Source organism: Pseudorasbora parva, chromosome 7 (assembly GCF_024679245.1).
Source record: "Pseudorasbora parva isolate DD20220531a chromosome 7, ASM2467924v1, whole genome shotgun sequence".
NCBI lineage: Eukaryota > Metazoa > Chordata > Actinopteri > Cypriniformes > Gobionidae > Pseudorasbora > Pseudorasbora parva.
Genome location: NC_090178.1, coordinates 12320845 through 12465023, shown reverse-complemented (window position 1 = coordinate 12465023; position 144179 = coordinate 12320845). Strand labels below are relative to the sequence as shown.

The window sequence follows — 144179 nt, the reverse complement described above, 5'->3', positions numbered from 1 at the left end:
TGACTCCACAGGAGCAGGTGGCGGGCGAGTTGGAACAGGCGACGGGAGCGTAGACCACCCTGACGGTTGATGTACGCAACGGCCACCGTGCTGTCCGTACGGACCAGTACATGCTTGCCACGTAGCGGCCCCTTGAGGCGGCGCAGTGCCAAGTGTACTGCTAGCAACTCGAGGCAATTGATATGCCAATGCAATTGCGGTTCCGTCCACAGACCCGCAACTGCATGCCCGTTGTACGTGGCCCCCCAACCCGTGGATGAGGCATCCGTGAATAGCACAGCATGCGTGCACACTTGTTCTAGGGGCACCCCGGCCCGGAGAAACGAAGCGTTGGACCACGGGCTGAAGGTTTGGCGGCAGTAAGGAGTCACTGGGACCCGGTACTGGCCGCTCTGCCACGCCCACCTCGGGACTCGGCCATGAAGCCAGTGTTGGAGCGGTCTCATATGAAGCAATCCGAGCGGCGTGACCGCGGCTACAGATGCCATATGCCCCAGGAGCCTCTGAAAAAGTTTCAGTGGGACCGCTGTTCTGCCTTTGAACATATTCAAGCAGTTCAACACCGACCTGACTCGCTCCTCCGTGAGGCGCGCAGTCTGGCTGACCGAATCCAGCTCCATACCGAGGTAAGAGATTCTCTGCGTAGGACAGAGCTTGCTCTTCTCTCGGTTGACCCGAAGGCCCAACTGGCTGAGGTGACTGAGCACCATGTCCCTGTGTTCGCACAACTGCTCCCGAGACTGGGCGAGAATGAGCCAGTCGTCGAGATAGTTGAGGATGCGAACGCCGCGTTCTCGGAGTGGAACAATGGCTGCCTCCGCGACCTTCGTGAAGACGCGAGGCGACAGGGACAGCCCGAAGGGCAGGACTTTGTACTGGTATGCCTTCCCCTCGAACGCAAAGCGTAGGAACGGTCTGTGTCGGGGGAGTAAAGAGACATGAAAGTACGCGTCCTTCAGGTCGATCGCTGCAAACCAATCCTGGGGACGGATGCATTGAAAAATGTGTTTCTGCGTTAACATCCGGAACGGGAGCTTGTGCAGGGCCCGATTCAGGACGCGCAGGTCCAGGATTGGCCGGAGCCCACCCCCTTTCTTTGGCACGATGAAGTAAGGGCTGTAGAACCCTGTCTTCATCTCGGCTGGAGGAACCGGCTCGATCGCGTCCTTCGCCAGTAGGACCTCGATCTCTGACCGCAAGACTTGAGCATCGCTGCTTCGCACTGAGGTGAAGAGGATGCCCTTGTACTTGGGTGGCCGGCGCGCGAACTGAATCGCGTAGCCGAGTCTGATGGTACGGATGAGCCAACGGGACGGTCGAGGGAGCTGTAGCCACGCTCCCAGGGACCGTACCAGCGGGACCAACGGCACCACAGACATGCCCGGGGTGGGGCAGCGCATCGGAGAGCTCTGGCTCGACTCGGGAGGCCCGGAGGCGGCCCGGAGTGTCGCGCGAGCTCTCCTGGTGCGGGCAGGGAGCGGGTGAGAAGGCCCGGAGGCGTCCTCGGAGCCCGCTCGACTGCTCGCTGCCCGGAGGCAGAGAGGTGGGATGCTCAGACCCGACTCGGGAGGCCCGTGGGCGGCCCGGAGTGTTGTCTGAGTTTTCCCGGGAGAGGCAGAGAGTGGGTGAGAAGGCCCGGAGGCGTCCTCGGAGCCCACTCTGCTGCCCCCTGGCGAGGGGAGGGGAGGGAGGGAGAGACAAAGCCCGGAGGCGTCGTGAACTGCCACCCTGACCCTCTTGGGGCCCAGGGGGATAGGAAACTGCTCTTTTTGTGAGTATGTGGGTACCGCCGAGCTCCGGAGAGCTGGCGGCAGATGTTTCGGACCAGTCGGGACCCCCCGGTCCTCCTCCGGGGGGTGTGGGAGGGATGCGGACATCATCTCCCGAAGAGCAGCTCCTGTCCTCCCTGGGCTGCCTGTCTCAGGGCCGCTTCCCCTTGCGCTTGCCGGCAGGCTTAGCGGTCTGGACAGGTTGGGCGCCACCCTTGCGCCCGGCACCCTGCTTGGCCTGTGGAGGCTGCTGCTTTGGCTTGGCAGGGGCGGAGGCGGACGCTGGGGGACGCCCTCGGCGACGAGCAGGCGGGGGAGCTGCGGCCGGCGACTGGGTGGAGGCAGCAGCAGGTCGCCGGGGCAGGATGTTCCTGATAGCCTCCGTCTGCTTCTGGGCCACCGAGAACTGCTGGGCAAAGTCCTCGATGGCGTCGCCGAAGAGGCCGGCCTGACAGATAGAGGCGTTCAGGAAGCGGACCTTGTCCGCTTCACGCATATCTGCCAGGTTCAGCCACAGGTGGCGTTCCTGGACCACCAGAGTGGACATCGCCCGACCCAGGGAGCGTGCAGTGACTTTCGTCGCTCGTAGAGCGAGGTCCGTCGCCGCACGCAGTTCCTGCATAACGCCCTGGTCGGAACTTCCCTCGTGCAGTTCCATGAGCGCTTTGGCCTGGTAGACCTGCAGGAGCGCCATGGCATGCAAAGCCGATGCGGCTTCTCCACAGGCTGTGTAAGCCTTGCCGGTCAGCCCGGACGAGAACTTACATGCCCGGGAGGGGAGACGCGGGGCACCACGCCAGTCCGCAGCGGTCTTGGGACACAGGTGCATCGCCACTGACCGCTCGACCGGGGGGATTCCCACGTAACCCTTCACCGCACCGCCATCGAGGGAGGTGAGGACGGAGGAGTCTGTCGATCGCGAGCGAGCGCTATACGGCTCTGCCCACGACTTCGAGATCTCCTGATGCACTTCCGGGAAGAATGGCACCGGGGCGGGGCGCTGAGAACCAGCACGGGCCGTCCCGAGAAACCAAAAGTCCAGCCGCGAAGGTTCGGGACACGGTGGAGGGTTCCACTCGAGCCCTACGCTTGCGGCGGCCCGGGAAAGCATAGCCGTAAGCTCTGGGTCAGACTCGGGCAACGCTGTCACACCCGAAGGGGGCAGCGCAGCCGAATCCTCATCCTCAGAGCCCATTAGCTCGTCCCCCGATGCAGCGACCGACATCCTGTCTTCCGCCGGAGCCCCAAAGGAAACGGCTGGCACTCCACGTGAGAGGTCAGCACGCTCCTCCGGAAACTCCACCGGCGCAGCGGAGGGGGGAGGGGCCCGAGGAGCCATATGACCCGGCGGGTTTGCCCTGACCGTCACCCTCAGGTCCCCACCCAAGTCCTCAGCCAGAGTAGCCGCCCTCTGCTTAGGCGCAGAAGGACCGCTAGACCGGGGGATGCGCGAGGGTGCTCCACCTGCCTTGAGGTATTGGAGTCTGGACCGTAACACTGCGATGGTCATGTTCCCGCAATGGGAACATGAGTCATTCACGAACGCAGCCTCTGCGTGCTGAGTGCCCAGACACGAGAGACAACGAACATGACCGTCAAGCCGGGACAGAAAGCGACCGCACCCAGAAACACACGGTTTGAATGACATCTTGAAAAAGACGCAGGGTCAAACCGTGTTGCTCTTTTAGGATGGAAAACTGCTCTTTTAGTTGTGCTAAAGCACTCAGGGAGATGACCGCGGTCAGCACGCAGTCCGAATGCAAGCCTGCGTGTGACACTCAAAACAGGGAAAAACGCCCAGCGAACCAACAATGGAAGCTCTTTTAAATGAATGCAAACAATTGCAACTGGTCGGTCTCTCGCTGAGAAGCGCTGTAACACCCGCACTGGCAGTTCTCCTTCCTCTCTCTCCAAGACTCAGTCTTTTAAACACTCTTCGTGGAAACAGAATGAACTGTTCGGCTCTGAAGTTGAAAGCATTTGATCTACCATTCCACTTCCTATTTATACCCGCGCTGCGGGGCGGAGCGTGGAATGTGTGGATCACATGCCAATCTCCGATTGGCTCGTTTTTTACACTCGAAGTGGATAGGTCTCTGAGGGCAGATCCCAATTCGTCGGTTCAGTTCTGACGTACGTCGAACGTGACCGACTGAAAGGGAACTCACTTTTCTGTGCAAACTTTGCCCGCCGGCTTTCAAAAAGAAAATCCGCACTTCAGTTACATCCACAGCAAACCTGAAATGGGTTTTACTATTTATGTAACTTGTTTGTTGAACCTGCCTGGTATATTTTTCCAGGATTCCAATATTCTGTTTAAAAACGTTTGCACCTTTAAGGAGTACTTCAGCACTGGGAAGATGAATCTGTATTTAAACTGGTTCATCAATGTAGTAGAAATGTGAAATTATTTTTGAATTTGGTTCTTTCTAGACTTAGAAAAGACAGAAAATGTATTTTTGTCTCATGGGGATGAAAGACTACAATTCCCAGAATGCTTCGCTGCCCTGTGAGGCCATTCCCAAAGCCACCTACTGGATTACTGTGACTGAGTTGGAGAAGACACTATAATTAAAAACTGAACGTGTGTGTTCAATATAATGAGTGAGTCACCGCGCGAGTATCACAGCACTGAACACTAACTGCAGGAGTCAGATAAATGAGCTGAGCTCTCGTGATTAGAGCTGAGGTACTCGCGACTACACTCGCGGCATACATTCACAACGCAAGTTCAGTCTGGCGCGTTTCAGTTCATGCCTTTGCAAGCTTAACTTTCATAGAAATTAATTTGAGAAGTTAAAAGACTTACATTGCTCAGCATAGCTCCGTTTAAATGAGTGCCTGTAGCTGCGTGCTGAGCTCTGAGTGTGATCTCCATCCCCCATGCGCGGGTTCAAAACATGCGGAAATGGCTCCCTCTGCTGGCTGTAGTCTTTAGCCTTTGGCCAAAAATTCCTCCTATGATGCAAATATCGTCAATTTCCAGAAATAAAATTGGATATGAAGATAAAATCTAACGCATAGCTTCATTGTTAAAACTGATAAAAATAATTGCTGTCTGTGATTCTATATGGGCTGTGGCAATAATTGTGAAAAATAATAGCTCACAGCAACATATGGAAAAAAAGAACTATGAACTAGTTCATTTTTGGAACTTAGTTCAAAATTTTGTAGTTTGAACTATGAACTGAACTAGTTCATGTAGAACGTGAACTTTCCCAACACTGCTCATATCCCCCTGAGACGAGAGATCCTCTGATGATGCAAATATTGTCATTTTGCGTCATCTGAGGATTTTTTTGCCCAGAGGCTAAAGACTACAGCGAGTATAAGGAGCTAGTTCCGCATGTTATCAACCCGCCCACAAGGCTGGGATCTCACTCACACAGTGTAAATGCGCATGGCTGCTCAGCTCAGTGTTTCAATTTTTCAAATTAATTCCTAGTAGGAAAGTTCCATAGACATGATCTGAAAGGCAGACTAGACACAGACTAGTGCCTTGAGTGTAAGCCGTGACCGCGCTTACCTGAGCTCTTCCCAGCTCTTCACTGTCGTGATGAATTCGTTTGTGCTGTGACTCTCGTTCGGCTCATATTTATATTGAACAGAAACGTTCAGTTTTTAATTGTAGTGTCTGTTCTCTAACTGAACTAAATAATTGTATTACTATGAAAATTAAAACAACTGTAGGAGTGGTGCCACGGTGGATAAAGTGATCCATTGATCCAGTAGCGTGGCTTTGGGGGTGGCCTCATAGGGCAGCGAAACAAGTGCATTCTGGGAGTTGTTGTCTTTCATCCACGAGCCATAAATACATTTTCTGTCTTTTCTCAGTCTAGAAGACACCAAATTCAAAAATAATTTCACATTTCTACTACATAAATGACCCAGTTTAAATACACATTTATCGCGCACGATAAACGTCCCGGTGTTGACAGGCCGCAACGGTGTCAAATTGACCCGCCAGGGAAGGATTTGTTACTTTTTTGTATACATTTCAAGCATAAAACTCTAAAGTAGTTTTTTTGTGTGTGTTCATTGTTCAAGTGCAACAAAAGTCCTAGGGTCTTGGACCACTCAAATAAAAACTCAATTAAAAAAATAAATGTAAGAGTTGAGTTAAATGAGACTGAGTTAAATGAAGGATGAGGTTTGAGGTTTGGATAGATTATATGGTAAGCAAACAATCTCATAATTAATGTCTTAGATGGAGGAATAAAGTTCTGAGCGTGACGACAAGGGACAAATTGTTATGGCAAGATGACTGGGTCAGAGTATCTCTGAAACGGCAAGGCTTGTGGGTTGCTCCCAGTCAGCAGTGGAGAGAATTTAGGGTTTTGGGTGCCCATGGATCATCGATGCACAAGTGCAAAAAAGGCCATCTCATCTGGTCCGAGTCAACAGAAGGTCTGTCACACAAAAATTTTAATGATGGTTATGGGAGGAATGTTTCAGAGTGCATCAGAGTGCATAGTGTATGGGACTATATAGCCGCAGGCCAATTAGCAAATACAATGACCACGCAAGTGAGAAATGCCGTTTTTCTGAACAAAGCACAAGTGAACGCTGCGCTTGACCTTTTGCTTTGACCAGTGTCATGTCAAAAGGTAACAGTCCTGCTGCGCATGCATATTTATTCAGTTTTGCTTGAATCTGCAGTGCCATGGATGGCAAAAGGAATTACAATTAACCTGAATTGTGACCTTACAGTTTGAAATAAATGCGTTGGGATAAACTACCGTGTACCACAAAATCTTGTCTTGTCTTGTCTTAGAAGGCAGCATGCAAATGGAAAAACAAATTCAGTGCAACTTTTGTACTGAAATTTACATGAAAATGACGGATGAGTGGAATGCAAATGTACTGCAGAGTGCACTCACTATTTTGAGCCTGATCTCTTATTAATCATTCACTGAATGAAGTGCGTCATTCAGTGCAGCGGAATGAAGAGTAGAATATGTTACATTTATGAGTGTGTAGTTTCAGTCATGATTCTTTAAATATATGTATAGCGTATATATTCGTTGGCCTATGTTAGGCTACATGAAATGCATTTTTTCACCATTTGGCTTCATATGAACTTTCTATTCAACACAATGACAACTCAATATAGATGAAGCCAGCTCATAAAACTACATCAACATTTGTCTTTAATGCTGGTTTGCATGTATTTTCCATTTCAGCAATCCCTCCTCACCCCTTTGCCGACTGCAGCGTATTGGTAAGAGTGAAAAATGTCTCCCGCACTTTCTCATCTGCACTCGTGTTTATATTTACGGGTAAGCGTGTGTTGCTCTCTCGCCCGCGTGTGTGATAAGGCGCACGTGTGGGAGACGGGCTGATTCAGAATGGAAATATATGAATATATGCGTCTTTGTATTAGCATGCGTAAGCTCGTTTGTCTACAGAAGAGGCGGTGTGGGAATTTCACAGGAGAGAAGCCAAGGGGGGAGGGAACAAGCGCTGGCGATCGTCTCCGCTGCAGTCCTTTGACAAGTTCATTTGTATATAATTACTTACACCACCCGCGCACGAGAACAGACATTTGTCACCGTCAGCATGACGCTTGGATTTCCGACTGAGACGAATGCGCCTGAAGTCTCTTTATATGGTTGTAGTTAATAATCCCTCACTTGGTCTCATTTTAGCATGGTTTAAACCTTAGTAATAAGGGCATGGGTCTTAACACGGGCCTTATTGCTGCAATTTATCAGGTGGCCACTTCCGTGGTCCCCACTTCAGGTTCTAGATCTTGCATTATCCTGCATTTGCATAGCTATGAATCTAAATCTCCAAGAGACTTGGCTGATCAGACCATACAAATGCATTGTGTTTGTGAACGAACCTTTACTCAGATGTTTGCTTGACTTTTGTGATCAGCATAAATAGATATTAAGTTAGCATATAATGACTTTTTGGTGGAACTAATATCCACCTTGAACAGAGACTGTGGTTGAGTGGCTGCTGTTTTACATTTTACGAGTTGTCATTATTCCACCTAGCAATCCATTACAGTTTCTCTGAGAAGTTTTCTTCTCAATTTGCAGAACATTTCAACCTTGCAGCGCAAAGAAAGTACATTAACATACAATTATTTGAGGGATAATTGTATTTATTCATGTGGAAATGGCAGGTTAAAAATAACTCTTCCACCTTTGATCTGTTCTTTGATGTATAACACAAGTTGACCGTAATGGAGATTTTACAGCTTTAAGATATACTCGATTCCAAATTGACAGTTTTTGAGTGCAGTCATCTTGTCTACTCCCCTCCCTGCCGAATGCATTTTTCTTTTCTGAAAAGATAATGATGGATAGTACTGACTCACTATCTCAATCCTCATATGAATAACCACTATCAGCACTTAAATTCAATGGGTGCACGATTCCTGTTGATGACTGATGTGTTTGGATCATATAAGAGAGTGCTTTCTGAGTGTTCACCAGATTTGATGGCTCGATTCTTTGTGACTTTGCTAAGCTCTCTAAAACTATACATTTAGTTGTACTATTGACTTGTCATTAAGGAAATCAATTTATAAGTGATATTATTCTTCAGCTTTGGAGCTGTGTGATTAGTACAATGATTCATGCAGTAAAGTACTTCAAAACTATTTTACTTTAAATGGTGTTATGATCTATAGTGATGTGGTTTTTGCTTTCTGTAGCTCATCACCAGTCTATTTTGTGTTTTAAATTCAGTGAATATTCAACATGTTCCTGGATCTTAATTAACAACATTCTAATCAACCAGTAAGATTTGAGGGACAGGGTTACAGTTTATGTCAATAGGATTGGGTTAGGTAGTCTGACAAGCCAGACCCACATCAAGAGGTCTGGTCTGGGAACTCACCGTTGACTGGGTTAAATCCGAGGGACGGGATAAACGATTGAATTTTTAATTTCCCTCTGCACTCAATTGGATAGCGCTACAACCAACCAGAGCAACATTAAATAAATGTGGTTTAACGAAGCTTGCAGCACCCCTCTCAGATACTGAAGCTTCCGCGCCTCGATTTTTTACGGTCTATGGGTTTAACCCATCGGAAATGTGGTAAATAACCCGACGGTTATTTAAATAAACCCGAATTTTAATAAATGTCATAATTTGTTCATATAAAAACAAAAGACAAAATGATTTTCTTGTTTACTTTGACTTCACATTGCATAATGTATCTTCACCAGTACTGTCACAACTACCAGAACACCAGCAGCCATATCACCCTGTAGCCCAAGACTGGTTTTCCATTGAAGCTAAGCAGGGCTGAGCCTGGTCAGTACCTGGATGGGAGACCAACTGGGAAAACCAGGTAGCTGCTGGTAGAGGTGTTAGTGAGGCCAGCAGGGGGCGCTCACCCTGTGGTCTGTGTGGGTCCTAACACCCCAGTATAGTGATTGGGAGCACCGTCCTTCGGATGAGATGTTAAACCGAGGTCCCGACTCTCAGTGGTCGTTAAAAATCCCAGGATGTCCTTCGATAAAGAGTAGGGGTGTAACCCCGGCATCCTGGCCAAATTTGCCCATTGGCCTCTGTCCATCATGGCCTCCTAATAATCCCCATATCCTGATTGGCTTCATCACTTGGTCTCCTCTCCACCAATCAGCTGGTGTGTGGTGAGCGTTCTGGCGCAATATGACTGCCGTCGCATCATCCAGGTGGATGCTGCAGACTGGTGGTGGTTGAGGAGATTCCCCCTTCAATATGTAAATTGCTTTGAGTGCCTAGAAAAGCGCTATATAAATGTAATGAATTATTATTATTATTATAACTATTGTGTTATATTTGAGGGTGTGTAGTAAATTCAGAAGGTTTAAACCAGGGTGTTTCAAACCTGTCCCCCCAGCACTGCACATTTTGTATGTCTCCATAATCTAACACACCTGATCCACCTCATGATCTCATTATAAGAGACTGCAAGACCTAAAGTGGGTGTGTCAAATATGGGAGACATACAACTGTGCAGGGCTGGAGGTCCTCCAGGACAGGTTTGAAAACCCCTGGTTTATACAACAGTAGTTAGCATGACAAGAATATTTACAGGAATATACCTGTAAGAAGGGTACGCAAGAGGCTTCTTCCCAAGCAAAATATGCTTGTTTGAACAAGGGAACAGTGCTGCCTGCAGCTTAGTAGGTTTTCTGCACGAGTAAACCATCTGAGACTGCCTCCCTAGTCCCAGGTAACTAATTTTACTCTTGGTGGGTGTTTATTGAGAGCAAATTGTTTACACTGAGCACTGCTTGCTGTGACACCATCTGAATGCTATTGTTACCTGTTAGAGGATCTAAAGATAGAACAACCGAACTGCGTGAAAATAGCTTAAAAACGACTCCATGCGTGTCAAATGCTCGACTGAATCGGTATGATTTGCAATTCAGTTTTGCAAGATAACTTATGTTAAGTAATTCGACAGCAGTGTAAAAGATTAACAAACAGGTAACAGCTGGCTTTTAGCAATCAGCGGCAGTCCTGTAAAGCAAAAATTAACCCCCTCCCCTTGAACACGAGCCAGAGATACAGAGGAAGACATCCAAGTCATAAAGGACTAAATGAGCTTTTCAAGTCTACAGAAAAGAGTGCAGATCTTCTCTACTTCATTAATTTGACGCACCCCTATCAGGCCCTGTTCAGAGGAGGCAGCACATGCTGGTGTGTTAATGTGACGGTAAGTGATGCTGAAGCGGCTGTAGCAATCAGTGTAGTGCAGTGATCTCTGACGAGAGAGCCATTGGCGAAGCTTCAAAGAGTACCCATTAGCCTCCCTTTAATGAAACATGCTCGTTAATGATAGCTATCTTTCTCGTTCTCTATTCCTCGGAGAAAATGCAGACGAGAGTTTGGAACTTGTGAAAATATTTAACACGCATGGCAGGGTACAGGAAGGGACTTGAAAGAACCCTCCGGCATCCTACCTGCTGACAAGTGTCTGCATCAGGCTTCAGCATTCAGCGAACAGTTTGAAATTATTGTCTTTTAAAGGGGGTCGCACACCGGACGCGGAGCTCGGCGGCGCTCGGCGGCGCGCCACGTCTTTAAAATTCGAACACATTGTTTTCAATGAGTGTACGCACACCGGTGGCGGCATTCGACGCCTGTCCGCGGCGACTCAGGAAGTTGTTCTAAATCCTGCCGCGCCACAGAGCGCCATTTCAAGGATTTATATTAAAAGTATATTATCGTTAAGGTATACTGATTTCAGCCTTTGCTACAAGACACATTTGTTTTACATTCTGAGTTCAACAGCTTGAATAAAGTCTAAACATATTTTGGGGAAATGTATAATAAATGTAGCCTTTTAAAATGTGCGCGTCTGTGCAATACCTGAGACGCTGCGCGGCGCGCCACCGAGCTCCGCGTCCGGTGTGCGCCCCCTTAAGGGTCATGGGGTAGCGCTCTTAAGGCCCCGATATACATGCGACAAAGTTGTTTTCCGGTAAAAAAAAGAATATTGTTTGGAATACTGTTAGCGAACATACTGTTTGGAATATGTAAATATAAGCTGTTATGCTTCCCCTCAATTTATCATTTTTTCCATGATACTTTTTTTTTTTTGGTGATAGCACAACATTTAAAAAAAAACATATCAACACTGAATTAGTTACATACATGAATTATTAGTGACAATGTGCGGTTGTAATTTTCTTGCGTGTTTCACGGCACACACTTTTCCAGTTCTCCCGCACAGACGCACTCAGCACTTCAGATGTGTTCATGCAGGGCCGGCGCGTGCCTATAGGCGAACTAGGCAGCCGCCTAGGGCGGCGGCTCAGCCAGGGCGGCAAGAGAGAGAGAGAGTGTAACTGTATAAGCGAGAGAGAGAATTAAAAAAAATATGTATTTGTTAGTTTTACATTAGGTAGGTTACAATTATGGCACTTATATCAACAACATTTTTTCCCACTCCATTAGTATAAATTTAAAAATAAAAATTTCCGCCCGGCCGCACCCCCACCTCACTTAGAGCGGCATCGATTAGTATATGCGTGCAAAATACCAAAATACGCTCGACTGTGCCATCCGTTCCGTGGAAGAGCGCTTTTCGCTGCTTCGAGACCATGGGCGCGTATTTGGGTTTTTATATGACATCACATCTCTCAAAGAAAAGGAGAATAGCCTACAATAGTTCTTCAGGATTGCTTAAGACTGGAAAAGGCCCTGACTCATGGAGACTCACGGGATGTTGATAGGCATAAATAGTTTGAAGAGCTGACTGCTTTGGGTAGACGCCTGGTTGCTGGATCTAAACCACTGGATGCGCTTAAATTCATCTATGAAAAAGGGATGGAATACATTTTTCTGAGCCCGATCTCACAAAAATGCATAGCCTATAAATAGTTTGCAATCTCGTGGAATGTATACGCCAAAATGAGTTTTGGCATGCATATGGTAGGCTACGTGGTTTTTCGCGTGCATATGATACGCACTTTATGGCGTATTATACATATGAACTGTATTATTAGGGTTATGGCGTATTATACATACGCATAAAGTGCGTATCATATGCACGCAAAAAAGATTTTACACTCTTAGTATTTATACGCATGACCATGAGATTGTGTTGATTTTTCCCAATGTTTTTATAACATTGAGAGTGCTTCTCACTCTCCCCGTCACTGTGAGCTCAGTTTCTCAAAGCTTAAACTGATTAAAAATTATCTCCGACGTACAATGACACAAGACAGACTCAATGGACTAGCAACAATTGCAATTGAGCACGAACTAGCTGAAAAAGTTAAACTCGAGGACGCAATCAAAGCCCTTTGCCGCTGCGAAAGCCCGACGAGCACGCTTCTAAAATGTGGGCTATTATGTGAATGTGTGTTTGTGTGTATCAGTCAAGAAAAAAATCGAAACCTCCAATGAGCTAAATATTTGTTTGCATATTGCATATGTTTAGAGATGTTCTGCTGGTGGAAACAACAGGAGACCATAATAGCTAACGCGACTGTCAAGATATGGCTCGCACAGTGTCAGAGCATAAGTTCAGAGTCCGCGCCAGCCGCAGCAGCGCGCGTTTCTTGTAAGCGTGGCGTTTCTGTTGCGTGTCATCCGTGGGGCGTCTGCTGCTATTAATGTACAGGGAAGCCCTATACTTCATGTTAAATATAAATATATTGCCGATTGATACAGCAAAGACAACGCCGGCAGTAGCCGGCCCATACCATATCCATGGTATTGACGGCAAAAGGCTACAGAATATTTCGTTCTGTATTGACTGGTTTAATATTTCAAAATCGATAATTATATTGTTTTTTATTATTACAATTCGGCCTATATCTGCATTTATGTACAGACTTTCAAACATGAAAATGTCATTTTTATTAATATGTATTCGTGTCAAAATGGCATATACACATCTTTTCCTATTATATTTCGCCTGGAAACGTAGGCCTATCTTCTATTTGAAGCATGCACGTATTTTCCGCGCGGCTCGGACCGACGTAGGCAGTATGCAAGCTCTAACCGGTTAACATGGGAGCCGAAATAAAAACGGACACGCCACGCAGCTCACGACAATCTTGCAGTGTCCCCGGCGTTATGGCCTTTTCACAACTGGTTCCTTCATTCGTTATTTATAACAGGTATTTATCTGATTGCGAAATGACTAAATTATCGTGCGCTTATGTCGCGCTCTCTCTTATGTGGTCTTTGAATTTGAAATGAGCTGTTGAATAAAATGCATCTAATCTTATGCTTTCGTTGCTGTAAACTCCGTTAAATGAGCATACCACGGGAATTGAAGATCGGATTAATATTCATTTTGCGTAGGTGTAAGGTAGGCTATAAGACAACCTGCTTGTTCTTTTTTTATTTTTATTTGTTTAGCTCCGTTTGCGAGAGCCGCGAGCTCAGCCTGCCTCAGCTCGTCAAAATGCTTTTTACTGTGGTGGAAATTAACTAACATTGTGATGCTTGAAGTGTTTTATATCTATGGATTTTATTATAGGCAAGACAAGCCAAGAGTTGATTTGAGAGACTAAATCGATTAAATATGCGGTTAACTCACTGTCGGCCGCTGGCCGCTTGGTCATCACTTAAAAAAAATAAAACTTTAATTTAACAAACAAAAAAATGCTCTAAACATTTTTCTAAATTAACTTAATAAAGAAACGAAACGAAATATATCTACTTTGACATTAAAAACAAAACAGAACTATTTTAATGGCTGCAACAATGTAAAAAAAAAAAAAAAAAAAAAAAAAAACCCGGCCTCCAGTCGGACTCGGGCCGAGAATTTTAATAAGCCTAGATTTGAGGCCCGTGCAGGGCTCTAGTTTTATTCTGTACACTGTCTATTATAAAACAGACATGATATGCAGCTATAGCACTGTGTACTTTTTTCACGTTGCAGAATGAAAAATAAAATCTGAAAACATGCCTGCACGTTTTTATTTTAGTGTCATTTTATAGATAAAGAACATATTAATTTGTATGTACATGCATCTTAAGGATACCTAATTGTGAGTGTGAGGTGGGGGGCGGCACGATCGTGCTCTGCCTAGAGCGGCATTTGAGCTAGCGCCGGCCCTGTGTTCATGCCATGCTAGAATTGCCAGAATTACAAGATTCCGACTTATAAAATAGCATTCATGTCCTTATTCATTCTTTTTCCAAGGCTTTTTCATATCTGATTGCTTTTCAAGACGGCCACTGACAACCACGTGAGCAGATGACTGCTCCTTCACAATTGTGCTGTAGTTTCTATTTAAACACTCTCCCACTATTGATTCACAAACATGGAAATTTAACTTGATTAAAAATTTGATTTTTCTAGGCCATGAAAAATCTCTAAAATAAGTCAATTAAAAACTATTCTAGTAAAATAGTTGAAGAGTTTTGCTCAGTTATGCTCAGCTCCAAAATATTTTATCAGCATATTTTACTCTCTGATTTAGAGTAGCTTATTAGTTAGTTACACACACCTTGTAGAATCTGCAAAATATCCATAATTTAAAAAAAATAAACAAATAGGAGAGATCATAAATTAGGCTACATGTTGTTTTCTTATTTAGCACTGCAACAAAAATGTTGTATTATACCAGATGTTTACATATAGTTCACAAGATAAAATAATATCTGCATTTACACAAATAAAGCAGGTCAAGTTTCACCTAATTGATTCTCAGAACTGTGTGTCATTGCCTGGATGGCTCACGACTGTTTTTATGATTTGTTTTTATGATAAGTCAAATGTTTGTCCTGAGCAGTCCTGTTCTGCCCACAGTTCTTCTTCTTCCCCTCCAGATCGAGCGCATTATTTAGGTGTCCAGCATATTTTGCATATTGTAACCCTTTCCAGCAGTGGCTCTATGATTTTTGAGATCCATATTTTCACACTAATGACAACTGAGGGAATGATACACAACTATTACAAATGTTGAAAATATTGTTGGTCTAGAAGACAACACAATGTATTAAAATTCAGGGGGTGTAAACATTTTCACAGGAAGATTGGGGGGTAAATTGTTCTTATTTTGTCATCTGGGAAATATGTAAGTATTTTATGTAGCTTCTGCAGGGCAGTACTACATAAAGTGCTTTAAATAAAATAAGAACAATTTCCAATCGCCCTGTTCAAAGGTTTACACCCACTGGCTCTTAATGTGTTGTGTTGCTTTGAGCATCAATGAATGTTTGCAGCTTTTGATCATCCAGATAACATCATACACTATTAGGAATTAAGAATCGAGCACATGTAAACCTTTGAACTGGAGGTTTGTTTGAAATCTTTACAAATGTATTAAAAATTAAAAATAAAAAAAACGGGGGGAAAAAAAAATCACATGTACATTAATATTCACAGCCTTTACTCAATACTTTGTTGAAGAACGTTTGGCTCCACTGCTATAGCTTGGCACACTCTGTTTTTGGGCAGTTTCTCCCATTCTTCTTTGCAGGACCTCTTAAGCTTCATAGGGTTGTATGGGGAGCGTCAGTGCACAGCCATTTTCAGATCTCTGCAGAGATGTTCAATCAGTTCAAGTTTGGGCTCTGGCTGGACCACTGAGTTTGTGACTCTTTGTGCTTAGGGTTGTTGTCCTGTTGGACGATGAATATTTACCCCTGTCTATGGTCCAGAGCGCACTGGAGCAGGTTTTTATTAATTATGTCTCTGTACATTGCTGCATTCATCTTTCCCTTTATCCTCACTAGTCTCTTAGTTCCTGCTGCTGAAAAACATCCCCACAACATGTTGCTGCCACCACCATGCTTCACAGCAGGGATAGTATTGGCCAGGTGATGAGCGGTACCTGGTTTCCTCCAGACATGACACTTGCCATTCAGGCCAAAAAGTTAAATCTTTGTTTCATCAGACCAGAGAATTTTGTTTCTCATGGTCTGTGATTCCTTCAGGTGGCTTTAGGCAAACTCCAGAAGGGATGTCTTGTACCTTTTACTGAGGAGTGGCTTCTGTCTGGCCTATTTATCATACATGCCTGATTGGTGGAGTGCTGCAGAGATGGTTGTTCTTCTGGAAGTTCCTCCTCTCTCTACTGAGAAATGCTGGAGCTCTGTCAGAGTGACCATCAGGTTCTTGGTCACCTCCCTAACTGAGGTTCTTCTCCCTCGATTACTCAAGGAAAAGTCCTGGTTGTTCCAAACTTCTTCCATTAACAGATGATGGAGGCCACTGTGCTCATTAGGACCTTCAATGCTGCAGAAATGTTTCTGAACCCTTCCCCAGATCTGTGCCTCGATACAATCGTGTCTCGAAGGTCTACATACAGTTCCTTGGACTTCATGGCTTTTGTGCTCTGACATGCACTGTTAATTGTTGGACCTTATAAAGACAGTTGCCTTTCCAAATCATGTGCAATCAATTGATTTTACCACAGGTGGACTCTTATCAAGTAATAGAAACATCTCAAGGATGACAGTGGAAGCAGGATGAACCCGAGCTCTATTTTGAGTGTCATGGCAAAGGCTGTGAATACGTATGAATATGTGGTTTTGTGTGGGATGAGATGGTTAAGAAATTAGTCCTACACACAAGAGTGTCTTTCAAATGTTTTGAAATACATAATATATACAAAACAATGTTTTGAGGTGTGGTAACAGTTTAAGTGGAATAATTGACTCTTGGCCATGGAATTATTGAAACTGTTTCTAAAAATTCAAAGGCCCATCGCCAATTATTTCTTACATTTACAATAGATTGCTTTAAGCAGCAACCTTACAGTATTAAATATGGAAAAAAAAACAGTGTCAGTGTCTCTTTAAATTAGATTTACAACTTGAATTTCTACTATAAATATAATGTAAATATATATTTTCTGGAAAGTTGACTTTGGTGCATTTTTACAAATGCGCATGTTTAATAATTATTGTATGTGAATGGTCCTGGTATATTACCTAAAATGCATGAACCTTAAGTGAGATGCAGACTGTACCATTCGAAGATGTGTACAGATATATAAACTACCGTTTAATTTGGGTTAAGTTTTTTTCTTTTTCTTTTGGATAAAGTACTTTTGCTCAGCAAGGATGCATTAATTGACACACACACACATATTATATATATATATATATATATATATATATATATACAGTCTTGTTCAAAATAATAGCAGTACAATGTGACTAACCAGAATAATCAAGGTTTTTCGTATATTTTTTATTGCTACGTGGCAAACAAGTTACCAGTAGGTTCAGTAGATTCTCAGAAAACAAATGAGACCCAGCATTCATGATATGCACGCTCTTAAGGCTGTGCAATTGGGCAATTAGTTGAATTAGTTGAAAGGGGTGTGTTCAAAAAAATAGCAGTGTGGCATTCAATCACTGAGGTCATCAATTTTGTGAAGAAACAGGTGTGAATCAGGTGGCCCCTATTTAAGGATGAAGCCAACACTTGTTGAACATGCATTTGAAAGCTGAGAAAAATGGGTCGTTCAAGACATTGTTCAGAAAAACAGCGTACTTTGATTAAAAAGTTGATTAGAGAGGGGAAAACCTATAAAGAGGTGCAAAAAATGATAGGCTGTTCAGCTAAAATGATCTCCAATGCCTTAAAATGGAGAGCAAAACCAGAGAGACGTGGAAGAAAACGGAAGACAACCATCAAAATGGATAGAAGAATAACCAGAATGGCAAAGGCTCAGCCAATGATCACCTCCAGGATGATCAAAGACAGTCTGGAGTTACCTGTAAGTACTGTGACAGTTAGAAGACGTCTGTGTGAAGCTAATCTATTTTCAAGAATCCCCCGCAAAGTCCCTCTGTTAAAAAAAAGGCATGTGCAGAAGAGGTTACAATTTGCCAAAGAACACATCAACTGGCCTAAAGAGAAATGGAGGAACATTTTGTGGACTGATGAGAGTAAAATTGTTCTTTTTGGGTCCAAGGGCCACAGGCAGTTTGTGAGACGACCCCCAAACTCTGAATTCAAGCCACAGTACACAGTGAAGACAGTGAAGCATGGAGGTGCAAGCATCATGATATGGGCATGTTTCTCCTACTATGGTGTTGGGCCTATTTATCGCATACCAGGGATCATGGATCAGTTTGCATATGTTAAAATACTTGAAGAGGTCATGTTGCCCTATGCTGAAGAGGACATGCCCTTGAAACGGTTGTTTCAACAAGACAATGACCCAAAACACACTAGTAAACGGGCAAAGTCTTGGTTCCAAACCAACAAAATTAATGTTATGGAGTGGCCAGCCCAATCTCCAGACCTTAATCCAATTGAGAACTTGTGGGGTGATATCAAAAATGCTGTTTCTGAAGCAAAACCAAGAAATGTGAATGAATTGTGGAATGTTGTTAAAGAATCATGGAGTGGAATAACAGCTGAGAGGTGCCACAAGTTGGTTGACTCCATGCCACACAGATGTCAAGCAGTTTTAAAAAACTGTGGTCATACAACTAAATATTAGTTTAGTGATTCACAGGATTGCTAAATCCCAGAAAGAAAAAAAATGTTTGTACAAAATAGTTTTGAGTTTGTACAGTCAAAGGTAGACACTGCTATTTTTTTGAACACACCCCTTTCAACTAATTGCCCAATTGCACAGCCTTAAGAGCGTGCATATCATGAATGCTGGGTCTTGTTTGTTTTCTGACAATCTACTGAACCTACTGGTAACTTGTTTGCCACGTAGCAATAAAAAATATACTAAAAACCTTGATTATTCTGGTTAGTCACATTGTACTGCTATTATTTTGAACAAGACTGTATATATATATATATATATAATATTTCAAACAAATTATTTTCTTTTGAACTTTCGAATTATTAAGTAATCAGGTTTTCCACAAAAATATTAAGCAGCACAACTGTTTTAAACATTGATAATAATAAGAAATGTGTCTTAAGCATCAAATCAGCAAATTAGAATGATCATGGGACACTGAAGACTGATAAATGTTGCTGAAAATTCAGCTTTGCCATCACAGGAACAAATGACATTTTAAAGCATATTAAAACAATTGTGTTTACTTTTGATCAAATAAATCATTTGTTAGCATAAGAGACTTATTTCAAAAATCTTACAGACCCTGCATTATTGAACGGTAGACCGCCCAATTGAGAGGCTCTTCTTTTTTCATTACGAAGAATCATATTTCATAGGTGCTTGCACAATAAATTACTCGATCATGGCCAGCTCTGCTTGCTATAAACTTTAATGACCTTGACTAAAAAGGATACGACAGTTCACATCAAAGCAATGGTGCAGTGTAATCAAATGAACCCTTATTGCGTGTCAGTGAGAATATTAGGCTAAGTGTGTTGTTGTCAAAACAGCTTGAATTAATTTACTCGACTGCACCTGATCATTCAGCAACATTATATCAACCAGCTCAGGGACCAATTTACCAGAGCAAGACCAGATCAAGCCACAAACTCATTCCTGTTACACAGTTTAGCTTCACTGTTCAAACAACTCTCAACAGTATCATTCAAAGCTTTGTAAACTGTAATATAATTACATATGACTTATTCTCAGCCATATCCATATGTGCTAACAGACTCCAAGATCTGATATTGAGATGAGACCAGGTGCAAATTGCATTCCTGCATTTATAATAGAGGAGCAATGAGTAATCTCAGAGCAAGGTGAGAGGCTGTCATGCATTGGATGCAAATATGATTGATATTAAAGGGAGCATTAGTAATAAAAAACATTTCTTTTGACATTTATGGTGAGGTAAAGGGATATCAGACACCAGTGAAATTTATATTTCTTCCTGGCTGTCAAGGCAGGGAAGATTCTTAATCCTTTGAATCTCATGGGCTTTTTTTTCCCTCCAAGATTCTTCCAGAGTAAGAGAAGGCATCTTTTTTGAGTATTGCACAAGGAATAAACATAGATTTGAAGGGGCACATTGACTTTTAATGACACAATATACTGATATATTCTAGCTATGGTGTAAAGTAAAAGAAACTTTCTCTTTCACTGAAAATAAACAACTGAATATAAATGAAACTGAAAACTAGCATGGCGCATGCCACTTCTAAATCAGATCACATAGCAACACATAATGTGGACCGTCCGTGCTTGTGCTCTTGCTCATACATGCTCAGACCCTGATGGTAGAAGCAATAAATACACACTCTGCAAGCAAAATGCAACTTCAAAATGAGCCTTCCATTCTGAAGAATTATTATATCTTAGTACAGTAAGTAGAGTATAGCATAATATGTGATTATAAAATAGTAGATGCTGTGCCACTGACCAACTTTTTTGTGAATGTCCACTGTCTTTGACATTTACAGTTTAGTTAGTTAGATGCTACCGTGATGTTTAAGGGGCCATTCACACACAATGCGTTTTTCCATTCCACTGTGGTACTTTTTCCATTGTTTGTCTATGTAAACACATGGTCAGTGCGTGAAGTGGAAAAAATAAAGTGCCAGTTCTCGCATATGTGGGGTTGAAGTGTAAACCGTTTAACAGGGTCCCAGGGCATGTTCCCTTCGTGAGGTTTATGTGTTTGTTTTTTGCAAAACGGTCAACTCATGCAAAGTTGGTTGATAACATAACTGCAACAAAGTAGCCTTAAGTTAAAGGAACTGTATGTAAGAAATGTATTTCAATTAATCATAAAATGGCCCTGATAAGTCAATAGACATTAAGAAACATGTTAATTTCAAATACTTATATAACTGACAACAGTAGTCCGGCCAGGATATTGTCATTTAAAAGTTGTTGCAGCCCTCAACTGATGTTGACATGTTGTGTTTTGGCCTGAAGCTCCGCCCTCCACCTATCTACCAATCACAAAGTCAGTAGTGTTTCGGCATCCGGGTTGCCAGCTCTGCTCCACAGCTGCAGTTACAAACGTTCCTGCCGGATCCTGCAGCCAATCTGGCAACCTCGAGTCAGGGGGGAGAGGGAGAGGGGATAGTGATTGCAGTACCAGTTTTGGCCACAATCTTACATACACTTCCTTGTGTATGTAATATTGTGGCCAAAACTGTGTATGTTTACAAAGTCCAATGGTAACTCAAACTATCTTTACTTAAAATGTTCTTATAGCTACTGAACATGATAACAGTTATAACAGGTTCAACTTTTAAAATGCCTCTTTAGACCTTGCGGTTTTTTTGTTTTTTTTCACTGACCTGACCCTCGTGTTTTTAATGGCTCCTAAGAATGTGGCCATTTGTCATTATCACATATTTTTTACAACCATTAGTCAAATGGCATTTTTTGAAATATTTGACTTGATTTTGATTTTGAAAAATATATATTTTTTGGCTTTTAGGAATTCCTGCACCAGGTGAACTACCACTGAGATGATGTTAACATGGTTTTAACCAGGTAAACAATGTATTATATTCAACTTTTCATCAGTGTTGCTCTTAGTGTGTCTGGTAAGGTTTTACTTATGTCACTAGTCAGTGAGGGCATTTGGGCTGCCAGCTCTGATTTGATTGAGAACACATTTTTAGGCGGTATGTTTATCATATTTGATTCGTAGTATTAATTTCTCAATATTGTATTTTTTTTATGTATATTTGTTCTACAATCATCTCCTGAATATCTTGGTACCAGCCTACTAAACAGACCCTAATGCTGTGTTGACAAATAATCTGGTTTACAAAAATAAAGGTGCTTTATTGGCATCTATAGAAGAACCTTTAACAGTTATGCAATCTTTCCACTGCACAAAAGGTTCTTTAGTGGAAAAAGGCTCTTCAGATTATAAACGTGTTCTTTACACTGTAAGAAAACATTTTTTTGAGAACAGTAAGGTTTTTTGGGGGGACCCAACGTGGTTCTACTATATTTGGTTCCACAGTACAGTAGTCTTGTGTACCGCTGTGCATGAATGCACTAGTGTTGTTCATATGTAGATTTGCTGACTCCACCTGTAAAGTTCTCAAGAAAAATATTGAGCCGGTTCTGAAAACATATTTTACTTACAGAGTGGTTGGAACAGACCTCACCCTGCTTCATTGTTTTAACTTGCTATAAGATTTATCTGTGTCACTTGACTGTGGCCTTTAAAAGGGCATTAGCTGCAAAACAGCACCAAACTGCTCTGGCGGAGTGGATAGGTCTTTCAGTAAAGCCCTAGGGAATAGCTGGCCTGAAACCTCTGCATTCGTTGTAGTGGTCAGGCAGAAAAGCAAGACTACTTCAACTTGATTTTTGGCTCTCTTGCTCCTCCTGCTGGAAGTCACATTCACTGCTGCTGACTGAAAACGGCAGATTTTCAGATAAGGCAGAGGGACCTTTTGAATTCATGAGGGAAATTGATGGAGGTCGTAAAATAAGCTATTATCATTAAACCAAGACAAAGTAGCCCATTGGATGAAGCTATGTTGCAAGTGTGCAAGAAAATGTAGACAGAGGTTTGTACAATTTAAAAAAAAAAAAAAATATTTAAAAGCTATTGTCTATCCTTACAGGGTAGGCTACAACCCAAACATTTATAAAATAACAAAATATTGCATGAAATCCCCACAAATGTTATAAAAACCTACAGAATTCATCTTAAAGTCAGCTAGGATAAAATGATTTTTGTCATATTGCCTTATTCATGCCTTTATACCGTCAACCATGAGATAAATAAGCTTATGGAGATGGAGGAAGTAGGAAAGGCGCAATAATTGAGGATTTAATGTTCTATATAATCAGTGTTGGGTGTAATTAATTACCAAGTTATCTAATTAAAGAAATTTCATTACTTTTCACTTAATAAAATGGAAGGGATTACTCTTAATTTTTCTATAATTGAATTACAGTTAAATACTGTATAGACTATAGAACAATTCAAACATCTATTAAAAATGTAAAATCTAAATTCAACATCTAATGTTCATTTCTTTTTAAAGGGGGGGTGAAATGCTGTTTCATGCATACTGAGCTTTTTACACTGTTAAAGACTTGGATTCCCAAGTTTCAAAAACTAATGTTGGACGTTTGATGGAGTATTTCTGTGTCAAAAATACTCCTTCCGGTTTCTCACAAGTTTTGGAGAGTTTTTTTTCAGAGTATGGGTCGACTTGACGTTAATAGAACGGAAGGTCCGTACGGGCTCTTCTCCCGGTAGGGTGCGCGCGCGTGTGACTAGAGCGAGAGAGGAAATGCACGCCCCTAAAAATACTCTCTCAGGTGCAGATTCAGTCGTCTGTGAACACTTATGTCGCACGCCGCGCTTCACTTTATTCCTATGGGTGACATCAAGAGACTTCAACGCTTCAGCACAGCATTCCGGGAAGGCAGCGCTGCATTTGAACCGATTTGAACGCAGAAATGACGGGAAGCTTCACAACATCACGGATTTCCATGGTCACTGCTGTCAGGACTTCACCACTTCACCCAGCGATAAAGGTTCGGTCCTGCTTTAGAAGCAGTCGGTGAGTAAAACTGCTTCAAATGTCTCTGCTGTTGGCTATCGTCGCGTGAGTAAACATCAGTAAACGACACGATCGCGTGCTTCGTCATTCAAATGCGCTAATGGTTACTCCATTGCTGTTCTCTGTAAGGTTTAGTCGCATACAATAGTCCATAAACCGAATCATGTCCTCATAAACTGCGAGTAAAGACACAAATGTTGACAGGCCACTAAATACAGTACATACCACAGAGACGGACGTCCTGCTGTTGCTGTTTCTCCTGTTCAATTTATTTCAGCCTCAGATTTGATTCTGGATCATTATCTGTATTAGCTGAGATAGCCAGCCATGGGCTTCTCCACGCTTGAGGACGTCACCACTTTGCGCGCTTGTCATTCTTTAGCTCCGCCCACTCGATACGCCTCCAGCCGCTCGTTTTTTTTTTCCGGAAAGACTCGGTACAGCCTATATTTATTTTATAAATATAATAAAACTAAAGACTTTTCGGAGATATGAAGGATGCAATACTACTCTATAGGTACTCAAGATTGACATGAGATTGACTGAAACTGAGTGTTTCACCCCCCCTTAATGTAACCCCTTTACACACTTTATTCAGTTGAAGAATAATTTATGCAATTGTAAATTGTTTATTTGAATGAATTACAAGAGCAGTGTGCAGTTTCATGTCTTGTATTGTTCAACTGGTTGAAGTTTATGTATGATTAAGAAAGTATTTAGTAATCCAATAATTTGTACAGAAATCTAATTACACTGTTGAAGATGTAATTATGAGCTAGATATTAATTACTTACCCAACACTATTTAAGTAAATATAAAATAGTAACAATAGATGTTTTTGAAAAGAATTTAAAAGCAACCTAATTGTCTTAAATTATATATACAGTTCATATTAGATTCATGACCTCTTTTCCAAATTCAATCTTATTTATCAGTGGAAGATTGTTAATATCTGGTTATGTTCTGCAAACCTTGAAAAGAGAGGCAGCATGCATGAGAAAGAAGGAGAGCTAGAGGAAAGAAAGCCTGTCTGATCATAAGATGTGGTCATTTCCCATTTTCCTGTCAAATGATCCATGTTACGACTTACTGTCCTCGCTCCAGCTTTGCTTTGGCTTGGGTCTTATAACTGTAAAAAGAAACCGCATTTGCAAAGCAAGCTTTGCTAGGCTCTTATTACATTATGGCATCTTTAGAGGCCAAAAGCCCCAAAACTAAGACCTTTTCCTCCACCTGTTGCAGTGTTTTGTTGCATCGTCCTTTATACAATAAAAGACTGTTGCCTCTTTTCTCATCCTACAGAAATTAAACAATATGATTGGCATAAGTACCGCCTACTTACCGATGGCACCGCTTTGTATCTGCCCACTACACAATCGATGTTCGTGAAATTCTTAACATTACAGGGCTCATGCTGGGGGAAGTGAGCATTGAGGCCATTGTTCAGTGTGTGGGTGCATGGCTTGGCAGCGCTGACTACTTTGTGTCTTTGTTTGGTGGGCCGTGACATTCGCTTCAATGAGCTTATGCCGAAGCTGAGCTGTTCTGCTCAGAAAGTGATAGCATAAGAAGAGAAGCAAAAGAAAAAGAGAGAATATTGAAGAAAGTGAGGGTCTAAAACAGCCGGGGCTCATCTGTATGGGCACCGAAATATGTGCCCAAACACACTATATACACTGAATTAATAATAAATTATAAATGTGCTCAGCATCCTGCAAAAAATCATTAAAGGTGCCCTAGAATGAAAAATGTAATTAACCTTGCCATAGTTAAATAACAAGAGTTCAGTACATGACATCACATACAGTGAGTCTTAAATACCATTGCCGCCTCCTTCATATGTAAACCTTGTTTGTGAAAAACACCACGGAAAAACAGGCTATTTTCAACATAACGGCACGTGACGCAGTCGCTGGGATCCTTAATATGTACACTCCTAACATTTGCATGTCAGCCAATGTTCATTGTCAGGCGGAACTGCGCAGTGCGCAGCCGTCGGGAGTTAAGCAGATAAACAAGCATCACATGAGGATAGCGAAAACAGCAGATCATGGACACAAATGTCATGTTCCAGGCTGTGCAGGGGACGTGAGGACTTTTCATACCCTTCCCAGAGATAAAAAATGTCAACAGTCATGGTTGCCACAACAATTTTATTCAAAGTTGTGCGTTTGCTCGGCCCATTTCAACACGTACAGTTGCTCTAACCTGGGACAATATCAAGCAGGATTGCTCCGCGTCTAAAACTGAAGAAAGGGCCGATTCCAACCATATTCCTGCAAACAGTAAGTAGTGATTTTAACCACTTTTTGACTGTCGCTTCATCATTTCTGATTAAATTGAAAGTTAAGACATCATTACGATAATATCCTGTGTGTTGTCTAGACTAGATCCAACGCAAGAGGCTAGTATTAGAAACTCCAAGTAGCACACACAACAGTTTGTCAAATGACAAAGGTTAATATTATTTCCTGCCAGTGTTGTCATAAATTCAACAGTAGATACGCATGTCAATCCCTTTTGACGGATTGAAATCTAAATTAGCCTATATTTCATCATCAACACAACTCAGTAGCTAACTACATTTACTACTACTGTTTAGTTGCTTACAGATCACTCACTCGATCCTTGTAGCTAACGTCACCTTCTCCACCATCTAAGTTGAAACGATAGTCATTTGACAAGGCTTAGTAAATTTGTTAAATAAATATACATTTTACTGAAGTATGATTATTTTCACGTTAGGTAACCTCGCTCCAGACAAAGACGATCACTCCGCTCCAGATAAGTGTCAGCAATGCATCATGTTACTAACTAGTTGTCAAGTCTTTTCTTGGAGTAGCACATTAAAATAATCAAAGTATAAATCCTTAGTTTAAATGTTCTAATGAATATCTTTCATAAACAGTAGTTCTGTTGTGTTTGATTTATGTTTGTTCTGAGAATAGACATTACTTTTTTTTCTCACTGGAATTCCTAACTTTTAACATTCTAAAATAACATTCGGACGCAATAAATACATTAAAGCAATTCTAAGATGGCATTCTATGCATTTGTCGTTTATGCTAAAGTCTGTCAATCGTCGTTAGAGTGCCACCCTCAGGCTGAATAATGCAAGTGTGCCAAAAGTGTGTCTGAAGTTATAAACTCGATAAGACCCAGAATCTGCCCTACCTAAATTTATGGCCAGGAGCCACTGCTGGTCTAAAAGGAAATGGTCACTGCTGCAAAAAAAGCTTGTGAGGAGCTCAATTCAAGGTCAGGGAACATTGCTTTGATCAGAATGCATGTGGGGGTCCCTTTGCCATAATCTCATGATCCATGCTATTTATCATACTTAATAATATAACAAATAACAGTGTACCACTACTCACATATCACTCACTGATAGAAAAACAGCTGTACTGTGTATCATGTAGACCAGGGGAGGGCACACCCAGTCCTGGAGGGCCACTGTCCTGCAGGGTTTAGCTCTAACCCTAATAAAACTCACTTAGCCTTCTAATCCAGAAGACAGTTAGCTGGTTTAGGTGTGTGTGTAAGTGCCCACCCCTGTGGCCTGTTGCACAAAGCTGGTTTCAGTTGTTACCCAAGTAAGTTCGAGATTAGTTTGAGCAAACTCTGTTTTTTCGGGCTCAAGAGGGTGGATTGGTTTTTATCAGTGTTTATCACCATGTAACTGACACTACACAGCTTTATTCTGGGTTTGAGATCGCAAACCCAAACTGGACCAATCAGCAGCAAGTAAAGATGCAATAAAGCCACACCCCCTGTATGTCTCGTTCCAAATTAAAGCCGTATATAATGAAAAAACCTTTGAAATAAAATTGTGCACCTTTTGGTGCTAATTATTTATTATATTTATATTATAATCACTTTGAATTCATATAATATGTTCATATGAATATTATTTTAATTGACAAGTAGCCAAATAGTAATATAAATATAATACATGCATTCATAATTCTTTTAAACAACGTGTATTCATTTGAGCTCTATGTGAACCTATAATTATTAAGCATATTTCTTTGATTCACATCATGCATTGATTTGGTTAGATATTCTTTCAGCTGCCTTCTCAAACTGTCTCTGCAGCAGCAGTGTTTATTCCTGGCTTGTAAACATATTTAATTCGAAATGATCTCTCAATCTTCGGAAGAGAAGTGAATCAAACGGGCACTGTGATTGGTTGTTTGCCACACGTGTACGTTCAGGTGCACGCGCTTCAGAGTTGATCGCTAACTGGATTAAACCTGAGTGGACAGAGAACGTTTATACCGAGCTTTGAGAAACGGTTGAACTTGATCTAAACCAGGTTGGATTTATCTGGATTTGTTAACTCTAAACCTACTCTGAAACTCAGAGTTTGTTCAGCTAGCTTCATGAAACAGGCCTCTGATGTAGACTATACAACACTTATATTTGTATATTGAGCTATACTTAAAACTTAAAGGGATAGTTCACCTAAAAACCTTCAAGTTATACCAAACCTGTATGCGTTTCTTTGTTCTGCTAAACGCAAAAGGAGATATTTGGAAGAATGTTGGTAACCAAGCAGATAGAGCAACCATTCACTACCATAGTAGGAAAAAAATACTATGGTATTCAATGGTTGCCCTATCTTCTTGGTTACAAACATTCTTCCAAATATTTTCTTTTGTGTTTAGCAGATGACAGAATTTTCATTTTTGTGTGAACTATCCCTATATAGCTGCTGTCCGTAACTTTTTGTGTTCAAGATTTACAAACATTATATAATGAGAATGTACAACATGAATCCATTTTCCAAGCCCTGTTTTTGTCTTACCCTGAATCATTATGGTACACTTATAATACGTGTTTTTATTGGGACTATTTCAGACCAGACTGGTAGGAGCCGCTGCGGAGGAGCACGGTCCTTGCGTGACTCGCCATTGACATAAACAGAGAGAAGTAGCTCCGGCTGCAATGTTCTTCCGCAAGACGCATATAGTTCTGTTTATTAACCGCTAAAGCGCAAAATGTTACACACTGCAGCTTTAAATAGAGCACATCAGTATCCCCTTAGGCATAAAAATGACAGTTTAACTGTTTTTAATTGGAATTGTGTTTTATTCACAGAGTGAGATTCATATTGTATTCCAAAAAATTAGAATCTTTACAACCTATTTGAAAGTATACCTCTACAAGCATGATGGCATATATCGCCTCACTCGAACAATATAGTTTCTCACTTGGTCTCTTTGGAAATAAATTTGTAGTTTCAACGCTACACTTTCCTCTCCTCTTTTTGCCTGATGTTTGTTTCAGAATTGTACGTTTCCAAATTATAAAACAATGGAGCCCCATCGCTTGTGTCTCCGCAATAGATTATTAAAAAATATATATTTTGTATCAGAGCACATATCATTCAGATGTTTCGGCAATCAGCCTTCATCAGTAAAACATACAATACTTTCCATAGAAACCTTTAAAACATTTCCAATGACCCCCAGGTAGAGACTTTTATCACAGCTGATTCTCTTTACAAGCTTTTCCAAACTCAATCACCAAAAAATTACAATCAAACAACTAAGTAAAAAAAAATATTTCTCGTAATTACAGTAATTCGGACATGGCATGAACAAACCTTTGGCTTGAATACATATTCATGGTTGTCGCTAACGGACACTTCTCAGACAAGATTCTGTATATTGTTGTATTTTCTCATCACAGGTAACACAGGTACTCTAGAAGGTAAAGATCTGGTCTGCTAATCATAAGGCTGTGTGTTAAAACTCTCTGATTCATGAGCATCACAGCGAGCAAGGTGCTTAAACTCCAAAGAGATTGTCCCTGTAATAAGTGCACAGTCGCTTTGGATAAATGTATCAACTTAATGTGATTAGTTTTTTCTCCAATTATCTAGATTACAGTTGGTTATAAGCATGCACATTACTAGGATATTGGCTGTTCTATAAAGCACATATTAATACCTTTTTCATTATGACCAGATTCCACATCCCTTAGACCTATACCATTGCTAAAATTAACGACTATCTTACCAACTATTAATGACAAGTCATTAAGAGTTTGAGGCAAAATTTGTAGTTAATAGTGAGAATTAGACCCTAAGTGTAACCTAATCTGGCAATAGTGACAGACAGTTTTTACTAATAAAGTCTGAATGAATGGCTTCCAACCTGTGAAAATGATCGGAAGTGCTACAAAATACTGTTCTTAATTATTTTTGTAAAATATCTAAACATCTCTAAATATCTTTAAATGAGATTATGTAAAATTGTGAAAGATAATATTTAAAAACTTTTTTTGTTGTCAAATAATACATCTTAAATTATATTAGTTTTTCTTACCCCATTGGCATTTTTCCTTCCTTTTTTATCCTAATAAACCTCATTCAATTTGATAGATTTATGCTTAAGACACATGAAAGCAATTTACCAATGGGGTAAGAATATCTCCTGCAATGTTGCTTCTTGAGTAAATATTTCTTGTAAAGGATGGTTTAAATATTATACTGCAGAGCAAGACAAACAAAAGTTTTTTTTGTTTTTTTTTTTGTTTAGTTAAGTTTTTTTTGCAATAAAAAAAAAATCTGTGCTGTCAAGCAGAAATCGTTTGCTCCATTAAACCAGTGATAATATCTTGCTCTGTGTAAACTTTCTCCAAGACCTCAAGACTTCTGTTTGACAGCATATTTTAATATGCTGTATGACTTCCAGATAATGACTGAGCTGGTCCATTGGGAGATATTTGTGTTTAGTTGTGTAGTACATATGGCTTAAAGATGCAGTATTTATGAGTATCTATTGACAGAAATGCAATATAATATACATAACTATGTTTTCAGTGGTGTATAAAGATCTCACATAATGAACCGTTATGCATTTTATGACATTTGTATGTATAGTGTTACAATTCTTCTTTACAGTTAAATGGTTATTAATGCTATATCAAGACATTGTGGCTTGATTGGTTGAAAATTTTTTTGTTGTATTTTGTTTTTGTTTTTGACTCTGTTAAAGCAGTTCATATAGTTATTTTCCAAAGGCTCATCTCAGTCTTGGCTCTAATAATGGACCAGAACTGCAGCTGGGGTTGGTCAGCAGCATTTGGCTTTCATTACTACAAGTTTAGTTTTACCCTTCACAGGAAATGAGAAACTCTCATTGCATGTGATGATCTCAGCTCATAAAATATAGAGGACAGTGATAAAGGGTTTCCTGAGGTATGGCTCTTTCAGGGAGATAAGAACAACGGCTCATCATCTTGTGTCAGCTTTATACAGCAAACTCGCTCTCTCAGACATTGAACACCCACTGGCATGATCTCAGGTATGTATATGAGAATTAGAAGTGTATACCAACACAGATCTACTGTAGATCATGCTCATATCCAGGGGAGTTGGGTGCTTAATTACTCATATGGGTATTATTTTGTTAGTGGAGATGGTAGGGGCGGATGTGCTGGTTGTTGGCGTCACAATATGCCAATGGAGGCCTTTCTGAAGCCTTTCTCAGCCATCAGCTTTCAACAAAAATATCTTCATTTGTGTTCTGAAGATGAACGAAGGTCTTACGGGTGTCCAACAACATGAGGGTGAGTAATTAATGAAATAATTTTCATTTTTGGGTGAACTAACCCTTTAAATTCTCCTTACACGATGATTTAGCTTGATGGGAGCAACGATACTTGCAGACCAATTCAAGTACTAAAATGAACTTTAATTTGAAAGCTTCCTTCCTACATCTGCCGTTGGGCTGGGATTTCATTGGCCAGTGGATAAACGTTGATAGGTCTGGTGGTTGTTTTCACTTTGATTGTAATCCACGACTCTAATTGTCACTTTATGCACATCACATTTAAATCACATTTGCTAGCATTTTGCATTGTGATTTCACTAGCAAGCAATGAACCACAGTAAATAAATAAAATATGCTGCTGATATTAACTGGCTGACATCGTAACTGCGACAAGACAATTGTTTCAGCTTCGCTTTTGTTCCTGTTCCCTGTTTTCTCTGCTTATGGAAGACAAAAGTGTTTTGTTGCCATGTTGACTACACGTATCTCCTTCTCCACAGCCACACAACAGATATGGCTGCTTGCCCAGAGAGCAACAAATCCAGGAGAATAGAGAGGGTTCTCCTGAGGGCTGTAATGTAATTGCCATTTCGAAGTTTACTTTCACATCCGTTTATAACCACCTGAGTCAGCAGCTGTCAGCGTTAATTCCACATTCATCTCGGCCCTTTTGTTTTCATGTTGAAACCAAGGTTGAAGGGGTTGGGAAATGGAGGTCTCCTGACTAATTGTGCTTGCTTAAGTCAGGACGCTTAAGAATAAACTATTGGAAAGCGACACTTGAGAAATGCAGTTGCATTATGTAGCATTTTGTTTCCTATAATGAGTTTCCTGTGAGTATGCTGAAAACCAGTGTTGCCAGATTGGGTGGGTTTTCTCCCAATTGTAGGTTTTGAATTTGACTGTGCGGGTAAAAAGTGGTTTGTTCGGGTGGACAAAATTTAGACTGGTTTGGGGTTAGTTTGGCTGTTTTCACATCTACATTTTATAGTCTAATTGGTTAGTAAACAAAACTCAAGTGGGCACATACTCCGTTATAATCAGTCATCATGACGTTCTAAACATGTTACACGCATTGGTGTGCACACATCGTCAACAAGAAGGGCTGGGGGAAAATATTGATTCCTCGATTTTAATTGATTCTCATTTTCATGAACTGATATCGATTCTTAAATCCCAAGAATCGATTAGTCTATTCAGTTGATGAATGAACGGAACATTGTAGCGCCTCCCATCCAATAAATCACAATAATCTTTGTGCTTTGTTACTTTTGATATGGCGCTGTTTAATGTGGCTTGATAGATCGCAGTGGAGCCAGTTCCAGAGAAGCGGCAGCGGATGATTATAACTGATTATATCTTCCAGTTTAATACCAGTTACAGTGTGAAATAAACATAACTGTAAGACTTAAGGTGTGTAAAGGAAAGAGTTCAATTGAACGAAATCCACACGTCAGGTCAATAAAACAGCTTGTAACAATGTCACGTAACCCAAAAACTTGTTCAGCTAGAAATAATAACTCTAGAGAGGAGCATTTTGATAAATATATGCACCAAATGACATGTTCATTATAATTGATGTTCTTCAATATTTAATACATCTTTAAATAAATCAGTAAAGAGTTTTTATGACAGCCACCATTTAAATGTTTACATTTCAAAAAACGAGTTGGAGTAGATATATGATTATGTCATTGTAAAGTTAATATTATAATTTTATTATTATTAAAAAAACATCTTTGAGGGTAATTTAAGTGTTTGTATATAAATACATTATGTTTAACCTTCAATATTACAGTGATATGACACTTATGAATAGTTTACAGAATTAGTAGAGAACATTTGCCATGTACTGTATCTGATATCAAAAATAATCTATATTGAATCGTAATCCAATCGAAAGCTTGTGAATAGAAATCAAATTGAATCGTGAAATTTGAGTCAATACCCAGCCCTACCAACTAGCACACACTTTTAGCCAATCAGTGATCAGCAGACAGACGGGATCATTCATGAGTGACGTTTTAAGCACGATATTGGAATAATTTTTAGCATGATAACTTGTAGCTGTATATTCAAGGATGATCGCTATGCCAAATTGACATAAATATACAGTAAGTTGTAAAGAGTGGCAGAGTGACCTAGCTCTCAAAATGTGGATTACATATGTGGTGGGAGAAGACTCGAAAGCTCTTTTTGAATAGAATGAACTCTGAGAGTGCAGTTGAATGACTTCATTGAAATTGAATATAGTACAAATCCTGTCCATCGTCATGTATACTCTGGAATGACCAGGATCTGTAACTTTTATGATCCCGGACAGCTGCTGATTAATTAATTTTTTCTGTGACAATTTTTACTGTGCTAAGTTTTGCGTTATGTTCTACAATGTGTACTTTAAGAAAGACATGGTAGTTCTGTTTGAAATTACAGCACAACACTAAGGAAAGCATTATTGTCATACCATTTATTCAGGACTTCAAGTACAGATCAGTGTTATCTGTAATTGTGAAATAGGCTATTACAGTAAGTAATTAATGACAGACTTTTCATTTTTTAGGTGAACTAACCCTTTAAACTAGCAGTAGCACTACTATCATCACTTAAAATGCTGTATGCTAAAGGCCATCATATCTACAGTTGCAAGAAAAAGTATGTGAACTGCTAGCAGAATCTGTGAAAATGTGGATAATTTAAACTCAATAAGAGGGATCATACAAAATGCATCCTATCCTGAATAAGATATTTTAAAACATAAATAAAACATTTTTACATATAGACCACAAGACAAAAAAAATGCTGAATTTATTAACTTGACCATTGATTCTTAATACTGTGTGACGTTCCCTAGAGGATCCAGGGCTGTTTTTTTTTTTTTTTTTTTTTTTTTTTTGTGATGGATGTTTTTCCAGCAGTTAAACTGACCAATGATCTTTAAAAAAAAAAATCCTCCAGCTCTGGCAAATTCTTCAGTTTTCCAGCATGTTTTTCAAATTTGAACCCTTTCCAGCAGTGACTGTAGGATATTAAAAATCCATCTTTTCACACTGAGGACAACTGAGGGACTCAAACACAATTATTAAAAAAAGCTTCAAACATTCACTGATGCTCCAGAAGGAAACACGGTGCATTAAGAACCGAGGAGTGAAAACTTTTTGAATTCAAAGGTCAATTGTACTTAAGTCTTCTGTAGAAATTGCTACTGTAGAAATTCTTCTGCTAAATGCATAAATGTAAATTGTAAGAAACTTCCTTTCTCTTACTTCCTCTCTCCGCTCTCTCGGGTTTTAGCCATTTGTTTATTAAGTGCCAGCCCCATGTAGACAAGCAGTCACCGGAAACAGAAAAGATTAGGTAACCTCTTGAGTCTTCAGTCCGAGTCCTGTTCTTTTGTGACATGATGTGACAGCTGTGTTGGATACAGAAAGCTAGTTTTTAATTAGCTAGTTTTAGTTGTAGCTACTTGTTAGCTAGTTTATTAACTGATTTTCCTATGAATCCCAGACACATTGGGTTGGTCAGAATGGATAGGCATAAGAACTGTTAATTGCCCATATCTTCTGATGATTTTATAATATTGAACATATTATTACAACATGCAGTCAATGTATATGTTGCGAGACACTGAACCGGGAAGCAGTCATGTGACAAAAGAACGAGACTCAGAGTCAGAACCGAAGACTCGAGAGATGAACTAATCTTTTCTGTTTCCGGACGCATGTATTATGGCCATATTATTACAACATGAACATATTATTACAACATGCAGTCAATGTATATGTTGCGAGACACTGAACCGGGAAGCAGTCATGTGACAAAAGAACGAGACTCAGAGTCAGAACCGAAGACTCGAGAGATGAACTAATCTTTTCTGTTTCCGGACGCATGTATTATGGCCCAGTCACGGCCCAGATCAGACATGACGGAACTAACGGCTCGAACCAGAAGTCACGAGAGGTGTACTAATCTTTCTAGCAAACAGACGTAATTAAATGTGAAGTGACTAAAGAAAGAACGATTTGGATCAGGAGGTGAGGTGAACTAACTGACTGCATACATAGCCTGAAGCAACGATTAATAAATCATTTCTTTCTTAAAGTTTGGCCATGACTGCTAGTGTTTTTTCTTTTTCTATTTCAAAAGTACTAAATGTGTTGAAAAATGTAACATGTAACATTTTAATTAGATTGTGCTTAAATGAATGAAATGACTTGAAAAAAGATTTGTTCATTTTGCTTAACGAAATTCAAAGATCCGAGTCAGTACAATGATCTGAACTTCCCACTACTAGTTTCATTGCAAAAGGGAAGAGGAGGAGTCAGAACAGGAAATAATATTGTCTCATCACATCAATTAAAGGGGAAAGCACTCAAATTTCAATCAGGCAGCTATATCAGGTATAAGTAAATGAACAATTTTGTGTTAATTCTACTGTACATGTATAAGAGTATAATTTGTTACATTTGCTATAGTTAAACAATAGTGACCACAAATTAACAAGTGCTTCCCTGTGAAGTCAGAGAGCAGCGAAACGGTGCCTCAAAAAAAGAAGAACAGCGTCTAATTCTGTAGCCCCACACACTGATTCACGCATGGCATTTAATAGGTAGATAACATTGGCCTATGTGGTGCGATCTACCAATCAATAAACATGACATTAAAGATGTGTAGTGCCTGGTTGTGGAAGAACACAGTGGCTGCATAAGCTTCCTTCGGATTCCAATATTAGGAATGTGGTTGAACCTTATTTTCAATGAAGTTCCAGCTCGTGGGTAAGACATTGCGCATTTGTTCTCTTCGTTTCACCATGGATTCTTTTGTAAATTATACTGGATTCGCTGACAGAATGAGATTAAAAAAAAAAAAAAAAAAGCTATATTGGGTCTGACAGAAATGGTGCTACACTTTTGTAAGTAATGTGTGTATATATTTGTGTGTGTGTGTGTGTGTGTGTGTGTGTGTGTGTGTGTGTGTGTGTGTGTGTGTGCGTGTGTGTGTGTGTGTGTGTGTGTGTGTGTGTGTGTGTGTGTGTGTGTGTGTGTGTGTGTGTGTGTGTGTGTGACAGTATTGTATTGTTACAGATCGTTTGATATCTACTGGTTATGTGTACATGTCTAACTAAACATATTTAATGATAACTTATCCCAAATCGCAGGACAATGAACCATCAAGTCTGCGACAATGTGGTAAGACTCAAACATGTATGAGCTAGGGCTCATAAAATCGCTAGCCCGACGTCCCAGGGGTAATGTTTTTCCACTCGGCTATCGAAATGTATCACTGGCCTGTTGACGGGATATCTTAAATAGTGAAATAAAATTCCTTTCTTGATGTGCGTTGTTCACTCATACAAATCGTAGTTTTGAACGTGCTGATTTGTCTGCAGTGAAGTTTTGCTGATGCGCGTACTTAGTTAGTTAGTTAGTGATGCATGGTTTGCAGTTATATCCACCAATCAGACAGGCCAAGTAATAAAAAATAACGTTCCAATGAATTGTTGGTGGATGAGAGATAAATCATTGTTTGTTTGATAAAGACATTTTGCAAGCTTTGTAGGCAAATCATTCCGGTTGCCGTTTTTCAACATTGGAAGTTTTCAAAACAATTCTCCAGGTGTACTGACGGAGGGAGTCGAAACTCATTATTCTGCAAAACTGTTATCCAATCATAGTAGTGGGCATTTACTTCTAAGTCTTCAATGCAGCACGCCCATAAAAGCCCAGCATTCCAGGAGCTAGGTTCAAAACTAGGATAGAAAATAACTTATTACGTATTCATTGTGATGTTATTAATCCCTCTCTGAATTGTCCTTGTTCTCTCTTTCCCATTCAATTACAACGTAGAAATGGCCAAAAATGTACATGAACCATAATGAACATGAAGGCGTTGTTTAATTGAGAACCTCTAATTATTTGGCACAGCCCCATCCTAAGGATTTAAACCTTTTTTTAGGTGATGGTGATGGCCAAACATAAAATAGACTTGTCCATGGTTTCAAAAAATGTTGTGGTTTATGGGATGACCTGGATGAGTGTGAGATTTCCCAGTCTTTGTCCCAGTCCGGCCCTGATACACACTTTGGTGGTCATGACAATAGAATTATATGACATTGTTTTGGCAGTGAATGATTTGGGCAGGTTTTTGAGAGCTTTTGGTCTCTGGAAATCTTCGACCCGATTAGGCAACACTGCTTAAAAATTAGGTGAGCTTGTTAGTTGGAAGTTCAAATACAAGACTTGATTAAACAAGGTCTTTACAACCAATTTGCTCAAAGAGGTAACCAAAGTAATTCCAAAGCCTTTTTATTACACAAAAAGGCAAAAAAGCAGGGAACGCAACCACAAATTCATTCTCACATCAAGCAAGGCTCATTTTGTCTGTTTATGATAAGCTTTTATCCTTTAACAAGTGCCAAAATGGCTAACAACATGCAATCTCGAGTGATATGTGTTTACTCTCCTTCTCTGCCCCTTTCTACCATTCGCAATTCCCGTAACGTTTCCCAGACCACACAAAAGCTCCAGCCAACAGCACAATAAAAGAGATATCATCTCCATCTCACACTCCATCTCTATATTATACTGTGCAGCTCTGTGGAGGGAGGCCAAAGCAGGAGGATGCATTACCTGTTTGGCTCATGTTGTGTTGGCCCATGGAGAGCCACGGATCAAGATTAAGACACATTTGCATTTTAATACGCTATCCAGCACAGCGACTTTCCTGTTCTTTTCTATTTTGTGCTTGTTTAATGGTCTTCTGTGAACCGAATGCACAAGTTTATAATGAACAGAGGACTTCATTATGTAAATGCAGGGTTTGCATTACACCCCAGAGGGGTTAACATGTCTCTGGGGATGGATTGTGAAATATGTCCCATGAAATTCCACATCTAACGGGGGTGTGAAAAAGCCAGGTTTTTGCTATTATTGGATTATATGGAATACCGTGCTTGCTGACATGAATTAGACGCTGCGTGGGATTTCAGGATGGGGGAATGCTATGAAATCAGAGATATTTCTGTTTGTACTATTGGTCATGATGAGCTGGCAGAGGATGAAATATTACTATGGGAAAACAAATTGTGTATTCCTAGAGTGTCATTGAGTCACTTTGAGAAATGTTGCCTTTTTATGTAACTACATATCAGTCATCCGGTGGCACGCAGAACTTTTTATACTCCCAGGATTTATTGTGCAGAAGGGAATGATAATTAGAATTAAACGACCTGTAATTGGCATTTACATCCAGGCACATTACCCAGTCTCCTTTGGGAAATTTCTTACAAGTTCAAAACAGAGAAAAATTCAATTTTCCCTTTGCGATGACCTTGTATGTCATCAATTATGTTACATTTTTAGCTATAAAATATAAAATATTGCCAGGGCCTTGAAGAAACAAATGTTACTTGCACATGAATGTGCGACTTAGTTGATTAAAATCATTCATATTTAATTAACCGCAGCGCTGAGGAATCCGACATTCGTCAGTGCTGTATGTTCTACTGTCTGCTTTGCCGCATAAATATCTCATATTTTGTTTATGAAACATCTGCTCTGTTTATGCACTCCATGGCTCTTTTCAGATTCGGGTTTGTGTTGCAACAGAGAGTAATTGGAGGTGGAGAAGGGTTTGTATGACTCCCACGTCTTGATGCTGAATTGAAAATGAAACCTTTAAAAATAAAATGTGACCTCAAAACCATCTAAGTGTTTACTTGAAACTATCTCAGTGGAGTCATGGTTTTGATGTTTACTCTGTGCATTTACACCGTTTCAAATATAACATAACTTTATTTTTCGCTTCTACCTTTTTTTGTTTAAGTCTCTCAAAGTGTCTCACTTTTCTTTGTTGATTACAAACTTGGCTATACTATTGAAATGCATATTTATCATGTTCCATATGCATGTTCCATAATAGAGATCTTTTTTTTAGTTTTCATTACCTTCATCAAGTTTCTAATTTCTGGGAAATCACACCAACTATTATTCAGTTTTAAATTTAATGATGACGAAATTTGAGTTGCACGCACTCTATGCTGACCCTCACGTACTCGTAACATGTGAAGTATACTTTGGCTTTAAAAGTAGTCACCAGAAGTAAAAAGCTCAAGGTAGGCTATAAATGAATTACACCACGGTCCCACGACTTAAACGTCACCATCACTAAGCTTCTGACAACTTAGTTTTTTATCTAAAAAACATTTTCCCAGAAAGTATGAGTTAGAATAGTTACAAGAACACAATTATGAGTATAGTGAGGCTGTAAAAGTGGACTGAGGTTACCTGATCGGCGTGATAAATCTCACCGACCACCTCTGTTGTCTCATTTAGTCACTTGTTAGCAACCGCATTTTTCAAGACATAGACAAGTCGTAGAATAAATCATAATAGTGTCCTGAGCTTGTGTTCACCACAGACCTTATTCCAGCCATTCAAAAAACCCATTGACTTTGGGGCGATGGAACCGGAAGTGTTAAAATGCTAACTCGCTTCTGTGTTTTGGCCTGCAAAGTGATGTCATACCTGCACCACTCTATTGACTGAAGTTTCCGGCTTCATTTTTCACTGTTATACAGCTCTGGAAAAAAATAAGACACCGCTGCAAAATTATCAGTTTCTCTGGTTTTACTATTTATAGGTATGTGTTTGGGTAAAATTACCATTTTAGATTTATTTTTGTTAACTACTGACAACATTTTCGCCAAATTCCAAATAAAAATATTGTAATTTAGAGCATTTATTTGCCGAAAGCAACAACTGGTCAATAACAACAAAAAATGCAGTGTTGTCAGACCTCTTTGTAGCTTTGTTGTCCTCAATGTCTGCTGCTTGACCTTGTTCTTATGAACCGCCGTCTTTGAATTTTTAAGGATGGAAGCAACCTGACGCTCACTGTATCCCTCTGCCAGTAAAGCCAGAATTTAATCCTTCTTTTACTCACTCAAAACTTTTCTTTTAAACTTTTTTGGCATGGTCAATAGTTTTGTTTTGTTTTTTATTCCAATTACTTTTGAGGTACTACTAGCACTGTTTTTGCCATCCAGCTGGTCCTACTACAAGAGGATAGTGATGACCACAAAAGTGTTTTTATAATACGTTTCCTTATTAAATTCGGTTCAGGTGCCTTTGTTTCAGGTGCCTGTGTTGGAATTCAACAGACATTGGAATGGAACGGCTTCCATAATTGTAGAGATGCTAATTTAAGGAAAAATTGCAGTTTTTTTTTTTAATATTTTTTTCCAGAGCTGTATGTTGGGGAATCTATGACACATCTTCTGAAAGATTACTGAATCTCCTAATCAAAAGACATGCGAAGAAAATGAGGAAACAAGCGTTATCATATGTATTCGTATGCATATATGTAAAATCAAAACTGCCTAATGTGACTGAATGAAATGTGGACCCAAGACAAGTTACCAGGTGAACAATGCAATAGCCAATCATATCTTGATGTTGGCATTGCCTCCTTTCACATATCTTTTTCCTATTTATTCTCAATTACCGTATTCTCCATTCTGTCTTACCCTATACCTTTAGTATCATACTGAATTGGCCTGATAATGTGTTATATGAGACACATTTGCAAATGTTTTTTTTGTAATTTAGGTAAGGAGTGTGTATATATATATATATATATATATATATATATATATATATATATATATATATATATATATATATATATATATATATATATATATATATATATATATATCGTTCCCTCTTTTGGTTTTTTGTTGAGTATATTTTTACTGAGGTGAGGCAATGATTAGAACACACCACAGTTACACTTCACAATAGGGTATAATTTGTTAACTTTAATGTATTCACTAACATGAACTGATCATACATTTGTTACAGTATTTATTCATCTCAGTCAATTAAATGTCCTGTACAAGTCCCCTGTACATCTTCACTGTTCACTGTACATTTACTAATGTTAATGAATACAACTTTTGATTTGAGTAATGTATTAGTATTTGTAAATGTCAGAATTAACATTAACTAAGATGAATAAATGCGGTAGACATATTTTTAATTATGTTAACTAATGAAACCTTATTGTAAAGTGTTACCTCCACCACTACAGCAGAAACAAATACAGATACATTAGCATAGAAAAAAAATGCAGAAACCCATGACATATTGCTTTTTCCACTCAGTCATTACGAGAACTAATGTCTGTATGAGACTTGTGATACAGTGGACTGATGTAGTGTGAATATGCTAATGAACCATTGTTTACAGTTCCTCTTGATTAAAGTTGTAAATGAAAGGGAAAGCACAGGGTTGGTGCACAGCCTGATCAGTTTTTCATTTATGAAAAGAAATAAGGCTTTAATGCAGAGCTTAGAGCTTGACTGGATGGAATATTTTCTGGTGTTCAGTTCAGTTGACATCAAATGAGCCAATCATATGTATTTTTCTTTCCCCAAAATTAATGTTTGAGTGTAATTCTTTCAGTCATTGCACAAATCATCATGAAAACACAGCACGGAAAAAAAAAACTATATAGATGATAAATGTGTTTTGTATGGATGATCAGAATGATATATCAGAATTATTTCAGAAAGTGGAAACATATTGCATATGTTGAGTGTGGAACAAAGAAAGATGGATGGAAGTAAAAAAAAAAAAAAAACAAGGGCAGCCAAATGATCTGAAAACTTGTTTGATCTGGTGAACGCTGAGGAAGGGCCATTTCGTAACCAGATATGTCAAGCAAAAGAGAGGTGCCCTTGTGTCATTTGACTTTGCTGTTCTTGGAAGCGTTAAAAGATAAATCCATATATAATCATAAAAGCAAAAATAAATTGTCAACAGAAGATGTCTACAAAGTAACCTTTAAAGATAAAGCTGACCTCTGTAAGGGCACAGTATAGACAGACAAATGTGTATGTGTGCACATCCACCAAGCATAATAATATAACCGCCTTCCTTATATTGTGTTGTCCCCAAAACAGCCCTGACCCATCGAGGCATGGGCTCCCCGACCTCTGAAGGTGTGTTGTGGTATCTGTCATAAAGATGTTAGCAGCAGATCCTTTAAGTCTTGTAAGTTGCGATGTGGGACCGCCATGGGTCGGACTTTTTTGTTCAGCACATCCCAAATATGCATGATTGGATTGAGATCTAAGGAATTTGGAGGGCAAGTCAAAACTTCAAACTCGTTCTGCTCATCAAACCATTCCTTAACCAAGATGTCACGGCCACTCCGCTTCATCCCATGACCGCATTACCACCTCAGGTGTGCATTATAGTTCAAATAATTCAATGGCCTGCCATAAATTATTCCTTACTAATAGCAGTAATATGAAATAATAATCTAGTGTATTTAGAAGATATATTGAGTTGAAAAGGAGAAACTTTGAGGGTAATCATTATTTAATTGCCGTTGATTCACTTCATTATCAGAATATTATTCATTACCTTACAAAATATAGTGTGTATAAGTGTGCTATTATTATACTTTTTTTAAACTAAAAATAGGAAAGAATACCTTTTCAGAAATATACACAAGCATACTTGACTTATACTGTTAGAAAAGTCTAAATATATTTGGATTATACTTGTACTATTTTTTTTTTTTTTAATTAGTATTATTATTATTGAGATACACTACTATATTGCCAAAAGTATTTGGACAGTAGCGACTCGGCCACAAAAATAAATAAAAAGTAGAACAAAAGGTAATTATATATTATATATTTATAATTACATATTATATACTGGGACGCCATGTCATCTGGACTAAAGAGGACAAGGACAACCCAAGTTGTTATCATGGCTTAGTTCAGAAGCCTGCATCTCTGATGGCATTGGGTTATATGAGTGCGTGTGGCATGGGCAGCTTAAACATCTGGAAATGCACCACCAATGCTGAAAGGCATATCCAAGTTCTAAAATAACATATGCTCCCATCCAGACGTTGTCTCTTTCAGAGAAGACCTTGCATTTTCCAACATGACAATGCCAGACCACATACTTCATCAATTAAAACATCATAGCTGTGTAGAAGCAGGATCCGGCTACTGAAATGGCCAGCCTGCAGTCCAGATCTTTCACCCATAGAAAACATTTGGCACATCATAAACAGGAAGGTGCGACAAAGAAGACCTAAGTCAGTTGAGCAACTAGAAACTTGTATTAGACTAGAATGGGACAACATTCCTATTCCTAAGCTTGAGCTATTTGTCCTCTCAGTAAACGTTTTTGAGATGCACTGTAAAAGATTTTAGGCCTCTCCAATTGAATTTTCAATTGTCTGCTCACATCAGAATTTTTCATGTGGCCAAATTTAATTGCTGATACAATTTAATTCACAGAAATTCAATTTGGCCAATTAAAAAAAATTGATGTTTCCAGTCACTAGAAACTTTTTTAATTGGAATTTTTTTTAAAGTGTTGATGCCATTTTGAAATTTAAAATCAACTAATTTTTCCCTTAAAATTATACATTTTCTTAGTTTAAACATTTGATGTCATCTATGTTGTATTCTGAGTTGTTCTGTATGTTGTTGGGGTGCTGAGAGAAAATTCTCGTGGTGCCCCCCTAAGCACTTGGTGCCCTACGCGCAGCGCGTGGTGGGAGCGGCGGCGCTGATCATTGCATTCTGTTTGTACACTGTCCCAACTATTTTTGGAATCGGTTTTGTATACTTAATCTTTACCTAAGTAAACTTAATAAAACAAACTTGAAGTATACTTGTTTTTTTTTTTTTTTTGTAAGGGTAGTGTTATAGTAGTATTAAATGGGAAATGCTAATGACATCTGGAAAGCTCTTTTGCAATCCCATATTGCATTCAGGGTCCCACTGCACCCCGCCAAAAATTACATTCACAATTCTGTTTCTCTTGTGTTTTGTTCAATTTGACATCCACAATGCGCAGCTCATAAAGGGAAAAAAGATATGAAAATTAATTGCGAAACTATCAGTTTTGAGCTATAGCATGGAGCAGAGGCTGATCATGTTGTGATCTGGGATTTAAACTTTAGAAAAACATAAAAACTATTGTGCAGCTACTGTCGTGAGATGGACGTTGTATCGATGTGTTTAGTGCCTTTATAGGTCTTGTGAGTTGGAATGTACTGAATGCCAATGGAGGCCTTTTGTGTCACATGATAATATTTTGCATTTAGTTGAATTTAAGATACACACACACACACACACACACACGCGTTTTTATGTGATTCCTATCAAACAGCGTTCTGCAGATGGTGATGACAGAACAACAACCACTAAATTAAACACCATTATATTTAGTTTTTAGCCTTTCAGTGCCATTTACAGTACTTCTAAAGCAATCATGAACAAGTTGTGCGTCACAAGCATTGTGTTTCTTTGGTTGTTGTGTTCTTGGGTCTATCTTCTAGGATGCAATTTGCTTCACCTGTGATCGATTCCTGCGGTGCCTCAGAGACCTGTAAGGAGGGCTGTTTAATTTTTTTTTAAACTGCTGCTGAAGCAGCACAAGGACTGATTTAAGTGTTTAAAAGACAGATGGTAATCTCTTCAGCTCTCTTTCTCTCACTCCTTCTCATTCTCTGTTCAAGATCAGGCCAGTCTCTTCTCTCTGCTACTTAAGATAAGTTGTACGCTAGTGATTTGTCTCTGTCCGCGGCTCCTGCCTCATTATTCCTGGTGAATGTTAAGGGACAGCTTAACCTATGCTGCTTGTCGACGAGAGCATTTGTCAACATTTAATAGCATCGGCGGCTGATACACTAGCAATCTGTATAGCCAAAAGCAGGGAACGGCAATAGAAAGATGAGCCTAAACAAATGTCACGTACATCTTAATATCTGTAAGATAGCTTCATCAGTCATAGTCAGTGGTTTATATATGAACAAAGTACTAAGATAAACTCAATGAAAAAAACGATAACTGGTAGAAAGCTAAACTATTTTGGAAAAAGTCTTATAACTATGGAAGCTTTTTTTTGTATCCCAGGGAAATAAAAATAATTGGTCTTTCTTTGTACTTGATTACCACATTCACATCGTCATTTTCTCAATTTATATCAATCACAACTATTTATGGTTGCTTTTATTATTCTAGTAAATAAATAAAAGGGGAAAAAAATATTGTGACCAACACACACAGAAAGACACATATATACAGTGATCAGGTGAAGGTGAGCACTGACTCTCTTCATCAGGCACCTGTTAGTGGGTGGGATATATTAGGTAGCAAGTGAACATTTTGTGTTAGAAACAGGAAAAATGGGCTGGGGGTGTAGGGTAGGGATTTGAGTGAGTTTGAAAAGTTTTGACAAGCAAAATTGTGATGCTAGATGACTGGGACAGAACATCTCCAAAATTGCAGCTCATGTGGGGTGTTCTCGGTCAGGTGGTCCAAGGAAGGAACAGTGGTGAATCGGCGACAGGGTCATGGGCGGCCAAGGCTTAATGATGCACGTGGGAAGCAACAGACGGGCTACAGTAGCTCAAATTGCTCAAGAAGTTAATGCTGGTTCTGATAGAAAGGTCTCAGAATACACAGTGCATCACAGTTTGAAAGAAGGCTTTTGGGTAGAGTTCTGCTAGAAAACCTTGGGTCCTGCCATCCATGTGAATGTTACTTTGACATGTACTACCTAACTAAGCATTGTTGCAGACCATGTACACCCTTTCATGGAAGCGGTATTCTCTGGTGGCTGTGGCCTCTTTCACCAGGATAATACGCCCTGCCACAATGCAGAAATGATTCAGGAATGGTTTGAGGAGCACAACAACGAATTCAAGGTGTTGACTTGGCCTCCAAATTCCCCAGATCTCAGTCCAATCGGGCACAATGTTACACTCATTCTTGTTTTTTCAAAATTGCTAATTTATATGTCATAATTGTGACCTCATATCTCAAAATGTGACTTTATACGTTATTATATCTTATATTGTGACCCCCATCATCTCACTATTGAAACTTCATATTTCATTATTGAGACATTATTTCTTGTAACTCTGATCTCCAAATTGCAACTTCAGAAATCACTTTATTATTGCAACTGCAACTTGATACTCATAATAGCGACTTTGTCTCACAAATGCAGCTGTTTCTCACACTCTAAAAGGTAATTCAGGGGACCTGTTACCACAACTTCAATTGCAAAAATGTGAATTTGTTGTTTTAACCCCTTGCCTGTCACCCCCGATTTGGCAAATGGAGCATTTACGTTATTCTGAATATCACATAACCAATATATATTTAAAGCCAACACTTGAGAGTTTACAGCTGAATACTTAGAATTACTCAGACAGTTATTAATATAGATATCTATAGGCTAAAACATAAATAATTTTCTTCATGTTTAAAAATATTATGTGAATGTAGTATAACAACTTATAACTACAACTAAATTGAAGGCATAAGTGTGAAAAATGCTTCTTTCAAACCGAGTTCTGTTGACATAATGTTATCATTACATCAACTTAACATTGTCTGTAATTTAAACTCAAATTTCTGTGTTAATTGGATTTATTTATTTTTTAAATTAGGTTGTACTAACTTAACGAAATTATTTTGAAAACTCCGTAAAATTAGGCAGTGAATTTCTCGTAACCAGCATGCTTTGCATAGGACTGAATAAAGAGAATAAATGTTGAAATTAAGTTTTCATTTATTTGTTTTTAGTGAAGGGAAAGACCTGTTAGTGTTTGTTATGTCTGACATTTAAAAAGAGTTTCTGTAATGTTGACGTTTTTATGGTTACCATTGTGCTGAAGAGTAGATACATGAAGGTAAACACTACATTGACCCTATAAGCAACGACTATGCTAATCCCAGTGACAAATGATATCTTGTTCATTAAATATGTTAAATAAGTTATGTTAGAATATTTTATGATAGCTGTTGATTTGAAGTAGAGTTTGCACCGAGTCGACTGATCAACTAGTTGACTTTAATTCTCACAGTTGTGACTTTATACTCAGTTATGAATTTACCTTACAATGACCCCTCATTATTAGTTTAATATGAGGCAGAAACAACTTTTATTCTTTACCACTGTCTGGTATCGTGCACTTTGAATAAATGAGCTTGCTTTATAGTTCTGACCCAAGCAACTTAGTAAATGTTTGCCCCAGTTGTTTTAGCCCGCATTTTTCACTGTCCTATATCTTGTGGGCAATTAGGCAGATAAAATCTTATGGTCTTACTTGGACAGTAACTTGATAAGTGAATGAATATCCTTGCAGGCTAGGATTGAAAAGGGGTCAGCCAGACAAACCTTGCCTATAGCATTCACAACAGAGTGAACTGGGCTAATCTTACTGTTCAAGCTTGAGACGAGTGTATAAATGGTCATATTTATCACATATTTAGCTACTGACAAATTGTCCACAGATTGAAGTTACAGTGCAGTCTGAAGATAGTTCACATCCCCTAAAACCCCTATAAAGCAGATTCGGTTTAAAGGCTATTATCTAACACTGTCATTAAGACTAATTACCTTCCTCAAGGGCAAGTAAACAGAGGATAAGTGAGATTAGACCTTGTTTGCACAGCTGATGAGTCCTGACCAACCCCTTATTTCAAGCAGCTGTAGATGGCCGGACACAAAGTCAATGATGATGTGATGGAATCGTGCATGTGGTCAGAACTTCATGATTGCTTCATCACACCTTTGATCACAGAGGTTTGTCCTGTGCATATGTCCTCAGTGAAGAAGAAAATCTGTAAAATGACAATCAATAAAAGCCATTACACGGAGCACTATGTGACAAATCCATGCTGCGAAGCGGTATTAAATTGATTTCTCCAGAACCAAGATGAATGCCAGGGATACGGGATTGAAATGTTTTACAATCCATGTCAACAAGTCTCTTTTTAAACATTTGTATGTATGATATCACACACACGCTATATAAGAAAGCTAAACAAAGACTATATTCATCAGACTTTTAAAAAGGTTGTTGAGGTGTGACTGCACTTTTCTTGCTTTTTATAAAATTGGTTGGTCTAATTTGGACAGTTTACAGAGGAAATGCAAACTTAATTGGAATAAATCGAGAAAATAAGTGTGTGTTTGAACACAACTGCATTTTCATTTGCTGAAAACTTTCTCTCTTCCTCTCTTCATTCAGAATTAGCAAGAAAGCATTGATTCATTCTCAAAGGTATGTTAATGTAAGAGAGTGTTGATAAGACACAACCCAGCACTAGTCCCATTTTTGTAATCCATCAAAGGGAAATTACATTTTTAGTTCACCCAGAAATGAAAATGATTTAATTAATTACTCACCCTCATGTCGTTGGACGCCCGTAAGACCTTCATTCATCCTCAGAACACAAATGAAGATATTTTTGCTGAAAGCTGATGGCTGAGAAAGGCTTCAGAAAGGCCTCCATTGGCATTCAGTACATTCCCACTGACCCACTCACAAGACCCATAAAGGCAGTAAAGACGTCGCTACAAAGTCCATCTCATTACAGTGGCTGTACAATAATTTTACAATGCAACGAAAATAGTTATTGTGCACACAAAAATCTAAATAACGACTTTATCCACCAAGTTATTGACTTTGCGCATGCGCGAGAATATGATGCAGATCCGCCGTTCAGATAGATGACCCGGAAGAGGAGGAGTTTACGTCAAAGATCTACATGGAAGACAATAACTTGGCGGATAAAGTCATTATTTAGATTTTTTTTTTTTTGCACTCAAAAACTATTTCCGTTGCATTGTAACATTATTGTACAGCCACTGTAGTGAGATGGACTTTGTAACGACGTCTTTAGTGCCTTTATGGGTCTTGTGAGTGGGTCAGTGGGAATGTACTGAATGCCAATGGAGGCCTTTCTAAAGCCTTTCTCAGCCATCAGTTTCAACAAAAATATCTTCATTTGTGTTTCGAAGATGAACAAAGGTCTTACGGGTGTCCAACGACATGAGGGTGAGTAATTATTGAAATCTTTTTTTTTGGGGGGGGGGTGAACTAACCCTTTAAAGATGCAAAGCAAGACATATTTGAATTGTACTGAAACCTAGTTACTTGTATGATGCATTACAACAAATTGTAGAAATACTTTATTTGCTGTCAGCCAAAATTATTCCTCAAGCGAAAGTGGTCATGTGATCTCAACATGACCATCTCCATGAGGCCACCATCTCTGGCTCTGTCCCAAATGGCACACTCCATGTGCACTACAACGGCTGCCGAATGCAACCTGTCCTATGTGTCTTTTTTGGTCTTAGAAGGGTACCTATGAGCGCACCCTTTTGGAACGGGCCTCTTTGTAAACTAAAACAGCATTTATTAGGCTGTGAGTCATATCATATGACTGTAAATGTTTTAAAAGATATGTAAAACACACTGAGGGCTCATGTTATTTGATCTTAGGCATAGACGTTTGTTTAATCTTTACTTGTGACACATTAGATCAAGAGTTTGTAAGGAGGTTCGTTTCAAACACCTGGCTTTGGTTGGATAAGTCTTTTCAAGCTTTTCCTCTAGCTCTCTTTGCACTCTGTTCTACTTTCTCCAGCCATCTGCCAGTGAAGGCCCCATTTCCCTGGCAATGTCTGTCAAGAGCCTCAAGGCCCACCAGTCTCTGTTAGTGCATCTTTTTTGGCAAGCCTTCCCTCATTCCATATGTCTGATTTGCAGGGCTGAGAAACTGCCACGGGAGGACAAGGTAAGAAAGAGCACGTCAGGGGGTGAAGAGAGACAAGCTGTTCCTCCGTTTTTACTCAGAACATGGACAGATAGTGAGAAGTTAGGTCACAGAGCAAAAGTCTTTACTGCTGGGAATGTTCCTCTGATGTTCTCAGCAGCACCATGGCAAGGACACTGTTGGGAGCATCACTTAATTACTGAGATAAAATATGGATAATTAAACAACAATTAGTGTTTATAGACAAGGTTGTAAGAAGTAGCACTCCTTGCAGTAGTTTATTTAACATGTGACTGGAACCAAGAGGTCGAGGTTTGGCTGGCTATCGTGGCACCATTAGCCCCTGCTGATCAATGTTGGAACCATATGGCTGCAAAGAACATCGTTCTACATTGATGGCAGTGTAGCTGTGCACTCTGGCGGGTTTTTGTAACCAACATACTGTCTATGCATTGTTAATATGTTTGTTTTTTTTTTGTTTTTTTTTAAAGTATAAAAATATATTCATTTCAAATAGCCATTTGGATTCCCATATTGACTGTCAACACCTTTGGCCGCCTCATTCATGAAACAGGAACAGAACAAAGTTTTGTGTAAAGTGTTTGTAAAGCCGAACTGACATAAATTTTTGGATTCATGAAAATGTTCATATTTTTTTTAAATGATAGTTGATATAAAGTAAATTTACACCTGCTCCCTGCCACGTGTAAAGGGTGTGTAAGTTCTGTCTTCTTTTAGGCAAACTGATGATAACGCATTTTGATGCACTATTTCACAAATACAAGTTGAAAACTGGGTAAAACCAAGCGGCAACCTTTCGATCTCTCTCTTAAATCCAACACAAAAGTGACCTTTCATCAAATGGCCACAAGTGACAGGCTCCAAAAGGGAGAACCCCCCCCCCCCCCCCCCCCATGTTAAAATGCCCAACTTTACAGCAGAAAAAAAAAATGTTTACAGTCTGGTACAAAAAGTAATTTTGGTCTATATAGCTGATTTTGCCTTTCATGACAACTGTAAGGGGGTGATTTTTTTTTTTAAATGACTCATCCGTTTAAATTATATTAAAGAGTTAGTTCACCCAAAAATGAAATGGATGTCATTAATGACTCACCCTAATGTCGTTCCACACCCGTAAGACACACAGTTTAAGATATTTTATATTTTATCCCAGAGCATATGCAGTCAATGCCCACTTCACTGTCCATGTCCAGAAAGCTAATAAAAAGATCGTCAAAGTAGTCCATATGTGACATTAGTTGGTTGATTAGAATCTCTAATCTCTAATGTAAAAATACATTTTGGTCCAAAAATAACAAAAACTTAGATTTTATTCAGCATCAGTCTTCTCTTCCGGGTTTGTTTTCAAACCTCAAATAAAGATTCAAACGGTTATGAATCAGTGAATCGACAATGATGTCACGTGATTTCAGCAGTTTGGATCACGTGTCAAACTGCCAAACTGCTGAAAACTGTAGTTTCTGTTATTTTTGGACCAAAATGTATTTCCGATGCTTCAAGAGATTCTAATCAACCAACTGATGTCACATATGGACTACTTTGATGATGTTTTTATTCCCTTTCTGGACATGGACAGTAAAGTGGGCAGATTGCATATGCTCTGGGACTAAAATATAAAATATCTTAAACTGTGTTCTGAAGATGAATGGAGGTCTTATGGGTGTGGGACGACATTAGGGTGAGTCAATAATGACATCGATTTCATTTTTTGGTGAACTAACCCTTTAAGCCTTAAATTCCTGCATTGGGCATGTCCACTTGAGTGACAGGTGGATTGCCACTATGGTTGAGCTAGGCGGGCGTGGTTTCAGCGACCAGATACCTCAGCTCAACCCATGTCCCACCTCTTTGACCATTTATCCTGGAGTTATTTAGTTATTACTCCTAATTTAATAAAGTCTCATGAATGAGGCCCCTTGTGTGTAAGAAATGTTAGTCTGAGAAAATAGACGTATTAATTTAAATAATATTAAGAGGGCGGTATAGCTGCAAAGAGAATCTTTGATTTTATGAGATGTAACTGTAATGTTATATTGACGTATGTAATGCAGTGTCATTGCCAACTAAAACTGTTAAAAATCATTTTTGGTAATTGAAATAAAGCTGAAATCAAAAAAAATGTAAACACTGAAAAACTTTAATGAAAATTAGAACTCAAATAAGTTTGTTGAAGTGACTAAAGTTACTGAAACTAAAACCAAAAAAATATATATATATATAAATGGCAAAAGCACATAAAATTACTAAAACTTATAGTTATAAAATGTGTGAAAAGCTAAATCAAAATATTAATAACTACTATAAATCATATATAAAGTCACCCTGAAGTAAAAAAAAAAACTCAGTGAAGTTACCTTAATATATCAGTGATGTTTCTGACAGGTTAGCATGCTGGTACAAATTGGTTGGCATGTCGCCACCGAGTGTAAAGGCATAACAAATGATCCCTTTACATTCTGTAACTTTCATGGTGCCAAATACACATGGCATTCCATTAAATACTCTCTCAAATTCCTCAGTGTTATCATCAATAGCCCCAGACTCCTTATCGCCCTCTGCCAGTCTTCTCAGTAAATATTTACAGCCGGACCTGAGGAATACTAACACAAAGCCAAGGCCCGTTAAACAGCATGGGAGGAGTGTGTAGCAAGCCATCAAGTCTACTTCAACGTGACACTGATTAATACTACAAATATTTCCTCTAGCACATTCTGCAACCCCGTTTAATGAGTTTATTTAGGCCTGAGTGAACTGAAAGCGAATCACTGCAGCAGGCGGAGCTTTGGAGTGTCTGTGTTCAACACTTTCATCTAAAAAGAATGAATAGTAATTGGCTTTTAGTGTGGAAAAGCATATAGGGGGAAATAGCAGTCTAATTGCAATTTAGAGGGCCCTTGAGAGACAGAAATCATGGAAAGTTGAAGGAAGAGTGTCTTTTTTGGCTTGAAGCCCTCATAAAAAGTTGAGATGTCTTTTTGGCATTAAGGTATTTATTCCGGTATCGTGCAGGAAAATGTAAAATGTCAAAGGCACTTTAAAGAAGAGACCCATAATGTCAACATGACATCAAATTTGGCCATTTTTTTCTTTTTGTTAATGCATGCTCTCTTTGTGAAAAATTCGTCAGTGCACACAATTTCTGTATGATTATGCTATTTCAATTGAAAATTGCAGCAATTCCCTTTGCCTTTACAGATATCGAGAGTAGAATGAAAGATATAAGAAATAAGAAAGTAGATATAAGAAAGTAGCATGTCATGATGGCATTGAATCTGAAAAAAAAAAATTCTTTCTAATCTACAATTTCTATAACTTCTATAATCATTTTCAGTCATTTCAATTCGTGCTTTAATTATATGTTGATATTCAGGGCATGTCATTCCCTAGAAGAGCAAAGCTCGTTCACTGGTGACCCTTAAAGGGTCATATAATGTGTAATATACTTTCATTAAAAAAGCTCACCAAGTTTTCATAAAGCAACTGTATCAATTTGAACCGGAGTCGGACCCAGAACAAGATGACACCCTAAACGAAATTCGACAATTAGGGTTCGAACAGGACGTTTCTGAATGGTTGGTTAACGTAATGTCACTTTGATCTATCTTTATGTACTGGCAGGGTAATGTTAGCATAGTGAGATATGAATGCTGTGTGTTTACTAATGTATACGTTAGTTCATTGACAGATGTTACACCTAATGCCAATAAAACCTTGTTTTCTGTAAATGTCGGTTTGTCAGTGATGTGTAGCGTTATCTATGTAGTGTAATAACTGTTACAACACAATTTTTTTGACAGTAACAGACACTGTTATAAACCATCTACAAAAGTAAGCTTACACTGTAAAAAAAAAAATTTTTGAAATTGAAAATTTTCTAGTGACTGATCACATTGATGCAATTTAATTTACAGAAAATAAATTCGGCCAACTGAAAAATTTAGATGTGATCAGTCAATTGAACATCTTCAATTGGAGACCTGAATTTTTTTTACAGTGTAGTTTAGTGTTACAATGTCCACGTTAAGTTTATCACCAGCGTACACAGTTTGTAACAACACAATAACTATAATGTGTTGTTCATTATAAATGTGGGATTATGAATTATATTGAGAACGCCATACATAGAAAGCATGCCCTAAGTTAACTTACCCTGTAAACTTTAGCCGCATTCATTGTGAAGCGTGCAAGCATTTCAAACTACACTCACTTCTTCTGGAGGTGCAGCAGGAACACGAATAGTTGTACTGATCTTTATTCAGGAGCAGCTTCTTAGCAAAACCTGCTTTTATACTGACCCTCGGTTATAAAGCAGTCTGGTGAGAAATGCAAACATGAAAGCATTGACGTTGATCAGGGTAATATTCCCTTCGAAAAACAAAAATCAGCCACTGCGTCTTGAGCAGTTCGGATTTAGGAACATCAGAATGACTGCTGTGTTCGTTATTACAGACAAGTCACTTAGACGCCATTCTGCTCCACCGTATCAACAATGGCGGACTATAATCGTTTCAACACAGAGCTGTCTCTGTGTTAAAACGCTGCTTGTCAATCAACAATGGTGGGAGGAGCGTCCGAACGTGTGACAGTTGGTCGAATGGCTTGATGTGAGACAAGGGAAACATATAAGGAGATTTTAAAAAATACACTAGTTGGATTTTTAGCATTGTAGGATGGTTGTGTTCAGGCACTGCCAACACACATTTCCATATAATCAGCTGGTAAAAGTGCATGTACCATTATATGACTCCTTTAAAAAAATAAAAGTTTGGTTGCTGTTTTGGATTTGTTCATTATTTAGCTGATTGACATTTATAGGATTGAACAGACAGAAATACAACTGGCGAAAAACTCCATTGTTATATCTTTGAGTCCTGCTCCTCTTGATTTGTACTCCGTTGTGAAGGTGTCAGCTCTAGCTCAGTCCATCTCTCCCTCTGTCAATCCACAGAGCTGATTTCAAACTTCAGCAGCTAGACCCCTCAGCTTCCTTGTTTTCTTACAGACACTTTCATTTAGATTTTGTCAAGATATTCAGCTCATTGTGTGCTTTGTTTTCCAGCGATTCTTGCCCCCCTCCGTCACCCTTTTGTGATGATATCAGGTAATGGGAGAATGAAGTGCTCTGGAGAGGGTTGTTGACGAGAGCACATTTTACTCTGTATGAAACCACTATTGTTACTGCTTTTCAGAGTCATTAACCTGATTTACAGTACTTTCTGACTATCAAAACAGTCCACTTCACAAGCTACAAAACGAAATCACTTGAAAGGCTGTAAGGCTTTGAATTCACAGGGAACAAGCTCACCTCCAGTAAATTAAAATACCTTCATTTAGTTTCAGACCCCACTGAGTGAGGGCTGCAGGAAATCACATTTGTGATTTTCCTCATTGATGTTTGTTATCATTTAAAATGTCTTTGTGTGAAAACGGTGAATTGCAATGAAGATAATAAAGATTACAGAGTTAAGAGGAACTCTGTCCTGCTGTTGAGGTAGCTTTCCTGGGGACTGAGCGCAGAAAAGGTGTGTGAATTTAAATGTAAATTCCAGCTGTTCATTTATGTCTGAATTTGGTCTGTACGTGATTTTAGGCTGCATTTACACTGCAGTAGAGGATGGATCCCCGACCCGTGCCCGACTGGTCGGCCTGGGTTCGGAGAGATATTTAGAAAGGACGTTCGGGTTCAGGTCGGGCTCGGTCACGTCAGCGCGATAAGGCATTGAACTTTTTAAATTTAAAACTGCTTATTATGCAAGTAGCCAATGGGCCTGTTTAACTTGATGTAATGGTTTGTTTTTGTGATTAAAATAAATGTAAAATATTACCCTAACATCTGTCTTCCTGCATGCGGAAATTTGTTTATGTTGCCGTGACAACAACGTACATATTGCCCGCGGCATCCTTATCATTCCAGTAAGCGGTCCAGGAGGACAGCCTTTTAGCCATCCACAGTTGATGCAATCCTTTTTCTGCATAAAACCTCGATTAGCCTAAACTTTGATGGATAGATTATTGAAATAGATCCCATGTTGCAGTTTAGGAACCATACAGTTTGAGAAAATTAGTAAGATGACTTTCATTTAAGCATTTCAGTTGTGTTACATTAATGTTTTGTTCTGTTAGCTTGGGCCATTTTTAGCAGACCTTTGTTCTTTTAATTTCAGTTGGCTATTTGATTGGGCTCTGTGTAACGTTTAATGCACAATTCCGATTTGGTGACTATATCTGATTTCTTTGACGACCTGCATACATCATCTTTAAAAAAAGCAACTCGTATCTGATATTTGCATTTACACTGTACACTGGCCATACAGCAGCAGACGTTCTTAAGCGGAAAAGGAAGTAAAATGGTGTGATATGCAATGGACGCACACAAAATGATTATACAATGTTTTGCTTTCCACACTTTTCCACACATCTTTAAAGGTCAGCAAAACATTTCTCTTGTAATGCGGAGAAAAAGAGGATAGCCCTTGACAGGGTTGCCAGGTTTTCACAACAAAACCCGCCCAATTGACACTCAAAAGTGTGTTAAAGTAGCCCAATTCCGCAGGAAAACCTTGGCAACACTGGCCCTTGATCGCAGTTCGTGTCCACCTGAGTTGGCGTCATTCGTCTCTGTCCCTTTTTCAATGACGTACGACTCGCATTTACTGGGGAATATCCGATTTGACCGCTTACATGGCAGACGCAAATGCACGTATCCGATTCAAATCAGATTTATTACCACAAATGAGTGAGGCCTGAATCCGATCTGAGGATATCGGAATTCATGCATTTTTTCCTTCTTACGCGTTAACATGTCATATCCGATCTGTGCCACATGAGAGGAAAAAATCAGAATTGAGTCACTTGAACCATGCAGTGTAAATGGGGCCTTATTTTTAAGGGTGTAGTAGCAGGACAGTTTTGAATGTCAGTGTTAGTCTGCCGCTGTTGTGCTGCTGGAGACTAACAGCCAACTCTTGCTTGTATATTCTCTTGTGTACTATGTTCTTTTGTTTTTCTTTCTTGTCATTTGTTCATCATCTTTGCTGTATTGTTTCACAAAGCACTGTTTTGCTTCACTTCTGCAATGATTTAGAGACATGGGCAACACTTTACAATACGGGTGTGCTGATATGCATTAATACATGCTTAACTAATGCACAGATAATCATGAGTTAATGTTTGACTCATGAAGAACTAACCCATTTATTAATGATTACTGCATCAGCAACTAATGAAGGTTCTACATGATTAATCATTCTAGGCTGGTCCCTGGAGCGTACGATCACATGTGATTAGAATGTTCAGTGATCAACTGCCAAATTCAAAAAATCAAATCTGCTTTAGGGTGTTGACTGGCACTGAGCCAGAGCCAGACTGACTTGAGCTTGTTTATTTTAGGTTTCATACACTTCAAATTACATTACACGATCAAAAAATGTCACATATATCAGGAGAAGTGGATGATCTTAGGTTGTAAATCTAGCAGGCCCCATCTCGGCCGCCGGACGCCCACAGCCTGTGATAACTTTACCGATCAACTAAAGCCTAGTTCAGACTGCACGGTTTTGAAACTCGTCGGGTCACTGCTCTTTTCACACTGCATGACTATATCATTCAGTCACTGCTGTGTTCACACTGCACGCTGGTTTGACGCAGGGCCGGCCCGTGGCATAGGCGGAATAGGTAATTGCTAGGGGCGCCACTCGTCCGTAGGGGCGCCAAAATGAGTGATTTTTCCGGTTTTATTACTGCTACTTTTTATTAATATTAATTCGAAATATTACCTTAAAAAAATACTTAAACAAATCCCCAGACTCTTCCCAGACCACCGCATCAATCTCCTCCTGCCCAGCGATTGCTTTAGTGTGTCCGATAATGAAAGGGCGATCAGTTTAACGTTGGGAATTTGTTGTTGCGTCGCCTCTCGCACATCTAACAGACAGGAATGTGCTTGTTCGCTCGCAGTGAAAGTTGGAAAGTTGCCTAATTATTTATGACGGATGACCAATGTGTCAAAAAGACCGAGCCCTCTGATACAGGAATATAAAGGAATAAGGGGATAAAGACAGAGGTAAAGTGATTAAATGAATGAACAGTTCATCTAAATATGAATGTTTGCTAATTAATTCGTTATTTTTATCTTAAACTTTATGTAAGCAACTGTTCTGGGTGATCAGAATCTGTAAAAAAATCATGTCAATTGTTTATAAACATTTCATTTTTTTAATAGCCTAATGTTTTTACTCAGTTGTGCAATTGTAAGGGGATATATGGCATTTTTAAAAATATTTTTAAACTAATAAAATATATAACCGGTTTATTTAAAATAGCCAAAAAATTACATTAAATGCCCACCAAATATAAAAATTTCTTAACGTTTATTTTATGGTGAAAACATGAGCATGCATAGTTTAGTGGAGGATATACGTGTACACACATTTTTGTATATATGTGTGTGTGTGTGTGTGTGTGTGTGTGTGTGTGTGTGTGTGTGTGTGTGTGTGTGTGTGTGTGTGTGTGTGTGTGTGTGTGTGTGTGTGTGTGTGTGTGTGTGTGTGTGTGTGTGTGTGTGTGTGTGTGTGTGTGTGTGTGTGTGTGTGTGTGTGTGTGTGTGTGTGTGTCCTTGTTTATTTGTGGGGACCAAATATCCGCATAATGATAGTAATAGCTGATAGTAGTCACTTTTCAACCGGCTCATTGAAAAGTGAGCCGGTCCCCACTTTTCAAAATGCTTATAAATCATACAGGATACGTTTAAAAAAAAAAAAAAAAATAAAGTAAAAATGCAGAATGTTTCCTGTGATGGGTAGGTTTAGGGGCAATATAGGGGGTTAGAAAATACGGGTTGTAGAGTATAAAAACCATTACGTCTATGGAGAGTCCCCATAAAGATAGTGAACCAGACGTGTGTGTGTGTGTGTGTGTGTGTGTGTGTGTGTGTGTGTGTGTGTGTGTGTGTGTGTGTGTGTGTTTGTTTATTTTTATTTTAAAAATGATAAAAACACAACATATAAAAACCTTGATAAAAGGGGCACCAAGTAAAATCTTGCCTAGGGCAGCAAATTGGTCAGGGCCGGCCCTGGTTTGACGACAGAGGAGTTTATACTGAATGACTGAACAAAAGGAATCGCCGACAACTCTCTCTCGCAAACTACGTGTCCCAACTACATGTGCGATGTGACAAGTAAACAACGCGAGATCACGTGCATCAGACCGGAGTTCTCGCGTGAGACTTTGAATTGTTAATAAAATGATAAACTGCACAAAGTTTGCTTCAAACTGTATGTGCGCTGATTTGTGGAGTAAAAGAAAAAAGATTATGGCGGAAGAAATTGTTGGAGAGACAGAGGGAGCCAGGATTGTGTTCTGCAAAGACAGTTTGAGGAAAATAAACAATTTTGTAATGCGCTGCTGCTCATTATGCTGGATGTGCAAATGTTTGGCCTTTGTTTCTGTTTGATAGAATTGTAAATATATCTAATAAAATACTGATATTCTGCTCTATAACTCCTCCCTGAACCTCCTGCTGCCCTGTATCTCACTCTCTCATTGGCTGTCGGTGTAATTTTCAGTCAAAACGCTGTTCACACAGCAGGAGTTTCAATCGCCGACAGGTCCAGATATTTAGCATGCCAAAAATCTCACCGGCGTCGGCGATTCTCTCTGAGCGCGTCTTTGATTATTCACACTGCGTGATTGTCACTCGCATGCACTAAGACCGATTTGCCTATGATCTCGGGCATTTGTCGGCGATCTCACAAAACCTGTCGGCGACTCAAAATCAGGGCAAAAATCGGGCAATGTGAACTAGGCTTGACACAATCATTTTCTGCCGGTGTTTAAATATTTAAAATATCAATAGTGTTTCTTAGAAACTGCTTATTGTACATTTAAGCAAATTTAGAAGAAGTGTTGGAGGCTTGTGGAGGTTTGTCTAACCATCAGAGAATGTCTCACTTGGAGCATTTTTTGTTGTTGTTGTCGTCACACTACAGAATGTCTACATAAAGTTGGTTGAGAAGAAGTTCATTGAGTGCAATGGTTGAAAGTCACCCAAGCTAAGTTTTCCTTCTAACCTTACAATTAGAACTTATATGTGATAAGCATAAATCAAATTCAAATAGTTAACTCACAAGCAACTTTTTCATTAATCTTTTTGTTTGTTGTGTGGAGGAAACACTGGTATTTGAAGAAATTGTATGTCTTTTTGCACACACTGCTTTCCCGAATAGATTTTAAAATGCCCCATTATGCTATTGTAAATGTTCCTAATTTTGTTTTCGAGTCTCCTACAACAGGTTAACATGCATATGCATCAAAAGTAAAAAAAATTCTCAAACACCTGGTCAGATGAATCACTTTCTCTAAAGCCCTCCTATCATTAAGCCTTCTCTGATCTGATTGGCCAGACAGTCCAGTTTGTGATTGGTCTACCTCTTACAGAACTTGTCCGAAGCTAAACATCCATTACCATAACTGAATTTATCTCCGGAGGCTTCCTCAGTCCTTTACACACTTTAAAAACAGTTACAATGACATTTTACCATATCAATTCGACCGCAAGTCCGATGTTGAAACATTAATAGAACTATTTATTCAACCCAAACCTCCATCACAAGGAAGGACGACATAAGCAGGACATTTTTCAATAGGCTACTCATTTTGAGGTACATTATGAGATGCAACTGTAATTTCTCACCATCAGCAATTCAGCATTAACAAGTGTATGAAAATCAGCAAGACGGTGTGTATATTTCGAAGTTATTGCAGTGAATATACTTCAGGAACTGTATCAATAACATTGCATCTGTTACCCGAGCACTAACAAGAATGACTGATGTAACATTAAAGGGGTACTTCAGCACTGGGAAGATGAATCTGTATTTAAACTGGGTCATTAATGTAGTAGTATTATTTAATTTAGAAAATACTAGAATGAGAAAAGCTTTCTAGACTGAGAAAAGACAGAAAATGTATTTTTGTCTCATGGGGATGAAAGACAACAATTCCCAGAATGCTTCGCTGCCCTACGAGGCCGCTCCCAAAGCCACCACTACTAGATTACTGTCCATCATTTGCCCATTGCATTCATTTTCATAAAATCTGTTCAGATGGAGAACAGATACTACAATTAAAAACTGAACGTGTCTGTTCAATATAATGTGATTTAGGCGCTGAGGGAGTGTCAGCACAAACGCTGCAGGAGTCAGATAACAATCGTCGTGATGAATGAGCTGAATGAGCTCTAGTGATGAGAGCTGACGTAAACGCATCCGCATTTACAGCAGTCATTCACAGCACGTGTTCAGTCTGGCGTGTTTTCAATGAATGTCTTTGCAAGCTTAACTTTCATAGGAATTATTTTGAGAAGTTGAAACACTTACTTTGCTCCGCCGGTCCGCTCCGTTTACATGAATGCCTGCAGCTGCGAGCTGAGCTGTGAGTGAGACCCCACCCACCATGCATGGGCTGAAAACATGCGGAAATGGCTCCCTCTGCTGGCTGTAGTCTTTAGCCTTTGGCCAAAAATTCCTCCGATGATGCAAATATTGTAAATTTGCGTCATCGAAGGAATTTTTCCTGAAAAAAAAAAATGCATAAATCTCTTGTCTCAGGGGGATATTGGGGGGTAATTTGAATATACTCCAGGGTTTCTACTGATACAAAGCCATATGCTAATCGCTGAAGTAACCCTTTAAAGTTTGTAAAGCAGACAAAGATAGAAAATCTGCATTAATAATTTAGATTTAGATAATAGTGGCCCACAGCTGATAAGCAGAAGTATTTCAGTAAAACTGTAATAACGAGTTAGTCGGTTAGCCAAAAAACATACACAATATAAAACCCAAAACTCTGTATTTTAACACCCAATAGAAAATATATAATCAATAATTATTCATACTTACAGGTTGTGATTCTGAGGAGCAAGCTGGTCCAAATAAACTGGGTACTGAAGCATCTTCAGCCGTCTTAAAACCAGCAGCCATATCACCCTGTAGCCCAAGACTGGTTTCCCACTGAAGCTAAGCAGGGCTGAGCCTGGTCAGTACCTGGATGGGAGACCAACTGAGAAAACCATGTAGCTGCTGGTAGAGGTGTTAGTGAGGCCAGCAGGGGGTGCTCACCCTGTGGTCTGTGTGGGTCCTAACACCCCAGTATAGCGATGGGGACACTATACTGACAAAGAGCTCCGTCATTCGGATGAGACGTTAAACCGAGGTCCCGACTCTCTGTGGTCATTAAAAAAATCCCAGGATGTCTTTCGGAAAAAGAGTAGGGGTGTAACCCCGGCATCCTGGCCAAATTTGCCCATTGGCCTCTGTCCATCATGGCCTCCTAATAATCCCCATATCCTGATTGGCTTCATCACTCGGTCTCCTCTCCACCAATCAGCTGGTGTGTGGTGAGCGTTCTGGCGCAATATGGCTGCCGTTGCATCATCCAGGTGGATGCTGCACATTGGTGGTGGTTGAGGAGATTCCCCCTTCAATATGTAAAGCGCTTTGAGTACCTTGAAAAGCGCTATATAAATCGAACGCATTATTATTATTATTATCTTTCCAGAGCAAACGTTTTGCCACTCCCTCGTTGAACTTCAAGATTTGAGAAGCAGTCGTCAGTAAAATGTTGAAGGGTGGGACAAGTTGTTCACGATCAGACAATATAGACGGGCATTATGCAAATGTATTATCTATATATGTAGATTCAGTGGGATTCGAGACAACTCATTCAGGCGGGTTAGTCTCAATCATTTATTTCACAAGGCAATAACTTTATTTATTGTGCACTTTCGACTTTACAACTTTGCAGAACGTTTACATTTACAAACAGCTATAATACACACTGCAGGAAAGGGAATATTTGAAAAACCATAATACCACTTGAAATTATTGTTGTCACCGTTTTAGCTGCTGTCTGTATCCCTGATTATTAGGTTTGAGCAACAATAAGAGGAGAGTGCACTATAAATGCAATTAGTTAACACCAGAGCAGTCATCAGAGAAAATATAGAGTTGCCTCTTGGTAACCCACAGCACAGTAGACACATCAGACAACATGAAAAGGTTCTTTCCATTACTATTGTAATTATTTCTACAGAAAATGATGCCTTTTGTTTTATTTTGTGGTTCATGTACTTCAAGATGGATGTCGAGTGTTTTGTGCCATTTGTAGCCAAGCCGGTGCTGTTTCTACATTATTTATGTTTAAACAAAACAAAATATGCATGATGTATTTTGTGCATGTGTAATGTAATGAGATGAGATACAAGAAGAATTAGTTATTTCAGTTTATTCATAATTGTTTCACTTCTCAATTCAGCCATTACGTTTTATGGGGGTGTTGTGCTTATTTCATTTTGTCAGAGTGAGTTAGATATGACTGGCTGTTTTATGAATGTTTTATGCTGTTTTATTAATTTTGTCTGCTGAGAGTCTGATACTCAGTTGCCATTGATTGTAATGACACAGTCTGCATCTGAATGCATTATTTCTGAGGTGTGTTTGCTTACAAGCAGGGTTTTTTTCTGTCACTGTCGGTATAATAGATATGTTTGTACATGAATAATAAATATATGTTTTGACAGAGAGTGAGATACATTATAGGCCATGTCATTATTCATGTTACAAAATCTATTTCACAGTTTTCCAACAAAATCGGCCAACAGTTTTTTCCTCAGTCAAGGCACATTATAGGGGAATTCATTAAAAATAATTAGTGCGTGTTTGATAGTTCTGTTTGTCTGCATATGCTGCCTTCATTGTCTAGATGCCCGGATTTAACACGCCTTTGCATCGTTTGATGAATATCGTAATCCCTGGCATATTTTATTGAAAACACAGCAAGCAGTTAATTGAGTTTTGTTTATAAAGTTTACACAGAAAGAATGCATGTTTAAATATTTTTCACTTTAATTCACATTGCAAGTGTTATGAATAAGATACAGTTTTTTGTACTGATATATTGTGTGCAAAAAGTGTTTCCTGAATTTACTGTTACAGTATGTGTTCTGTTTCCTGACAGCTGGTCAAGCCTCTTGGATGAGTTTAAAATGTCTTTGAACCACAATAAAATCCAAACAAATCATCTCTGCCTAATTATTTGGTTTGAGCTCTTCAGCACCTTTGCTTGTTTGGATATCCCACCAGCCCTCTGCCTCTTGATCAGGCCACATTATATTGAACATCAAAAACACATTTTAATGTGTTTTTGATGACTAGCTAAACTCCATTAAAACATCTCATAAAAATGGGACATTTAAGAATTGTAAGAAAGGACAACCTGTTGAGGTCAATTAAGCATTATTATATGAGCGTGTGCTGTTTGAAAGCCACATTTCTAGCATCTGTAAAATTGCATTTTCCATCTAAAATATAGCCTAAATTATTTTCTCTCAATGATTTGTTCACCTTAATGATAGATTATTGTAATGCTCTACTGGGTGGCTGCCCTGCACACCTAATAAACAAACTGCAGCTGGTCCAAAATACAGTAGCAAGAATTCTTACTAGAATCAAGAAATATGACTATTAGCCCGGTTCTGTCAACACTGCACAGGCTCCCTATAAACATTGCACACATTTTAAAATCATACTAATTACTTACAAATGGTATAGGTTCTCAGTACTCAAGCGAGCTCTTAACACGTTATAGCCTTTTGCGTCTATTGTGGTCTCAAATTCTGGCCAGTTGATAATACCTAGAATATCAAAATCAACTGCACGGGGTAGATACTTTTCCTATTTGACAACCAAACTCTGGAACAGATTTATCTCCCTAGCATTGTTTGGGAAGCAGAAGCACTGTTTAAATGTTTAGATCTAGACTAAAAACAGATTTTAACCTGGTATAAACAAAACACATTATCACATTTCTAGAATTCAAATCAATTAAAGGAAATCAATTAGGCTGCATAAATTAGGTCAACTGGAGCTGGGATAACTTCCCAGAAAACCTGATGTACTTGTTACATTGTAAGAAAAATGAGAAAAAGATTTTTCTATGATATGCTTCCTATGCTAATATTAGTCTGTCTTATTCTGAGATTACCGTAGTCAGCCGGATTAGATCTGTAGATCTTAGATCAAATGGTGGACCTGCACCTAAACACGAGCCCATCGCAGTCTACTAGAACAATCCCCTGTGAAGACCTTGTTGACAACCTAAAGACCTTAAGAGTCAGACAAGTCCTCTGCACACACTCCTTTTGCCAGATTTGATGCCATGATGAATCCGGTCTTTAAGCAGAAGGAACTGGGTTAAATGTTTTGAATGCTACCCTTCCACAATTTGACTTCTGACTTGTGATGCAGCCTGAATCATAATCACAAAATGTTCTTGCGTTAATCAGAGGAGAACTTACCACCCGACTGAGCCTGGTTTCTCCCAAGGTTTTTATTTTATTTTATATTTCAGTCACCTTTTGGGTTTGATTTCCAAGCTACTGTCGCCTCTGGCTTGACTAGTTGGGGTCACTTTATATTCAGCAATATTACTGATTGGATTGACTGACACTGTTGGATAAGAATTCAACTTAAGGCAGGTGCACACTGTGCAATTTTGCCCATGATTTGGCCGTCTGAGACAAATGACATGTTCAGCCAATTAATGACTGCGATCAAATTTTACCTCAGACGAAATTCAGGCAGTGTTAGAAGATTTGGCGCACAATCCTGCAGTGTGACTTCTCCTAAGACGATCGTCAAATATCTCCGTTTTTCAAGACAAACTATGACCAAAACGAGGGCTAGAGGTTTTTTTTTAGCCTCCATTTCAGTCCCGCGTGTAATGCATCCCACAGTCACCGAACGCGTCATTCATTGATGATTTAAAACTCTGGATGAGTTTTCTTGCATGCGTCCATCTTTAGCGCGCATTGACTAGCATACAGTCTGACATTAATGACAACTGAGATCTTACAGTTTGACATGGCTTACATCACGGATCATGTTCGTATAGTCTGACAAGCAACATTCGCAAACATTCCCTTTTCCAGTGTTGCACTTTGAGATTCTTCGGAATAAAAAGTGCATTATAAATAAAATCTATTATTATTATTTTGATCAATCGCATAGTGTGCAGTACCCTTTAGCTGGATAATGACATCATTGTTTTCTGCACAGCGGCTTTATAGCTAACTCATTTCATGATTTATGTACTTTATTAAACCGAAATGAATGTACACTGCTAATTTCAACTGAATAATAACTCTTTGCTAAAATTGAATTCTGTTTGCATCGAGTTGTTATTTTCCTGTGTATCACTGTGAAGTTGCTTTGAAAATCTGTATTGTATAAAGTGCTAAAATTAATTTGAAAATAATATCAGTTGTTATTTCAGATATTCAATATCTGCACTCTACACTGTAAAAAAATTTGGTTGGTTTTTGTTGTTTTAACTTTAAAAAGTAAGTAACCTGGTTGCCTTAAAATTTTGAGTTTATTTAAATTAAAAATTTGAGTTGAGACAATGAAGAAAATTTGGTTAATAAATAGAAACTCAAAATATTTTGTATCTGAACCACATAAAAATTTTGATAAATCATGAAAATAGCACTATTTGGCATGTTTCACTGCATCATCAGAAATAAAACACACACAATTACCCAATATGCGTACAAAATCTTTTAATAATATTTTAATAAAGGTTGTCGAATCTCAAAAAATTGTCATTGTATTAACTCAAAATTTTAATTTCAATGAACTCAAAATTTTAAGGCAACCAGGTAACTTTTTTTCTAAATAATTTTTTACAGTGTAGGAATGCCACTCAATCAAGCCAATCAAATTAGAGGAGCTAAATGAATTAAAGCCAAAACTATATTCACTTGGTTCTGTTGTTTTTAACAACAACACACACAAAAAAACATGTTTTTGTGGGAGTAAGACATAATTCATTTTCCTCCTCCTGTTTAGCTATGTTTGGCAGGTCGGTGACCTTCAGATAGAATTGTGCATTTCTCATCTCCTTGGCAATCTTCTCTAATCCAGCTTTCATCTTTCCCATGATAAATTGGCCTGATCAAGAGGCAGAGGTCTGGTGGGATATCCAAACAAGCAAAGGTGCTGAAGAGCTCAAACCAAACATGATATAAGTGCATGTGTCTGAGCTGTGAACAGGTCCTTTCATGGGTCTGTTTACTTCAATTTGTCCCAGTGCTTATTTGCGGTTTTATGTAAGCATAATTTTGAGCCGTTTCAAGTGGCTTTTAGCAATCTGTGCCATCTCGTCAAAAGGAATGGGATCTAGTCGATATGTGTCCCATGTAAACACAGATGAAACAGCCTGCGACGTGCCATAGGCCTTAAAGACAGATATCAGTTCCTGTCAGCTTACCTCAGAGCTCTTCTTCTTCGAACTTACCTCAGAAATGGCTGATTACACAAGGCCATGCATAAATAAAAGTGACCTAAGAGCAAAACCTGCCTGAGGTTCTGTTTAGTATGGTAATTCTCTAAATCCTACTGCAATCCTCCTTCCCAATCTATTGGTTTAATTTAAGTTTACCCTAAAATGTATTCCAATGTATTTTAATGTTGCTCTCAAAATTGGCAAATATATCTTCAGTGGGCCAGTGTCCTACTTTCTAAGTGCTTTAATTAATCTTGAGTTAAGGCAAGACAACATCTACTCACGTTGCTTTGGGGTGGGCAGAAACGGGGTTTGAATTTGTATATTCTCTGAAGCTGATGGTAATGTACCCCTCCACAGGGATCTCTTGCGGTCTAGAATATTTGTAAATGGATATGTGCCTCCGATCATCCAATTAATCTCATTGTCTCAAACTTTTGGGCTGAGAGATATTGGACTTGCTTTTTTATTTCTCCTCAGTTATTTATAGGTACAGTGATCTCCACTAATATTGTTAAATATGAGCAAAGAAGGCTGTGAGAATAAACCTGCATTGTTTATGAAAGTTTTTGATCTTTCATTTGACAAAATTTGAACAATTCATTTAAGCAAAACAATTGAAAGTATGAGGAAACTCACATGAAATATTTTTTTCTCCAATGCATGTTGGCCACAAGTATTGCTATCCTGAGAAATTCTTACGAGTAAAATATCTCTGAAGTATATTCCCATACATATTTATGTTTTTTTTTTAGCACATCAGGGTGACTAGGAGCATGGAATTGCCAGACATGTTCTCCTATTCCACATGACCATAAATATGAGGAAACACAAAGGCCAAATAATTAACCAGTAAAACCATAGAATATAGTTATGATGTGCTGCAAAAGATTGTTGAGCTTCACAAAATAGAAAGTGTCTGTAAGAAAATAGCTAAAGCATTGAAAATCCCTATTTCCACCATAAGGGCATTATTATAAAATATCTTCATAATGCATGGTAAGGAGGAGAGTTTAAAGGTCCCATTCTTCACATGTTTTCGAAGCTTTGATTATGTTTACAGTGTGCAATATAACATGAGTTCATGTTTCGCGTGTAAAAAAACAGTATTTTTAACACAATTGACATCTGTACAGCGCTGTTTCCTCTGTCCTAAAAACGGCCTGATGATTTCCTTGTTCTATGAAGTCCCTCCTTCAGAAATACGTAACGAGTTCTGATTGGGCCAGCGCTTCCCATGTTGTGATTGGACAGCAGCTTAGGGCACTTTGCCCGGAAAGGTCCCGCCTCTTACCATAACGGGGAGATGCAAGCGCTGAATCCGCGCTCTTCTCCACGTGGGAGAGCAACAAGACCACGACCCCTTATTTGCGTGTTCTTGTGGGCGGAGGGTTAGTCAACAAACGGTTCTAGTGTCATCATTACATCCCTGCACTTCCTGCTGTACTCCAAACCGGCCGTTCGCTGTAGGCTTTGAAAGGGAACTTCTGTTAAATAAAATATCTCGCTTGGCATTGAACTTTGAAGATGGAATCGCGAAGAACGGGACCTTTAAATAGCAGAAATTAGTTGAATCTTGAAGTCAAAGTCTAAAAAATTTTAAAACAAAAAGCACATCCTCCTTGCTCGTCCAAAAGACAAACTCCAGCATGTTCACTTGTCAGACATGACTGGAACTTCAAAAGGGACCTGGTTCTATGGTCAGATAACACTAAAATCAGAGTTTTTTTCGTAGTAAACCCACAAGATGGGGTTAAAAATACTGCTGGATCTTTAATGTTGTGGGCCTGTTTTTTTGCTGGAGGTCCTGGACATCTTATTTAGATACATGGTATCATGGATTCTAGAAAATACCAACAGATAAAAAAAATCAAAACCTGACTGAGAGATCTGATAATGTGCCGTGGTTGGATCTTCCATCGGGATAATGATCTAAAACATATACATAAATATCAACACATAGTGTATATGTGTCACTGAGCACAAAATAAAGCTTCTGCCATGACTGTCCCAGTCCCCTCACCTGAACCCTGTAGAATATGAGTGGGGTGAACTGAAGAGAAGCAGCACAAACATGAATCTGATGGAGAGATTGTGTATGAAGGAATGGTTTCTGATCTCGTCAGGTGTTCTCCAAACTCATCAGCATTACAGAAGAAGGCTCAGAGCTGTTATCTTGGGGAAATGATATCGCAATAATTAGGTGCCAATAATTGTGGCCAACTAGAGAAAAATAATTTATTTCATTATGAGATTCAGTTGTTTTACTTCAATGAAAGGTTAGAATTTTTAAATGAAAGATCTAAAAGATTAACAATGCAGATTTATTTTTACAGCTGCCTTTGCTTATATTTACCAAGGGGGCCAATATTAATGGAGGGCACTGTAACTCCAAATGCCAATGACTCAATGCTGAGTAATGGCTTGATGCAGAATTTTGGCTTAGATAATGACCATGATGATAATGATGGGTTTAAATGTCAACAATTTCACAAAAAAAAATAATAATAATTAAAGGGATAGTTCACCCAAAAATGAAAATTCTCCCATGATTTCCTCACCCTCAAGTCATCCTAGGTGTAGATATGTCGTCTTCTTTCAGACAAATAAAATCTGAGTTATGTTAAAAAAGTCCTGGCTAATCCAAGTTTAATAATGGCAGTTGTTTTGTTCCATAAAAGTGTCCATAAAAGTGCATCTATATCCTTCATATAACAGCTCCACATGGCTCCAAAAATGGCAGAAAAATATCCATATTAATAGACTAATATAGCTAACTTCCGGCAAATACCCCAGATGGGGATTAAAAGGTACACATCAGTACTTTAAGATTAGTATTAGCCTAGTAAACATATTACCAGTAGTATACCTTTTCGGTTTTGTACCGCCCCAGTAACAGCAATGTACTTTTTTTTCTGACAGTGTACATGCATATCTACTTCCATCACTTTTTATTTATAGCTCATAAATTCAAAGAATACATTTTTACTTGCATTATAATCCACAGATAGAGTTGATGTAGCCTACCTACTTTTGTGAAGCATGGTACATAGTTATATATTGTGTTGTAGTTTATTAAAATAGTATGTGAAATGTGAAACATGGGCATTGTGATGTAAAGTGTTTCCCAGAACACTGCAGCAGAGGATGGAGTAGGTGCTGAATGCATCATTAGTCCACTGGAAAGTCACCTCATATTCTGGTATTGATCATATCCGCTCGCCGCTACACAAAGCCATGTCTGCCTTTTGATTACCTCCAGAAACGAAACAGTGAGGAAAATGCTGGTTTTAACCTGGTCTTGTTTTCAGACAGGAATGTTCATTTTAAAATCTTCTATCACTGAATGCGATAATTGGAAAGAATAACATCTTAGCACATGCCCTCTGCCATAAAGCCATTACTCTGTCTTAATGAGGCCATCCATGTCATTTAAGTCAAGCAAGACGAAGCAGCAAACTAAAATACACCCCCTCGCACAATCATTAGACACCTAAATGGCCGTAATGTTTACACTGATCTTCAGGCTGTGTGGACAACGAAAGCACTTCATCCTCCCTGCATTGATTCTGCCATGGATCCTAAATCTCCTCCAACTGTTAAATGGGTGAAAACTGCATTACACGATTCCCCCAAGTCTTTAGCGTTAACACATCTTCTTCGCCTTTTTTAGTGATTCATTTTATATGACTGGAAGATTCTAGCACTTCCTTGTGGTCTACAGTCGTTAGGTTTCATTGACAAATAATTGCTTACAAATTACATGGCCACAAAATAGGTTACCGCACACAAGTGCCCACTGTTAGTATTTCCATGATCAAACATCTTCATATGACCTCATAACTAGTTTAAAAGTTTATTTGCACAAATATCATAACCACTTGTTATTGACACCATTTTTTTGTAGAACCTATCCTAGAGCATTAATGCATGTCATTAATATATATAATATATTTATAACATATAATTAATAACTTCAGTATTGTGTATTAATATAATACATATTTATACATTTATTTTATTAAATGTATACATTTATATCAATACATATTTATACATTTATTTTATTAAATAAAATATAATATAAATTAAAATGTTAAAGGGTTCATATTCAAAAGTTTGGGGTTGTCCAATTTTTTCAAATACATTCATGGCAATTCGTCATATTTTACATTTTGCAATTCGTAAGTTTTTTGTATATGATCTCCTTAAACCTCACTGACGGTTCGGTTTAGGGGTTGGTTTGGAAATCTTTGGGGTTTTTTTGTTGTTTTTTTCTAAAAATTGTACAAAATTGTACAAACTCATACAAAAACAGTACCCTGTGAACTAATTTTGGTTTCTCATGAAATTTGGTTGAATTTTTTTATGTATTTGAAAAATGTCTCTAATGTCCACCAAGCCTGAATTTATTTATTCAAAAATAGTTAAAACAGTAATATTGTCAATATTATTCATATTTATTCCTCTGATGAACAAGCTGAAATTTCAGTGTCACATGATCCTTCAGAAATCTTTTTCAGAAAAATGTTCTGCTTCAGAAAATTTCCTATTATTAGCAATGCTGAAAACAGCTGAGCTGCTTAATATTTTCATGGAAACTATGATACATTGAGTTCAGGATTCTTTTAATTTTTGTTTGTTTGTTTGTTTTTTGACACTTTTTTACAGTAGGGGAGAGTGGGGTAAAGTGAGAGGTTTTTTTACATTTGCACCCCTCTACGCAAGCTAAAATGATATATCAGTAAAATTGACACATTTCCCATTAATTCAGGATGTTTCTTAGCAATGGAAATTATCAGAATGTATTCAGGACGAAGGTCACTGAAAATATGATTGCTTTAAAAAAAAAAAAAAGTAATCTTGTCACACTTTACCCTAGCTTAGGGGTAAACTGAGACAGATCAGAGAAATCAAGGGAGTAAAGTGAACCACTTTTTCCACTCTGAAACTACCATAACAACACTTTGTAACAGTAAGAATCCTGACAGCTAGCTAGACACATTAATGAACATTCCAGAACTAATGTTGGACTAGTAACAAAATCATGGGGATTGGTCAATTAAGCAACACTTGAAAGTAACTCTGAACAAAATCAAATATAACATGATATAATTCAAAATGCTAGAACCAGTAAGATTAGAACAGTCTGGGGGTCCGAACACAGGACCCTTAGACCCAGCTAGTATCTGGTGGTCAGAGCAAAGGACAATTAGAACCAGCTAGAACATCCTGGGACTCAGAACACAGGACTAGACCCACCTGGATTAGAATATCAACCTACTATCATACTCTAAAACTAGGCCTACTCTACATTCCAGCCTTGAAGGTCACAGAGAAAGACAAGGAGTTTCTCTCTCCGTGTGGTTCCTTCAGGCCATTAAGGTTGAGGCAGCTTCTTCTCTACATCACTTATAGGAACATTTGCCCCAGGTTGTCTTCCTAGTGTATTGCCTTGGCATGATGGCTTTTCTGAAATGTTTATGATATATGTAATTTAATATTACATTAAAATATGTTTAAGACTAAACTTAACTTGTGCCTCATGTCTCACTTTACCCCATATAATTTGAAAACAAGCTCTCTTAGCAATTCAGGCATTTTTTTGGTAAAGAAAACATCCTTACCACAGCACCTCTCATGAGGTCCTCTCCTTCATGGCCAATGGGAAATTGGAGGGGCTTGAAAACATAATGGTCATATGACCACAAATGTGTTCTGTGGACTAGATACTGATAGCGTCTTCAAGAAAGAGACAGAAAGGTTTCGACCACAGGGACCAGCTTCTAAGTTCAGGTTAAAGACTCCCCCCTCCAAAAGTCCCTTTCTTACGAGGAAGTGCTTATTTTAAAGTTCACAAACTTTCGGGGGTGAGACTTAGGACATGCTGATTGAGTTCACGCTGCATTTTGATTGGTTGACCTTTATTTCAAGTACCAGACTAATTTGCTTAATATCACAGTACTTTAGGCCATGATGGAAACGCGGACAGCAACAGGTCTGATAGAAAAAAGTTCCTGGGATAAATTGGCGTAATTTCAGTGGTAGCGTGGCTTTTGACATATCATCATTATAGCCTTATGCCCTGTGGATTAAGCACCAGCCCCAGGCCCATTCAACTGTTAAGAAAGCACAAGTTTTGTATCATGTTGAGCCACAGGGCCCCTAAAGACATGTGTGAGCTGCATTCCTCAACATATGTCGAGTCTCTTCAGGTTTCTTATTTCTTCTATGCTTGAGGGGATTAGCTCTGAAGAATATATTGATTTCTGCTTTTGTGCTTTTCTCAGAGAGATAATGAAAAGGTGGGACACAATGGAAATTCAGCAACAACAAAGGGAAGAAGAGGCCTAATCTAAGGCGAGAGGCAGCCCGCCTGGCAGGAAAGCCTGAAGAGAGGTGGCTGTCTCGGTGAAGGGCCATGCAATTTAATATCTTTGAACAAAGCGCTAGCGTGATCTTTAATTATGCCACATGATAGGAGATGCAAGCCTCTTGATATTACCTCGCCAACCTTGATCCAAATCATTGTCTGATGGACCAAACAGAACATTTAGAAAAGGAGCTTTGAGTGTGGAGATAGCCAAGTTTCCTTGGAAAGAGGTAGGAAGTAGTAAGCTGGACATTTTGAGATGAAAATTGATGGAGACAAGAGAGGGAATTGATAGTTGGAAGACAGGAAGCAGGCGGCAAGGTGATTATGCCCATCTCGCCTGTATGATTTAGAGCCCTCTAACCATATAATACAACAGAGAGAATTCATCAGCGCACAGATATATACGGCAGGAGTCCATTTATACTTTAAGTTTCAATGATTTCCTCGAAACGGAACTGCAGGAAAATGTGGTTCTATTCTGTGAACACACACTAACTTCTATATGGCTCTCATATAGCATTACGTACATCTTTGTAAGTGGAAGGGATGACACATAGGCTAATACACGGTACCATGGATACCAGTCTAAAGTTTGCCAGCAGCTATGGTCCAGTTGGCTAATCTATGTAGGAGAACATGAAAAAGGTGTAATTGTGCTTACCTTTTACACTTTCATTACCTCTCCAGGGAGTCTATTTATGTAGCCATTTATACTCTCTTTCTGTGCTTGAAAAGTCTGACTATAATGTGTGCACTTGTGTATGTGTTTTTGAATGCAGTGCTGACAACACATCAATGTATAAATTATTATTCATCAGCTTGTTATATATTCCTCCCTATAGCATAAGAACTTTAACTGTTTTTATTATTTTGTAAAGGTGGATGCTTCAGTGATAATTTTTCAGTGTGACATTTTAGAAATTTGATATTTGCATTGACATATACCTTAAAGATGCCCTAGAATTATTGTACAGATACGGATTTACAGGTCCATTTACAACCCTAGATATTGTCCCTAGGATGTAATGCTCTGTTTTTGCCTTATTTGGAAGGGTCGAGAATATTAATGTTGAGTTCTGCTCTGATTGGCTGTTTCCCTGCACAGCTCAATGACAGCTAACACACATCTACCATCCGTCATGACAATGATTTTACAATGATATCTTCTTAACTTTGAATCACAAAGGAACTAGGTAGCGCATAAATATGTTGTTTGTAAGTAGTGATTTTATCACTAGTGAGAATATCGGTTATCAATAAAATGTCATCAAAATATATTTTAAAGAATTATTGCCACTTCATAGACATCAGTGTATATTTTACTGTATTTTAAACTGTAAATGTTTTTTTGCTAGTAATTATCTTTATTTAAATGTCAGAAACATTATGGTTGAAAACTGATCAGTAGTGATATACAGTATATAAGTCTCTGGCTCATGCCAAAGCGTGAACACAGATTTGAATGTAGCAGTTTATCACGTGATGCACTGAATGCTCTAATCACACTGGTGTGATCGTATGCTTCAAAGGGTTAATTATCGAAATGAAAAAATAAAATGTTTCGTCTTTTGGAAGCTTCATTCAAATCTATTTCGCTCTAAAAATCTGAGGGGGCATGTGTGCCCTTGGTTTGTATGGGCAAGATGCCTTAGGTAGTCGATACAAATAATAAAATAAACAGTAAAGAAAGGACTTTCGATTCACTACAAACTGCGCTTCAAATATGCTGAACAGGGAATACAAGGAAAACAATGAATGTGGCTGCGTCAAAATCACATACTGTCTTTATTTTGAATAAGTGATTATTATGACCACTAAAACGTTTGATTTAATATAAATGCGTGTAGTATGGACGTACTACATTCGCCATGTCGTCATCAACACATGACCTACCAGCGTCAGTTGTGTCACTTCACAAATCCTCTTCCACACCTCATTGGATAATTAAGTGTCCATCACATGCACACTTCTGAGTCTCGCTGGAATTACTAGGTCATCCGGGTACTTTTTGCCCACTCTTTTATGAGTACTGTGAATTCAGACGTACTTCTACGTTCACACACTAGCTGCGTCCAAAATCGAATACTTCCCTACTATATAGTATGCGAAAAAACAGTACACCAATGGAGAAGTATGTCCGAATTAATAGTATTCGGAAAATAGTAGGCAAAATGTACCCGGATGACCTACTACTTTTAGCTTTCTAGATTCTGAAATGTGCATATGAGAGACACTTTAATACAGTGTGTGTGTTACAAGCTAAAATAGACCTCATTGGTTGTCACCCACGCACATTTAAGCTTCTTTTCCTTTTAACGGCATGTTGGCAAACCCAATTTGAGGGTGCATACCACCTCCTTCTGCATGACACCCGCATGACAGCTGATGTAAAGTAAAGGACTGGGCCTTGAGATCTAGCCTGACGTGGTCATACTCAATTCTAGTCAGAATATGAGTCTGAAACTGCTCCATTGGGCTGTGATTATGGGGCGTGTTTCAACCGAACCAGGAAAGACATCAATTGGATAGAACTACAACCAATCAGAGCAATGAAGCGACGCATTGTCAAATGTCTACAGACAGAGCTCAACTGCACTGTGTTGCCATGTCCGCGTTTTTTTCCACGGTTGTTTTCTATGTCCGCGGGCTGAAGCGACTATTATGTGGTATAGACCATTTTTTTTCTCGGAGAACCCCCCGAGAAGCTATTGTTTGGGTTTTGTTGTAAAACTTGGCAACCCTGTCTGCACGTGCGCTGGAATAAACGATCTTTGCTGGTGTTGTAAAAAAATTAAATAATTTATTGATACACAGAGTGCTTACCCAACATGATCATCATTTCGGAGAGAAATTGTGAAGGTGAATGCAGATACAAACAAGCTCTCCGTTTAGGATTCGAGCAAATGTAATCCAAGCCCCTTTGATGACGTGCATAATTACGTTACTGTTGATCATCTGTCCGTCATCTTCTAAAACCCGCCCTGATGATTTCATTGGTCCGAACAGTTTCTGTTCGGGGATAATTACTCCTCTATGGAGCAAGGCCAGACCGAACTGCCGACCTAAAAATTGTGTGGGTGGGGCTAAGTTCAGCTGGCATCCAGGCTACTTGAGATCTGCTTGGGACATCAATATTGTGTTATGACTATTTGGTTAGTTAAAATGATTTGTAATTCTTTGAATTTATGGGTTAGGGTTAGGGATAGGTTAGGATTTATTTTGGAAGTCAAAGGAAAAGTTTAATCAACCTGTATGAATTTCATTGTTCTGCTGAACACAAAATAAAATATTTTGAAGAATGTGACTAACCTAACAGTTGATCCCTTTTTATGACATTGCCATTCATGGTAGTATAGAGGGAAAAAAACTATGGAAGTCAATGGTTTGGTTTCTGACATTCTTCAAAATATCTTCTTTAGTGTTCAGCAGAAAAAAAGAAAGAACAACTTGAGGGTGAGTAAATGTTGAGAGAATTTTCAAGTGGTCTAAAAAGTGTACTAAAGTGCAGGTGAAGCTTAGCCTAGAAATCTAGACGCACCCTAGCGGCAGCAAATTTAATTTGCCCGCAAGTGTGGTCTAGCAACTCTCAATTCCTATCTGAGCTGTATTCCTCAGAATCTGGACGGCCCAATCACATCGTGTATAGAGTCGGCGGGCGGGGCCATAATGACGACGGCCGAGTTGCGTTTGTGTGCTTCTAGTAACACAGAAACTGGCGAACGCCGGCGGTCTTTCGAATCAGCTTTGACTCTGGAAGACTTGGAGTTAAGCTTTCCTCTGAGAAAAGAACAAAGAGCGGCACTGAAGTCATTCTTAAAAAGGGAAGATGTGTTCGGAGTTTAGCCGACCGGATACGGTGAATGTTTAATCAGTCAGCGAGCTCCCCTTCACCGTCGTTGCTCCGGTTGGTGTAGCGCTATCCTATCGCGTGCAGAGGGAGTTTGAAAGACAACCGTTTATCCCGCCCCTCGGATTGAGCCCTGTCTATGGTGAGTTTCCAGACCAAACATCTAGATGTGGGTCTGGCTTGTCAGGCTAGGTGAAGCTTTCACACCACTTAAAAATTAAACATAAGTTTTCATTATTCGGGTGCACTTATTTAGCGGGTGTATTTATTTATTTTTTATTACAAGGGAGAAAAGCCAACTCCTTGTCCTCTGAGCATCACTCCCACACGTCCTCTGTCATCAGAGCTTTCCTTCCTCGCATTGCTTGTGTAACCCATTGGGAAGTTAATCAGGGATGTAAAAGATGATTAAGGAGCCCAGAATCGTTCCTATTCTGAACTGGTCATGGTTAAAGAAGATTTTTTTTTTTTTTTTGCCTTGAAGATGAAAGCTTTTCCTGTCCACCACAATTCTGATGCAAGAATAGCATGCTAAAATGAAATGACACAATTCTGTTTCAGATAGATATCCAGATTATAGCTTTGTAGAGAGATTTTTGATCAGTTATTATAATTATTATTATTTCATTATGTTTTGCAGCACTAAAAGTGACAGTTAAGAATCAGCATTTCAGACTATTAAACACTGAGCTTGACAAGCAGGCCTTTGTCTTCAGGAAGGGGTGAAAGAAAGAGGGGGCGAGAAAACAACAGAAACCGAGTGGAGAAGAACAAACCACTCCTTATAGAGCATATTAAATCTAAGAAAGATATGAAGCGTGAGATACAGCCCTCGAATCATGCGACATGCTTTAGACTGTCAACATCCCACTTGGACTTGGAATGGAACTTGGAGCCTAGATGAATGTGATCAGACCTTGAATGTTGTGTGTCAAGCCTTGAACTCTTCTAACTTTTCTACAGAGGTCTGATGGGAAGATGTGACTCATAGCCAACATTTCCATAAGAAAGAGAATAGCAAACCACTACAAGGAATATATGTGCATGTTAAAAATAAGATAAGCGGGGGAAATCATTGGCTTGTTGGTGACACAATGAATGTTTTGAAGTATATTATAGATGCTGTCTCACATGCTGTTTTACAAGTGCTGTGATGTAAAATAGCTGAAAATTATTGTGACATCATTCAGTTTGCAAAAACATTGTTGTTCAATGTTGTCTTGGACAACGCTGCCATCTTGTGGTGTGTGCATGTGCTTTTACAGAGATCCTTTTTTCCATGGTATTTGGATTTCTTGAATCATCCCTAAGATTTGCAAACCAGTAAGTGGATTCCTTAAAACAATTATTAAGAACAGCACCACACAATTTATTGCTGCAAAAGTTACTCATAACTTCCCCAAAATCCTTTGTTTATTTACCCAGCAAGCTAGTCTCGTTTAACTAGACCCGTAGTCTGGCTACGAGTAACCCGCTTTTAGCCTAAATAACCTCGAATTTGGTTTCACATCGTTTTTGCCTAAATAACTTGATTTATAATATTCCATCATGTAAGCAAAGTCAACAGTGATTACAAGGTTATTCATTTCTTTGACATATTAACGTTCTAGATGACTAGTCTATTCCTGGGCTATGGTTAGGCATCTTAAATTTTCACTGACATGATTTTGTCTTGTTTTAGCCTAGATGTCAGGGTTGTATCTGGACGGCTCTTGGATGTCTTTAAAATGCAAAATTACTTGCTGGTACTAGTAAGTATGAATATATCATTGCCATCAAAATGACAAGTCATTGTTCACAAGCTAGTCAAAATGCTTTGTCATATTGTCAATGTAACAATGTTACAGTATTTTTTTGTTTTCAGATTGTAATTAATTGTAAGAGACTGGAAAGGATTCAGTTATGCTTTTAGTGTTCGCCTGTCAACAAATTACAGTACAATGTCATTGTGATATAAAATAAGAAGTTATGACTATTTATACATACTATATTCGTATGTTATATAATGTCTGTATTATTTAGCCTTATATATACTGTAAAATGCAAGTGTAATATGTTACTGTAATATGAAACAACACAGAAGTACAGAGCTCATTGTTGAAAATACATGTTCTGCCTATTAAATGCTTGAATGACTGAAGAATGATCGGCTGCACCTTATTTAATCAGAAACTTCAACATCAACACACATCCTTACTCCTTTTCTACTCCTCTTTCCTTGTTGTTCTTCCGTTATTAGGGACCGAGCACCGATGGTGTGAGGACCCTGTTGTAAGTGCTCAGTCTATTCTTCTTCCTTTCTGAAATGAATCGCATTCTGAGGTGTGGCAAAATGACTTGATAGTGCCACCTACAACATTTCAATTAAGTGTCATTTGTACTACATTTCAAGTATGAAATTCAGTAGAAACATGTAACAGCCCAATACCTACAAAAAATTCAAATAAACCCAACAGGAAGTAAATTTTGCAGTTTTGCCATTTCCAGCCATTGTACTCCTCACAAAGATTTGATCAGATCATCATCATATTTGGTCGGCCTAATCTAAAGGCCTTTGCAATGTTAAATTGTGAAGGTCTTGAGTTTTTCGCTGAAGGGCGTGTCCGTGGCAGCCTGACAAATTTTGATGTTTCGCTATGAAACATGAAGCTGTTGTAAAAAAACATGTTAAGTCCAACAATGTTTTATTAGAGTCCTGACCTGAAGACATTGACATGCCAATATTCAGTTAGTCATAGCGTCACCTGCTGGCAAAAGGAAATGGCATGATTTACACTGTAATTCACTCAATGACAGATTTAAATATGCAATATAAACACATTTAAACATGTCATGAAGTACCAAACATGCTAGAAACACAGTAAATCATGCAACACTTGGCTAAGTCCTAGTGTATGAGATTAATGCCACAAAACAGGAAGTTGTTGTAACTCAGGAATACAATGTTCAATCTGCCCCAAACTTCATGTTTGTTACTAGTCCTGACCTGAATACATCTCTATGCATTCACTTTGAATAATTCAGTTATTCAAAGTGCCACCTGCTGGCAGCAGGAAGTGTGACATAAAAATGACTTGCTAAAAATGCTATTTTTCTCCAATATTTATCCGCTTATTATTCACTGTTCTCTTGAGGCCACTGGGTGGCAGTGGGGGTGGCCCCGGGTGCGAGGGCCCTTTCATCACTGCTTGCAGATTTAACAAGAAATTGTAACTGTTGTGCCCTGTCTTATACACTCACCCAAAGGATTATAAGGCACACCATACTAATACTGTGTTTGACCCCCTTTAGCCTTCAGAACTGCCTTAATTGTACGTGGCATTGATTCAACAAGCTGCTGACAGCATTCTTTAGAAATGTTGGCCCATATTGATAGGATAGCATCTTGCAGTTGATGAAGATTTGTGGGATGCACATCCAGGGCACGAAGCTCCCTTCCACCACATCCCAAAGATGTACAGTGCATTTTAGTACAGTGAACTCATTGTCATATTCAAGAAACCAATTTGAAATGATTCAAGCTTTGTGACATTGTGCATTATCCTTCTGGAAGTAGCCATCAGAGGATGGGTACATGGTGGTCATAAAAGGATGGACATGGGCCGTGGCATTTAAATGATGCCCGATTGGCACTAAGGGGCCTAAAGTGTGCCAAGAAAACTTCCCCTACACCATTACACCACCACCACCAGCCTGCACAATGGTAACAAGGCATGATGCATCCATGTTCTTATTCTGTGTATGCCAAATTCTGACTCTACCATCTGAATGTCTCAACAGAAAATGAGACTCATCAGACCAGGCAACATTCAACAGTCCAATTTTGGTGAGCTTGTGCAAATTGTAACCTCGTTTTCCTATTTGTAGTCGAGATGAGTGGTACCTGGGGAGGTCTTCTGCTGTTGTAGCCCATCCGCCTCAAGGTTGTGTGTGTTGTGGCTTCACAAATGCTTTGCTGCATACCTCGGTTGTAACGAGTGGTTATTTCAGTCAAAGTTGCTCTTCTATCAGCTTGAATCAGTCGGCCCATTCTCCTCTGACCTCTAGCATCAACAAGGCATTTTCGCCCACAGGACTGCCGCATATTGGATGTTTTTCCCTTTTCACACCATTCTTTGTAAAACCTAGAAATTGTTGTGCGTGAAAATCCCAGGAAACTGAGCAGATTGTGAAATACTTAGACCAGCAAATATGCCACACTCAAAATCGCTTAAATCACATTTCTTTCCCATTCTGACATTCAGTTTGGAGTTCAGGAGATTGTCTTGACCAGGACTACACTCCTAAATGCATTGAAGCAACTGCCATGTGATTGGTTGATTAGATAATTGCATTATTGAGAAATTAAACAGGTGTTCCTAATAATCCTTTAGGTGAGTGTATGCTTTCCAGTCAAAGATTAATGGCATGCATCTCTGAGCTATTTTAGAGGCTCAATTGACTAAATGTGGAAGTTGAACAAGTAGAATTTTAGTTGTGATCTGAGAAATGTATCAAAGTGACTGAGAAAAACACAATAACATGTAGTGGAAGGTAGGTTGTTTATTCACTTAAATACCATAGTACATCAACACATAATCATTTCCACACACAATGGTATAGTTTAGGTTAACACCAGTCTTTATTTTCCTGTTCTGCACTGCAGCAGAACACACGAGTGTTAGTTCAGCTCCGTGCAAGGACTCGTGGTTGAGTACAGTTTAAAACTGAGTTCAAGTGCTGAACAAAATCAAGAGGTTCTAAAGTAACTTTATGAGTAGTCCTTCCTCTTCACTTAAGTGCAATACAAAAGAAACACAATCAATCACTAAAAACAAACTCTAAACATGGTCATTTTTAAAATAGAAAAGTCTATTCAGATTCTTTAAGTGTCTTTGAGGTGAGTAGATTAGTACAGAAATTAATAAAGAGACATTTCACAGTTTAGCAGAAAACATTTATAGAGTTCCTTAAAATTCCATGTGAGCATTACAGGAATTGAGGCTTCAGGTCAAACCCCGGTCGTGCCAGGATATGACCTCATCTGTTGTCTTTCTCAGTGATATCAGCTTCTTGGCAGCCTCCCTGTTCGGCTCAACTATGTGATTTCAGTGGGTTCATTTATTTCCTAAACACAAGCTGGTACAACAGTAAAAACAAAATATTCTGTTTCTGTTGAATATCTTTTGTAATAGTTAATATTCTGAAATAATTTCTTATTTATATCATTATGGTTTTTCATTAAGCACCCACCATGTGATAATTCTTTCTGAGATATTTTCCCTGTAAATCATCATGAGCCAACCAACATGTTAGTCACTTCACCAGTTCCAGTCTTCGACAACATCATCAATCTGTGACATCATTGTTGTCTGCTGGTGCTGTTAAAACTGGCTGGGGGGGCCGTTCACACAGAATGCATTTTTCCAATCCACTGCGCTACTTTTTCATTGTTTTTCAATGTAACCACGAGCCGGATGGGTTTGACCGTTGCGCTCGTGTCTTTTGCAGTGTCTAACGATGACACGGCACGTTATTCTAAAAACGCAGGGCTCAAAATAAAGTCTTTTCTCTCGGCGGCCATCTTTAAAATGCCTCTCGGGCATGCAAGTGCCGCTCCTATCTCTTTGAATGGGAAAACATCAAATTCTTCAAAACTGTTCATCAGGCTTACGATTAAATTTCATGCTTAAAATCCCCAATGAAATCTGACAGCTCTCATAAATTTTGTTTTTAAATGCTCGAATCATGATTTAAAAAAACAGTATTTTTCAGACTGGACAAAGCTAATGCACAATCCTAAACACGTGTGTATAAACACTGTCTGTTTCTATAGCGACCGGAGATTCTAACGTGACTTTACCAATCGACGATTGGCGGAAAAAAAGTCCATATGCCTTGCAATTTTTTTCTGTTCCACTGATCTGCGTCTTGCATTTTTAAAAGCAAAAATACATTCTGTGAACCAGTCCTTAGGGACTGTTCACACAGAACACATTTTTTGCATTCCACTGCACTTTTCCAATACTTTTCTAGGTAAACACGTACTAGATGTTGCATTCACATCTATTACAGCATCTCGCACATAAATGTTGTTTTTAGAATGATGTGTGAAGTTAAAAATCAATTTCCCTTTTCTTTCATTCCACTGCCCTGCGTCTCGCAGTTTAAATGTAAAAAAAAAAAAAAGCGTTTCTTAGAATAGTAAGGAATGGTTCCAGTTTTGTTTCCACTTGAGCCTGGTACGGCATGGCACGATTACAAACCACTCTCTGCCCGGAATTCTCAGCATGGTTAGCCAACCGTGCTGGTAAAATGCATGAAGTGATGTCAACACTCAGAATTTGTCACTTGTCTGTTGCCGGGCTACCAGTGTCTCTGTAGCCGGCTAAGAGTGCTCTTTGAGCGACATAAATGCAGATCAATAATAGCCTTAACATAAATACTTGATCGCACTATATATATACGGGCTTTAAACAAACTTGCATTGCCCAGACAACTACTGACGCGTTTGAATTATCGGCCCCACATTGGAAAATTAAACTGTAACCGAATTGGCACTGTATATGCACGTAGTATCTGTGACGTCACCCATAGGATCCTAAAGAGCAGTTCTGAAGCGTAAAGACGAGCTAGCCGTTGCCATCTTAGCAGCAGGTCGTCGCGCGTCACGCCCAGATAACAGAAAATGGGCAAAGAGGTGGGATGTGGGCGGAGCTTAGGTAATGGAATGACTATAGACAGTGGATAAATGGCTATCCACCTGTCACTCAAAGTAACCACACCCTTAATTATGCAGTACTGTAAGGCTTTATATAATGTAAAAGAATGAGTTATAAAAAAAAAATAATTGACCCCCTCAGTTTTGATTAAGGGCAAAATTAGCCATATAGACCAAAACCACAATTTGTACCAGGCTGTAAACAGGTTTTTTTCTGCTGCTAAGTTGGGCATATTAACATGGGGCTCGATGAGATTCTGCTCCCTTCTGGAGCCTGTCCCTAGTGGCCAGCCGATGAATTGCAGTTTAAGTTACTTTTGTATTGGCTTCAGCATAAACCGGTGGAGGTTGTCGCTTGGTCCCGACTGCTTGCGTCTTGCGTATTTTGCGTCATCACTCTCAGCACAGCATTCTAAAAACGCAGTGCTTAAGTTAAAAAGATTACTTAAAAAACATGTCTCTAGACCCTCCAACTTGCGTTTGCTTTCTAAGTAAATGTGCACTAGATGGACACATTTGTCTTTTGCAGTGCCTCATGCATGACACAGCATTTTTAAAATAAGTGCTACAATAAGTTTGACTCTTTAAAAAAGCATCTCTAGACCTTGTATTTGTACTTGCAAAAACGTGTTCTGTGTGAATGGCCCCTTATCTGCCATATGTGTTGCAAAAATGAATGCTGGTCACCGTTTATCATGACTGCTTTGTTTCTCAAACGGCTCATACCACAGCAACACTTTCTTTTTATGGAACCGGAAATGCAGCAACAGTCTAGTGACACACTATTCATCTTGAATGAATATGGATCACTTCCATGGGAAAATAGATCATCCTTCCACTTTCTTTCTAAAGGATCTGTGTTGATTTATGGACAAGGTCTAAAACAAGGGGAGACACACAAGATGTATTTCACGGTCATTAAAAGGCCAGACAGGTTCAGACTAAGACGGAGCCTTCATATCCTTTCTCATCAGTAGCCATCTCACATAGGTATACATACGCATTCAAAAACGCACACACACTCACGACAAGCACCTGTATGCATACTCACACAAGGACGCATGCATGTAGTCAGGCACATTAGAATATACATTTAACACATATTAGTTTTGATGCTCAGACTGTTCTTGTAAATAAAGTGCTGAACTTCTAATAGAAAATTCCACATTATGCACAGAACACACAAAGGCATTCGTATCAGGGTATGAGTAAAGGTAAAGGCCATAGTTATAGCCCTTGTGTACAAAAGGAGCATTTTCATGACAAAAGGACATCATAGCTTTGAAGGACACAGTTGTTTCAAACGCCTCTTTGGCTGGGATAGTTCACCCAAAAATGAACATTTCACAAAAATATGTCCATACAGTGAAAGTCAATGTAATCCAATGCTATTTTGGGCCCCATTGATATTAATTGTATGGAGAGAGAAAAAACAAGAGCATTCTTCAAAAATAGTTTGGAATAACATGGGTGAGTAAATGATGGATTTTCACTTTTGGGTGAACTGTCTATTGTAACATTATGCAAAAAAAAAGTGTCGTCAAGTAACTTCCTAATAAGTTTGAGAATCATGAAGATGAGCAGTTTTTCATTTTTGTGTCAAATTATTAATGAGCAGGGTTGCATCTGAAATCTTTGAATCTGACTATACAATTAAGTGACATGACATAAAGGCCAAGTATGGTAACCCATACTCGGAATTTGTCTTCTGCATCCAAGTTAGTGCACACACATTAGAAGCAGCGAGTAGTGAAACACACACACACACACACACACACACACACACTGCAAACCATATACACACACATATCGCAGTCATTCCCTGCCGGTATTGAGAATCGAACCCACAACCTTCGGGCTACCAATCTGACTCTCTAACCATTAGGTCACGACAAGTCCTACATTGCTTGGAGATGCTGGAGATTAAACCCAGGACCTCATACATGCAAAGCATGGACTCTATTGCTACATCTCCTATACTTTAACCCAATGACATCACATTCTGCCTACTGTCTTTTTCGTAGAAACCGTTATTTTAGCCCTCTTCACAGGCTAGACATCAAAAAGGCAGAGAAGTGTGCACTGGCAGTGCAAAGCCAATCGATTGCAATTCGCAGGTAATTATAGACGCACTGTAAGGCAAGTCAGAAGTCATTTTGACACTGATTTGCATTGGTCTGTGAAGCCAAAACCAAGAATAGTTGTTTAAAATCTAAAAAGCAGTGCAGAGGGAGCAATTTGATCTGCTTAATTAAAGAGAAACTGGTTAAAATTCAGCCATCTTCTAGTAAGTTATTCCTTGTTGCATTTCTGTCTTGATTTAAGAGCTGTGCATTAAACTGACATTCAAATGTGTTCATCTGAGCTCCACATTTTGCTAACTGGACTGGTCTGATGGCATGGGAACTTAATTTACTCACATGTACATTCTTGTAACAGTAGCATGTGGCACTAGCTAAACCAAGGTCATGGGTTTGATTCACAGGGAACGCAGTAAGCGTACTTTGCAATAAAATAAGTCAGGCAAATGTGTAAATGACATGTAAGAAATCATTAAGAGTAGCACACTACAACACCAAAATGAGCTGGATTTAGAGGCACAACGAAAGTATGAACATATCTAATGATAACATAAACTATCCTGTATGCAAACTAACCTATCAGCAAAATGCTAACATTCCCTCACAGATCTCACGTAATCTGGGTTTATTAGGTTGTAATGGCACTCGTCATACAGATCAGCTTAGGAACTGAGCACCTTCCAGCAGGCAATCCGATGTTTTAGAGCCATTCTCCATAAGTAATGCGGTTTTAAAGCATGTCACGAGTTTGGTAAACAGAAAGCAGTTGGTTCAAAATGCACCGGCAGGCCCACGTAATAAAATCGTTAACAACAAATATAAGATCAACTGAAAATTAAGAAGGTCTTTCATTGTTATTTGCTTCAGTTGTTGTAGACCAGTGCAATCCCTCCCCCATGTGCAAGCAAGGCCCCCCCCCCCCCCCCGTCATGACATCTACTCCTGCTTCTCTTCTAGATACGCCTTCACCCGTTTGCGCACATAGAACGCGGTGAGTGCACTGCAACACGCTGTGAAGATGAAAAGAGCCACTGCATCGTGAGCTAAGTCACCATGAAGACGTTCGAAGAAAGGTCTCCTCTCGATGTAATCCAGTCGCACAGCTTCGATCTGCACTAGAGTGCAGAGCACAAGGAACACGTGGAAGATCTGATGGCCCTGCCCGAAGAAGTCGCAACGTCCCGGGAGCCAACGCTCAGGATGAGGGTACGAGAAGAAGTAGGCGCTGATCAAAAAGAAGAGGACCTGATAGCAGTGGTAGACAACCGCCTGGTCAGCACAGCCTTGTTCGGAGCTGTAGCATTTGTAGATGCGGTGGAACACCGGACTGATGTCCAAACAGTAGGCCAGGCCCGAGGGCACCACCTGGAATAGCTTGTGGACGAATTTGGGCAAACTTGGGCTGGCATACTTGCCATAGCAGCAGCCTGTACAGGACAGCCAGGCCAGGAAGGCTGCAGCTGGCAAGAAAAAGCTTCGCACTTGAGCGTGCCAGTCTTCTTCGACAACGTAATAGAAGTGGGCGAGGGCGCTGCCATACTGGTAAACGGCCACGCCCACATAGTCCAAAAAATAAAAGGTGTAATGTGAGAGCTCAGACTTGGCTGAGAGTAGGTGGGCCAGCGCACTGCATCCCAGGTAGGTGAACGCGGCCAGGAGCAAGATGAAAAGCGGCTGGGCGTGCGGGTCTCGCAGGAAATCCACCGTTTCAGACAGCTCCTGAAACTTGACTAAGATAATTAGGGAGGCCAGCAGGTGTGTCCACACATTTACAGACTCGTTATGCCTCTGAAACAGAGTGAGGAAGTAGTAGCGCCAGCTCTGGTCAGGCGGCCGGTAGCCTGTGAATATGTGTGACTCACGGAAAACCCACGGCACGTCGCTCACCATCACAGTACAAGGCAATTTAGGGAAGGCCGACTCCAGGAAACGTGGGATCTGGCGAAGTTGCTGCGCATTGATGAACAGCCGCCCGATCTGCTCCATCACAACCGTCGCCATGGTGAGGAATATTTAAGCAGCAGTTTATTGTAAAATCTGTTTGGAGAAAGTATTCAACAGTTAAAAATTACCCTTGCATTCTTCAATTACCCAAACATTCTAACCACTTTATGTTTGAATACATGCATCGTTTCTTTCATTAAAGTCATAAACATTTACACTGCAGCTCAGATAATGTATTGTATAGAATTATGTGGAGAAAAGGATGGTGAGTTAAATTATATTCAGAATAAAATATATATCAGGGAATAAAATATAACTACTTTTTCCTGATAAGAACAAATACATGGCAAACATCTGATATATATCCTAAATACACGTTTTTATTTTAATTTAATAAAATTACAAATTGTTTGCAAAGTTTAAATGACTCCAGAAATATTTTTCTTATTTTTTATTTTCTTTTGGTTATTCAAAACTAAGGCGCAACTTGATGACACCTTGATTTCTTGTTTTATCCTATTACCGGTATACATTTTGAGTGTTGAAAGTTATGTTATAATGCTATTCTGTGCGTTCGCTCGGTGGCTACTATGAGACACTTGCTGCACACTTCATTAACAATATTAGGCACGGTGAAACATTTGCGATATTAGGCACGGTAAAACATTTGGGATAATTTAAGTCAACAAAATATATAACACTGTGCTTGGGATATTTTAATCCAAAAATCTTACATATTGTGCCTTTAATACTGAATTACTTTGTTTATTTCACATCCTGTATATAGTAGGTATCATATTTTTAGACATTTTCATAGTTTAACATTGAACGTTTTATCTGGGTAAATCAGACAAACGGGCAAAGTAAACCGTTCCTAACAAATTTTAATGTGAATTTTAACAAAAAGAAAAAGACAAACACTAGTTTTAATATAAAATCAACCCATAGACATAGGACATAGGCCTGAAGTGTCGGGTGTTTTTCTTTTCTTTAAACGTTTTAATTTGTGTTTTTAAGATAATGGCTATTTTTATTGCTTCCATTCTATTTGAATGCAAACCACAATCTAAGCGATCCATGCAAATTGATCCGTGTTCAAATGGAATATCAGGTTAATGAAAATAACATATAACTTAATAACATATAACATATAAGATGTAAAACATATAACTTATTGTAAAAGGGTTACAAAAATGCTTTCTGGTTTGTCCTGAATATTAAGGTAACGTGATGTAGCCTACAACGGGGCGTTTCTTTTCACCGCTTACGTAACATCAGCTCTCTGCGTAAAGCTCCTCGTGAACATGAATTAATAAGGACGAAATTGATCAAACGAAATCATCGATTATAATATCTGGAAAATCATAAGGCCTGGACAAAAAAAAATATTTTTAATTTTCGAATCTAATTTTAAAAAACGAAAAAAGGAGGAGGCAAAAGATGTGGGAAATTTTAGTGATGGCATCCCAAAAGGCAGACAACCCTTCCCACACCCTCAAGCTGTTTCTCGTAAAATCTCGAAAGAGAAACGTGAGACGCCGGAAGCGCAACAATGAAATTGTCTTGATAAAATTCAAAGTCTACAGGTGTAAGCAACAGCCCAAAACGTGGTCTTCATTACCCAATGTAACGTTACTGTACATGTTTTAAACCAATGTCGATCATCAATCTTTAGCTATGATAATTCATCATCCCCTCTTCAACACAAACAACCTCTTCAACACTTTTTTTTTTGTCTAAAATAATATATCGTGCAGAATGTACACAAATACATTTTATTCGTCACCTTTCATTTTACCTTAAACAAATGATCGGTTAACTGGTTTACCTTTTATGAGGAAAATCCCCTCAGTCAGAGAGCTGCATTGCCTTCATATGCGTCTTGAGGAGCCGAAATGAAACAAGGAAAATCTCATAATGAAAAATTACGTGAAAATGTGTTGAGCGGGAGAGGCTCCTGTCAGCTCCCTGCAGTATCGCTGTCAGATGGCCGAAATCTAAGATGTCTGATGGGCACGTACACTGTCCAATCAGAAAGACACAAGAGCATTGTCCCCGCCTCCGTCTAGAAAAACTGGCCAATAGGAAACACCCTTTAAGGTGGCAACACCCTGTAAAATGTATGGGCTGTGAAACATGAAACTACCATCTTCTTATTAATACCGCCTGCATGCCCTCTTTAATAAAAGGTGCGAGAGCCACTGATACAAGATGTGTATATATTTTGGGATATATTAGATGATGCTACTGTGTGTAAATTTGCAAATTTACCATACATTCAGAATTAACAGCAGATTTGGCAGAAGTCACATGTAGACATATGTAATTAATTCAATTTAAAGGTAGTTTTAATGTACACATTGTCTAATATGTACACATTGTGAATTTTCTGTTTTCACTTCTTGTTCTAAACTAGGCTTATGTCATCGCCCACACAGGCACTCACGCTGACAATGTGTCCTTGTCAAATTCTGTTAACAGTGGAAACAAAGATCCACATTGTGAATTTAGACACAGGAAGGCAAAATATTTCTGTCAGTCAAGTAATATTAGCATATTCCCATGCACTTTGCAGTATTGTTCCAGCATAAAGTTGTCAAAGAGGCAGAGTAAAAATTATTCAAAACCTCTTGTTGTAAACTGAATTGTATGTCATATTGGTAGGTTTTTCTGTCTACAGTACTCTGAGTGACTGAAAAATAACAGCGTGTGGATGACTGGAGGTCATTTGAGTTGCATACCCTTTCTGACACAGACAAGCACATGATTTCAATTTTATTTTATTCAATTAAAAAACACTTATTCACACAACGTTACTGGACATGATCTAATTTTTGGATGCATGTAATTGCTTCTACTAAGGGAGTTCAGAATTTGGAAATAAGGTATAATTCATTTTTAGAAAAGATTGATGCACTATTTCTGAACACAATAATGCGACAGCATGTGGACAACAAGCCATTCATCATTGCAAAGCTGTTTACAACTTCCATCAATTTTCATGCATGTAACTATTTTGGCAACAAATGGTAAAATAATAATAGTTGTCAATGTCAACAACATTTTTTATTTTATTTTTAAACCATGTTAAGATGATTTAAAAAAAAAAAAAAAAAAAAAAAACCTTTTCTAATACCTGTTTGGCAAGCTCAAAACCACTAGATGCCAGTATAGTTCAAATAGTCTCAAGCCATGTATTTTATTAGATTTTTTTTTAATCACACCTTATCTGAATACATTGAAACGCAGTTTGTTTTTCCATTAGCACATATTAGGTATGAATTACTACAGGTTTGATCTAGAAAAGGAAATGCTTGTGGATAATGTTTAGCATTAACACTAAGAATCCCATGCATATTATAAAAGTACATCAAAAGTGTCCCAAAAGATTGATTATTTTGGCAAAATCTTTTTCTTTTTTTTTTCTATATAGAGTTCCAGAAACTGCCATTCATCTCGATAATGTACAAATTTTAAGAAGGAATTTTACTCCACATTACACTCTGGCTGACTGCAGATCAACAAAGAGGCCGTGGCAAAACTGGTACCATAACAAACAACTGTGCAACTTTATTAAGCTCAAAGGATGGCAGTACTGACATACAAGGGAACAGGTGGACTTGCACAATGCAATATACCAAGTATATATTAGACCTATGCATAACACAGGCATGCTTCCCTATCAGTAAAACACTGCTCGTTTTAAATGCTATCGAGCTGCAACTGGACAAATCTACAAGTTAGAGGGGATGATGAAAGACAACTGAATACACATAAACTGATGAAATGTTGTGCACCAGCTTTTCCCCAAAACTCCTTAATAAAAAAGTGGCAAGTACATGGATCCAAACATGGAAAACAGGCCATTTAATGGAACAAAAAATAAATCTTTGGATACATTAAAAAACCCAATACTATACCCTAAATGAAAAGGAAAATGAGAGGGGAAACTTAGTTGTCCCCCTCGCCCCCCTCTTTTGTTTCTTTGTTCTTTCGTACCTCTTCAAGCTTCTTGTCCTAAAATAAAGAAACAAACATCCATTAAAACACGTACATAAACATGTATTATTCAATAGAACTAAAGCTTTATGGATTAATATACAATACATACTGTATGTATTCATCTCACCTTCTCTTTGAATTTCTCATTCATAGCTGCCATGCGTGCTGTGCGGTTTTCTTTGTTGGCTTCCATTTTCTGGTTTAGCTTCTCCTCTGCCATCTTGCTGAAGTTGTTGTTCTCCTCCATTGCTTTCTGAAGGACCTCCTTCTCATGCTCTCGTTTCTCAGCCAAATGCTTCAGGACCTCTGCCTCATGGTTCTAATATGAAGTGAAGAACACATGAGGACCAGAATGCAGGATAGTTCGCGATTCATTGCTAAACCATCCCTTACCTTGCGTCTCTCCTCTGCTGCATCCAGTTTTTTCTGGATCTCATCCAGAGATACCTCCTTCTTCTTTGGGGTTGAAAGTGGGAATTCTCCCTTGGCATCTGGAGCCGTGGGACTCAGGATTACTTCAAAAGCCTGTCCTGAGGCACGCTTGTCCAGTTCCTTAACCTGAAAGTCTATAAGCCGTACAGCATTGCATTTGATAACCCATGCATTTTATTTGCAGAATGACTTAATTTAGATTATGGTTATAGAGAAGCATATTGATTTCAAAATTGGAGCTTAGCTGCTCCTATTTTCACATCTTACCTCCAGAGGACGCCATTGCACTTCCAACCTTGATGGTTTCGCACACCTGCCAAATCAAAGCATATTATGATATCAGAAACATTGATGCAGCACACTTATTCTTACACACGCTTCTGTATTCTGTCACATATTGTAAACAGCTAATAACATTCATATACTGTAAACAAGCCTGAGCTATACAACAAAATTTCTATCTTCAAGGGTTATTCATTAAAAATCACTGAATGGAATCGGTCTCTGCTGTGTAAAATAAATGACTAGAAATAACACTAGTGCACTACTTTAGGGAGTGGCGTGCCACAATAGTCATGCATAATTCACTAAATGAATGCTATTATGGGAAGGAAACAAGCAAGACAAAACTCTTGTTAAAAAAATCAAAATGTACTGCCTATTTAAAGGCAATATATCCTTTTTGCTGGAAGCCAAGAGATGGACGAGTTGCTGCCAGCATAACAACTACCGGATCCATCTATTGAGATGTGCTGCCATCATCATCTAATTAAACAATAATAGTCAAATTAAAGTCTACAATATACAGAGCGTCCACTCCGGTGAAATGTATAAAATACAAATCATCATGTCTTTTTGTAATGTAATGTGATCCAACTGGCTATTGAGAGATTAAAACAAAGGGGATATTGTGTAAGAAACGAACAAAGACAAAAGGGCAGTGATCCTCGAGCTTTAGTGATTCGTCGCATATTAAGTATTAGACAAACTTGACATCTTAAATATGACCTGACAACAAATCATCGCTCGATGGCTGAAAATAAACATCCAGCATTGGTGTCTATCCGTAGGGATCCAGGATCTCATCTGGAGACAATAGATGGCCGAGATACACCCTAAACCCTCATTATAAACCCCCTGCAAAAAGCGATATTAATGCATATATTCCATAATAAATAACAATGAGAGCATAATAATGCTCAAGGTACATGCTAATATTAAATTAAACCTTTACAAATAATTGTATGGATGTAACGTGGTAGTTATTCCAGCGAACCAGATCACACCCAAATCTCTCCCCTTTCACACCAGACATTACTGCACTGCCCATTCAACAGAATAATCTCAGTGCTGACATGAAAATGCATATTGCTATGTCTAATAATCGATGTTATTGATGTATTTGAAGGTAAATTGGAAAAAATATGCAGGATTAGATCAGTTGGTGAATGCACAAACAACGAAGACAAAAGACGTAGAGACCCTTACATCACCTGTCACGCTGTATTTTGGACTAACGTTAACGTTATATGGCGGGCTTGTTGTTAAAAATTGAGGTAAAGCAGAAATCTGTTCAAGTCTGTGTCACCACCAAAATAAGCATTCAAACTAAACGAGAGCCAGCTGGCTAACGTTAACACCTCGACCATTTGCACTGATACTGCACAATTCCCTCCCGATTAAACGACGTAAACACAAAATCTTAATGATCGCGCGACGACGAGCAGTTATGTTAGGCTGCGATAGCTATTTTTAAATTCGTGGACTTTCTTATTTGCGATAACTATCCAACCACACAGAATATTCTCGATGCCCTTGTCTATTATCCAACGTTACGTCCCCTCCACAAATAGTGGGGTAAATAGTCGTGTTACTTGAAAAAAAAAAAAGAAACCTTACGAGTGTTTACGGTTTTGATACGTTATTTGCCTGTCACGTGAGGAACGGTTGGGATACATTGCAAAAATATTAAAATTTGAAAACAAAAAGCACACACCTTTCGATGAAGTGGAAATCAGAGCAGGAGTTGACCGCGCGCAGATTCCTCTATGCCTCAGCATCAACCGTTCGCGCAAAAGAGGACCAAAATGTGTTACGTCACATTTGGATATAACCAATGACTGTCGTGTGGGGAACTCTGGGATATGTAGTACGCTATCATTTCAATGGCATACAATCATAGTCATAATTTACTTTTAAATTATTGGCGTATATAAAACCGCCTACACCCTATAGGCTAATGCTTATTTATTGATTGAAACGTGTCATAAATTATAAATGGACAATAAGCACTAGTATAGAACAATTGAAATTTAAATTTAGAGGAATAAAATAGCCTAAGTTGAGACTTTTTAAGCAAATTTTGTTTACTTAAAAAGTAACTCCAAGACGATGTGGGATGAGGCTTTATTACACCTGACCTCACCCCTAGTAGTCATACAGAGATGACTACAGCCAATTTAAAGTATTAGAACAAAGGAGCAACACGTGACCTAATTGTTTTTAGACCAAAGCAATCGGGTAATTAACAGTTCATTTTGCATTAGTGATTGTATTGCTTCTGTGCTTTCCAATGCCTCAATGAATCCTCTGTCATTGCATGAACTTTAGCTAAATGGCAGAGCTGATATTCTCAGCATGCGTTTCAAGCTGACTGGTTTTTACTGTCTTGTGGCTGGTGTTTGTTTCTTTGTCGCTGGATGGACTTGGTCTCTGCTTGAGAAAGGCAAATGTTTGGAGTCAGTTATGTTGTTCTGATTATTTTAAAAGCAATAATATTACTTAGCAGATGCTCTTATCCAAAGGGAAAATGCAACATTTAATGTCATGCATTTGCATTTTATTAGATAAAAATATCTAATATAAGTTAAATATCTCTATTATTTTCCTAGGCCTCATCTTGGTCCAAAAGTGCTTGTATCATGCTCTGCCAGTCTCCTCTCTGCCCCACCCTGGATCTCATTCATCCTGTATAAGGGGGGAGACATTTAGTAAGCTGCCCAGGGAAAAGGGGGGAGCAGATGGTGTTTAGACGCCTCGCCCTGTCTAGGGTCTCTGGAGTCTTACACAAAGACACAAAGAAAAAAGAAAAAACCTGCCAAGGAAATTATTGGGATGGTCACTGGGGGCAAAGGCTACAATAAAAGCTTTTTTAGCATTTTAAATGAGTATAGATTTTAATTTAACCAGCAGGCCTTTCATACGTGCTACACGTGTTGCTTACCACACATGTTGCTGATTGGAATTAAGCAAGTAATGCTAGTGTTATGCATGTATCTATGCATGCATTTATGTGTGTGTGTGTGTGTGTGTGTGTGTGTGTGTGTGTGTGTGTGTGTGTGTGTGTGTGTGTGTGTGTGGGTGTGTGGGTGTGTGGGTGTGTGTGTGTGTGTGGGTGGGTGGGTGGGTGGGTGGGCTGGTAATCCCTACGTTAAGGGGAAAAAATGTCCCAACAAAGATGGCAATATCCAAAATCCTTGTCCTTGTGGGGACATTTTTTGGTCCCCATGAGGAAAATATCTTATAAATCATACAGAAGGAGTTTTTTTTTTTTTTTTGAGAAAGTAAACATGCAGAATATTTTCTGTGATGGGTAGGTTTAGGGGCAGGGGCAGTGAAGGGGGATAGAAAATATGGTTTGTACCGTATGAAATCCATTACGCCTATGGAAAGTCCCTATAAAACATGGAAACACTTTGTGTGTGTGTGTGTGTGTGTGTGTGTGTGTGTGTGTGTGTGTGTGTGTGTGTGTGTGTGTGTGTGTGTGTGTGTGTGTGTGTGTGTGTGTGTGTGTGTGTGTGTGTGTGTGTGTGTGTGTGTGTGTGTATACATACATACATAGATGTTCAGACACCAAAACATTCCAACGAACGATGGATTAAATATAGTCTTTTAGTACAGTCTAAAATTGTCAATATAAATTGATCATGATGAAAAACATGTCCTATTGATTTCTTTGTTATGTCAGCCTTATTATAATTCGGCTAAGCCTAATAACTGACACTTGATCTGTTAAAATGTTTTTAAAGCTAATTTGCCAGATGTGCACTTTGACTGACCCATGTGCATCAGATGTGCATAGACTTAATGCCAAAATACATTCTGATAAATGCATTTGAATGTCTATTGGCTAGATTGAGAATCAAACTGCCTGCAGGCAGACAGACTGACAGAGAGATACTGTGCGTTTAATTTCCCATCGCTGACAGTGACCCAGTTTACAGAACCACTGAGCTGTGAGCTCTCTCTCTCTCTAATGGACCACTGAATCCACACTAGCCTGAACATGTAGCAAAAAAAACACCTCTACTTAAATGCTGGTATGCAATATGCAATGTTTGCCTTTTTTTGAGAGAGAGAGTTTTTTTTAGTGCCTAGACTGAAGTCATCAAATTTTTAGTTGGATCCTTGGATGATGTCATGAAACGTAATGTCATAGTGTTATGTAATGATCCTCCTCTTTGGACAGAGTGGGGGATGTTAGCTCCCATATGAGCGATGCTCCTCCCCTACTCTAACCACAATAACATACTGGTTGCACATGCTTTTACACACAAACACATCCCCTCCTAATGTCTTTCTCCTGAGAGAAAGGAAACCTACATTTAAAATGTAATTAAAATAAAACAACAAATAGAAAAGACACCTGTCCTTGCCCACATTACATGCTAACAATAAAAAAAAAACATGCTAATATATATATATATACACACATACACAAAAAAAATGTATCCAGTCAAATTTCTTCATTTAAAAAAAAAAAAACAGTATGTGAGAGCCTGTCATTGACTGGCTTTATCATGCTCATTCATCACTCTAATGTTTTAAGCAGTTAATGCAGTGTAAAGCATTAGTTTGCCATTACATCACTTGGGTCCATGTTTAACATGCGCTCTGTGCTGCCTCCATTAGGGGCTGAATAAGCTAGTGGTGATTTACAGATTAGCCCTCATCTCTGTGTTAGGATGTCCAGCACTCCAGACTTTCTATTTTATTTATTTATTTTCATTTTATTTTTGGCCCCTGTGACCTGAGTGAACCTGAGTTCAAATGCCCCAAGATAAAGTAGACTTTGGTGTTAAATGTTTATCTAGGCACATACAGGTCCTTCTCAAAACATTTGCATATTGTGATAAAGTTCATTATTTTCCATAATGTAATAATAAAAATTAAACTTTCATATATTTTAGATTCATTGCACACCAACTGAAATATTGCAGGTCTTTTATTGTTTTAATACTGATGACTTAGCCAGAAAAAATTAATAGACATGCAATTAAGACCACTTAATATGGAAGCCCATTTCCGCCACAGAATAAAAAACATTGTAAAAAGGTAATTACAGTTTTTTTTATCTGACAATTCTTATTTCTATGAATTATACATTTGCAACTTTTGATATTTTGCAAATTTTGATATTAAGTGTTCCTTAAAGTTCCATGAAATCAAAATTGATAATTTATTGACCTTCAAAAATTGAACGAAAAAAAATGAACGAGGCATTGCGATGCAACATGCTACAATGCAACATCATCATGCACCTTTTCTGAAAGACAAATGTTATGGTTTATAATGTTTACTTTGATATGTTCAGTGTTGACAGCCTCAAACAGTTGAGGCATGTCATGTCAAAAAAATGCACCTGGTGCAAATATGTTGGATGGGTTTATTATAAGCAATGAGTTTGTCTAATTTGAGTTAGCCTATACAGTTGCTTACTGATGATACATAACAACACAGCTAAAAGTATACTAATACTTTGGACCTTTTACTGAAAGTATGCTTTCACAAGCACCTGTAACAGCTGTGTTTATGATGTTTATGATATAGGCGCATGCCTCATACTATACTTGCAGCAATATCCTCCCAGTCTCTCTCTTGATCCAACACAAGTGATTTTAACTGCCGTTCATTGACTGGCCACTAGAGACAGGCTCCAAAAGGGAGTCAATCTCATAGACTAAACAGGCTCCAAAAGGCAGTCAACCCCCCCCCCCCCCCCTCCATTTTATAACTCATCCATTTAAATAATATAAAGCCTTAAAATGTTGCATAATTAAGGGTGTAGTGGTTGAGTGACAGGTGAATTGACGGTGAATCCTCTAGCATCACGTAACCTCAGCTCCACTCACTCTTTGCCCATTTTCGGTTATCCGGGAGTGAACGCTCTGCTAAGATGGTGACGGCCAGCACCGACCACTTTGACACTTCAGACACTACATCTATAGTTTTATACAGTCCATGGTTTAACTCCACTTTTAGACATTTGGACTGGATTTGAAATCCTAAAAATGCTGCCTTCGACTGCAAGACATCAAGGCACATCCGAATCCAATGTTAGCTTTACTTCCTTTCTCCTGCGATACCTTCCTCTGATCGATTTATGAAGGCATGCATAGATGTATCCTTAGCTGCATTATGGTATCCCACAATCCGGTGCTTTTCATTCTGCGACAGTTGACCTAAAAATGACCATTTTAGTTTATTTTTTATTCCTTGGCTGAAACTGCTTACTGCATGCAGTTCACTGCAAGGTTTCAACTAAATGTATCAACTAATGTTTGACTTACTATTGTGGACAATATTCATAATTTGCTTGGCATAATCATTACAGTGACTTTTACCACAAAGCATGCTTCTCCAGGAGCAGATGACATTAAACCCACTGTCTCTCCACAATCTAAACTGCTCTCTTTGGCACATTTCCTATTGTGTCTCTCCCAGTGGTGCCCAAGTGGAAAAATACCAGCGTCTCCTAGGCGGGTGCTGACGGTTGCTCCAGTATAAAGTTGTAATGCTGCTGGTAGCTGCCTCGATCAAAATGCACAATGGAGAGGCAGATATCAGCTGCCTAGTTTTCTCTGGCCCAGAACGTCATGCCAACATTTTAACAAAAGGTCTGATTATAACGGTCAGAAAGCGGGTGAGATGAATACCCGCCTAGTCGGTCACAAGGGAGGAGGTAAATTTGGTTAAATCTGTCTCCTAGTCTTTTATCCCTATGCAATGAATGACACCAAATGCATTGTAAACCGACCAGGGAACAAGTGCTGTATAACAGCAATTGAACTCGTTACTGCCTTTTTAATTATAGGCACAGACCAAACAGTGTTCGATTCCTAAACAAATGACCCCAGTGAGACGGTTCGTTTTAGAGAATCAAAATTATCGGGGCAGTCCGAACACATAGGCCTACAGTTCACAACTGAATGTGAGATTTGAATTATTGTAGTTTCATTGTAATGGTTTCAGTAAGTTATTAAACTTCATTGTGCTACTTGATTTTCACATTTCTTTATTTAGATTGGGAGATGCTTTTATACAGTAGGCTACACTGAAAGTATGCAGAAACTATGTGGGTTCCTTGAAAATAAAAGCCCATGACCTTGCCGTTGATCACGCCATGTTAATGCCAGAAACTTATTTATGCTAAGCTGAGACATTCAGGCTTTTATGTTAGCTTGAAGCTGACCCTTTGAGTCAGAACATCAAGAGGACACTTGTGTTCAGTAATGATTTTCAAATGATCCACTCATCCACTCGTTTTGATGTTATTTAAATTACTGGTTCTCAACAGGTTGGTCTAAAGAGAATAAATGGCGCTAAATGCAACAATCATGCAAACAATTTTTATTTTTATTTTTGTAAATGAATAATAGTAAAAATTATGTATTATTATTATTATTATTAAGCCAAGTGGTATTAGTATCATTATTATTGGAGCATTTTTACTCTTCCCTAATTTATTATTAAACAAATTTGGTATGGTGTTTGGATGCCACTTCATGTCCAATGTAAATTCTAATGCAAAACCAGCTGCAAACCACTTATTTCACCCATATACGCATATCTCGGGTCTTTAGTCACCCGGGACATCATTCACTACCCTCCTCCTCATTCATTCATTCTTTTTTTTTTTAAGTTAGACATCAAACTTCCTAGTATTGCTCAATCAATCAATTATAAACAGTAATATCAACAACAAAATATCAATGGTCGCTAGGTGTGTAATGGTGTAAATATATATTTTTCTGCACAGCTATAATTGAATCTTTGAATAAGTGCTATTCACCTTTATTCTACAAGGTGGCAATGTCTGATCAACAAAGACTAAGTGGCGTTTCACTCATAGTTACCCAAGGCAGAAAACAAAAGAATAAGAAGAATCATCAGCAAAACTTGAAATGGCTCAGGAATTTACTGCTGAGCCAGTACGGAACGCAATCAAATATTAGTGTTACTATTAGCGAATATGAGCCAGATTCTGAATGTACTGGGAAATAAGCTCTCACAAGGGTAACAGACGCCTGTGCGTGTAAACCTCACTCCTCTGATCTCACGAGACGCTCCAGAGGTTGCAGCCTTTAGCGTCCCTGTAAGAGCGCCCCACTCTCGCTTGGAGCGGGCGGCTTGAACATGAGGGATTACACGAGGATAGTGATGATGGTATAAAACATCTGCTCAAACTAAACCCTTCCAACATCCAAAAGATAACAAAATATGCTTTATTTTATTCTTCTGTAATTGTTACTCTATCAGGAGCATTTTCTATTTTCACGACTGGTAGGGGCCGCCGGGCCGGGGCCATCCGTGTTAGATCTGTGTCGCTAAAGACCCAAATTTGTAATGATTGGTGAAACATTCATGCATTTAAGGGTTAAGCCATTGCAAATTTTAAACCAATGAAAGCCATTTTTCCTATCTTGGATTACTGTGGCTCAAACAATAAATCACATTTAGGAATTCATTGTAGTTTTCGCCAAGAGGTCTGACTTAATGTTTGTCTGCATGTCTTTTTCCATCATTGCATCTCTGTCTCTCTATCCATTGCGCTCACTTTGGCTTACCCCTCCTTCTCTTGCTCCATCTCTTACTTTTTCTCTCTGTCTCTCTACCTCAGGCAGTCTGACTGGCACGTTAAACGGCATGTGCCGTGCGTCTGAGTTGGCACTGCCACCCCACACCCCTGTGCTGCAAAAGCTGCCGATTATTTTTCATTGGCTCACATCAACACATGATCACTTGCAACAGCACAACAAATTCCTCTGCCCTAGTAGAGCCAAGAAGCCACAAAATACTATTAGGCTCAGGACCAAAGAAAAGGTCGCTCCTCGGTTAAGGTCTTATCACCGGTGTCTGTATTACAGAAGATCTGAGGTCAACTGCCTGGGGTGGTGACTAATAGCTGTGCTTTTACGCAACGTGTAGTTATTAACTGATGAAGCATGCTTCTTGTCTGCACCGCATGTGGGCATGTGATAGCATCTCACTGCTGTGAGGATGTAGGCTTTGTTTTCAGCTTTGCTTCAGGCTTCACCCAATCCACCTCCACGGTGTCCCTCCATGTTGTGCTTCAAATACGAACAGAGTCACATGATGCGATCAGGCAGTTGTTGTCGTCTGACCCCTGTCCTTGCATGATTTCTGAAAACATCAAATGAAAGAGTCTTGAGCATGTACCTTGCGCAAAACATATACAGACATATCTGTAAGTGAGTTTTTTTTAGCAACATAGTGCATTTTTTAATCATGGTGGTTTCCTGGGCAACGTGTTACCATAGCAACGACAAAGGCGGGGGGAGGGACTACGCTCCCTCACAGCATATTTGGGTGCCTCATGCAAGCTAACACCATACTCAGACAGCCAGACACAAAGTCAATGCATGTGCTTGATATATCAAAGGAGGGGGGTCACAATATTGCTGTATTTGATGTCTCACTGAATCTGCCTTATACTATCCCTTATAGAAATAATGAGTGCATTCAGTAAATGTTGGATTTTGTGGGATTTCTGGGACGTGTGTGTGTGTGTGTGTGTGTGTGTGTGTGTGTGTGTGTGTGTGTGTGTGTGTGTGTGTGTGTGTGTGTGTGTGTGTGTGTGTGTGTGTGTGTGTGTGTGTGTGTGTGTGTGTGTGTGTGTGTGTGTGTGTGTGTGTTTTATTACAAAATGCATGCAATATAAAATAAAATATGCTATAAATACATTCTAATATACATGTGAAACAGGTTTCATTACATTTCCAAATATTTGATTGTACAATAATTAATGATCTAACCCATGCTATATTATATATTTAAAAAGCTATTTGTTGCTTGTTTTCGTCTTTAAATATGACATGAATGATATTCGAAATACGATATTCAGCTTATAAAGAAACAGAGCAGTTTAAACAATACAAACTCTATTTCCTATCCCATAGGGAAGTTCAAATTTCAGCGTATTGTTATGTGAAAGCAAATGCTTATTAAGAAAGTTTCTGTATCATTTATACTATGCTTTTTGTTTGGTACTAATCTGCATTTTAAATGTAATACTATTTAATGCTTATTTAGACAAACTTAAGAATATATCAAATTATCAGGGTCTATATAAACCCTCTGGTGTCATTTTCATTGCGGATTCGTCACAGATGTTGTCCTAGAATGGCACAGATGGGCAGATGTTTAAAAAGCAGTCTCTCATGATTAGAAGTCTCCTTTAATCTTTATAGGATGGAGTTTGGCTGTTGCCCTCATCAAGCCTGCACTACAGAGCCAAGAGTAGGAGGGACTCCATAATGTCAGCAGCCGTCACCGTTATTTCTGCTTAGTAATCAGTGAGACTGAGGCCATGATCAGCAGGATGTTTTGGATGATTGAGAGTGTGAAAGATAAAATGGGTGATTCACAGTAAACCCGAATAAGTTGGCAAAACTCAAGCAAACAAAACAAAAACAAACAAAAAAACCTGAGGCAAATAGGTAGGCCTACATCATTTTTTTTAAGTTAAGAAATTTAAGTAAGCAGAAGCGGCCTTTTTTTCATTTTGTACTCATACATTTTAATTGCTCCAAACTTCAAATATTTGAGTAAGCTAATTCATAAAAGTATAACCTTAAAGGGTTAGTTCACCCAAAAATGAAAATTAATTAATTTAATAATTAATTAATTTTTAACCCTTAATTTTTCATCCTCATTCAGCCACTGAGATGGACTTTGTATCGACGTCTTTAGTGCCTTTATGGGTCTTGTGAGTGGGAATGTACTGAATGCCAATGGAGGCCTTTCTGAAGCCTTTCTCAGCCATCAGCTTTCAACAAAAATATCTTCATTTGTGTTTCGAAGATGAACGAAGGTCTTACGGGTGTCCAACAACATGAGGGTGAGTAATTAATGAAATAATTTTCATTTTTGGGTGAACTAACCCTTTAAATACTTTTGGTAGTGGAAACTTGGCTAGCTTTAACAGCTTGCTTATTGATAACACAATGCTTTTATATCATTAGCATGAGTACAGCAAATAGAATCAGTACACCAATAGACCATTAAATATACTGTATATCTCAAAACCAAGCTCATGCTCCATGAGCTTGATGGTAAATCCCAGCCCAGTTTCAGTTAAATTTAATTTTGTCCAAATTAAAAGAAAAAAGTCCATAGTTTTGGAAGTCTATCACGAGGAAACCATTATTAAAAGCACACAATAATGATAAAATAGACCCATAGGCCTATACCCTATATCTTCAATATATGGATAATTCACTAAAAATACAAATTCTATAATTTACTCACCTTCATTACAAACCATAAATTTCTTCCATAGACAACAATATGCCTTTCAGACGTTGAATCACACAGGAGTGTGTTCATAAATAGTTATATTTCTGAAGAAATTTAAGTCACTGTAAAAATACATTTTCTGTAAATCATGTCTGTCATTTCATGCTGTTTTCTGTGATGTGTCTTGTCCTTTGAGGAGCTTGGAAAAGAGTAGCGTACATTTAACATGACGATACATCTTGCACGTGAGTTTTGATTTGTATTCCTCTGACGAAGCAAGTCGGTTTGGAATGACATTAATGACCTTTTCAGCTAAATACTTTTCTCAAACGCTACACTGTCGTGAATTTGTTTCCTACTAACAAACCCACAATAACGCTCACTGCCAGCGTTCAACAAGCATCGAATAGTTTTTTTCACCCTGGCTTGTTTATGTCTACTCCAATATAGCTGCCCTACCTACAAATAAGATCAGTCCATTTGTATTGATTGTGTACTTAAGAACAGCTTCACGCGCCTCCTTACTTCCCGTAAAAAGCCATGCTAAGTATATTATGGCATTGTACTTTTATTGCAGAGAAACACATGGTCACCCTCTTATTGTTTCATATTGAAAACAAATGGCGTGTAGCTTGCAATAACCACGCGGGTACAGTGGCTCCATCTGGTGGTGAACAGACAGCTCATTGTGATTAAAAGGGTTCTGAGGTACAGCAAGTTTCAATTGATTTTCACATACTGGCCCCTTTCGGTATCATACGTTTTCGATATTTGCGTATATACATAAAGAGCTTAATAGATTGACTGTCTTTGTAATGTTAGATACAATACACACATTGTGTGACTTCATGATGTGTTTTTAACAGCACAGTTACTGCAGTGTAAAAACATACAAAGGCAATTTTATCCCAGTTTGGCAATTACAACATTTTACACTGATAAATAGCAGTCATCAGCATAGAGTATAAATGGAACGATAATGTAAAATACAAGTATTAAACTAGACAAAAATTGACATCCCAAAACGTCCCGCGTTCAAAAGCTAAATAATACACTTTTCTCACTTGTCATGACACAGACAATTAAAAAAAAGATCCCTCTGGACTTGTCAAACATCACAGTCATATATCCCTCCATTCAGTTTGCATGATTACAGACCTTTAAAAGGCTATGGCTCTTGGACACCTTCGCACCACATTTACAAAAAAGAAACAATACTCACTGTTTTATCATATTGTTTAGATTAGCTCAATTATTAACTCGAGGTCATATGTATTTTCGAGAACATGTATTTTCCACTGACATCGACGATCTAAACATAAACATATATTTTAAGTACACTCCCTTCGGTAAGGGCACTCTTTACATCACATACAGTATGAGAGTTTATAGAGAAAGTGGACTTTTTTTAAGTTATAAAACCCTTCTTACTAAGATTACATGAGTTTATTATTTTTAATATGCTGAACCATTCAAGTTTTAACTTGAAATCAGTGTGCATTTTGAATATTTATTAAAACATTGCAGTAGTATTTTTTTCTTTCGTATCCTACTCTGAACTGTTCTTTTCCCTTGCTGTCTTTTCATACGCCATATTTTTTCTCCAGGTTTGGCAGTTATAATTTATTTACTCACATTTTTTTTTCTTTTTTTTTGCAAAATCATTTTTTATATCCTTTTTTTGAAGGCTGAAGATAATGCTACATGACGCTTGAATATTCGCACACATCTGCTTGTATCTCTTCACAGTTACCCTTTCCAAAGACTGAGGCGATTTTCAAAGATACGTTACTAAGATCACATATCATACAATATCAAACCACAACTGAATGTATACAGTACATAACTCACAATAGTCATTATTGATAGAAAGCTCATAAAAAGAACAGCATTTTGTCAAACAAATGCGTAAAATGTATTAAAGCGTTCTTAAGCAGGTCCCCCCACGTTTTGGCTTCTCTGTGTTAAAAAAAAAAGTGAGGATTTTTCTTCGACTTCCTCTTGCAATAGTCTGCTTCCTTTCCTGTTTTTTGGACATTCTATTCTTTCATTGCACAGACCCTTTGAAGACCTTGTCCTTCATTACAGATTTTAGCTGCCCTCTGTTGCTTCCCATAATGCAGTCTGACAGGCATCAGGAACAGTCGGTAGAGGATGAGCTCCAGGGGAAAGGCGGGGGCGGCCGAGGCCCCGTCTCTGTGGTCTAGGCATAGACTCAGCCACCTAGGAGCCCTCCTTCACCTCTGGACTCTCTGTGGGAGTGGGGGGTTCCTCCGAAGACGGGGACTGAGCATTACCTGGACCGTCTGACACAGAGAGACAAAAACACACTGAGGAATAATAGGTGGTTTCATTATTATTATTCAGTACTGAAATTATCTTTGAATCCAATACCAGAGGTCCACCCCTTTTTGAATGTCCGTTATTTTTCTGATCATTTGTGATAACTAGATAAACAGTGATTCATTAATGAATCCTTGGTGAACCAATTCGGCCAATTCATTATTGACAACCGACTCAAATGACAGATTTAAATGTACAAATTTTACTCTACAAAAGAGGGAAATTTTGACAGAGCTGAGCAAAATTAGACAAAAAAGTATATTCACTTTTCAGATTTTAGTTATTTTCTTCCATTTTTATTTAAATTTGTATTAATTCCAGACAGAAAAACAGTATTTCTGTGTATAACTATTTGCATACTTTAGTGGCATCGACAACTCAATATTGCGATGTTTACTTCATTTTAGCGCTGTCGAATCAATTAATGTACAGGTCTATCGGATGTACAATCAATCAATCGCGAGTTGGCCCACCCTTTGCAGGCTTAATCAGCTTCAACTCTTCTGGGAAGGCTTTTCACAAGTTTAGGAGTGTGTTTATGAGAATTTTTGACCATTCTTCTAGAAGCACATTTGTCAGGCGCTGATGTTGGACAAGAAGGCCTGACTTTGAGTCTCCACTCTAATTCCTCCTAAAGGTGTTCTATGGGGTTGAGGTCAGGACTCTGTGCAGGCCGGTCAAGTTCCTCTACACCAAACTCACTCTTCCATGTCTTTATGACTTTGCTTTGTGCACTGGTGCGCAGTCATGTTGGAACAGGAATGGAACATCCCCAAAATGTTCCCACAAAGTTGGGAGCATGAAATTGTTGAAAATGTCTTGATTTGCTGAAGCATTAAGAGTTCCTTTGACTGGAACTAAGGGGCCAACCCCAATCACTGAAAAACAACACCACACCATAACCCCTCCACCAAACTTTACACTTGGCACAATGCAGTCAGGCAAGTACTGTTCTCCTGGCAACCGCCAAACCCAGACTCGTCTATCGGATTGCCAGAGAGATAAGCGTGATTCATCCCTCCGGTGAACATGTCTCCACTACTGTTCTTGAGTTAATCTGAAGGCCACACAAAGTTCGGAGGTCTGTAGCTATCGAATCTGCAGAAAGTTGGCGACTTCTGCACACTGTGTGTCTCAGCATGTGCCCCAGAATGCGCAGCACGACCCCTTCCTGTTCCAACATGACTGCTCGCCAGTTCATAAAGCAAGTTTCATAAAGACATGGATCAGTGAGTTTGGTGTGGAGAAACTTCACTGACCTGCACAAAGTCCTGACCTCAACCCGATAGAACACCTTTGGGATGAACTAGAGTGGAAACTGTGAGAAAGGCCTTCTTGTCCAACATAATTTTCTGACCTCACAAAAGTGCTTCTAGAAGGTCAACACTTAAGGTCAACAGAAAGTCCCAAAACTTGTATAGTATATAAAATGTGTAATATTATGTTAGAATTATATTTATTTATTCTTATATATTAAACAAAATCAAAAGTATAAAAGAGTTACCTGTGAGAGATAGTTCTGCCAGTTTAAGAGGCAGATCAGGAGGGACTCCAACAGGGGAGCCCAGGATGTCGGGCAGTGCATTACGGCGACCAGAGCGGCCCGATGAGGCAAAATCCAACACCGGCTCCACTTCTGTCATCGCTAAAGAAAAGACAGTGCTGACATGAGGCTTGCAAACAGTACAGTTTGAACAACAGATGATTATCTGAATAAAGCACATGCACAAATCCTGTCTGACCACTAGATGGAGGTGGCACCCCAGAAATAGTTTCTCGCCCACAGGACGAAAAACAGAATTATATAAGCAAACATTTTTATGCTTGACCCATCTCGACGGTTCCATCGTGGCCCGGGGCTCGTCTTTCACAAGCACAAATAGGCCACTCTACAGAACGCAAAGCCTTCCCAAATCACTCTCTATTCTCTCAGTCAGGAAGCAGTTGCCTTGGCAACAAGATGGATCACCTATATTGCATAGCAACAGGTAATCTCTTCTGACAGTGCTGAGATGCACTTTTGCTGTTTTCTTTTGGCACAGCTGTGGCAAGATACAAATTAGCCATTTGTCCATGTGATTTCTTTCACTGTGAGTATATCTACTTACATATGGGTAGACATGACCACATGCATGTACTCACATGTCTTAAATACACTCTCATAAAAAAATGTCCAGTGGAGGTACAATTTTGTTCCTTGGGGAACAAAACGTATAACTGCACCTTTAAAGGTACATAATCGGTCCTTAGGGTACAATTATTAGCCTGACAAGCCAGACCCACATCAAGATTTTTGGTCTGGAAACTCACCATAGACAGGGCTCAATCCGAGGGGCGGATAAACGGTTGTCTTTCAAACTCCCTCTGCACGCAATTGGATAGCGCTAGAACCAACCAGAGCAACGAAGGTAAAGCAGAGCTAGTAGACAGATTAAACTTTCGCATTATCTGGTCGGCAAAACTCAGAACACATCTTCCCTTCTTAAGAATGACTTCAGTGCTGTTCTTTGTTCTTTTCTCAGAGAAAAGCTTAACTCCAAGTCCTCCAGAGTCACGGTCAAAGGTGAAAGACCGCCGTTCGACAGTTGCTGTGTTTACTAAGAGCACACAAGCGCAACTCGGCCGTCATTATGTTAAGCCCCACCCACCGACTCTATACACAATATGATTGGCCCAACCAGAGTTTGGTTTATACAGCTCAGAACTGTTTTGAGAGTTGCTAGACGACACTCGCTGGCAGATTAGATTTTCTGCCGCTAGGGTGCTTCTAGATTTCTAGGCCATACAATTATACCATTGTTTTCCTCAGTTCGGTCCTAATAAGTCACTGTCCTGCAGAGTTTGGTTCCAACCCTGAAAGACGTCTATAGAAGCTCTTATTGAGAACAGGTTTAGATTTTGATGTTTTATTGAAAAAGTTTGGTCACCATTATGGTGATCAGTATTTCTTTTAGTTGGGCAGTTTGACTTGAATTTTTATGTGAGTTTGTGGTTTAGTTACAGTGTAAACAAAACATAATTGTTCAAAACAAAAGAAGCCATAAACAAAAAGTATCATGAAGAATAATGTTTAACTAAACTCACCACTGAATAAAATTATATTAAATAATATTCACCAACAATACTTTCTTACCACAGATCAAATGTTCTGAATTTAGATTTTTTTTAAAAACATTTTAAGGGGGAAAAGTTTAGAGACACACAGATATCAAGAATCAACAATGGTGACATACCTAATGCTGCAATGCATGCTGGGAGCCATTAGTTGTATACTGAGGTCTCAAGGACTGAACTTGCCTACCCCTGATTTAGAGGTACAAAAATGTACCCCTAAGGGTACAGCCCCGGTGACGGCCACTTTATTTTTTTATTTTTATTTTTTTGAGTGTATAGTGAATTATTCCATGTGACGAGTCCATCTTTGGACCATCCATCAAACTGATTAAATGATTAAATCAAGGACAATTCAATAAGCTCATAATATCTGGTCCATATTCTCACACTCAGTTTTACAGATGGTCAAAGCAACTTCCAAAAAACAGACTAATAAATCAGTTTGTAATGTGTATATATAAATTCTGTAAATCATTAACCCAAGGGCACAGTGAACAGGAACTAAAATGTAGATCTTTAATGCAGATATTTGCAATGAAACATATCAGCAAAGATAACATATCTTTATGATAGCTGACATAAAACGTCACACTTTGCTTTAATGGCATGATTCAAGAATTTATTGCAGTGTAAAAACTGTATAATTAAAAATGTAATTTTGTTTATATTTAACCTTTATCCTCTGAGCATTACGGTTACTAAAAATTAACCTTCAACAAAAACTAAAAACTTTTTACAGTTCATTTACACAACAACCGTGTTTTGGTGGCCTGAAAACACAAGCTTTTAAAATGGGTTTCAAAGTGCACGTTTTTGAAAACGATACCGTTACCCTCTCTGTGCAAAATAGCGAAAATGGAAAATCGTGACACCATGCGCCCTATCATGGGCCCGACTCAATGCAATTCCAAACGCAACACAAGTGTTTTTTGCTAGATTCAGCCCAACGCATAGCCTGACAAGCCAGACCCACATCAAGATGTTTGGTCTGGAAACTCACTATTGACAGGGCTCAATCCGAGGGGCGGGATAAACGGTTGTCTTTCAAACTCCCTCTGCACGCAATTGGATAGCGCTACAACCAACCAGAGCAACGAAGGTGAAACAGAGCCAGTTAAAAGTTTAAACTCTCGCTGTATCCGGTCGGCAAAACTCCGAACACATCTTCCCTTCTTAAGAATGACTTCAGTGCCGTTCTTTGTTATTTTCTCAGAGAAAAGCTTAACTCCTAATCTTCCAGAGTCGCAGTCAAAGCTGATTCGAAAGACCCCCGTTCGCCAGTTTCTGTGTTTACTAGAGCAAGCGCAACTCGACCGTCATTGTGTTAAGCCCCGCCCACCGACTCCACACACGATGTGATTGGCCCAACCAGAGTTTGGCGTTTACACCTCAGAACTGTATTGAAAGTTGCTAGACGACACTCGCGGGCAGATTAGATTTGTTGCCTCTAGGGTGCGTCTAGATTTCTAAGGCTACCCAACGCAGTTATCAATTTTTTAAATAGCAAATTATCATGTTTTAAATAGCAAATGCACTCATTGCTATTTAGAAGCAACTCAAAACAGCTGTGGCAATGACCAACAAAAACCTGGTCTTAGGTCAATAGTACAGTATTTTTGTGTTATTAAAGGGCATGTTAGTAATATGCGCATATAGGCGGGTGACCAATATGCTTATTATACACACATGGACGTGCAGCAGTAAACAAACATTTTTAAATATTAAAAATAAAAGGATTCCTCTCTGGAGAAGCATTCAGTCTTTCGGCTCGCAAACTGCGGCATGTAAACAGTGAATCCGCCAGTGCAAGCACAACTGGCTTTTTAAGGAAATGGGAGATGTGATTCTGATTGGTTTGTTGCATGTTAATGATTTATTAAGAGACTAGGTACAACCCTTTTGGACCATGCACCTGGTGTGCCGGTTTTTCCGTCATTAAAATGGCAAAAGTGTATTTGGACACACCCTAATGGCACCCGTGCCATTTGCTCAGATTGTTAAAATAGGGCCCTATAAGTGCGTAGTGTTTCTTTACTAAGTAACATCGCCAACTACTGGTAGGCATGAAAGATTCAGCGCTTTTAATCGTTTTCATAGATCTGTGTGAATGGGTGTCATTTTGACAATGTTATCCCCTGTACACGAAAACTTTATTAGAAATAAAAAAAATTAAAATTTTTAGTACATACAATACGATTAATTTTTTTATATATTACGCATTACTTGCAGTTTCTTTGTAATTCTTTGTGTAAAAATTGTTCCTTTTTTGTGTGTGCTTGTAGTTTGGAGTTTTTTTTAAAACTTTGGCAATAATGTAACTCATCCCTCCAAATCATGTGGTTTTTCTATCATCAGCAAATTAATTATGACAAGATATGACAGCATATAACTACATGTAGTGTTGTGTTCATACCGTTTTGCTGTCAGAGTTTTGAATGCTCATCTGAAGTGTCAGTGCTCTCAGTGCAGCGTGAAGCCTCACATCAAAACCATAGACTGTAAAAAATATGAAGTGTCCATGACGTCACCCATTCTGATTTTGAAGAGTAGTTTTGGGCAAAAAAATGGGCAAAAAGGTGGGACATGAGCTGAGGTGCCGTGATGACTAACAGACAGCGGATAAATGGCCACTCAAAAGTGAATGAATTTCAATGAATTGCAGATGCAGTTACTTCTGTATTGACTTCAACAGAAACTGGGGGAGGTTGCCGCTTGGTCAAAACAAACAGCACGAGGCATCAGTGATTCCGCCTCTAAGGCCGCTCTCATACTGAATGATGACAGGACTTCTCAGCCACTTCAGCAACGGAAGCAAACCCGGAAAAACTATTGTCATGGATTTTTGCCGATAACATTTGTTCCACCAATCGGCTATCAGTGGCAATGATTCGGTTGACCTTTAAAAGAAATCAGTATGTACTACATACGCCATGTGGTTTCTGTCAAGTGAACTACCAGCATCAGTTGTGTGCTTCAGTACATTCATAAATCCTCTCCCGTGGCCTCATGGGATAGTAAAGTGTCCATCGAATGCACACTTCAGAATCTTGGCAGTAGTAGTAGGTCATCCAGGGCTTTTCACCTACTTTAGTGTATTTTGACATGTTACTCTGTTGGCATACTGTTTTTGGCATACTATGTATTAGGGAAATATTCGGTTTCGGACGCAGCCACATAGCAAGACCATGGCAACGGCCCATAATAACCCAGAAATGTCTAATGCTATACAATATAAAAAGGATTATTCAAGGCTCTCTCAGCCAGGGACTGAGTTCTCAAGAACTCTTCTCAGGCTATTAAACACTATTCACTGGTAAAAGCACAGCTAGACTAACTAAATACAGCATCACTTCCTCTCTCATTCTGTTTGTCTCTCTCATGGCAGGCTGCCTGACTAGCTGTGGTTCTTGTAGCTTTTTAATCCATATTGTATGAAGCTGGAGGATTACGGATGAGAGACAGCACTGGAATGGATCCACTGCACTCCCAGCTTATTTCATCCTTATTTATTATCATTTATTTAAACACCCCATTTATTTAAACTTCTTCTTTGTCCACACTTGCTTAACCACAGATCTTAAACTAAATCAGATGTCATTGCCTTAAAGATGAAGATTCAAAGAGCACTGTCTCTTAGTTACCAAAACCTCACATATGAATTACAAACACCTATTTGTATGATCACTGCCAAGTAGATGGCAAACGTAATCTTACGGTTGCAATTGTGCAAGTGTGTAGATAAAGCTGAAACAAGCAATGTTCAAAGTTCAGATGTGTAGTCCATTCTTAAAAATGCAATGCAAAAATAATTACCAAAAAAAGAAGAAGCAAAAAACCAATGCAAAATAAAAAAAAATAAAAAAAATGTGTGTATATAAGAATCAACAATAAGTGGGACACAATCATGAAGTGGCATGACATTTATTGGATATTTCAAACTTTTTTAACAATTCAAAAACTGAAAAATTGGGCGTGCAAAATTATTCGGCCCCTTAACTTTCAGTGCAGCAAACTCTCTCCAGAAGTTCAGTGAGGATCTCTGAATGATCCAATGTTGACCTAAATGACTAATGATGATAAATAGAATCCACCTTTGTGTAATCAAGTTTTCGTATAAATGCACCTGCACTGTGATAGTCTCAGAGGTCCGTTTAAAGCCCAGAGAGCATCATGAAGAACAAGGAACACACCAGGCAGGTCCGAGATACTGTTGTGGAGAAGTTTAAAGCCGGATTTGGATAAAAAAGGATTTCGCAAGCTTTAAACATCCCAAGAAGCACTGTGCAAGCGATAATATTCAAATGGAAGGAGTATCAGACCACTGCAAATCTACCAAGACCTGGCCGTCCCTCTAAACTTTCAGCTCATACAAGGAGAAGACTGATCAGAGATGCAGCCAAGAGGCCCATGATCACTCTGGATGAACTGCAGAGATCTACAGCTGAGGTGGGAGACTCTGTCCATAGGACAACAATCAGTCGTATACTGTACAAATCTGTTTATGGAAGAGTGGCAAGAAGAAAGCCATTTCTTCATTGTTCGGCGTAAAAGCAACACAGCTCATCACCCTGAACATACCATCCCCACTGTCAAACATGGTGGTGGCAGCATCATGGTTTGGGCCTGCTTTTCTTCAGCAGGAACAGGGAAGATGGTTAAAATTGATGGGAAGATGGATGGAGTCAAATACAGGACCATTCTGGAAGAAAACCTGATGGAGTCTGCAAAAGACCTGAGACTGGGACGGAGATTTGTCTTCCAACAAGACAATGATCCAAAACATAAAGCAAAATCTACAATGGAATGGTTCAAAAATAAACATATCCAGGTGTTAGAATGGCCAAGTCAAAGTCCAGACCTGAATCCAATCGAGAATCTGTGGAAAGAACTGAAAATTGCTGATCACAAACGGTCTCCATCCAACTTCACTGAGCTCGAGCTGTTCTGCAAGGAGGAATGGGAAAAAAAATTCAGTCTCTCGATGTGCAAAACTGATAGAGACATACCCCAAACGACTTAATCACAGCAAAAGGTGGCGCTACAAAGTATTAACTTAAAGGGGTACTTCAGCACTGAGAAGATGAATCTGTATTTAAACTGGGTCATCAATGTAGTAGAAATGTGAAATTATTTTTGAATTTGGTGCCTTCTAGACTGCGAAAAGACAGAAAATGTATTTTTGTCTCATGGGGATGAAAGACTACAATTCCCAGAATGCTTTGCTGCCCTGTGAGGCCATTCCCAAAGCCACCTAATGGGTTACTTTGACTGAGTAAGAGAAGTCATCGCGCGTGTATCACAGCACTGAGCACTAACTGCAGGAGTCAGATAAATGAGATGATGAGCTCTCGTGATGAGAGCTGAGGTAATCGCGACTACACTCGCGGCATACATTCACAACGCGAGTTCAGTCTGGCGCGTTTCAGTTCATGCCTTTGCAAGCGTAACTTTCATAGAAATTAATTTGAGAAGTTAAAAGACTTGCTCACCATAGCTCCGTTTAAATAAGTGCCTGTAACTGCGAGCTGAGCTCTCCCTGCGAGCTGAGTGTGACCTCCATCCCCCATGCGCGGGTTCAAAACATGCGGAAATGGCTCCCTCTGCTGGCTGTAGTCTTTAGCCTTTGGCCCTAACATTCCTCCTATGATGCAAATATTGTCAATTTGCATCATAGGAGGAATTATTCCAGAAATAAAATGCATAAATCTCTTGTCTCAGGGAGATATGAGGGGGGCAAGCGCAATCATTTGAATATACTCCAGGGTTTCTGCTGATACAAAGCCATATGCTAATCGCTGAAGTAACCCTTTAAGGGGGCCGAATAATTTTGCACGGCCAATTTTTCAGTTTTTGATTTGTTAAAAAAGTTTGAAATATCCAATTAATTTCGTTCCATTTCATGATTGTGTCCCACGTGTTGTTGATTCTTCACAAAAAATTACAGTTTTATATCTTTATGTTTGAAGCCTGAAATGTGGCAAAAGGTCGCAAAAGTTCAAGGGGGCCGAATAATTTCGCAAGGCACTGTATAAACTTTTATTTTGGATGTGATTAGTCGCTATAAATATTAACTCCTGTGACTACTTTTTACCAAAGTTTAACCTGTTTGTCTCTGACAGACATGATTTTTGCTTAAAGATGAATCTGTGAAGAACTCTAGTAAGAAAAAAATGGGTTAGTTTGAGCAGCTTGTGCAAAATTATACCATCTGCACCTGTTTGCTTTCTCACACAAATAGCCAAATAAAAGCAAGATACAATCTGTGTTTGGGAAAAATAATCTAACCTGCTGTTATATGCACTTTTTGATTGATGTGTTTGTTTTTCTATTAGACTCACATGATCGGTCACACAACAGCTGGAAGCCCAAAGGAATGACCTTCACATCGAAAGCCTAATTCTGTTAAAAGAGACACGGCGCACCGAGATTACTGATATTATATTCTGCTGACAGATCTCATTTCGTGATTGTTCTATATCCACCGAAAAGCAAAATATCAACAAGAGTCCAAGAGAGAGTGTTACATAAGACCCAGGGGAAGTGACAGACTTTATATGACAGGCTATGTAAACAAATAGAGGTGGACCGCAGGGTCACTTTCACAGAGCATTCAGACTGGACAACTCCAGAACACTTCAGGGATGACCTCATGCCGTCTATCAAACTGGGCGGCACACATTTGGACATTGCATTAGGGCAATCCTCGGACAACAACACGGGACAAGACAAGAGTGATCAGTGACCGGTCGATGATCATCCTCAAGAAGATTTTTCTGTTGGTTCATTTCCAAATCATCACGTGTATAGATGAAAATAATTGGTAATAACATTTTAACCCTGAGTTTTATATTTTATTTAAAATATAATACAATTGAGAAAATGTATATTATCCCTAATGGAGTGAGGACCTGAATCAGAGCTAAACTGGAGATGTCATGTTAATCCTGTATGCATGTACAGTCAAACTAAAATGTATTCAGATTTCTCATATCATCACAGTTTAGTCGCTATAGTTTAGAAAATGGTAAGCTGTATCTAAACAGAATAAATTAATCTTGATAATATCCGACAACTTTGTTAGGTATGTAATGGATTACAATCAACCAATCAGCTGTCAGCTTTTACATTTTATGCACAATTAGATAATACTGATTTTGTTCAACCAATTACAAAGCAATGTTTAATTTTGTTCCGTCTGTGGTGTAAAAGGTCGCATTAGCAATTAAAGAAAAAACATGGTCAGAAAGTGTCTGAATAAGTTTGGTTCCAATTGTATCAATTTGACTGGTAGTCCACTGTATGAAGAATTTATATCCTAAAGCCTTGTTGCCTCACTGCCATGTAAAGACTTCTCAGTCAGTGTTTGTGTATGAAGATACTGTATTATAATACTGGTTTCACTTCAAGGCAACGTCTGTCTAATGATCTGAAAAAAAATCATATAAGCTTTAGAAATAATCCGCCAAATTTCTTGCTAGAAATAGAAATCATAAATTTAAAAAATAAAATAAACAATGGACAGTAATAAATCAGTTTACTTCCTTCAGCTTCTCCATTCCTCTGAACTGCAAGCACAGGATTGTAGATATCATGCATATATAGTACGCTACCTTCAAAATCTGGCCAGACGAAAGCATCAGAGTAAAATGCATGATACGCAAATATTGGATTCAGACATTACTTGATCCTCATTTTGCCATATGTCAGCAATTTTCAGTACACTGACTATATATTTTACAGTTTATGGCTTTATTTGATGTAAATCGAACATTAAATATACTAACCTATTCAAACTACGACAATATGGTTGTTATTGTAAAAATGTGTAATAAGCAAGGGAGACAAAACCACATGATGATTTAAAGTTCAAAATTTGGCCCCTCTATAGCCAACAATATAATAAAAACACAGTGTTACCCAGAAACACAAAAAACACTATAACACATGATAATAAAATAATATGGTGGTACATCGTACTAAAATATTAAACAATGGAAACAATATAAAACAAATGTTTAAGCAGGCGATTATGGAATTTTACAAAAGAGTGCTGTATTGCTTTGTTCAATTTTCTCCTAAATTATAATGTAATTCATACTTCTTACTTCTAAACATTTGTACAAAATTTTGCTGCAGTAATTATATATCATATATATATATATATCATAATGTAGGCGTATTATAGGGTAACTAATAGCTATTTAACAGGCTTTTACTCTTGCATTTTTACAGTGAATATATTAAAGTTGCACTGGGTTACAGCTGAAATGGATCTGACAGCAGTAGCCATGGGTGTACAACATGTAGGCTATAAACGTTTATGTTGCACACACATCCTCTGATGCCACACATCTGCTCTGTCACCTTCAAATATCGCAATTTAACAGTTTTACAGAGAATCATCTAATCATAGCGTTCATTTACATTTTTATATAAATTATCATAGTCAAAAGGGGTGTCCATTCTCTCTCTCGATATGTCATTAGTATCCATGTAGCCTATGGATGTATTCCATTACAAGTGTTCATTAATGCAAAGCCTTAGATAGCATGTCCGAGTTTCACATTAACAATGACAATGAATTAATTGTATACACTGTGACTGAAGATTAATTCATGCCGAGCTCAAGGTAGCATAAAGGAAGAGGCGAGAACTTACCAGCGGTCCAGACAGATATCCACAGTCCCTGACTGATGCTAATGTTCACGGTAATGATGAACTAATACACCTTTTTCTACGGGAGACGGTGTGTTTTGAAAGCACCTGCCCCAGTCCTAAGGTTTGACACCATCTCGGCTCCCGTTTGCGATCGTGATTTCAATGGATTGACAGGGGCAAAGAGGACGATACCATTCATTATTCGTGGGGGAGACGGCACACTAACGCGAAGGAATACTGAATTAAATCGTTGTAATGTCAGATAAACATAGCATTAAATTTACAAAATAAAGATTTTCTGGTTGCTGTTTATTATTTAATATATTTATGTTTTATCTTCAATTGGATTTGGTCGATTCAACAAGTCAGAGAAGTGGGCCCCCAGTGTTTAAGTAGCCTACACTCCACTGCAATAAAAGATTTTTTTCTTCTTCTCCAAATAAGCTTAAAATGTCAGAACCATTCCCTATGGGATACTCAAATGTCTTGTTGAATTTTCAGTCAGATTTTAAAATGTGTTTAGGCTACTTAATAAAAATGTGTAAGTCTGTTGTTGAGTGAAATCTATCTAGCATATAAACGTATTGTGAATCTAATACAAATATATTATGATGGAGGAGGGGATAATCACAGGAGTTATTTCTAGAATGAGCTTATAAACTAAAAGCCACCATTGTCAAAAACTTTTGCAATACAATATATATTTTTCTAGTGCTGAATAATAGGTATGCCTACCACCCTGGCACAACAAAAATGGCCTAATGGCCCACCATGACCATATATCTAATTGTCACAAAAAAAAAAGAGAGTAGTTGTTACTCATAATTATGTTAATGATTAATGCAAAGCTATTATAAGTACTATGTTTCAAAATTGCTGATATTCCCATATTATCTGTATACCAAGATATGAAATTCTTATCTGCATTCATCCAGGGTGGTCCGTGTATCATCTGATCATTTCATTTCCTGTTAGGAATGGAATAATGAGAACTGATAAATCCGGTTGTTTATTCGTTTTTTTGTTTAGTTTAAAAAACGAAAAATGAGATTTTGGCTCGATTTTTCATATTTCGTTAGTGGTTTATAAAACGGTTTATGGGTTCGATATTTCTTTTCCACACGTGGGCGGCGCCGAAACGCCTCTTTCATCTGATTGGTCAAACAGCTCCGCCTTCAGCGCGAGCTCTTCGTTCTGTCAGGCAGAATACGAGTGCGGGGATGACAAATGCAATTTAATTTAAAAAAATGTCCGAAAACACCACACACTGCTAACTACACACAATATTTAAAGCAGAAATATGTTGCTATATGAAAGATGTTGTCACGTAATTCGTGCTGTTGCGATTTGCAAGCGACCCCCATTAATGTATGATAGCCTGTTTCTCATTGATAAATACGGTGCAAATAGTCCCGTGTCTTTGGATAAAAGGGAAATGGAAATAACAATAAATAACAGGCTGAACTGTACATGATAATATGTCCGTGATATTTGCCACTCTCGTCTTTTATTTACATCAAAAGGCAGGTAGGCATGTGTGACATGTCAATAATCAAGAAAATTGAATAGAAATACAGTTTATATTTGTGAATGTGTGTCTATTCTGTTCACGTGATAAGAAAGAGACAGAAAAGTGGGAAGTATCAGTAAACATACATTAAATGATACTGACAAAATTAGCAGTTTGGGTTTAATTAAAATCATGTCGGTTGAAGAGCATGACATACCTTTAAAATCGTATTATTTTTATTATAAAACAAATAATAAATAATGAATTGGGTGATGTTTCTCTGCGTTGTCTTTATTAAGTTTGCTTGAGAGCTCCAGCATATAGTCCTATTTAAATATTATTTATTATTAATATTATGAGAACTATAATGCTTCACCAAACTCAGCTCAGACCTTCAGACTGGTCTGACTCACTTATATATTTTCTAACGGGTCAGACTTACTTTCCCAAAAAATCCCATTGACTTGCGTTATCTGAGCAATGAAGGCCGCAATGATTAAAGCTGTCCACTAGAGGGGGCGACAGGATAAGTCTTTTCTACTCACTTTCCCTGTTTGCATCAGTTTAAATGACAAATTAAATTCATTCATAAATAGGCCATATCTGTCTATGAGAAAAAGCTTTACACTTCAAGCTGTACAACTTATTAAAACTTGAACACTGCTTCAGAGTTTGCCACTCTTTAGTTTCTTTTAAGATATTCACACTGTTTTTTGCATTTAGGGCCTAATGTTTGTCCATCTGGAACTTGTATTTGTAATGAGCGTTATATTTTAAGCCCTACTCGCTGTTGATAAATCACATTCAATTAATGTAAAGAGCTAATGTCAGGCAAATGTCCTGCAAAGTTTAGCTCGACTATTTAATTACCTGAACCAGCTAAGCAATGTCTACAGACTATCTAAAAATGTTTAGGAAAATGTGTTGGAACTGGTTGGATCTGAACTCTGCAGAACATGTTCCTTTTGGGTCAGGACTGGGTTTTAAATCTATAAATGAATGTGCAAAGTTGGGTGTCTGCATGCAGATTGTAGGTCAGTCAGTACAATGGAAAATGGAATCTACAACAAAACTTTATTCTGTTCTGCACATGCAAACAAAACTGCAATGTTTTTGAACTTGTGAAGATGTCTTTATTACATTTTTGTCTTTATACCCTGCTTGAACTGAACAAATGTTACTGCAGGAAGTGGAGAAAAAATAATACTGTTTTATGAAAACTCTTAGTAGCTTCAAGCACATTGGTAGGCCTGCAGCTTCTGTGGTGATATGCATTAGGGCACAGCCTTAAGTTCTCTATCCATTGGTCAATACAGACCTTACACCTCACCACACTTCTGCAGCATGAGGTGAACGCAGATTCTTCAACCATAGCTTCATAAAGAAAATATAGTCAACATTATGGTGCCAAATAAACATGATTATGTCATTTCACATCAATTACAGCTGATATCATGGCTAAAAATGATAAAACCTTTTGTTACTGTAAAAACCCAGTCTAGGTGCTACACACCTGCAAGTTATTTCACTAAATAGATGTAACATGATTTCAGCTGAGCAATATCCATGCTACTAGCACCAAATTAGTTTCTTATAATGGCTAAATCCACTGAAATGGACATAGTTCACCCAGAATGAAAAAAAAATCCATAATTTACTCGCCCTCCAAACACGCATGACTTCCTTTCTTTTGCTGAACACACACACACACACACACACACACACACACACAATATATATATATATATATATTTGGAGTGTGTTTCCTTAGAGCTGCAATATATATTTGGAAGAATGTTCGTAACCAAACAGCTACTGGTTGTCATTGACTTCAGTATTTATTTTTCCTACTGTAAAAGTCAATGACATCGACTGTCTGATTACCAACATTCTTCAAAGTATTTTCTTTAGTGTTCAGCAGAACAAAAAAATAAATAAAAAAACATACAGGTTTGGAACAACTTGAGGGTGATGATATAATTTAATTTTTAGGGTGAACTATACCTTTAACATGTAATTAATCTAAGGGAGGCCAATGTACACTAAATGTCAGTAATGTACACTTGTAATTAAAAAATACTGTAAAGTATTACATTTAGCAAATCACTACATCACAAGTAATATAACAATATTTTTTTAAATAAAAATGTGATTGAGTAAACAAGATATTTGTATTTGTAAATATGTTTTTATATTTTGAATTTGTCACTATAGGCTTAACTCAACATTGGAAGCCATTGATCAATTAGAGAATACGATTTCAAGGCCGTATTCATTCATTATAAAATAGTATCTAAGTATTTTTGGTGATGATGATGATCTTGTTTTATATTATATATATATTTAATGAGGTATAAGTCAAAATCATTTATGTGGTAACCTTTTTCTTTTTTTAAATTGTCACAGAGATGCTGAAAAAGCTGCCCTTCACTACCTTAAATCGCAAATCGAGTAGCGGTTGGAGGCCTCTCAGGGTTTGGAGAATGTATCCAGACAGATTCAAGAGATGGTTTCCAGTACATAGGGAGCAGCACAAAGGGCAAACCTAGCAAGTTCCAGATGGACAAACATTAAATGCAAAAAACAGTGTGAATATCTTAAAAGAAACTAAAGAGTGGCAAACTCTGAAGCAGTGTTCAAGTTTTAATAAGTTGTACAGCTTGAAGTGTAAAGCTTTTTCTCATAGACAGATATGGCCTATTTATGAATGAATTTAATTTGTCATTTAAACTGATGCAAACAGGGAAAGTGAGTAGAAAAGACTTATCCTGTCGCCCCCTCTAGTGGACAGCTTTAATCATTGCGGCCTTCATTGCTCAGATAACGCAAGTCAATGGGATTTTTTGGGAAAGTAAGTCTGACCCGTTAGAAAATATATAAGTGAGTCAGACCAGTCTGAAGGTCTGAGCTGAGTTTGGTGAAGCATTATAGTTCTCATAATATTAATAATAAATAATATTTAAATAGGACTATATGCTGGAGCTCTCAAGCAAACTTAATAAAGACAACGCAGAGAAACATCACCCAATTCATTATTTATTATTTGTTTTATAATAAAAATAATACGATTTTAAAGGTATGTCATGCTCTTCAACCGACATGATTTTAATTAAACCCAAACTGCTAATTTTGTCAGTATCATTTAATGTATGTTTACTGATACTTCCCACTTTTCTGTCTCTTTCTTATCACGTGAACAGAATAGACACACATTCACAAATATAAACTGTACTTCTATTCAATTTTCTTGATTATTGACATGTCACACATGCCTACCTGCCTTTTGATGTAAATAAAAGACGAGAGTGGCAAATATCACGGACATATTATCATGTACAGTTCAGCCTGTTATTTATTGTTATTTCCATTTCCCTTTTATCCAAAGACACGGGACTATTTGCACCGTATTTATCAATGAGAAACAGGCTATCATACATTAATGGGGGTCGCTTGCAAATCGCAACAGCACGAATTACGTGACAACATCTTTCATATAGCAACATATTTCTGCTTTAAATATTGTGTGTAGTTAGCAGTGTGTGGTGTTTTCGGACATTTTTTTAAATTAAATTGCATTTGTCATCCCCGCACTCGTATTCTGCCTGACAGAACGAAGAGCTCGCGCTGAAGGCGGAGCTGTTTGACCAATCAGATGAAAGAGGCGTTTCGGCGCCGCCCACGTGTGGAAACGAAATATCGAACCCATAAACCGTTTTATAAACCACTAACGAAATATGAAAAATCGAGCCAAAATCTAATTTTTCGCTTTTTAAACTAAACAAAAAAACGAATAAACAACCGGATTTATCAGTTCTCATTAGATTATTCCATACCTAACAGGAAATGAAATGATCAGATGATACACGGACCATCCAGTTAATCTTAAATCCAATACGATTTTCACTTCAATGTCCACTGTAAACAAACATAGGTGTAGGTTAATTATTTCTGTTTGTGAAATATCTGACCTAATTAATCAAATACGCTATCACTTTGGTGCAGATATGAAATTTAAGGAATGTATTTATAAGTATCCTATTGTATATGATCAAATTCATTTAAATATCAACATCACAAATTAAATTACTCATCAAATACAGACTTTGAAATAATCAATGCCTTTGCTGAGGTCACGTTTCAAAATAAAAGTTGTTGAAGTCAGTTGGTAGAGTAGCTACATCAGGGGTTTTCAAACTTTATGATGCCAAGGACCCGCAAATATGATGAACCTTTATGAGGGACCCCCTTAAATCCATCTATTTTTTTATGCATAAAAAACATTTAAACTGTTAGATAAATAGTAAGTTTGACGTTTTAAATAGAACATTGTTTCCAAATTTAAATCGGCTATACTTAATGTTGGATGAAACCTGAAGAAGAATATGTTCAATAAAAAAGTACTTGTTTAAGCAACTTTCACAATAAATGTAGGTGCATCTTATGTAGCAGCTTATGTACAGCTCTACAAACCCAGTGAGCAAGATAAAGGGGACAGTGAGAAAACTCACTAGAAAAATACAAAGCAAACATATACAATTCTGAAAAGTATGTATGGCAAACAAGGAGAGAAAAGTTTAGAAATATACGACCCCCCGGGCCCCAGTTTGAAAGCCCCTGGGCTACATGACGTATTTACAGTCTATTCACGTCATAGACATCCATTTATTTTATAATGCTTTAAAAGCTGTGTATTTATGGTTATTTAGCCTACAACAACATAGGATTTGAAAAATACATTATAATATACAATGTAATTGAATTAAATACATTTATATGTAGCAGGACTAAATTGTATAATATAAATTAAATATAAAGATACGTATGCATATCCTAGCCTTTACGCATATGTAAAAACAATAATAATAACATAAAATATAAGTAATACCAAGTTTAAAATACAATAAACATATAACTACATAATAATAACACTACACTGAAGCTTATAAAAAGTAAAATCAAGTACTTTACGAGAAAGTATTATTTATACTTTTTATTATTATTTAAAAGCCTGGAATGGTGTGTCATTTAACTACTTTAAATTGTATAAAAAGAGTAACTTTTATTATGAAATATCATGAGTTGCCCGTTACAATCGTTAGCTTCCTCCAAATACTGGAATCATCTGACGGAAATAAGAGAAACACATTCTGTAATTGACTGTCAATTCATCCTCTGGCGATTTGGAGTCGTTTATTTTTTAATACAAAATGGGAGCCTGTATGGCGCTGTGCTCTCTTGCGAGCTGTGTAAGTATTCAGTTTCTCATGCTTTAGCTAACTGAGCTGCCACTTGACAGCGTCGCTAAATCGTTATCGGATTCTGAATAGAAAATACAAAACAAATATTTCTAATATAAGAAAACGTTACGTTACTGATACATTTTTTGTACGTAATGGACGCCCTATCTTAAATATAAAATGTGTCGTTTCCACTGGTCTATATAGAGAACAATAATTTGTCATTATATATCAGTGGTCGTTTCGGAGAGCTTTCAGTTTTCAGAAAACAATTGCATACACACGGAAGTGGGGTTGTTTACATTATATCAGACCCCCCCCCATGGCTTTATAACAAATAAAGTGTGTGAATGAACCATTCGGGGATATTTTGTCGTCTTGTAGTTTCGATGTGTTTTATATTGTTTGCTCATAGTTCAGGTTATACAGGTTTTAGTGCAACGCCTACTTGCATATTAAGAATTACATTTGAATTCAATTCAATTTAATAATCAAACGTATAAAAGTGAAGCTCTGATCTCTGTACCTCTAAGATACAGCTAAAAGAAAAAAATAACTGAAATGTGGTCATAAATAAAAAAAAACATCTTATAGGTTAGAAAAGATAGTATCTGTACTGTACATAAAATATATTGAATTTCCATAATCATTGGAACATTATTAATTGTAATTAGGGAAAAAGTAGATGAACTATGATCCGTAGATACTAGTGAGATTACTTATAGCTGGCTGACATACTTTCACCTGCTGGTTTTTAGGATCAGGGTTTTGATCCTGACCGTTCCGAAATTTTATAGATTGAACTTTGTATTTCCATGCCATGCTACTTTCTGTAAATGGCCCACTTTCTGTAAATGACACACTTTCTGTAAATTATTATTTAACTACCACTTGTTGGTACAGTACACACTGCATGACAGCCATATCTGCTCTACGTATGGCCAAACAATATTCCCAAAACTTAACATTATGGTTAGGAATGAGTTGTAATGTTTGGTTTTCATTTGACACTAATTATTCGTGCCAGTAAGACACACCTTTTCTAATCTGTCCTAAAAACAATGTTCCAGTTCAGTCTACAGGTGGTTTTTAAGAAATAGAATTGTGTAGCCATGATGTTTTTTATTTTATTTTTTATAATTGTGCTTGGGGAGTTGGTGTTCCACCGATCAACCACTCCTAGCATGAGCAACAGTCATGTGGAATTTCCTTAATTTAATTTAAATTACAATGCATGACTGGATTTATGAAGTTCAAAGTCTTATGCAATGATATCCTGACTGTTTTCTGCCTCAACATAGTCAAAATTGATTGTAAAATGCTTCAGGCTTTCACAGGGGGAATTCATTTAGAATAAAGTGCACATTTGCACATGCTGTGTGAAATGTTTTTGCTGCTGATTCACTAAAGTAATTATTTAAACAGATTCTAAAATAATTTAAAATCATTCAAACAAACAAACATTGAAATTTAATTACGGGTCAATGACCAAAAAAATCTTAATTTGGATATGGAAATTAAGATGGAAATTTGGATTTGGATATGGAAATTAAGATTAAGATTAAAATGGATATAATGCATGTTTTTGAGTCAGGGACAATGTGTTTAAACAACTTTCAATTGTTAAAATATTTCATTTATACATATGTACTGCTCATTTAAAAAAAAGAAAGAAAAGTCAAATGTTTTAAAAAAAGCAAACGCTTAAGAGTCTTTGATTGGATCATTTTTGTTGTGATTGTTTCTAGCATGTTATGTTTGGCAACAGTTCTTCTAACCCTAATTGATTGAGTGTGTAGCTTTTTCAACACATCATGGCCATATTCCAGGATGACAATGTCAAGATTCATCAGGATCAAATTATGAAACAATGGTTGGGAGGGAGCATGAATAATCATGAATTGGTTTCCATCTGAGTCCACACCTTAAATTCATTGAAAGTCTTTGGGATGTGCTGGAGGAGACTTTACAGAGTGCTTGACTCTTGCATTGCAAGATGACCAAAAACTGATGCACCACTTGATGGAAATAACATCACAACATTCATGCTCCCTCCCAACCATTCTTTCAAAATGTATTATTTATTTAGCTTTAGCTTTTGTTTTCATATAGCAGCAATATCACACTGTAGCCCAAGACTGGTTTCCCACTGAAGCTAAGCAGGGCTGAGCCTGGGTCAGTACCTGGATGGGAGACCAACTGGGAAAACCAGGTAGCTGCTGGTAGAGGTGTTAGTGAGGCCAGCAGGGGGCGCTCACCCTGTGGTCTGTGTGGGTCCTAACGCCCCAGTATAGTGATTGAGACACTATACTGTAAGAAGCACCGTTCTTCAGGTGAAACGTTATACTGAGGTCCTGACTCACTGTGTTGGTTAAAAATCCCAGGATGTCCTTCAGAAAAAGAGTAGGGGTAGAACCCTGTCATTCTGGCTGAGTTTGCCCATTGGCCCCTGTCCATCATAGCCTCCTAATCATCCCCCTTTCCTGATTGGCTTCATCACTCGGTCTCCTCTCCACCAGTCAGCTGGTGTGTGGTGAGCGTTCTGGCGCAATATGACTGCCGTCGCATCATCCAGGTGGATGCTGCACATTGGTGGTGGTTGAGGAGATTCCCCCTTCAATATGTAAAGCACTTTCAGTGCCTAAAAAGCACTGTAAATATTATTATTATTATTAGTAGTAGTAGTAGTAAGTAACCTAAAAACACCTCCTAATCATCCCTTTATACTGATTGGCTTCATCAATCTGTCTCCTCTCCACCATAAGCTGGTGTGTGGGGGGTGTTCTGGCGCAATATGGCTGCCGCCGTATTTAGGTGAATGCTGCACTGGAAAAAAAAGTGCGTTGTATTTACACCTTTACATTTTTGTGTACATCGGTCCCACATGAATCAATTGCATTAAACAAACATCATTTGTTCATGGAACTTCAACATCATGGAGTGAATACATTTTAAGTGACTCAATTTAAGTGACTTTGAAAGTAGTTTCAAAGTGAATTTTATATGACTCTCTGTCATGATTCAGACATTCAATTTCATATATTCATTCAACCACTTCAATTTCATATACTTTAATGTTACACAACTGAATTATAATACTGCACTAGCTAGTTGACAGACTTTTGGCTAGCAATAGCACACATTAGCATATTAAATGTTAAGCATTAAAAGCTCCTTCAGCAAAGCCATTATGACATTTGTTGTATTAGTCCACAGCCTAAGCAAATGCTCCACTCTTCTCTACAATGGTAACCCACAATCATTTATATTGTTGTAATAATTCCAACATAATTGAATATTAAACTCTATTAAACACAATCAAGTCTCCCCCTTTCTCATTTTGCTCAAAATACATAAAAAACACTTTTACATATAAAATAACATTTACTCTCTCTTGATTTGGCCATGCCAATCATACTGGGAACTAACAAGCCCTGGCAAGTTTCAGTTAATGCAACACAAATCATTCATGTAATACAACATAAGCGGATTAAGTTTGACTTCAGTTTGACTTCTATTTAAGTGGATTGAAAAGAATCAAATTAAGTTTGCACAAAATGTATAGCAATTGTGTTGCTTTTGCTTTATTAAATCATAATAAAATACTCATGTTTGCAGTTATGCCACCCTGATTCTCGAGATTTATCCAGATTGTTGAACAACAGTTTTTAGTTTTTCAACAGCTTTAAAACTACTGATATATATAAAATGTGTTTATATGAATGGTTTCAAACATAAAATTAGTAAAACTAAAAGTATTTTATTTTGGATTTAGTTTTCTGTTAATATGTGAGGACAGTTGTGCCACTTTTTGGCTTTTTTAAAATACCAAGACACAAAATTATATTTATTGTACTGAAAATCAATTAAAACTAAATCGTTTTGTAGATAAAATTATACTTGTCATGAATTTATTAAATTATTTTAAAAGAAAATAATGCACTTGGACACAAAAATTATACGTTTAAGATTTGCACACCGATACGTTTTCATAGAAATGTTTTTAGACAAAATCGAAGTTTTATTAATCCACTCGGCTCATGTTTAGTCATTTACATCATACTATAGATGCTTTGTATAGTAATATACCTCTGTTTTTAAGTTTGGGGTCAGTAGTTTTATTCAGAATGTATTAAATTGACAGTGAAGAGATTTATAGTGTCAAAAATTACTATTTCTAATCAATTCTGTTTTTTTGAACTTTCTATTCATCAAAGAATCCTTAAAAATACGTATCACAGTTTACCCATTAAATCTTAAGCAACACAACTGTTTTTAACATTGATCATAAGAAATTCAAACATAATTAATTAAGTAATTCTTAATTCATAGTTTAATGATTTCTAAAGGATCATGTGACACTGAAGACTGCTGAAAATCCAGCTTTGCACCACAGACATTTACATTTATGCATTTAGCAGACGCTTTTATCCAAAGCGACTTACAACTCAGGAGCACACGAAGCGATCCGTCAAGAAGTGGCAAAGAAACGCAAAAAGTGCCCCAAATACCAAGATTTGAACACTACTCAGAGTATAGCAAAAACCAGAAAAGGGAAGAAGAAAAGAGAAATAGAGGGGAGAATTTTCTTTTCTTTTCTTTTTTTTCTTTTCTTTTTTTTAATGTATGATTAAGTGCTCATGGAAGAGATGAGTTTTTACCTGTCTTTTGAATGAAGCGAGTGATTCTGTCGTGCATATGGAGGACGGAAGATCTTTACAAGCCTTCACTCGTTAGCTGAGCGAAGGCTTCTGGTGGGGGTGTAGACTCATAGGAGAGAGTCGAAGTATGCGGGTGCTGAGCTTGTGGAAGATCCATAAGCAAGAGTCAGAGCTTTGAATTTGATCCGGGCAGCGACTGGTAGCCAATGCAGAGAGATGAATAGAGGTGTGACATGAACCATTTTGGGCTCATTGAATACAAGGCGTGCCTTATATTAAGAATTACTTGTTGTCTCAACCAACTGTCTAAGTCTCATCATCTCATCATCATCCAGCTTCTAAAAAAAAAAAAAAAACAGGTTGTTGGCCTTGTTTGTTTCGTTGCTTCTATTGCTCTCCCCTTTTTTGTAAGTCGCTTTGGATAAAGGCGTCTGCTAAATGATTAAATGTAAATGTTTTCACTATATTTTTGATCAAATACATGCAGCCTTGGTGAGCATAACTTCTCACAGGAAAGAAAATCTCACAGACCCCAAACTTTTTGTCTACGTGTCGTGTACTTTGAAGATACTTTGTACAGTTCATACATTTTCTAGTTTTCTGTATATTGAGGTTTCTAATGTATTGCAGATTCTTTGAGAATTCTGGCAATTAATCAACAAATGCTACCCCATGTTAACTGCTCTTTCTTTAACTCCTTCCGTGTTACAGGCTTCATGTTTGTGTGGCTCTGCTCCATGTCTGCTCTGTGGCTGCTGTCCTTCTTCCAACAACTCCACCGTCACCCGGCTGATCTTCTCTTTCTTCCTCCTGCTGGGGACACTGGTGTCTGTAATCATGATCTTGCCGGGCATGGAGACGCAGCTCCGCAAGGTGGGCTCACCATCAGTGCACATTCACTTCACGTGTTCTTTAAGTGCATTGTGTTGATTTTAATGTCCTTTTCAGATTCCTGGCTTTTGTCAAGGGGGGACCACAATACCAGGGATCGAGAACCATGTTAACTGTGACGTGATTGTCGGCTACAAATCAGTCTACCGCATGTGTTTTGCTATGGCGTGCTTCTTTTTCCTTTTTTTTGCGATCATGATTCGTGTAAAAAGCAGCAAAGACCCTCGTGCAGCTGTGCAGAACGGGTGAGCCTGACTTACGCTTTATGACCATTACTTTATCATGCTATTGTTTTTTGTAACCATTTTCTACCATTTACTACATTAATTTAAATTTCAAATTAGTTTGATTTGAATTAGTGCTGGGCAATCCCAAAAAAAGATATAAATACATATGCATGTATATCTTAATACATATTTGCGTGTGTGTGTGTGTGTGTGTGTTTGTGTGTATATATATATATATATATATATATATATATATATATATATATTAGGGGTGACCCCTAATAGTCGAAGATTCGATGCATCGATATGCAGATACCACTGATCTCATGGTCAACTCTTCGCGGGTGTTATGAAACAAGGATCATACCATTTTGGCGATATGGGGGTGCTCAATATTAGTATTATAAAGACGTGACGCGGCGCTGAGCGATCGCCCCTTTAAGGGCACTGAGCTTCGCACCGGACGCACCGCACCTTTAATATTCGAACACATACACCGATGGCGGCATTTGGCGCCTGTCCGCGGCGATTAAATGTATATTTCCCTCAAATCGTGAATGTACATACTGATTTCACCCTGTGCTACAAGATACACTCATCGTGCAGCTCTTCTGTCAGAAGTCGATTCAAAATTGAGCTCGCGCGTATATAATGTTCACGTCTGCCTGGTGCGAGATCCCGGCGCTGAGCTTCAGTCCGGTATGCGACCCCCTTTAGGCACAATCGGCTTAAGAACGTGCATACAAACACACTCAAAGTGTTTTTTTAGGTTTATTTATCAAAATAATTTATATATTTGTGTGATGTTCTGTGTTTCGATCGCGGCTTTTAAATGTTATGAGAGAACAATTAATTTACGAGTGTGTAGTGTAGCCTAGTTTTGATCACTATTAAAAGTGGTGGCTGTGTGCCATGTGTAAAGTAAAATAAAAATAATGATTATACACAGTACACCTGCATACATTATGTAAATACAACCTTTTATTTTGGAGCGATTAATCGATGGCCCAGTGCTAATTTTTATCATTGAATGCTTTGTCGACAGGTTCTGGTTCTTCAAGTTTCTGATCCTAGTTGGCATCACTGTCGGAGCGTTTTTCATCCCGGATGGCACATTTCATGATGGTATTTTTTTGGTTGAATTCTTCCTTTAACAGCACATTATGAAACATTTTCCATTTTCATATAGTCGCAAAGGGAAATTCAATGACAACATGACAATGATGTCAAGCTCTAAATGCAGCAATAGTCATAATAATGCTATTCTGAGAAGACACTGTCAAAACGCAAGACTCGATTTCAAGGGATGTGGAAAAATGTCTGGTTTTCTGCAGGGAAGAATTCAATTACTTTTTAATGACCATTTTGAATGTTATGAGATGCATGGGAAAAGATGGGTATTAAAGTGGAATAGGATGTTATTATTTTTTCATAGCATATTACATTAGCAGTGAGAACGCATTGTTACAGTCTTGCCAGAATTCTCATGGTGGGGAATTAAAGATGCAGAACATTGTGTTCAGAGATCATGGGTAACTTCCAAAACACGATCTTGACATTCACATGCTTCATTGTGAATCTAAGTATGAAAATACAGGCCCTTCAGAGAAGCAACCTAGTTATAAATATAGTTTAAAAGGATAGCTCAACCAAAAATGAAAATTCTGTCATCATTTGCTCACCGTCATGTGAGTAACCTGTATGACTCCTGTACGACGTCCTACATCTGCAGAACACAAAAGAATATTATTAGAACTATCTAGGGCTGGTCCAAATACCATTTTTCTGAGCTTCTGAGGGAGAGCGCCAAACAAATTCTTCTCTCCAATAAAGAGCCGCAAGCAGCGCATCATGCGGGTAGGGCTTATATGCTCTGAGAATGGACTCTGAGTCTACACTAGTGAAACAAAACACACAGGTCTGTTACGACCCAGTAAAACGTTTATCAAACTCCTGTATTTTGCAGTCGATTCATTCATATTGATAATTACAGGCGTTCACATCACTCGCCCACTTCCGCCCACTGTCATTTCAAATTATTTTTATTTTTTTTGTATAGTAATAAAATATTTTAGTTTAGTTAGAGAACAGACTCTACAAATAACTGAACATGTCTGATCAATACAACATGAGCCGAACGAGAGTCGCAGCACAGACCAGCAGCAGGAGTCGGATTTCATTCATCACGAGAGTGGGGAGCCAAATGACAGGCTGATTGTGGAAGATTTGGTTTCAAAGCGAAATGTAAAAGCACCTATTTAAGAATCATTGTACTGTTTTGTTGTTGCGTTTTTCATTAAGAATAATAGGCTAATAAACCCACCATTCAAGCAACCAAATTGGCATTCACGGTGCGTGTCCTCTGGCTCGTTTTCAGTTCATTCCTATGGAAGCTCAACTTCATTCGTGTACATTTTACTTTCTGTTTAGAATTAGCAATATAATTCCTAATACATTTTGTTTCTATTATTTTATTTTCCACAATGTCAAACCAATGCAGCTGAAACCAAAATAAAAGCTCAGTTATGTGTAGAGATGGGTACTGAAACCCGGTATTAAATCAGCCCCGGTGCTAAATTATAAAAGACTGTATTATCGGTAAGCTCTGATGCTATGGGTTCTGCTGTCGGTACTGGAGCAATGAAGAAAATACACTTACTATTTATAATTGCTTTATAGACATAATATTGCATTGGTGATAAATGTTTTATATTCATTTTGTTTAAACATTGCTGTTTATTTTGCTATAGATATTTTACATGTTCAGATTATAAAGCAATGTTAATTCTTTTCTTAATTTTTTTTTTTATTATAATAAAGTCTAACAAAAAGAACCGATAAGGATACTGTTAAAGTACCGGGTTAAAACCTTAACAATACCCATGCCTAGGTATGCGTTTCTGTTTACAGAGAATAGTCCAGTTGCAGGGAACACTTTAGTTGGCTAAGAAGTAGCAAATATATTTATTAAGTATAACATGGTTTAACTGTCAATCCTATCAAAAACGTCTAGGCTATATATGAGAATTTAAAAAAGAGTATTGTATTTCGCCACATTTTATAGTGTAAACAAACAGTATATTTCAAGTGCGAGAACCGTTTTGAGTGCGATGAAAAAAACTTAACAAAAAAACAATGAATATTTGAATCCTAAATTTGAAAATCAAATACCAACCCACAAACAAATATTTAAATATTTGGGTCCAGCTCTAGAAATATCCCAGTGTGGTTGATATTTATTATTATTATTATTGTTTTTATTTTGTATTATTATTATTTTGTCTGCATGCATGGGTGAGTGATGTACGCAATTTCCACAAGCACAACTGTTTCCAGCTGTTGTCTTTTCTTCTTACAGTTTGGTTCTACTTTGGTATTGTGGGCTCCTTCATGTTCATCCTGATCCAGCTCATCCTCCTAATTGACTTTGCCCATTCCTGGAATGAGGTGTGGGTGAGGAATGCTGAGGAGGGCAACAACAAATGTTGGTTCTCAGGTATGTGGCAAGCAGACACACAGTAAGACATCCTGTTCATCACAATAGGCTTGCAAAGAGGTGTGTCCCAATCCACTCTTTTCAGAGAAAGAAACATGAGACTATTTTCTATGTCTGCAGGTCTGTTGTTCTTCACTATCCTGCATTACGCCCTGGCCTTTGCTGCGATTGTGCTATTTTATCTATACTACACCAAACCCGACAACTGCACTGAACACAAGTTCTTTATCAGCTTCAACCTGATTCTCTGCGTCATCATATCGGTGGTTTCCATTCTGCCAAAAGTGCAGGTAAAGTATTAAAGCACCAACGCATGTCAGAGTACTTTTTGGCCCCATTTACACTGCATGGTTCAAGTGACCCAATTCCGATTTTTTTCCTCTCATGTGGCACAGATCGGATATGACATGTTAACGTGTAAGCAGTAAAAAAAACGCATGAATTCCGATATCCTCAGATCGGATCGGATTCAGGCCTCACTCATATGTGGTAATAAATCCGATATGATTCGGATGTGTGCATTAGCCAGGTAAACGGTCAAATCGGATATTCCCCAGTAAATGCGAGTCATACGTCATTAAAAAAAGGACGGAGGCGAATGACGTCAACTCAGTTTGACACAAACTGCGATCCAGTGTTGCCAAGTCCACGGACTTGGGCTACTTTAACACAGTTTTGAGTTGCAATTGGGCGGGTTTTGTTGTGAAAACCTGGCAACCCCGTCAAGGGCTCTCCTCTTTTTCTCCGCCTTAAGAGAGAAATGTTTTGCCGACCTTTAAAGATGTGTGGAACAGTGCAGACAGCAAAACATTGTGCAATCATTTTGTCTGTGTCCATTGCATATCGCGATATTTTACTTCCTTTCACCGGTTAAGAACGTCTTGGGCTGTTTTGCCAGTGTACAGTGTAAATGCAAATATCGGATACGGGTCGCTTTTGAAAAGATGATATAAGCGGGTTGTCAAAAAATCCGATAAAGTCACCAAATCGGAATTGTGCATCAAGACCTGCAGTGTAAATGCAGTCTTTGTTCTGTCTCATATCTGATATTCCTCCAAAAACATTTAAAAATATACAATTTAGAAAAGAAGTTCAAGGTACTTAGGCATGGGCAAAATGACCAAAATCTTATATCATGATGAGTAATTTGTATTTCACGATAATGACATATATTAAAATCTCGTTATTTTTGCTTTAAATAAGGTTTTTATGATATCAACATTTTTGATACAAGTGAAATTTCATAATTCAATATCATATAAAAAACTAATACTGCCTTAAAAAAACTCATAAGCTTACTGAAGAGAAGAAAAATAAACTGAGATAAAGAAGGAGCAAAGAAAACAAGTTACAATAGAACAGCACCATAAATACTACATAAAATGTATAAAAAAAACAATACATAGTCTTTACTGTGTCAATGAAATATACATTTAGGGTGGGTTGCATCAACAAGGATTATATTAAACTCAGTTTAGAGCTAATCTAGGATTTGTTGATCTAGGATTTATTTTAAATTGAGTTGTGTTGCATCACTTAATTTTAAACCCAGATGAACAAATCTGGGATTAGAATTTTAACCTGCAATTAAAACCTCAATTTACGATAAATTTTCGCCGCCATGATGGATTCGCCATTGACAGCAACAATACTAATATTCAATTTCTTTCTTTATTGACCACCAAAATCTCTCTCTGACAAGTAGCTCTTGCCCATATAGCTGTCTTTATATAGCGATACGTAGAGAGACCGTTACTGATCAAGCGCAGTCAATCAAAACATTGCGGCAGCGTGTGCGGATTTCCAGGATTTCATAAGCCTTGAAATATATTTATAGTATTAATTAATGGAGTATATTGTGGCAGCGTAATTTATGACTAACAACTGTCATGATCGGCAAAGTGACTATCTCCATTCTTGACAGCAGGCACGAGTGCAGCGGGTATGAGAAACACGAGGCGATATTGTATGCTACAATATCGTGTAGTTTGAACCCGGCATAAGGAAGGCTGAAATGTAGGCTGAAATGCATCAGTGTGTAGTTTTTATAAACAACTAGCCAAACCAACAAAGTGCTTTTGGATTTATTTTCTTCCTTCACATTTTTATGTTGGAGACCCAACCAAAGAACAATAATTTTTATGATGTCCTTTAAGCAAACAGCGTTCCGTTATTCCCTCAATTTAAAAAACTATTTTTTTTCAAAAGGCCACAAAAACCATATTAAAAGGATAGTTAACCCAAAAATTAAATTTGTCATTAATGACTCACCCTAATGTTGTTCCGCACCCGATAGACCTCCATTCATCTTCAGAACACAGTTTAAGATATTTTATATTTAGTTTTATTTAAGGGAATAAAAACATCACAGAGGATGATCGCTTGACAAACTGCCAAACTGTTGAAATCACGTGACATTGGCGATCCGAATCATGAATCAGTCCACTGATTCATAACCGTTTGAATCTTTATTTGAGGATTGAAAACAAACCAGGAAGAGAAGACAATGCTGTATAAAGTTGTAGTTTCTGTTATTTTTGGACCAAAATGTATTTTCGATGCTTCAAGAGATTCTAATCAACCAAACGATGTCACATATGGACTACTTTGATGATGTTTTTATTCCCTTTCTGGACATGGACAGTATAGTGTGCATACACTTAGATATGCTCTCTGACTAAATAAAAAATATCTTAAACTGTGTTTCGAAGTCTTACGAGTGTGGAACGATATTAGGGTGAGTCATTAATGACATAAATTTTTGTTTTTGGTGAACTAACCCTTTAAAGTGATAGTTCACCAAACTATAGTTTGTACCCAGTAAATAACATTTGATGTTTATCTGCTTACCCCCAGACCATCCAAGATATAGGTGTGTTTGTTTCTTTAGTACAACACAAATGAAGATTTTTAACTCCAGCTGTTGCCTGTATATGTCAATGGTGTGTTTTCCATGAGAGCGACTATTAGAATAAAAAAAACATATAGACATATAAATCCATATTAAACTCTGTGACACACTGATGTCTTAAGACACGAAACGATCGGTTTCTGCGAGAAACCAATCAGTATTTGTTATTTTTTTACCTCACATCAGACAAATCTCATCTAGTATTCCCAATGCCATTACTTCCATTAAGTAAGTTCAAAAACCTGGCGCGGTCATGGATATATATTTACATAGATATCTCAACCTATTCGTGCCATCCATGCAGGCACTAATGAGGAATCTATATATTTATATCTCTATATTTGCACCAGGTTTTTTGACCTTAATTAAAAGAAATAGTGGCATTGGGAATACTAGATGAGATTAATCTGATATGAGGTTAAAAAAAAACATACTGTTCAGTTTCTCTCAGAAACCGATTGTTTTGTATCTTAGGACATCAGTGTGTTGCCACGAACCATGGGGTTTAATATGGATTCGTATGTCTATGTTTTTTACTCTCATAGTGGCTCTCATAGAAAACAGACCATTGACAAGCATTATATGAGCAACGGTTGAAGTTAAAAATCTTTATTTGTGTTCTACTGAAGAAACAAACACACCTACATCTTTGTCCCGGGGGAAAGCAGATAAACATCACATTTTCACTTTTTGGTGAACTATCCCTTTAAGATATTAAACAGCGTTAAGACATTAAATTTTAAGCAACAAACAGGAAATGACAAAACAGTTTTAACTAGCTGTTCTAAATATATGATTTTTGCCTCAGTACACAAATCCTGACATGAATGCTGATTTATAATGTGCATAAGAAAACAGTCTCTTCGTTGTACTGAAGGTCATCTACTGTTTGCATTAGCCTCCAGCTTTTGTCTTTTAAAGGAAACTTCTTTGTTCCCTCCTTTGCATACAGAATATCAATGCTGGCCTGCCTCAACAGACAAGCTTTCACTGTGCCAGCCATTATGAAAATCTGCAGTTTAGATTCTGTAATTTCATACAAGCTTCACTTTTGTTTACAAAATGTGATGTGTGCTTTACTAAATATGTTTCTTTATTTTTGCATGTGTTTGTAGGATGCCTCACCTCAGTCTGGTCTGCTTCAGTCCTCTATTATTACTCTGTACACTATGTATGTCACCTGGTCTGCCATGACCAACAATCCTAGTAAGTCATGCAAAAAAATATTTACTCGAAAGAAAAAAACAATCTGACTTTGGTCCCTATTTTCATTTTACAAGCTTTTATTATGTTCTCAGGTTGATGCTTTTTTGGGTGAGTTTTTGGTATCATAACCAGATGCTCAACCTTTATAGCCTCCTTACTGTATAAAGCCACATTACCCATTAGAATCCATATTATGAATTTAGTCCTCTATACCAATATTTTGTTAGGGTTTAGTTTGCATATAATCTACTAAATATACCTATTAGCAATCCAAAGAAGCATTGAAAATGTGATTAGCTGACCACTAGGTGTGTAGTGTTTGACCACGGTCTTTAGTAGTGAAGTATGTGGATTTTAAAGGGATAGTTCACCCAAAAATTAAAATTCTGTCATGAATTACTCACACTCATGTCGTTCCAAACCCATAAGACCTTTGTTCATCTTCTGAACACAAATAAAATGATGAAATCCGAGAGCTCTCTGACCCCTCCGTAGACAGCAATTTAATGACCACTTTCAAGGGCCAGAAATTTAGTAAAGACATCGTTAAAATAGTCCATGTGACTCCAGTGGTTCAACCTTAATGTTATAAAGCGACGAGAATAATTATTGTGCGCAAAAAAACAAACAAAAATAACAACTTTATTCAACAATATCTTCTTGTCTGTGTCGGTCTCCTACGCAGTTTACATTGGTCAGCATCACACGCATGTGTCTTGGTGATCACGTGAACAGCCAATGGTAAGCCGGCGTTCTGGCATAGCTTTGACGTAACGCGGAAGCGCTGCACTGTATTTAAAAAAACACTATTCTTGACGCTTCATAAAATGTAAGGTTTGAACCACTGCAGTCACATGGACTATTTAAAAAATAAGTCGTTACTACCTTTTGGGTTCCGAATATGAACGAAGGTCTTACGGGTTTGAAACGACATGAGTAATTGAGTGAACTAAACCTTTATTTGGTGTAATTATATTATGGTTCAGTATGTTCACTTTTAAACCTTTCATTTTTCTGACTCGACCCGTAGATCGTGAATGTAACCCTAGTTTGCTCAGCCTGGTGTCTAATATCAGCACAACTGAGGCGATGCCCACAAGCTCCCCTGGGATGGTGCAGTGGTGGGATGCTCAAGGCATTGTGGGATTGGTCATCTTCCTCTTCTGCACCTTTTATGCAAGGTACATTATGCAAAACAATTTTTGCAAATTTCATTGAGCTCTTCTTTACTATCAGTATTTTTTTTTAAATGCATAAAGACCATCTCAAATACATTTCTACAGCTCCCGTAGATACAGTAACTGGTGGTTTCCATGCTGATTTATTGTAGTCTACAATTTGACGATTAAAATCAACTGCACCAGAGATGGGTTAACCAGCTGTTTTAATGATTCACTAATTGCTAATAGTTTAAGAAAGCTTGAGGGTAGATGTGCTTTGTAACCAAAACGCAATGATCAACTTTTTTAATGTTTAGTACATTAGCCCAGCGTATTAAATGCTTTTTAGTTTAATTACGTGAGTGCCTTGGAATATTTATTTTCATGCACCAGAGATGGATTGATCAATGGTGTCAGATGTTGACACCTGTAGGCAAGGTCCATAATTAACATTTGCCAAGCAGCAAATGTGAGTACAAATTGGCCTTGGCAAGTAAATAAATAAAAACCTTGTTAGTTGGATGGTAAATTTACCTTTAACATAGTCAGTGTGTCATACATCTTTTGTTTGATTAGTAGCTAGAAATGGTGCAGAATCTTAATAATTTTTTAGTTGCATATTATGGAATAATTACGTTTTTAGAAACAGTTCAAACACAGATTTATTTTCTGTTTTCATTTTGAATTTTTAGTGGCACTAATATACACTTTTATTAAAAAATGTAGGGTTGGTCTTTTTGCTCATAAAGACATTTATTGCATTTGCATCAAATGCATTTATTTGAGCAAACACAGTCAAAAAGTAACTTTGTGAGATTAATATTTTAAATAACTGTTTTATTATATTTTAACATGAAAATGCCGTTACTGATTATTTCACATAATCCTTCAAAAATCATTCTAAAATGCTGATTTGGTGCCATAGTATCATTTCTTCTCGTTGAAAGTTGTGCTTTTGTTGTTTGGAAAAAGTTTAGGATTGTTTGATTAATAGAAAGTTAAAAAGAACTGAATTTTAGTTGACCATGTAAAAGTAAATGCAATGCATCCTTGCAACCAAAAAAAAGGATGAATAAATTTAAAAAAAAATATATATATAATACTGATTTTCAGGATTCATCAACCATAGACCTTATTCAAAGCAGCACCATGAAACATATGAAAGTGACTGTGATGGATAAACTTAGTCTTTCTTATAGCAACCACTGTATACGCTATATAAAGCTCCTAGATCACTTATCATTTTCCACAGCTTTTGTCTGGAGGTGTTTTTTTTTGTGTCTACTTCGATTCATCTGCAGAACAATCAAAAACGCATTAAATAATAGTACAACCCACTGTAGAGATAAATGTCTCACTCAAAGCCTCGCTTTTGTTCCGGTTAAAAATCAAAGCGCAACACTGCTTTGACCTGTGAGGTCTACTGGCATTTTATATACTTCAGAAAAAAAAAAAAAAAAAAATCTCTCCCCCCCAGTCTTGATCAAGTGAACATATTTTCTTGCTATTGTCCATGTGATGTATGTTCTCTTTTCAGCATTCGTTCATCCAGTAACGCTCAGGTAAACAGGCTGATGCAGACAGAGGAGGGAAAGGGCACTGTGGGAGGGGAGGAGGTGGGTGAAGACGGTCTGAGGCGTGTTGTGGATAACGAAGAGGATGGCGTCACATACAACTACTCCTTTTTCCACTTCCACCTCTTACTAGCCTCTCTCTATATCATGATGACTCTCACTAACTGGTACAAGTAAGTGTTTGTTCTTTCACCTTTTGATTCTGGAGTGAGTTCATTTCATTTATATAAAAGTATATGCCATTTAAAAAAAAAAAACTCATAACATATTTTTAAAGTATAGTTCACCCAAAAAGGCAAATGGCAAATTTTTTAATGGGGCTGTCATACGATTAATCACAATTTATCACATCCAAAATAAAAGTTTGTTTTGCATAATTATTAATATATGTGTGTGTACTGAGTACACATATTTTGTAAACACAATTTTTTTGGGGATGTGATTAATCGTTTGACAGCATTAATGTTTCCTCAGCATCATATCATCCTATACCTTTGAGTGGAACACAAAAGGAGAAACTTTAAAGAATTTACTCGTCATTATTTCATGCAGTTACAATCAATAGAACGTAACTGCATCATAAACTAGCTCATGTCTAAATACTGTTTTTTCTGCCTTTTCCTCACATCCATCTTTAGACCTGATATAAGCACTCAGGCCATGCAGAGCACTATGCCTGCAGTGTGGGTGAAGATCTGCTCCAGCTGGCTGAGTTTGGGGCTCTACCTGTGGACGCTTGTGGGTCCTGTCATTTTACCCAATCGAGACTTCAGCTGAGCATGAGTGGGTGACACTCCCTCACCCATTCATACTGTCCATGTTTGTGATGTGTTAGAAATATTACAATCCAAAAACCATTCAATTGCACGACTGAAAGTAATTCAAATCTTAAACAGGCCATTCGTGACTAGTATCATAAGGCCGATAGGTACTTACAAGTTTAAGAAATTGCATGGACAAAAACAAAAGTATATGATGCCATGACAAGTATTTGAAAAAAAAAAATAATACACTTAAGTCTGCTTCAGTTGTTCAGTAACTTAACACGTGACATGAGAATTAATGCTGTGCAGAAAGTTGCCATTCATCATTAGATTTCCTTTCTGACTTTGGGTGCTTCTCAGAGGCTTGACACCTGATGCACACATAATCTTTTAAGTCACATCTTACCAGTTTAGGTGAAACACATTTCACACAACTTAGTATTTACATACTTGATTTATTAAGAATGTCTTGATTTATCAACTTGATTTATCAAATCTCTAAAGCACAGTGAAAGTAAGAGTGTTCCGTTTTACAAATACGTCGTGCTTCGACTCCTCCATCTTGCATCTGATCTTTATGTCCTTAAGATGGAGTAACAAAAGGAAAAGTGAAGCACCCTTTTTGTTTTAATGAATTATTTACTGCATCTCCTTTCATACACTACTGTTCAAAAGTTTGAGACTTTTGAAAGAAGTCTCTTATAAGGCTGAAAGCACAGTAAAAACAGTAATATTTGATCAGAAATGCAGTAAAATAGCAAAACTGTAAAATATTAGTGCAATTTCAAATACTGTGTTCTTGTTTATTAAAATATAATTTATTCCTGTAATTGGAAAGCTGAATATTTAGCACCAGTCTTCGGTGTCACATGATCCTTCAGAAATTATTCTAATATCCTGATTTGGTGCTCAAGAAACATTTATTACTGTTTTCACAGTTGAAACGGTTGTGCTACTTAATATTTTGTGGAAACAGTCATAAAAAAATTCAGGATACTTTTATGAATAGAAGTTTCATAAGAGCAGCATTTGTTTCAAATCTGTAGATGAGATGTAAAAGTCTTTACTGCCACTTAAATTAATTTAAATCAATATTGCTAGTTTATTTTGTATTGTATTAAGGTAACAACACTACTCGTCAGTTTAACAGGTGTAAGCTACTAAAACCTGATGCCACACATTTCCAGTGCAGCAAATAAACTCAATAACTGCCCTACAGATGTTAGTGGTCAGCCACGAATACGAATATGCATAATACTGCTGCTAGAAACCTACACTACCTGAAGAAGCAACCTTTTTACAGTGATAGCATTTCAACATCAACATCTTTTTCAATGCAAGAGGGCCGTGGGCAGCCCATGTACACTGGGGGGCTTAAATGGGGGGCCGATTTCACTCTAGGTCCTCTGTAGAGTCCCTAAAACTTGTGCATCCAGGAGATAAGCCCAATCTGACACACCCTTCCCCAGTACAGCTCATTACACCACACTCCACCGTGAGGTCCATGAACTACAGATTGTGCTGTAATATTGATCAGTAATCCAAATTAATATAATATGGTGCTGCCAATCCATCAGAGCCTCATGTTAGCATTTCTAGCTTGTCGTTTAGCAGAATGCTTAAGTAAAATTTACTTTAGTGTGGCAATAGGTAATTTAGTCTGGGAAAAAAAATTAAATGGCACTTACATATAAATGAACAGTTCAGGGCTGGTTAATATGTTAATAATTAATGTATTTAATGGCTAGATGTTGTTCCCAAGAATTGATTTGTTAAACCTTCTGCCTGTGACGCTTGGTACACTTTTAGTTTTTTATTACTTTTATTTTTGTTATACATTTTTCTTGTAAGCACATGCTGGAGATAAATTACGTACTATTTGACGACATAAACATTTTAAATATGACAAAAAATACATTTAGTTTACATTTTTTAACACTGTCATGAAAGCAAAATATGAAATTTCAGAATTATTGAAGTATTGTAGGTGTCTGTCTCAAGTCATTCGGTATTGCTTGTGCTATGCTTGTGACATTGGAAGAAACTGATTGTGAAGTATGTACTGTTGTGTATATATAAAGTATATTTGACCTTTTTCCAAAGTAACAATTTAACACAAGCATGATGGTTCATCTGTATTCTATTATTAGAAGCAACGTACAAGATTAGTCAATTTTCATGTGCCTTCAGTGATAACCCGTCTTATCAAAAGCGACCAGGTTTATTTCAGACCTATGGAGAAGTGCCTTGTTGCTGTTTTATAACATTTCCTTTTCATACAATATTGCCCTTTCAGTTGTTTTTTGTGGATCTATTATTTCAGTGATCTGGTGTTGTTTGATTTGTGTGTATGCTGTATATATTACAATAAACTCATATAATGGGTCA

General features: G+C 38.3%; 3 protein-coding genes and 1 pseudogene across 3 annotated transcripts; 2 read left to right on the top strand and 2 right to left on the bottom strand.

Annotated features, from left to right (window-relative positions):
* Positions 1-8974: 8974 nt before the first annotated feature.
* On the top strand, positions 8975-9091 carry LOC137083990 (5S ribosomal RNA; annotated as a pseudogene).
* Positions 9092-81864: 72773 nt separating this feature from the next.
* Positions 81865-90071, bottom strand: paqr7b (progestin and adipoQ receptor family member VII, b). The gene is made up of 2 exons (XM_067448166.1): positions 89896-90071; positions 81865-88160 (listed from the first exon to the last, which is right to left on the bottom strand). Exon 2 carries the CDS (start codon positions 88122-88124, stop codon positions 87060-87062), a length of 1065 nt encoding a protein of 354 aa, XP_067304267.1. The 5' UTR covers positions 88125-88160; positions 89896-90071; the 3' UTR covers positions 81865-87059.
* Positions 90072-90831: 760 nt separating this feature from the next.
* stmn1b (stathmin 1b) lies at positions 90832-94607 on the bottom strand. The gene is made up of 5 exons (XM_067448167.1): positions 94498-94607; positions 92769-92814; positions 92463-92635; positions 92197-92388; positions 90832-92084 (listed from the first exon to the last, which is right to left on the bottom strand). The coding sequence occupies exons 2-5, from the start codon at positions 92782-92784 to the stop codon at positions 92019-92021; spliced, it is 447 nt and encodes a 148-aa protein (XP_067304268.1). The 5' UTR covers positions 92785-92814; positions 94498-94607; the 3' UTR covers positions 90832-92018.
* Positions 94608-124769: 30162 nt separating this feature from the next.
* serinc2l (serine incorporator 2, like) lies at positions 124770-142878 on the top strand. The gene is made up of 10 exons (XM_067448165.1): positions 124770-124910; positions 130274-130435; positions 130511-130698; positions 131726-131805; positions 134039-134176; positions 134297-134466; positions 138203-138293; positions 139324-139474; positions 140991-141200; positions 141666-142878. Exons 1-10 carry the CDS (start codon positions 124872-124874, stop codon positions 141802-141804), a joined length of 1368 nt encoding a protein of 455 aa, XP_067304266.1. The 5' UTR covers positions 124770-124871; the 3' UTR covers positions 141805-142878.
* Positions 142879-144179: the final 1301 nt, after the last annotated feature.

Coding starts and splice junctions, on each gene's coding strand:
- paqr7b (XM_067448166.1), bottom strand. CDS start 88,124: ATGGCGACGGTTGTGATGGAGCAGATCGGGCGGCTGTTCATCAATGCG.
- serinc2l (XM_067448165.1), top strand. CDS start 124,872: ATGGGAGCCTGTATGGCGCTGTGCTCTCTTGCGAGCTGT. Junction 130,436..130,510: donor TGGAGACGCAGCTCCGCAAG/GTGGGCTCACCA, acceptor TGTCCTTTTCAG/ATTCCTGGCTTTTGTCAAGG. Junction 138,294..139,323: donor TGCCATGACCAACAATCCTA/GTAAGTCATGCA, acceptor CTCGACCCGTAG/ATCGTGAATGTAACCCTAGT.
- stmn1b (XM_067448167.1), bottom strand. Junction 92,389..92,462: donor CAGCAGAGGAGAGACGCAAG/GTAAGGGATGGT, acceptor ACTTCATATTAG/AACCATGAGGCAGAGGTCCT. Junction 92,085..92,196: donor ATGAGAAATTCAAAGAGAAG/GTGAGATGAATA, acceptor TCTTTATTTTAG/GACAAGAAGCTTGAAGAGGT.